Consider the following 144,179-nt stretch of genomic DNA (forward strand, 5'->3'; position numbering starts at 1 on the left):
CATATCATAAATCAAAGGCATATGCATACATTCAAATATGCATATACTTATCTCAATCAAATGCATATGCATAACTCAAATGCATATACATACCTCATAATCAAATGCATATGCATAACTCATTAATCAATGCAGTTAATTACGAATAATATTACATGCATACATACATGTAAAATCAAAGGCATTTAAATATATAAAGCTCACATGCATACATATATGTGAAATCAAATGCATTCATGTATATAACACATGCATTCAAATATGTGAAACTCATGTGCATACATATATGTGAAATCAAATGCATTTATATATATAACACATGCATTCAAATATGTGAAACTCACATGCATACATACATGTGAAATCAAATGCATTCATATATATAACACATGCATTCAAATATGTCAAACTCACATGCATATATACATGTGAAATCAAATGCATTCATATATATATATATATATATATATATATAACACATGCATTCAAATATATAAAACTCACATGCATACATACATTTTATGAACATCCAACACATGCATATTGATATAAACATCTAACACACACACACTTATATATATATATATATATATATATATATATATATATATATATATATATATATATTATGAGTATATGGTACATGCATTTGAACATCTAACATATGCATATAGGTAATATGAACATTCAACACATGCATATAGGTAGTATGAACATTCAACACATGCATATAAACATTTAACACATGCATATGGATATCTAACACATGTATATAGGTAATATGAACATTTAACACATGTATATGAACATTTAACACATGCATATAGGTAATATGAACATTCAATACATGCATATAAGCATTTAACATGCTTAAAAACATCCATATATATATAACATCCACAATCTACATGAGAAAGGTGTAGTAACCTACCTTGATGAAGAACACCAAATCAAATGATCTCTTGAGGTAGAGGATCTCCTTCGAACCGTGTAGAAGAGAGTTCCAAAGGCACCCCACGCTGCACTAGAATGAAAGGGGGTGTGGTTGAAGACCTCCCTCTTCCACCTAGGAGCTCTAATGACCTCCCCCTCAAAAACGTTTTTGAGGGATGGAGAGTAGAGTAGAGAGAGAGAGCACAATTTGAAAATAGGAGGGGGATGCTTGACCCCCTCTAAAAAAACAATTTTCATAGAGGCTTAGGGGATGATATGGATGTTGGAGAGTGGATGTAAGAGATGGATGTTGGAGATGGGTCAAACCCATTTACTTTTTCGATTTCTAGAGAAAGAGCCTCTCCTTTCACCAAAATGGAAAGGACAACCTTCAATAGAATAGGCTTTGGGTTGTCCAATTTTGGAAACACCTTGGGAAGAAGCAATGAAACTTCAAAAAGAAAGCCCTTTCCCACACAAAAATCGTTTTTGACTCTTTTTCTTTTTTTGCTTTCTTTTTATTATTTCTTTTTCTTTTTCTTTTTCTTTTTCTTTTTCTTTTTCTTTTTCTTTTTCTTTTTTCTTTTTTCTTTTTCTTTTCTTGTTTGACTTTTTGACTTGGTCCTTCTCTAAAAATCGACTTTGACATTGGGTCCACATACGGATCCACTTCCCATTGGGTCCAAATCCAACTTGGATCCAACTCCAAAAGAATATAACAATTCTTTTTAATATTTAAACAAATTCTTCATTAAATAAAATTTCAATTTAATGGACAAATCAAGTGTAATAATCCACTTAATATTAATTAAGCATAGTTTATAATTAAATTTTTATTAATTAGTAAATAAATTATAATTAATAAATAAATGCTTAATATTAAACAAATAAATGCTAATTAATCCTAATTAGCACAATAAACACTAAGTCACAACAATTGACTAATACTATTTGTTAAATATAAACTGAATTTGCCACATAAAAATTCTCTTTATATTGATTAAAAAATCACAAAATTTATGGGTCTTACAAACAACCAAACAAAAGAAGAAAAAATTATGATGTAAAAAAAAAAGAAAAAACAACAAAACAATAGATACATTTTATGGAGCTCACCTTAATAGCTAACCGGAGAAGTGGAAGAGAAGGATACTATAACCTTACACGAGGTAGAGCGAACAACTTTCAGGGGAATGGCCAGAAGGGTTGGGGTTCTAGAGGTAGTAGGATTGGGGTTACCACACTTTCCAAATACAAACTTGAAAAAAAAAATAAACTCACATTTATATGGGATGAAATTTTGCAAAATAAAGTAATTTCACATTACAGGTGTGATTCAAATAAGAGATTTCGCAATATCAAACTTTCACAAATATTTTATAATTTTTCAATACTTCATGTGATACTCATCAATAATTTTACAATTATCAAACTTTCACAAATTTTATGCTTTTCACTGAGGATCATGCGAAACTATTCACGAATTTCATAAATTGTTTAGAATTTCACAATCTTTTTTGTAATATCACAACCTTCAATGTGATTTTGTTGATGAATTTTGTGGATGTATTATTTTAGCATCATGACATACAAAAATCAAAATGTGCACATGCGAGGGGTAAAAGCGATAAAGAAAAAATTAGAAACCTACAGTATTGTCCATTCAGCATATTTGGTAAATTATGGGGTATTTTAGGAAACACATCATTTTTGTCATACAATACGATCATTTATATATATATATATATATATATATAGAGAGAGAGAGAGAGAGAGACATAAGGATTGGTTGTTTTGACAAAATCTGACCTCATGAATGTGTTTAGCATTGTCAAAATAGTAGGAATCAACTCTTGGATCATAGCTTTTGAACATAAAACCATGTTTTTTTTATGTTTGAAAATTTGCTATATTATAGGCCATTGATTTTGAAACCCGTGTAAAATCTAACATATATGTCACCAAAACATTATCCAAAGGTCAGTTTCTACTAAACTTGATATGTAGATCACATTTGGTGGGTTGGATGTGAAAAAAATGAAATAAATGAAAATATTATATTCTTTACTAGATGCTCCTTACCCACGAGGGGTCTGCCATTTATTTTGAGGGTTCGCTGGTGTTGCAAAGTTGCAAGGTTTGCATTTTGATCAAGATTTCTGGTGGGAGGAGGAATGTTGATGATGCAAAGTTCAAACCTATATATTTGAAAAGTGATAGTTGTCTACCACATGCAAATAGGCATTTTTGGGTTGTTTTTTTTGCAAATTTAACTCTGCAGATGTGTTTGGCATGATTGATTTGCTAGAAAACAATACTTGGATCATGATTTTTACTAAATACATCATCCATGTGTTATTTCCTAGCAAATCAATCATTCTAAACACACACACACACACATATATATATATATATATATATATATATATATATATATATATATATATATATATATATATATATATATATATATATATAAAGAGAAAGAGGGTTTTTGGGGTATTTTTCACAAATCTAACCCCTTAGATGCATTCGGCATAGTCGATTTTCTAGAAAATGACACTTGGATTGTGTTTTTTTGATAAAAAAATGCAAATCAATCATGACAAAGTTAGGAGCCTACTACGAGCGAAAGGGGTTTTGGGGGTATTTTTTACAAATCTAACTCCTCTGATGCATTCATCATAGTCTATTTTCTAGAAAATGGCACTTGGATTGTGTTTTTCGATAAAAAAATGCAATGGATTTCTTGAGGGTAGAAAATTTGGTACATTATAAGTCGTTGATTTTTCAACCCTTATAAAATCTGACATATATGTTAGAAAAACATGATCCTAAGATCAGTTTCTACTAAACATAATATCTAGATCACACCGGAGGGTCAAATATACAAAAAAACTAAAAACTAAAAAAAAATATTACATTTTTTCACTAGGGGTTCATATATATATATATATATATATATATATAGGGTTAAGATTTGCTACAAGCGACCAAGCAAATGGGGTAGAACCCCCTTGTTTGATTTATTTCAAGCATCATCTAAAACCATATATGTGATCTATAACACCTGCAAATTTTTCATAATTACTTAATAAATAAAGATGAATTTTATGTCACAAATTTGGTTAGCATTTTAATTTGGATTTAAATTGAATTTCAATTGGATCTGGATAATTTCAATATCTGGATTGCAATTTTGATATATATGGTTGTTGTATTTGGATCCTGGATCTTGAAAAAGGACCCATGGGCTGGGACGCTCTTTTAGATTTGGATCCTTTATGGATCATAGAGTACAAGGTAAGTGAGACTCAAGTCAAGGTCAGACATCCCCACCTCTCTTTCTATTTAATTAGGTAAGTTAGCTAAAATCAATTTAAAATCCTAAATTAGTTAGGATTCATAAACTGTATCTCAAATTAAATGAAATTCAATTTGGCTAAGGCCAATAAGGGTTTGTTCAGCATGGAAACCAAGAGATAGCCTATTTAAGGAGGCCTCTTTACCTCCTTCCCATCACACGCCCCCTTATTTTCTTATCTTTCTGTCTCTCGTTATTTCATTTTCCTTCTTCCTCCCACACACCCCCTCTCTTTCTTTGGAGAAGAAGGAGCTAGTGTGTTTGCTCCATTGAAGGTGGTGCATACGTAGGAGGAAGTCATTCAGTATAGATGTTTTTGTAGCGCTCCAAAATTTTCAACTTAGAAAATTTAAAATTTTAACCATTTTTTTAAATAGAGATAGCACAGTGGATATAATTGGGTTTTAAAAGGTCAGACAATTTGGTAGGTTACAGAAATGAAACAATTGAATGGGGATAGACCTGATTCCCATTAGAACTAGATCCATCCCTTACTCACATAATATAATGTCCATAAAAAATCCAACCTTTTTAAAACTTTTTCAGACCCAAAATTTTGAGAAAAATTTAGAACTTTTTATTTATTACAAAATTTCTCATGATTCCCAAAGGTAATATGTCAACATGTTTATCTATGACCACATTTCAACAATTCCAAATACTAGACGGCCCACTTGAGCACAAGTGTGAGTGTATATTAGCCTTCCAATATCAGATTCAGTGTGAAATTATCCATGAACACAACTTGATTGAGGTTATTGCTTCAAGGATCTTCACACGTAGAAGAAAATGCAGAAGACGAAATTTATTTAAGGATAAGACAATTGAGGAGTTACGTAAAGATTTAAAAAATTTAAATCATAAGCATAATCATTGCATAAGTGAAAAGACAAAATTTAGAAATATTTTCATTGCAAAATATTACAATTATTTAAACATAAAGATCCCCACATAAAAGAGTTAAAGTGTTACAAATTTATAACCATAAAAATTTGTTTGGATCCTCCGGGGATTGTAATAGGTAAGAGTGAAGCCTTCAGCCATGCAGCAACCCGCATTTCGCTTCAGTCCTCCATGAGGTTATTTATAATGTTGTAGGGTATCAATCACTTGCTCATAGGAAACTCAAAACTAAACTTCGAAAATACATAGCAAGTTTGTAATGGTACAATCAAAGTGTGATTTTCATCATTTAAAAAAAAATAACGGTCAAGAAAATCCACATCAAAACATGCACATAACATTCAATCACATTTATCATCATTCATTCCATGGCATTCATAATTACATAAGTTGTAAGCATGAAACTCAAACTCACATTCATTCTTGTTTATAGCATTAAACATTACATTCATTTATATCTATGACAGGTGTTTGCATAAATGAATGAGAATTCACAATTCATAGCATTCTTTAAAGTGAAATGAAACATGACAGTCTATGAAAATATAAACTTTCACTTTTTTTATCTTCAAAAAGAGCATATTCATGTCCAACTCATGACTATGATATGCATTATCTAAATTATTAACTCTCGTGTCTATTCTCAGAACATTAATGCACCTTTTCATTTAGATATATATGGAACATGCCCTCATTCGACCTTTCCAGAGTGTCACACACATAAGCACCTCACATGCAACAACTAAGCTCATGACTTGTATCAACAGGTCAATCACATGACTATAAACATGTCTTTTTCATTCACATATGTAATGACATATGCAAACCTTAGTAGCTTCTACATGTTCACATATGATAATAGTGATTCTAAAAAATTTAATTCATTGTTTCTCTTGTTTATTCAAACACATCTGGTACAAAAGACGGTATAGACATCCAAAAACAACTATAGGAGTATTTATTATTTTATGTATTTTATTTGCCCTCTTATGGCTTAATTAGTTTTTTCCCAAGCTATTCAACCCTTCAATTCAACGGTTGGGAGAACAAACCCAAAGTTTCAGGTCTTGGCCTATGCCAAACCAGAATTGTTGGCGAAAAAAACTGGGCATGCATCCCTAACTCTACATACTTGCGATACAATCATAATGCACAAAAATACATTCATAATTATCATTAAATTTATGCATTTGTGTATCTTCTACTATGATAATGCTCATGTTTATGTTGTTCGGGTGTCACAGAGCTACGATTCAAATTTCATTCAATTTGAAGTTAAAATGACCAAGTTATGACCGTTTTATGATTTTGGAGCGAACTTCGAAGCAAATCGGGTCTCGATCTAGTCTGAATAGCAATTGATGAATATTGAATTGGATCCTTCTGTGATCTGCACTTCAATCGACTAAGATCCATTTGATAATTTTCAAAAAAAAACTCTCAGTTGGCACCACCCCTTTCTGTAAATTAGAATACAGTTTAAGTAATATTTTGAAATAGTTTTTATGTTTCAGACTATTTTTGTAATTTTTGGTAAAACCTTATTAACTATTATAAAAACTCAATTAGAGGCTGCGTGAAGGGGTCTTTCATCCTTCAATTCATGCAGTCTGCCTCTCCTTAGATCCCCTCTCCCTCTTCCACTCCATCCTCCCCTTTCTCAATCTTTTTTTTTCTCTTCTTCGTCTTATTTTTCTCTTCTTTTTTTTCTTCTTCTCTTCTTCTAATACTACAGGAACTGCATGGGATCCATTCCAAGAGTGTTACTGTATGCTGAACAAGATAAATATTGATTCTTTTCTCAACCAAGGCTACTGGGAAATGTCAGATCGTCAATCTGGTATCTTTTATTCTTCTTCTCTGTTTTCACATGTAGAATAGAATTTTCTCTTTTGTTTTAAATATTGTGAGTTGTATTTTTTTATTGTCTTAGTTTAGATTTCAGTGTTATTCTGTATTTTTTTTGCATTTTAGTTTTATTAAAAATAAAAAATAAATAAGATCTGATCGACGGTTTGGATTGACCTTCGTTCAATCCAAACCGCCTGATGATCTAGAATAGCTTGTTCTTCTTTCTTTATTTCATTAATTTGTAATTTTTTTTTTTTGGTAATCTATAGATCTGCATTTCCTTTATTTAGTTTTCTAAAAAAATGAAATTAAAAATAAATGAAAAAATATTTCAGATTGATCGTTTGGATCGACTGTTGTGCAATCCAAACCACTGATCGAGATTCTCTAAAATAGTGTTTTCTTTTTCCTTCTTTGGTAATTTGTCTTACTTAATCAAGTTAATTTGTTACTTAGTTAGAAGTCTGCAACAGCAGGAGATCTATAGTTGTTGTGAGTTATTTGTTTTCATTTTTTTTAATAGTGAAATAAAAGCTAGATCCAAGGTTCGGATTGGCCATCGTCCAAATCGAGCCTCAATCTAGCTTTAGATTAGTATTTCTTCTTAGTGATCATTTTTTGATTTTATTTAGATTTAATATTTGTATTTTATTTGGTTTAATTAGTTAGGATCTAAATTAATTTCATGTTTTGTTCAATTGATTAGTCAAATTATTTTTGTTTATGTGATTTTCATGAACTGACCTAGTTGTGCAAAGTGTGGTTTGTTTTGTGTCTTGTGTTTGTTTTTTTTTACAAGTGGTTGTCATGGGTGGGAGGAACAGTACTTAAAAGGACATATGAGGATCGCCTTGCAAGGATTTGGATCTTAGTGCATGAACAGAGGCAGTTTTTTGTTTTCTTTGTTTTTATTTTTATTCATAGTTAATTAGGGCCTTATGCCATATTTGGGGTGGTATTTAATTTATTTTACGCTCGCAATATTTTAATAGATTTTTATGTGCTTTTATGTTATAGATTTACTTAATTTTTATTTGTATTAAAGCAATAAAGGTGTGCATGTATGAAATATAACGTTTTTTACTCCATTCGTTGAGTTCAACCCGGATCTCACCCTAATGTGAGCCGATTTTTATTATTTAGTGTCTAGTTTGCACAAATCATTTTTATCAAAAATACTTCTTTAAAATATATTTCATAAAACTTACACCATACTATCACCTAGGACTTATTGGTAGACCTGTCCCCCAATGTAAGACCTGCAATTTTTTTCAGCAAAAGTTCTGAATCAATTCACGATGCATTTTAATATGAAAATAGCATGACTCTGAAATACGAATCGAATCAATTTCTATGAACCAGTTATACTTAGGATATTCGTATCTTCGCGAATATATACTCAAATAGTAAGGGAGTCGTAACTTCCTCCCTGAGTAAAATTAGGAGATTTGTATGAGCCAATTTTCTTAATTTCGTCAATATGAAGAGAATGGCGTACTCAAAAAGTTTTAGAAAAAATCACCGAAAATCCAAATTTTTTGCGAGACCCACAAAAATATTCTTCATAAAATATCTTGTGGGACCCACAAAATATTCCATGGAATATTCTATGTAGGCCACACACAAAAGGAACCTCCAGTCCTTATCCGAAAAGCCAGGGGCAATTTGGGAATAAGAAAACTTGGAAAGCAAGTTTCTTCTGCCTATAAATAGGCATCTCCACTCTCTGTCTTCTCATCAAAAACTCCCCCCCCCCTCCTCAATCTCTTGTTCTCCTCCTCTCTCTAAAACCTCCCCTACCTGACGTCGTCTAAGCCTACCTAACCTCGTCTGAGCTTGCCTGACCTGATCTAAACCTACCTGACCTGGTCTAAAGCTACTTGACTTGACTTGAACCCAACTGTCTTTAGTTAAAAGTCAAGGTCTCTTTTGATCCTAAACCCAGGATTGATTCACTTGACCTAGACCTAGTCTACTTGGGCTAAGTCTGAACCTTCCTGACCCAGTTGACCTAGACCAAAACCAGATTTGTCCAAACCACTTGGGTTTAGCAGCTTGACATGCTCTTCCTCTTTCTCAACTAGGTCGAACTCATATGACCTAGTTTGACCTCTCGAAAGAAGGTTCGAAGTAGTTAGAGCGTTTTGGAGTTGTTCTTCACCGATCGAAAAGTAAGTTTGATTCGTCGATCACTCTCTCTCAAGTATTTGATGATTTGTGACTTGATATATATATCATATACGTTTTGAAGTAGTATCTTGCCCTAGTCCTTGGTTTATGCTCTCTAGGACACTTCGGTGTTTATGCGCATGCCTTGCGACTATCATTGGATATGTATGTTAAATATGCAGTAGATGCACTCTTAAAAGTAGTATCTTACCCTAGTCCTTGATTTATGCCCTCTAGGACACTTCGGTGTTCATGTGCATGCCTTGCAATTATCGTCGGATATATATATATATATATATATATATATATATATATATATATATATATATATATATATATATATATATATATATATATATATATATATATATTGAATACGCAGTATATGCATTCTCAAAAAATGGTATTTATCCCTAGTCTTTGGTTTATACCCTCTAGGACACTTTGATGTTCACGCGCATGCCTTGCAACTATCATTGGATATTGGTTCTCATGTATATATATATATATATATAAATATATATATATATATATATATATTTGATATTATTGTCGCGTTGAACGATGCCATGGCTTCTACTTTTTGTAATTTAAATTTTGCATTTAAGATTATTGTTGCGTCGAACGATGTCAAGGCTCCTGCTTTCTGCAATTTAAATTATGCATTTAAGATTATTGTTGTGTTGAATGATGCCAAGGCTCCTGCTTTCTACAAATATATATGTATTTGCTTTTGCAAGTTATTTAGTTTGGTTTTCCCTATCGAACATTAAAAATGCACTCATTTACGTGTCTGCATTATAAAGCAAAGGTTCCTACTTATATTACATATAGCTGTGTGTAAATAAGCATTCAAAAAGAGATCAACTCCAAATCGTCAATGTGATTCCCTTACAGCTCCTCGATCAAGATTCTACTTGACGAATGAAGACCCTATTAGAAAGGCTTTGTGCTTGTGCAAAACTGCTTTTTCATAAAAACCTAAGTCACTTGTGCATGGCCTGTCTATGGCCCAAGGTTTCAACGAACCTCGATGGATGCAAAGTAGTGTGCATCCATTCTCGAGTTATGTGTAGTGATTTTTCCTTCAAAGAGGGAAAACGCTGCTGAAATTTCTGAAAAGTTGCTCACCGAGCTTAAAAGAAATGCACGCTTTCTCCGTCAAAGAGAGAAAGTGCTGCCAAAATTTTTGAAGAAGCTCAAAAAAACTCAAAAAGAATGTAGCATGTTACTCCATCATACAGAGGAAGTGCTGCCCAAATTTTGTCAAGTACTTTCCATAATGTAGAAAGGGTCATCACACTTCTGTCGTCAAAGCAGGAAAAGTGTTGTCGAAATGGTTGGCAAAGGAATTGCCTGAACCGGTTGAATGACACAAGAATGCCCCATTGTCAGAACGCTGTCGAAATGGCTTGTTTCCATATTCGCCTATAAGGGTACTTTACTCGTAAGTGCTAAAGAGCCAGAGTAGTTGTTGTGCCTTGACTAGGTCAAGTGCTCATTATGATGATATACGTCGAGCAATCAATCCATTGAGATCGTGTCATATGCTTGCTCATTAAGATATTGTTACGTAACTAAACTCGTAAGGATCAGAGAGCTGGAGTACGTTGTTCACTCAAAAGAGGTGAGGTGCTTGTGATGACCATAGATGCCTAGAGCAGAGTCAAGCATGCATATTAATAAAACTTAAGGTCGCAGACCCTATGGTTTTGGCCGCGCTAAAAAGTACTGAACAGGGTCGGGTACATATGTCATCAGTGTGGGAGGCATTGGCTTGCCCAAATGGCATGCGAATATCCAAAAGTAATGGTTAGACCAGTAGACCCCTTCAGGACTATTGCGCATCGTGGTAGATGGTAATGATACAGTCACGAGTGACATGTATTTGATTCTAAACCTGACAGAGTTCAAGGGGCCTCCCGTCACGTAGGGGGTATGGAGGTCATGGTTATCCTTAAATATCTAAGGATTGAACCCAACTACTGCAGTAGATGATGCATTCGAACTGGCCTGTTAGGGTTATCCCGGTATGAGTTCTACCGCCCTAATATGGACAGGGTCAACAGGTCTCTGGGGTATCTAAAATACATAGAATAATCAACACCTAGAACGTCGCATCGATGCTCTGGCAAAACCTCTTTTGTGTATCAGGGGTGAATCGCTAATATCGAAACAATGCATTAGTTCTAGGTTCAGCGATGTATGAATGTATTAATGAATGAACGTTGTTCTATCAAATCCTACATAACCTTGAGAAATGTGTCATGATCGATATACTACTGACCGATAGGGCAAAAACTCATATTATATCCGCACGACTAAGCTATGCTCAAGGCGCTAGCACTTGGATTTATGGGATACAGATATCCCAAGTCATGGTGACTTGAGTTTGACAACCCAGTTGAGGCCTTGAAGAGGTCTACACTAAGTCATGGAGACTTGAGCGTGATCTTCAATCATAGCCCTGAAAAGGCTCGCGTGATATACGCTAAGTCGTGGAGACTTAAGCGTCGTTGTTGTGAACTATGACCCTGAATGGTCTATGTGTTTCTCATATGCTTGTTTGAATGTGTGGATGAATGCTTGCTTACCAGACCAGCAGTGGTTCTAACCTCGTTTAATGGGGATATCAGGTGTTGAACTTGCGATGCGATATGTGGAGCAAGGCGGCATCGAGTTTCAGGGTTTCTCTAGACAGTGTTATACTGCTTTCTTTATAAAACTAAATATTATTTTTCCAAGCAATGATGTTTATAATATATACGTGATTTTTATAAATTGAACACCTTGGTGGTCAATGAGTGCTTGGCCACATATCTGTGACTTACTTAGAGTTTTCTAAAATCGATAACTCATTATCGTCCATTTTCGCTGCTAAATTATTTCTAAATTTCGTTGTAAAGAAAAAAAAGAAATTCATGAAATTTTCAACTTAGCCTTGTTTTGGAAATCTGGGGCATTACAAAAATGGTATCAGAGCCTATGTTTAAGAAACCTAGTTCAAGATCTATCATATTTGCGGTATTGCACTATAAGTATAATTTTTATACTTTCTGATCAGGCAAACCCTTGTCAAATATAGATGGCAACCCACGATTCACGAAGCTATTGTTATCAATGCAAGTTCATGCACGATGAGTGGATATGCCCGTTGGAAATCCAAAATTGTCATTACTGTGATAAAGATGGGCATTTTGTCAACGAATGCCAAAAGAAATATATCATTGATATGGGTCGACGGGCATCGCTTGGTCTTAAAGACGAGACATCACCCATCATTGGACTCCATCACTCGAGTGTTGAGAGTAGTAGTACCCGATCGACTTCGTTTGGATCACTGAGTCTGAGAGACTTTGACTTGAATTTTCTTGCGGAATTCAGTCGTTCACCAAGCTACTACCCGACCTCATGTATGTCTAGCCTGAATGGCCCAAATGAAGGATACAACTCCTTTTATTCGCATATTATGATTTCGGACTCCCAAAGTCATGATATTGTCATATTATACGATAAACCAACATCACCAGTCTATCCACTGGATTCGCTTGAGAGTATGGAAGTGTTGCCTGAGCCAACTCCAACTGCACCTAAGCCAAGGTGATGTGGCAATCGACGGGCCTATTTGATGTCATTTACGTCGAAAAAGAAACTCAGTTCTTAAGAAACTGGATATGTTTGGAGTCAATGGACTCATATGTATGGTTTCTCACCACCAATGTCCATCGGTGAGGCATGACACTTGTATATAAAGGTGATGTATGTGTAATGAAATATATATAAGTAAATAAAATTTTACTTACCTCTATACATCGAGAAACTAAACCACATTGCTTGTGTGTGATTAGATAAATGACTCCTATCACATGGAGAACCATGCTGAGCGAGGAGTCTTACATACAGGAGTTCTTGTTAGAGACCCTCAACAACCTTGTGACTATCATCCAAAAAATGAGGCAAGAATCACGACCACTTGCCCATAAAAGAGATTTTTAAGTAAAAAACTTCTCTCCACCGGCCAAGCGACCACCGCAGATGGAAGAAGTCATTCAGCCCTACCAACAGTCCAAATTTTGTTGTCTGAGGTCTAGCTCATATCACCCCAGAAGGGCTTATCTCTGTGATAAAGGGGGTTGCCTATATTGCGGCAAACGAGGCTATCATGTAAGGGAATATCGCAAAAAGGCATCAGATCTTCAATGAAAAAATATGGAATCTAGAGGACTCTCTCGACAAATACTACATCCCCCATTCCAACGACTGCCACTACCTATGGCAGAACAAAAACTTGTAGCAAGTCATGTTTATGTTGTGTCAACCAAACAACTCACGAATAATGAATGTATCGAGGAAATCGATTGCCCTTGATAGATAGAGTTGTGTTGGGTAAAAAGCGATCAGAAGATAGATCAAAATGCTCGAGCCTAGACAAGTGGCTCATGACCTTGTGTACGGTCATCTGAATCGATATGTATTTTTTTTTTTCAAAGTAATCTTCGACTTGTCAAATTGAATTTTAAGTGCTTATACCCAAATTGGTGGTTATCAACCCTATGAGTGAGAAATTGAGTTTGCGTAATTAAAATGTTAAAAGTCACTTAATAAAATAAACTAAATAGAAAATGTTCTCAAGAAGAGAGTCCTATGAGGTTTTACATATTCAAGATCAGATAGTTTATCCAAGGCGAGCCTGCGAGGATGTACAGCTCTGCGTGAATGTACATGTTCCAAGACCAGTAAACTTGGCTAGTATGATTCTGTGAGGGTGTACTGATCTAATATTAGGTAAGTTTGGCAAAGGCAAACCTGTGAGAAATTACGTTTCCAAGAACAGGTAATATGATAGGAGACTTGTTCTAATATGGTTAATCCTTGTGAAAATGATCAGTGTGTATGAAATAGTTATACAGAATGGCTATGACTAATATCTGATTGAAAGAATATGGATTTAACAAAGTTGTCATTGTTGTAGCGTAATTTGAACTCAGATATGAGAAGCATACCCTCATCGATCATAGATCGTGATGTGAGGTTATGATTAGAATGAATGCGATGTTAAAATAGGTGATTGACATACTAGTGAGATAAACATCACGCCTACTTAGTTTTATGTTGATAACATTAAGAATCCAACATACGGAAAAAGTATCATGAGCTATTCACTTAGTACTCTTAACAGAATTTCACAAACAAAATTCTTTGAAGGGGGTAATGATGTAATACCCGCAATTTTTTCAGCAAAAGTTCTGAATAAATTCACAAAGCATTTTCATGTGAAAATAGCATATGACACTGAAATACGAATCGAATCAATTTCTACGAACCAGTTATACTTAGGATATTTGTATCTTCGCGAATATATGCGCAAATAGTAAGGGAGCCATAACTTCCTCCCTGAGTAAAATTAGGAGATTTATACGAGCCAACTTTCTTAGTTTCATCAATATGAAGAGAATGGCGTACTCAAAAATTTTTGGAAAAAAATCACCGAATATCCAAAAAAAAATTTGAGACCCACAAAAATGTTAGTGGGACCCACCAAAATATTCTTCAGAGAATATCTCATGGAATATTCCATGTGGGCCTCACACAAAAGGAATCTTCAGTCCTTATCTGAAAATCCAGAGGCAATTTGGAAATGAGTAAAGTTGAAGAGCAAGTTTCCTCTGGCTATAAATAGGTATCTCCCCTCTCTCTCTTATAATAAAAATTCCCCCCCCCCCCCCCCCCTCTCTTGTTCTCCTCTCTCTAAAACATCCTCTACCTAGTCCACTTGGTCTGAGCCTGCCTGACCTCGTTTGAGCCTGGCTGACCTGGTCTGAACCTACCTGACTTGATCCAAACCTACTTTACTTGGCTTAAACCCAGTTGGGTCTAGTCAAAATTCAAGGTCCCTTTTGGTCCTAAACCCAAGTTTGATTCACTTGACCCAGACCTAGCATACTTGGGCTAAGTCTAAACATGCCTGACCCAGTTGACTTGGACCAAATTCAGTTTTGTCCAAACCACTTGGGTTTAGCAGCTTGACTTGCTCTTCCTCTTTCTCAACTAGGTCAAACTCATCTGACTTAATTTGACCTCTCGAAAGAAGATTCAAACCCAGTTCAAAGCAGACAAAGTGTTCCAGAGTCGTTCTTCACCGATCGGTAAGTAAGTTTGATTCGCCGATCACTCTCTCTCAAGTATTTGATGATTTGTGATGTGATATATATCGTATACATTCTGAAATTGTATCTTACCCTAGTCCTTGGTTTATGCCCTCTAGAACACTTCGGTGACTATCGTCAGATATGTATATTGAATACGCAATACATGCATTCTTAAAAGTAGTATCTTACCCTAGTTCTTGGTTTATGCCCTCTAGGACACTTCGGTGTTCATGCACATGCCTTGAGATTATCATCAGATATGTATGTTGAATACGCAGTATATGCATTCTTAAAAAATGGTATCTAGCTCTAGTCCTTGATTTACACCCTCTAGAACACTTCGGTGTTCATGCGCGTGCCTTGCGACTATCATTGGATATTGGTTCTTGTGTATATATGTATTTGATATTGTTGTTGCATTGAACAATGCCATGGCTCCTACTTTCTGCAATTTAAATTATGCATTTAAGATTGTTGTTGCGTCGAACGATGCCAAGACTCCTGCTTTCTGCAATTTATATTACGTATTTAAGATTTTCGTCACGTCGAGCACTGCCAAGGATCCTGTTTTCTGCGATTTAAATTATGCATTTAAGATTATCGTCGCGTTGAATGATGTCAAGGCTCCTGCTTTCTGCAAATATATATGTATTTACTTTCTGCAAGTAATTTAGTTCAGTTTCCTCTGTTGAATATTAAATATGCACTCATTTATGTCATCGCATTATAAAGCATAGGCTTCTGCTTATATTATATATAATTGCGCATAAATGAGCATTTAAGTGGAGAGCAACACCATGTCGCCAATGTGATTCCCTTGTCGCTCCTCGATCAAGATTTTGCTTGACTAATGAAGCTCTATTGAAAAGGCTTTTCTTTTGCACAAAACTATTTTTTCGTAAAAACCTAAGTCACTTAAGCATGGCCTGGCTATGGCCCAAGGTTCCAACGAACCTTGATGGATGCAAAGTACACACAACGGTGTGCATCTATTCCCAAGTTAAGTGTAGTGATTTTTTTATCAAAGAGGTAAAATGCTGCTAAAATTTTTGAAAAGATGATCACCGAACTTAAAAGAAGCGCATATTTTCTCCGTCAAAAAGAGGAAGTGCTGCCAAAAATTTTCAAGAAGCTCAACAAAGCTCAGAAAGAACGTAGCATGTTACTCCGTCATACAGAGGAGGTGCTGCCCAAATTCTATCAAGTACTTTCTACAACGTAGAAAGGGTCGTCATACTTCTTCTGTCAAAGCAAGAGAAGTGTTGTCTAAATCGTTGGCAAAAGAATTACCTAAACCAGTGGAATGGCACGAGGATGCCCGGTTGTCGAAATGCTGTCGGAATGTCTTGTTCCCATGTTTGTCTGTAAGGGCATTTTAGTCGTAAGGGCTGAAGAACCAGAGTAGTTATTGCGCCTTGATTAGGTCAATTGCTCGTTGTGATAATATACGCTTAACAGTCGATCCGTTGAGATGGTGTCATATACATGCTCATTAAGATATTGTTACACAACTAGACTCATAAGGGTCGAAGAGTCAGAGTATGGTATTCACCCGAAAGAGGTGAGGTGCTCGTGATGACCGTAGATGTCGAGAGCAGAGTCAAAAATGCATATGAATAAAACTTAAGGTCGCAGACCCCACAATTTTGGTTGCACTGAGAAATATTGAATGTGGTCGAGTACATATGTCCTCAGTGCAGGAGGCACTGGCTTGCCCGAATGGCATGTGAATATCCAACAAGTATTGATTAGATAGGTAGACCCCTTCAGGACTAATGCTCATCATGGTAGACGGTGATGGTACAGTTACGAGTGACATGTATTTGATTATGAACTTGATAGAGTTCAAGGGGGCTCCCGTCACTCAGAGGGTATGGATGTCGTGGTTATTCTTAAATATCTAAGGATTGAACTCAACTACTGTAGTAAAGGATACATTCGAACTGGACTATTAGGGTTATACCGGTATGAGTTTTATCGCCCTAACATGGAAAAGGTGAACAGGCCTCTGGGGTATCTAAAATACATAGAATAATCAACCCTCAAGACGTTGCATTGATGCCCAGGCAAAACTTCTCTCGTGTACCAGGGGTGAACTGCTAATATCAAAACAATGCATTAGTTCTAGGTTCAGCGATGTATGAATGAATGGACATTCTGTCAAGAACTACATAACCTTAAGAAAGGTGTCATGATAGGTATACTACTAACCGATAAAGCAAAGACCTGTGTTGTATTCGCACAACTAAGCTAGGCTCGAGGAGCTAGCGCTTGGATTCGTGGGATACGGATGTGCCAAGTCATGGTGACTTGAGTTTGACATCCCAATTGAGGCCTTGAATAGGTCTACGCTAAGTCGTGGAGACTTGAAAGCGATGTTCAATCATAGCTCTGAAGAGGCGCTCATGATATATGCTAAGTCGTGAAGACTTTAGCGTTATTGTAGTGAACTGTGACCCTGAGTGGTCTATGTGTTTCTCATATACTTGTTTGAATGTGTGGATAAATGTTTGCCTACCAGACCAGCAGTGGTTCTAACACCATTTAATGGAAATTTTAGGTGTTGAACTTGCGATGCGATATGCGGAACAAGGCGGCATCGAGTTTCAGAGTTTCTCTAGACAGTGTTGTATTGCTTCCTTTCTGAAAACTAAATATTGTTTTTCCAAGCAGTGATGTTTGTAATAAATAAGTGGTTTTTATAAATGAAACACCTTAGTGGTCAATGAGTGCTTGGCCACATACCTGTGACTTGCCCTGAGTTTTCTAAAATTGATGACTCATTATCGTCTATTTTCACTGCTAAAACCTTTTCTAAGTTTCGCTGCAAAGAAAAAAAATAAAGTTCATGAAATTTTCAACTTAGCCTTGTTTTGGAAATTTGGGGTGTTACACCCAACCTCCATGGGACAGAGACAAGAGGTGCCTTCAGCCCTCAAAAACTCAATATGTCCCACGAGAGTTGTACCACCCTTCACTCTCCAGTTAGGACAAAAGAGCGAGACAGACCCAGCCATCTCAGAGAGACTGACTTCATCGGCGTCTCAAGTGGACCCATGGTCCATGGCTATCTTTATTATTAAGTCATAAGTCACAGTCAAGTATTATTATCTCACGAGATGACCCTCTCATGCCCTTATGCATGATATCAATAGTTCATGCCTTCTCTCATGACTAAGCAGTCTATGTCATATGCATGACTTAATCTTACATGCCCTCATGCATGTATATGACATAATCATATTCTCTTTCAAGCACGATCCTATCATGTCATGGTTTATGCTATACATGCTCTCATGCATGATCCATTTCTAACATGCTTTCATATGTAATATCAATTACAACATGCCTTACGCATGATTTTTCTACGTGTTTCAATGTAGATGATTCAATTCCTCATGCTTAATATATGTCATATCATAATTCAACACACAAACATGATACATGTTAGAACATATTCATGTTCCCACATATGATTCATTTATTTCAAGGCATACATTCATAATTCATACTTTATATACGTGACATGCTTTACCAAGTTATCAATTCATACAAGCATTCACAGTAGGCATATCAATCGCAATCAATTATGCAGCATTGATTTCACAATGCATGCTCAAACATGTACCAACAATAAACACATTTCATATTCCGTTATCTAAAATCATGACAAGCATGATCTCTTGAACCACAAGAAAAATACTTCTATTCTTATGCATTCAAATCATGCTTAACATGATCTTCGAACTACAGTCATAATAGTCCTAGATATCCACAACTGGGTGGCATGTGTGTATATAGTGGTGTGGCATACAAGCACTTTTATTCTTATACATTCAAATCATGCTCAGCATGATCTCCGAACTACAGTCACAGCAGTTCTACATATCCACAACTAAGTGGGGTGTGTGAGGAGGAAAGTAGGATACGTGCATGAATATCAAGGCAAGCTTGTGGTGCTCTAGAGGGCATGAACTAAGGACTAGGACCAGATATTATTTTAAAAATGTATACGGTAAGGAAAATCCTACTGTATATGATAGTTATTCCAACAAATAACTTGAAAGAGAGAGAACAGTGTGTAAACCTACTAAATATTTGGCAGCGGTGGCTCAACGCAGTGTAAAGGTACTCCTAGGTCATGGTCTGCATATCCTTACATCTTGTACGATCACAACCAAGAGTCTCTCATGCAGAACTTGTCAGTGCGATAAAACGAAGAGGTATAGGCCAAAAATGGATTGGAGCTAGTTTAGTTTCAACTAGGTTCAAACCTACTTCAAGTGGGCTACACTAGGTTAGATGGGTTAGACCTAGTCAAGAAAAAGATAGATGAGGTTAAGCTATCAGGGCAAGGGGTCTTGACCCAACTGGATTTAATCTAGGTCAGGTGGATCCAAGTTCACCTCAAGTGGGCTTGACCTAGGCTAAGACCAAAAATAAAGAAAGAGAGAGAAAAAGCTAACCTGGTAGGTCAAGTGGACTTGACCAAGGTGGCATCAGGCTAGGTTAGGAAGGTCCAAGCTCACCTCCAATGGGCTTGGTCCAGGCTAGAACCATGAGAAAGAAAGAGGAGAGAGAGGCTATAGAGAGAAAGTGGAGAGAGAAGGGGAGGGGAGACAATTTTTTTAAAGGGGTGGAGGTATTTATAGGTCTTAAGAATGGGCCCCACCCAATGGATAAGTATGCCCCTTCTTCCTATTTTTTCCTTACCTTTTCGAATAAGGATGGCTATGTCCCTTGTGGGGCTCACCTAGATATTTTCATGAAATATTTTATATGGGTCCCATGACATATTTTTATAGGACCCACGGATTTTTGGGGTTTCGTTGATATTTTTAGCGAAAAAATTGAGTATGTGATTCTCTTTGTCTTGACGAGATGAAGCGGATTGACTCTACGAAGTTCTTGAATTTTGCTCAATGAGTGAGATATGGCTCCCTGATTATTTGAGAGTATATCTCTGAGGATATATATAGCCTAAGTATAATTGGCTTTGCAAAATTCCTTTGTTTTGCATTTTAGGTTAATACGATAAATTTACATAAAAATACATCTTATTTTTATTCAAAAATTTATTAAAAAATTATGAATCTTACAGAACCAGCTTTTGGATCGTCATAATCTGACTTGTATATAGGTTTTTTTGGTGATCTAAAATCAATAGCTATGAAAGTACTAGATTTTCTTGGCTCATAAAAATGTTTTTTTTTTGTCAAAAAAAACATGATCCAAGTGTTGATTCCCACTAAATCGAGCATGCTTAACACATCTAACGGTTCAGAACTATCATAAAATGCTTAAAACCTATGGTGCAGAATGAGAAATGGGGCCTAATATGTTCAGTTCTTATATATATATAAGAACTCATTTTAAGACCAAACTGAAAGACGAGAAAGTTGACCAAAAGGATGTGGCAACCTCACCAGAATGTTGCAAGATGATTTCACATGAATCGCCGTAAAGGGGAGAGGGGGAGAGAGAAAATGGTTAGGGTTCTAGAGGGAAAGGGGTTAGGGTTCTAACAAGAAACAAAAAAAAATATTGCAATAACTTTATATATAAATGTATAAGAATGTGAAAGTCAGGAATATTCGCAATAAGTATTTGCAAATGTAAGCAAATATTTGCGGACCTCCTCGAGGAGTATTTACTTAAAGAAGGTTTGCAGGTTATATTTGTGAAGTTCATATTGTATTTATGGAGGTCTCATCAGAGTGTGAAAGTCAAGGACATTCGCAACTGGTATGTACAAATGTCAACAGATATTTGAGGATCTTCTCGAAGAGTATTTACTTAAAGGAGGTTCACAGATTATATTCGTGAAGTTTGTATTGTATTTGCCAAGGTCATATTATATTTGCGAAAGTCTCATCATAGTACAAAAGTCAAGGACATTTGCAACCAATATTTGCGAATATCAACAAACATTTGTGGATCTCCTCAAGAAGTATTTACTTAAAGAAGGTTTGCAAGTTATATTTATGAAGTTTGCATGGTATTTGCAAAGGTCGTGCTGTATTTGTAGAGGTCACATAAGAGTGAGAAAGTTGGGGACATTCACAACTGGTATTTGTAAATGTTAGCAGACATTTATGGATCTCCTCAAGGAGTATTTACTTAAAGGAGGTTCACAGGTTATATTTGTAAAGTTCATATTATATTTGTGGAGGTCGCATTGTATTTGCAGAGATCTCATTAAAGTGTGAAAGTTAGAGACATTCGCAATTGGTATTTGCGAATGTCAGCAGACATTTGCAGATCTCCTCAAGGAGTTTTACTTAAAGGAGGTTCTCAGGTTATATTTGCAAAGTTTGTACTGTATTTGTAAAGGTCGTATTGTATTTGTGAAGGTCTCATCAGAGTGCGGAAGTCAGAGACATTCGCAACTGGTCAGCAGGCATTTGCGAATCTCTTCGAGGAGTTTTACTTAAAAGGAAGTTCGCAAGTTATATTCGCGAAGTTCATTTTGTATTTGTGAAGGTCGTATTGTATTTGAGATTGTTCGCATAATCTCTTTTTTATTAGAGGGTTGTGAACTTCCTACAACGTACCTATATATCACATGAACCTCAACAGGTTCGCATGTGCGAAGGAAAAAATATCCTTAAAAAGTCAAGAATTTGCGATTTTGGATATGCGAGAGATTTTGTCAAATAGCTAGGTATTTCGGGAAGCACACCATTTTGCAAGGATAATAGAGTTATTTTTCATAAATTTATTATGTTAGTATTTTTTCTTTCATTTTAGTTATATATTTTTATGTTCTTATCTTTCTTGTTTATTGATATTTCCCAAGATTTTGCTGAGAAAAACAAAAAAGTCATTTATTGTGAGATTTTCTCTGACTGAAAAAATGCCAATACCAAGATTTGTGACATTGTCATGGAGGATGGAGATACTAGTTGCACCAAGTCCTGGTACAGCTCTTTTTGCCTTTTTCTTCTTAGCATAAAACTTTCTTTTTATTTTTTTAGATAATCCAAGGAAACAACAATCCCCCCTCAACTGCACATTAGCTGGCCTCCAGTTGGTAACCTTTAAGGTCTCCCTGCCCAAATAGGACTACATCCACCTTCTACCTTGCAGCAAAGTTGTGACGTCCTGTCAGTCATCTTGGTGACAAGTTGCCCCTACCAGATGAGCAGAGCCCTTGTGGGCAGCATGAAGCTTTTCATTTGTAAGTCTCATAGCGCAGTATTTCATGTGCAATCACATATTCAATTGATAAATCAGTAACTTTGATTCACATCAGAAAAGCAGATGAGGATCAAATTAATTTAACGGAAATAGTTTTTTTTTAAAGGCAAGCTGGGGTTAGGCAGACCCCTACCAGTTATACAACTATACCATTGGGTTTTGAACCTGCAACGTCCCAACACAAGGTGACGTGCACTAGCTGCTCCTACCAGACAAGCAGAGCCCCCATCGGTTATTTTACCAGAAACAGTTGCCCGGTAATGAATTCATTAAAATTGGATGCCCCCATGCTCATCGTGTCCATCTCCAACCATACTGTTCTTGGAGAGCGTTATGCAACGAATGAGATGAATGAAAAGCTGTAGGGCTTTTGACAAATTAAAAGTAACCTTGCCCTAATCACACAGCAGCTAACCATATAAAAAAACACATGCATTTTGTCTGGTGAACTAGCTTGAGTTGACCAATTTACAGACATGACCCCTATGAACCTGTGATCTAATCAACTACCGAATAGAGGGAGTTTTTACATGCTGCTGCTTACAGTTTTGGATAACAAGGACATGATTTCGGTTCTTGCTGTTTCCAATGCCTTGGGCAAGTTCTCAGGCTTCTTTCCACCTGCCTGCGCAAAATTCGGCCTGCCACCACCACCTCCACCACATATTTTAGCTAGACTCCCTACAAACTTTCCAGCTTGGATCTCATACTCAACAACCTTAGGGCTGAAAGCTGCGACCAAACTCACCTTCCCTTCCCCAGGACATGAACCCAAAACTACTGCTGCAGGATCTTTTAGTTTGCCAATAAGATATTCTGCAGCAGTCTTTAGCGAATCAGCATCAAGATCGTCCATGCTTTCAATAAGGATACTGTAAACGGGACAGAACAATAATCTTTAGCTGTCATCTATCTTAGAGTCAAAAGAAATGTGATACGTGTGAACAAATGTAGTTTTTCTTATTACCTAGTTTCAGGAGTACCAAATGTAAAAGTTTGGCTTTCAATCATTGCCGCTTTACAGATTGCCACTTCAGCTCGTAAAGCTGAAACTTCGTTTCTAGCTAGTTTGAGCTCTTCCATGATATTTTCCACTCTGGTAGTTACCTCCTCGGCTTTAACCTTTACAGAAGAAGAAAACACAGAACAAGAAACTGTAAAATATTCTTTAAATACTTCAGGTTATATGCTACCTCATACCCAAGATTGGTTGCATCTAATGTCATGCGTTTAATCACTACTATATGACTATCATGTAAAGTGTTGTGCTAATGACATACCAGCCTTCCAACACAGGCAATCAAATTTATATCAAAGGATCAAAGAGGAGGAAAGAGAAACTTCAGCATATAAGTGAATCCTATAACAGTTACACTTCAAAAATGATACTACAACCATAAAACAAGTGAGCATTAATGTCAAGATGAGAGGCCAATATGTCCAAAAAAAAAACTTTGAAGCAAACCTTCAGAGTGGTGCTTAAATGCTTCAAAACATTGTCCCGAACATTTACATAATCCAAAAATGATTCACCAGCTACTGCTTCAATGCGCCTAATTCCAGAGGCAATTCCTTGTTCTGAAACAATTTTGAATGCACGTATCTCTGAAGTATTGTTAACATGTGTCCCCCCACAAAGCTCCATTGATATACCAGGAACCTCTACAACTCGTACCTGGAATATATTGTGCAAAAAAATAGGTATTCAGTGTGAACATCAAAAGGAAATTTTCTTATAAAATGATAAGAAACGATATTGCTACATTCTGACATGCTACTCATACTTTTGTTAAAAAAAAATCATTTATTATTTTGGTTGGTACGTTGCAGTGAATATCTGATAATGGAGTCTGCATTGGCACGCAATATAAAGACATCAAATTAGAGTTACCACTGAACAGTTAAAGATTGTGAAATATAACCTCATACAGATAGCAACCATAAGGCTTATAATCATTCTTCCAAACTAGAAAATCAAGTATGACATGACAGGAACTTCAATACAATAATTCCCATAGAAGTTCTTCCCTTATGTATGACCAATAAAACACTATTAGTTTTTTTTTTTTTTTGCAATTTCTGTGAAACACCAGCAAGATCATTTATGCAGTTTTAGTTTTTTACACTATAGATCATTCAAGACTGTACATGTCAATTATGAAGCATGTAACTTTTGCTTGATTTTGTAGTGATGCGTGCCTGTTTTTTCTCTATATGTGAATGAGTTCAACTCTCTTTTATTGTCTCACGCCATTATTTCAGTCGTCCACAGACTAGCTTTCTTCATTCATGCAGCTATATTATGATCGTTTGTCTTGCAGATCAGTATTGACCCTGAATCATTAAGATGATTTAGGCTTCTTCTTATCTAAAATTTAGAACTATTATCATTAATCCATCTTAATGGCTAAGATAAAAGTTGCAGTATGGAGTTACTGCACCCGTAGGGCCACAGGCTCTAGGACAAAGGAACCTGCAGAATTATGGTTTATGTTATGCAACATGAATTCACAATGCTATACACGACTTGTTTAACATAGGATGTCATGAGGAAGCAAAGCCATAGGTGGTCATTTTGACTTCCATACCAAGTGTCTTTGTAGAGTTTACAATGACCCAGTAGGAAGCCATTTGTATCCTATACACATGTACCTAGTTACACAATCGGAACAGCATAAGCCTCATCACTTCAAAAGAGACTGACCTTTACCAAAATACTTATTGATCTGTGATACCAAAGCTTGAATCAAAGGTCATAGTGTTGAACAAAGCTCCTAGTCAATTCCACTGATTAATATTGAATGTGCTTGTCAGATGTATGAGAGAGTTAACGTCAAATTCCCATGGACAAATGATTGACTTGATGATGCACCTGTAACTCCAAAGCCAGAACCGGATCTAGTTATTGTGAGCCACAAAGATCCCAAGGAGTAAAGAATGGTAGATTTTGGAGATCTAGGATCTGTTTGGATCCAAATTTCATGCATTAGTTTCGGACTATTTTGACTAGATTATTTTTGGGTATCGGATCTTATGCAAAGACCTATTGTAGGATTAGGGTTTGTTATATGCCTAGAGATACTTGTTACGTGGGTTTTATGGGTTGGTTGATTGGTGATTGAACTCTTGTTTATTTTCCTTCAACTTCTGAACTTTAATTGCTATTTTGCCTTAGATTCTTGTCTTCCTAGCATAGCTTTGCATAGAAGTAGTGATAACATAGACTTTCCCTGCAATCTCGATTTCGAGATTGCATCACTTAATCATCCAAAGCAACGCCGCAGGACTTTCATTAAGGGAATATACCATATCCTGCTAAAAAACCTACAAAGTAGTTGTGGATACTGCTGATATTTAGAAAATTGAATAAGGTACTAAAGTGGAATTGCAATTATTTGATATTGCTCCAATTTTATAGGATGTCTCCGAAGAGAATTCGACCAAGATTATTTCCCTCGGAGAATTCGGCCGAGACTTTTTCCTTTGTCTATCTTGGGCAATGAAGGACAGTTTGGACGCAGGCTTGTTGGATTGTACCTCCATCACCTCATTCATCAGGGACGCTCCTAGATTGATCTTAAAAGTCTGTGATTTAAGAGCATCCGACATCTTTCCCGTTCTACATCCGCCAAGACCCAGGCTGGACCGCCATACTCACTATAAAATAAAGGCGAATATTTGAGCTCCTGCACTGGGTGGCTTCTTTCCCGATGAGGCAGGGAGATTGGTGGTGTGAATAATGCTTCCAGTTATGCTACAGCCATAAAAGTTGATGCTTCATCTGTAGGTGGAGTTCCGCATGGAATAACCCAAACCTCACCATCGTCAGATCCAATGTTGTGAAAAGCGTTGAGGCGAAGTGAGGCGCTCCACCAAAAACTGCGGCGAGGCGTAAAGCGTAAGCCTCAAATTTAAAAAAAAAAAAACTATAAAAAATATCGTGGGGATCTTCTCTAACCCTATATGATTGTAGAGTTCTAATGCATGCAAGTTAGAGCTATGTTAATGTTAATTTAAATTCTATGTGCATGATAGATTGTTGTATTAGGTTTGTATGAATTTTAAATGCACATTAGAATGCTAATCCATGTGATTTATAGTCAATTCATGTGTAAGAATTTGGGGGTTTTCCCTAATTTGAATTTTATGTGCAGGATAAATTGTTGTATTAGGTTTGTATGAATTTTAAATGCACATTTGAATGCTAATCCATGTGATTTATAGTCAATTCATGTGTAGGAATTGTGGGGTTTTCTTAATTTGAATTCTATGTGCATGATAGATTGTTATATTATATCCATATGAATTTTAATTGCATATTAGAATGATAATCCATACAATTTATAGTTAATTCATGTAATAAAAATGAAGGGTTTCTCTTGATTTGAATTCTATATGCATGTTAGAATGGTGTAGTACATTCATATGAATTTTAAATGGATGTAGGAATGATATGAATACCTACATGTGTTTGATTTGAAAGTTTTTCTCAAATCTGAAATATATGTGCATGTTGATTTTAGAAATCTGGATATAAAACTATATGCATGTTGATTTTTAGAAATCTAGATATAAAACTGTATGCATGTTGAGTTTTGGAAATCTGGATTTAAATTTTATGCATGCTGATTTTCAGGTTATGTCTATGAACCTGATTTTCAGATTATGATTATGAATCTGTCACACGGACTCTTCTAACAGGGCACCGCACCCGCACCCAGGCGAGTGCGACACTTGGACACAACTTCCTTTGTGTTAGGTGAAGTCAACCACACTGAGGTCCATTTCTATCCAAAAGTAGATTTAGTTAACCTTAATCAAGTCCATTTTTATCTATATTATATATATATATATATATATATATACATAAATGCACACAAATACACATAGTGTTAACTTAAAACTGTTAAAAATTATATATATATATATATATATATATATATATATATATATCACAACAACAAAAACTACGCCTTCATCCCAAAACAATTGGGGTCAGCGATATGAACCAAAAAAGAAAATCATTCTGGGTCTTCCACATGAATCCTTCTCCTCCAATCATTTCTATCCAATGCCATGTCCTCAGTGAGGTTCAAAGCATTCATATCCTTTCCTATCATCTCCATCCAAGTCTTCCTAGGCCTAGCCCGACCTCTTTTAACTAATATATTTTCCCATTTCTCCATCCTTTAACTGGAGCATCATTAGGTCTTCGCCAAATATGTCCAAACCACCGTAAACGATTCTCTCTCATCTTATTTTCAATGGGTGCAACGCCTACCTTCTTACGTATCTCTTCGTTTCGAATCTTATCTTTTATTGTATTTTCACACATCCATCTAAGCATACGCATCTCAGCTACACTCATTTTTTGAATATGATGTCTCTTGGCAGCCCAACATTCCGTACCATATAGTAAAGTGAGCCTAATAGTCATCCTATAAAACTTTTCCTTCAATCGCAATGGCATTCTACGATCGCACAACACTCCCGTTGCACTTTTCCATTTCATCCACCCAACCTTTATCCTATGATTTACATCTTCATCAATTTCTCCATACTTTTGAATGAAAGATCCCAAATATTTGAAACAATCATCCACCGATATTTCTTGCTCACCAAGCTTCACTACACTCCCATCACTAATTCGTTGCTTACTAAACCGACATTCCATATATTTTGTCTTACTCTTACTCAACTTAAAACCTCTTGCTTCCAATGTCTGTCTCCATAATTTTAACTTAGCATTAACCCCAGCTCTAGACTCATCAATCAAAACAATATCATCAGCAAACAACATACACCACGGCACATTTTCTTGAATTGATCTCGTAAGCTCATCCATCACTATAGCAAATAGGAAATGGCTTAAAGCAGATCCTTGATGTAACCCAACCGTTATCGGAAAATTGGTTGTCACCCCTCCACAAGTGCGGACATTGGTTACTACTCCTTCATACATATCTTTAATTATACTAATGTACTTGAGAGAAACACCTTTCTTCATCATTGTCCACCAAAGAACGTCCCTAAGTACTCTATCGTATGCCTTCTCCAAATCAATAAAAACCATATGCAAATCTTTGTTCCTCTCTCTATATCTCTCAATAAGTTGTCTAAGAAGATGTATAGCTTCCATAGTTGATCTTTCAGGCATAAAACCAAATTGATTCTCCGATATCATGACAACCCTCCTCAACCTAGACTCAATCACCCTCTCCCAAAGTTTCATAGTATGACTCATGAGTTTTATACCACGATAGTTTGTGCAATCTTGTATATCACCCTTATTCTTATATAGAGGCACCAAAGTACTCTTCCTCCACTCATTAGGCATCTTATATAGAGGCACCAAAGTATTCTTATATATATATATATATATATATATATATATATATATATATATATATATATATATATATATATATATATATATCCTCCCCACACCCCCACACCCAAGTTTTTTTAAAATGCCGCATCCGCACCCGTACCCGCACCTATGTGACATAGTTATGAATCCGATTTTCAGATTATGACTATGCATCTGATTTTCAGATTACGCGTATGAATCTGATTATGTCTATGAACTTGATTTTCAGATCATGCCTATGAATCTGATTATGTCTAATGAACCTAATTTTCAGATTATGCCTATGAATCTGATTTTCAAATTATGTCTATGAACCTGATTTTCAGATTTAAGACACATGGTTGTGCCATGATTATGAATACCAAAATTCGGTTGAAGAATGGATATAGAGTGCCATGCTTATGAGCACCAAAAATTAGAAATTAAGCACACAAGTGTGCCATGATTAGGAACATCTAATTTCAGTTATGCATATGTCTAGAGTGCCATGCTTATGGGAACCAAAAATCTGATTTGAAGCATGAGTGTGCTATATTTAAGAACATTAAATTTCAGATTTGAATTAAGTGTCATGTTTATGGGCACAAAAAATCAGATTGAAAGCACGTGTGTGTTATGTTTATAAAGTATTTAAATTCAAATTTGAATGTGAATTGAGTGTCACGCTTATGGGCACCAAAAATCAGTTTCAAAGCACGTGTGTGCTATGTTTATGAAACATTTAAATTCAGTTATGAAGGTGAATTGAGTGCCATGCTTATGGGCACCAAAAGTCAGTTTCAAAGCACATGTGTATGCTATGTTTATAAAGCATTTTAATTCAGTTATGAATGTGAATTGAGTGTCATGCTTAGGGGCACCAAAAATCAGATTCAATACCTATGTGTATGTGATGTAAATGTGCATAGAATTTTATATTTGAAGCATGTCATATATGTTGTCATGGTATTGAATGCTTTCATGATATGAAGCATAATGTGATATGTTATCATGAGATTATGTTCATGATGTTAAGCATGATAAGTATGTTATCATGGTATTGAATGCTTCCATGATATGAAGCACGATGTGAAATGTTATCATGATATTGTAATATGTTCATGATGTTAAGCATGGTGTGTATGCTGTCATGATATTGATTGTTTTCATGACTCAAAACATGATATGACATGTTGATGTTTATGGTGTTATAAGACATGAAATGCATGCATGAACTCACTAATGCTCATAAAAAGGAGTGTATGGTTCAAGGAACCCATGTGGTGTCGTAGTGCACATACGTATGTGTGACATGTGTTTTATGTCGTATTGTAAAGCATGAGAATGCATGCATGTACTTATGATCGCTCGTGAGGAGAAAGGGTTGATGAAAACTCATTGGGTGCCTAAGGCGCACCAAGTTATGAACCAAAACATGCACACATAATTTTTCTGGTTATCACCTTCACAGGCAAGACGTTTGATCGGTTAGACACTCGAGTATAATGAATGGCTTATGAAATGTTGAGTAAATAAAACACGTAATCACCCTGGAGGGGTAGTATGATGCTTATGTCAAGAATGACAAAGTTGAATGTACTCTGGAGAGGTACGTGGGCTATTGAGCTCTAGGATGTCGATGTATAGAAGGCATCAATGATGAAATAAACAAGCTCTATAATTAAAGGAACCCAATAACTCATTCAACAAACGGCTTACCTTGGAAAAGGCAGGTAGCACAAAACTCCATTGGACCGTATTTGTTATTTGAGAGCGAGGCGTCTCACTTGGTCCCCAGTCCTCGAAGTTAAGGGGGCGGACTACCAATGTGTCCTAGGTGGTAGGTTCAAGACTTCTACAGTAATATTTCGAGATGCATTTCAATTATTGTTGTCTTACCGAGGTTTATCTCTCGGTCACGCACCACCCGCTTTGGGATCTTATTCAATCAGTTACTCGGATAAAATATAATCCATAGAATAATATACTTCTGATGTGGTCTCGGTTGTCTGCGATGAATTGTTCCACGAGTACCCAATGGGATTTGTAATCAAGAGAAACAATGGCCTTATACTCACATAGTTTATGTTGTGAAAATATGCCTTAATTATGTAATAATTCAGTGAGGACATGATCATATTTTAATGAATGTTGCATGACATGTATAGCAATATGAGTTGTTGAGGAAGCCAATTATAAGTTATGGATTGGTTATGTTGAATTGTTGTAGCATGAATTTAATGTAAAGTATTATTGTTGAGAGCAAGAGATTGTGAATTGTGTATCATGATCATGAAATGCTTTGCCAATAACTGCACCATGTTTATAGTTTGTGTGTATGCTTTAGTTTTTTCAATGCATGTTGGGTAATTGTACCCCTACTAGACTCGATGAGTCTGACCCATCTTTATATAAACCATCCAGGTGATGAGTAGTAGCGATGGAGGGATGCAACGGTGGTGCTAATGAACCAAGCTTTTATTATTCCTTATTTAGCTTTAGAAATTAGTTTTAGACATTTTGGAACATTTGATTCCCTAAACTTGTTTAAGTTGAAGTAACGCCAAACCTTTATTTTAAACCACATGTTGGATTATGTTGAATGGTTTGATTATGGTTTGGAATAGTCTATGAGAAGCTCTAATTTGAGATTGGATTTTTACTCAAATCTGAGAGATTTGGATCCAATCCCCTGTTGTGTTCACTTACCTGTAATCCGCCCAAGATTTGTAACATGTGACTCATTTTAAATTTTCGCTGCATTTTATATTTTGTCTCGAGTAGTCTCTTTCTAGATTTAAGTTCTATGGAGCTATTAAACGCTAGCGCTTGCGCACAAGCTGACTTCCTAGAACTTAGTTATGCACAGCAATACCCCATGGACTTGTCATTAGTCGTCTTCTCTCGAAACATGTTCCAAGGAGCTATTAAACGCTAGCGCTTGCACACAAGCTGACTCCTTAGAGCATGGTTTAGTTTAGGCAATACCATAGATGAGACCTCGCATTAAATTGAGTATTAAAAAAATGGTCAATTTTTCGAGTTAAAATTTTGGGGTGTTTAAAGTAATACAAAAGAATGTAACATTACTCTTTTGATTGACAAAGAATTACCAACAAAATATATGTGGAAATTTATGTATTAAGTAATAATAAGTACCTCTTGGCATTCAAGTATGAACCATGTAATAAAAGGACCAAAACACTCGATAAACCATGTCCAACTTGCATGAACAATGAAAACAAGCAATTAACATTAGCAAAGCAAGTTATGTCATCTTATACATCAACTCTTGTGGAATCATATCAAATGAGGTGCTTTTAATAAATATTATATCAACCAATGTAAGATAACTGAGAACCAAAAGCTAAATAATGCCTTACAAAAGTGTAATGAAATATGCGAAAATACAAAATGAGGGCCTCTAAGAGCTTACAAGATCATAAACACAAAGTGCACATGCACATGCACATACATAAGTCCAACTAAGAGACAATACAAGAGTACAAAGGCACAACACAAGCATTAAGTGCATTAAAGACATTAAAGAACTAAAGAGAAGAACACAAAACATAAAAAATATTCATCTTATTGAGCATGAATGCTTAAGAAAAGCATTAGAAAATAAAAGGGGATAAAAGCCCTTATTTATACACATACAAGAGAGAGGGAGACCTCAATAGAGCTGTTGGACTATTTCAACAGCTCTATTGACTAGCCAACTCTATGTTGACTAGTCAAAACAGAACCCAACAGCTCGATTTGGTATTCTACCAAATAGTCCCTAATGAGCACAACCTATTACAAGGACTAATATGCTCCTATTGGGCGCAGCCTATTACAAGGACTGAAATGACCAAAATACCCTTAATGAGAATTTACCTATTACATCATTACAAATAAAATATATATGTATATATATACAATATGAACCAATATATATATATATACACATGTACAACTTAACAAAAAGTAGTATTCCTCACGACAAAAAGTAAATGCAAATTCTGCAAAGACCTTAACTAGGAAGCATGCATAAACAGTAGGAGAGAACACAAAACAGAGTAATCTAGATACAAGAAACTGGAAGCAAACCTGATCGTCATACTTCTCACCAAACATTGCAATAGCCCCAGCTTTTTTGGCATCATCAAGAGGCATCACCTTTGTCTGCAGATAAGCAGCATCACTAATCCATCTGTTTATAAGTCCTTCAATTTCCATTATCTCGCGATCAAAAAGCGGCCGGTGAAAATTGAAGTCAAACCTCAGGCGATCAAAGTCAACCAAAGAACCTGCTTGTGATGTACCTTGGCCTATGACAGACTTCAGAGCTGCTTGTAGCAGATGTGTAGCAGTATGGTGAACCTATCACATGCAAACAGGAAACACAAATGGAACAAGGTCATTTACAATTATATGATGCTGCATATATAGTTTAAACACTTCTTTTTAATAAATGACACAAAGAGAGAGAGAGAGAGAGTTTTGGCCTCCTTGTTGTAAAGAACTTTTACAGATAGAGCTCTTTTGTTTCAATGGCTGATAAGGGAGGTGCACCAAAATGATAAGCAATGATGAGAGAGAAAAAAGGAGACCATGGTTATGACTGCACAAAGTGCAGGACCAATTTTTAAAGCTGTCATCCAAATGGCACCATGAAGTTCATAAAAGGGCAGTGTTATTGCTTCATATAAGGGCAAAAAAGTATTGTCATTTCAACACGCAATAGTTTCATTAAGGTGTGTGCTCCAGAATAATGAAGGGATGGAGAGGGAAATAACTAAGGGAGTTACATTGGTACTTAGTCAAATTACGAAAATATCAATGTTATTGCAGCTTCTCCCCATGTAAATAAATTTATCAAAGTATTGAAGAGAATAAGAAAGACAGGACAGCTCATTGAACCGAAAGTTATAGACTAAACCATTGCTGCTATGATGCCAGAAAAATCATTTTTTATTTATTTTTTTACTTGGAAACCAAGCTGGGGAACTAACTCCTGACGGGACTTGAAACAGAAAATCAATCCAGCTATCCAATTCAATCTTTGCCATGTAAACAATGAAGAAAGCACTTACCCTTGCACGATTTCTCAGACCTGCATCCACCGCTGCATCAACTTCCTTACCAACCTCAACAAGTCCCTGTTTAACGACACCTTTATGAACAAAGAGACTACCATGAGACTTTTTAACGTCTTTGACCTCTACAATACTTCTTCCACCATTATCTCCAGTGCCTAGGACATAAAGAAATCCATGATCTCCAACCTGACCACCTGATTCAGCATAAAAGGGTGTTCTGTTTAGTAAAACTTCTATTTCATTTCCTTCTGAAGCTTGTTTTGCAGGTTTCCCATCTAATAGTAGGCCTTCCACTGTTGCCCTTGCAGAAAGGGTTTCATAACCTAAAAAATCAGTATCTGGAATGCTTGTTAATTCTGAAACAGCACTTCCAACTGACAACCTAACAGCATTGTGAGCAGCCTGAGATTGTTGTCGTTGATTCTCCATTTCAATATCAAAGCCTGACATATCAAGAGAGACACCTCGTCCTTCAGCAATTTCGCTTGTAATTTCAACAGGAAAACCATATGTATCATATAAAAGGAACACATCCTTTCCTGACAAGCAAGGTCTAGTGCTTCCGATGCCATCAGCACTTGTCAAAGCATTATTTAGCAGTTGTTCTAGTAATTTTTCTCCTCTTTCTAGTGTCTGCACGAAGCGTAGTTCTTCTCTTTTCAGTTCTTCAAGAATATGAACAGATCTAACCCTTACATCTGGATTTATATCAGAGCTTAATTCTATGACTTTCCCAGCAATTTCTGGCAGACAAACCCCTTGGAAATCACCCTTTCCATCACCATTGATGCCAAGCAATCGACAAGTTCGAACAACTCTTCTAATGAGCCTACGGACAACATAGCCCCTGCCAAGATTTGATGGCAAAACACCATCTGATAGGAGGTAGACAACTGCACGCATATGGTCTCCAACGATCTATAAGAAATAGAAAATATGGTGGAATTACTAACATCAAAGTTTCTAAAACTATAATGCTGCACATAAATTCAAAATACCAGAACATATTAATCAATTATCAAAAGTAAAACAAATTGGTACACCATACTTTCAGGTGAGCCTTTATCAGTTCATTGGCTTTAGGATATGAGACCTTAGCCAACTCTGCTGCCTTCTCTATGATGGGATAGATCAAGTCAGTTTCATAATTGTTGGGGACCTGCATTGTAGATAACTTATGAGGTGCATTTCTTAAAAGTAAAGATCCCTGATAATAATAATGCCAATGATTTCAACCGCCTATTCAACAAATAAAGAAATTTTGCAAGACTTTTGATTTAATTTTAACAAAAGAAAATGATGCTAAAGCTAGAGAAGATAGTAGCAAAATTCTGCAAGTACAGGGATTAGGAGATTGCCAGAAACTATCATAAATTCATAACTATGCAACTAAATATAAAAGCCAATGTGTGTTTCTCATCAGGATACTTCAGAAGCAAATAGCAACATGAACATGATAACCCTTAAGGACAAAAAGAAAATTGCATGCAAAGATTTTCCAAGATGGCATGGTTAATTTATTATATTTCCTAAAAATGCATGCTTCTAATAGATATTTTATTTGGTCTATGGATCTCCGCACACCCTTATCAAGACTTCTTATGGGAATCAAATTTAGAGAGTCATGAGTTTTCACTCAAATATAGCATCACCTTCTGAAGAATCCGAGCCATGCGCTCAAGACCCATCCCTGTATCTATGTTCTTCTGCAATAATGGCTCGAGTGTTCCATCGTCGGTCCTGTTATATTGCATGAAGACTAAATTGTAAAACTCCAAGAATCTGCTGTCATCCCCCAAATCCTGCACAAGCAATCAGTTAGAAACAAAGGAAAAGAATATAAGAGATGAGACAAAGTTATGCAGCAAACTCAATCCACATACAACATCTAAATAGCCTCTTTCTGGATGGAAATCATAATATATCTCTGAGCAAGGACCACAAGGACCAGTAACACCACTGGTCCAAAAGTTGTCATCCACACCCATCCTCTTAATGCGTTCAGCTGGGACACCAACCTGAACAAACCAACATATTAATAGTAAAATGTAAACATATGCTAAAACGTTTAAAGGGTTGTCAGCCATCATCACAACGAACCAAGTACAAGATTTTTATAAAACCAACCCAAGGACAAAAATATCATATAACAGCAAGGTACAAGATTTTGCAACTAATCAATTCTCTGAGACCAATGTCGGGGGAAAAGCACCAGAAGCGCACCAAGACACTTGTTTAGAGATAGACCAGATATGTAAATCATAACTTGTAAATTTGCAAAATAGATGACAAATATCCAGATATCCCATGGATATCATGATATGCAGCTATGTCTCTTGTTCTTTTAAATATGCAAATTAAAGGAATAACACTGCTTTTCCATTGTGGGATATCAGAAAGCATGACATGGATTTCCAAAGGGACAAATATACACATAAAAGTAAGGCTTCAACCAAAACCCATCAAATAGTGTGGTTATCAAGAGACTCTAAAATGACCCAGGAACCATATCCTAGCCCAATTTCTAAATGGCTTCTATATGTAATCAAACGGATTCTAACCACAAATGGGTCATATTGAAATGAAATAAGATGTGCACAATCACAATGCCAACAAAGGGCTACACAAGTGCACAAACACAATATTGCCTCAAATGGACCAATTACAATTTCATAAGAGATACACAAAAGCACAAAGTTCACAAGAACACGGTGTAAAATAAAGTATTTTTATAACAGCAGCAAATATGCTTGTAAAAAGCATACTCTCATATCTAGAAGAGGCTCTATTTATAGAGCATTACATACAGCCAAAAAGGAAGAGAAGGGAGGCAGTCTAACTAGTCATTGGACTGCTCCCAACGGTCATAAATAGAGCATTACATACAGCCAAAAAGAAAGAGAAGGGAGGCAGTCCAACAATCGCCCCCAATGGTCAGATAATATGACCGTCGGGAGCAGTCCAAAGACTAGTTGGACTGCTTCCCAATGGTCAAATGAAAATTACATTTTAAAATAAAAACAAAAAAAGGACTATACAGTCCCTGTTGACTATACATATTACAAGACATAAATTGACCAAAATACCTCTGATATACGTATAAATATACATATATCAAATATATATATATATATATACAATGTATTTTAACACTCCCCCTCAAACTTACGGTGAAATCATCGAAAGCTTATTAAGAAGAATGGAATACACTAAGATGTCATCAATGAAGACAGTTACGAATGAGTCCAAGCATGGTCTGAACACTCGATTCATTAGATCCATAAATGCCGATGGTGCATTAGTGAGTCCGAAAGGCATCACTACGAACTCATAATACTCATATCTTGTCTGAAAAACTGTCTTTGAAATGTCATCATCATTAATTCTGAGTTGATGGTACCCAGATCTAAGGTCGATCTTAGAGAATACCTTAGCCTTCTGCAATTGATCGAACAAATCCTCGATACGAGGCTAGGGATATTTATTCTTAATGGTTGACTGGTTAAGCATCTTGTAATCAATGCATAATTTCATTGAGGTATCTTTTTTTTTTACAAATAATACTAATGCTCCTCAAGGCGATATACTCAGTTGAATAAATCGCTGCTCCATCAACTCCTGCAATTACTTCTTCAACTCCTCAAATTTCGTTGGTGTCATACGATATGGTGCCTTGAAAATTGATATAGTTTCAGGTAACAGTCCAATGCTAAATTCCACTTCACGATATAGAGGGAGTCCGGGCAACTCCTCCAAAAATACGTCCAAAAACTTACGGACTATCTCTAACTCTTCAACCGACTGGTAGTAGGCTCCACCAAGGTTACACTGACCAGAAACGCAGTGCAACCCTTCTTTAAATATTTTTGAGCCTTTAATGTAGAAATAATTCATTCTTTTAGGACAGGTCTCAAAATCCTGAATTTGACCTTGGAACCCCGAGTCGAAATAACACCACATTCCCTTCTCGACATAGAACCTTAGCATGATGCTCATGTAACCAATCTATGCCTAATATGACATCATACTCAGTTATATCAAGTAGGATCAGGGGCGTAAGTAGGCTCTATTCATCTAACCTTATATCTATGTTCGGCATATACGTGACACATAAAGAATTATAACCAACTGGGTTATATACTTCTAAGGCATGATTTAATGACTCAATGTGCAAACTCAATTGTTTAGCAAAGTTTACAGATATGAATGAATGAGTAGCACCACAATCAAATAAAACCAAAGTCGCTTGGCCAGCGACTAACATAGTACCTTGCATCAAATCGCCCTTCTGCAACTGATCAGCTATGATGGCATAGACACAACCAGCCACCTTTTTCTGAATGACTTGCTTTTTTTTATGTTGGCGTTGTGGTTGTCGTTGATGTTGTTGTTGGGGATGCGCTTTCCCGGCTGCCGATTCGTCAGCCTTCTTCTTAAGGCAATGTTTGATATAATGGCCTATCTTTCCGCAGTAATAACAGGCTCTAGTGTCACGAGGAGCATGGCTATCCAGCGTGAGTACGATTACATTTTGGGCATGTCAGATTCGGCCTTTGTTGTGTCCTGGCTCCTCCTTGCTGCTTTTGCTTCTTGGAAAGAGGGGTGAACTTCTTTCCGCCAAATTTCTTCTTGGGCAAGTGAAAATATTCTGAACATATATATTATATATCTAAAATATACTGAAAATATATATTATATATCTAAAATATATTATATATTGAAAATATAATACAAATATAATATAATATAATATAATATAATATAATATAGGACACGGCAAATGTCATGTCTAGGTACCAGTACCCGTGTCGACATGGGTACGGCACCCAAGGTGCTGTGTTGTGGTAACTGTAATGAAATGGTGGTCTTCAACAAATGCACAAATAACTCACAAACAAGTGTCTATTGGAGACACTACAAGCATGACCCTTGAAAGGGTATAAAAGGAAGAACACTTGAAAAATAAATAATACTTTATTCATGAACAAAATGCTTAAGAAGCATGGTTATATACATTGAAGGGGTTCACCCCTATATATACAAAAAAGTGGGAGAGAGGAGAGCTCATTTTGAGCTCTCCAAAAGAGACGTTGGATTCCAACGTCTCTTAATATAGCTGTTGGACTACAGTCCAACAGCATTTATTATTATAGTTGTTGGACTGTAGTCCAACAGCATTTATTATAGCTGTTGGACTACAGTCCAACAGCTATTTGCACAGTCAAGTTCCAACAGGAACTTGACTGGATCAAATATCTAGTTTCTATTGAACTAGATGCTAAAAAAGAAAATAATAAAAGAAAATATAATAATATTAAATAATATATATATATATATTACATATTACATTTTAGCACTCCCCCTCAAACTTACGGTACAATGAGCGAAAGTTTGTCTAAGAGGAAGTGAAATCTGGGAGCAGCGAGAGGCTTGGTGAAGAAGTCTGCTAATTGATATTCTGATGTAACATATGGCAGATCAATGGTTCCATGTAAGTATTCCTCTCTGACATAGTGACAGTCCATCTCAATGTGTTTAGTGCGCCCATGGAATGTCCGGTTGCTTGCAATGTAGATCGCACTTTTGTTGTCACAGCACATCTTTGAAGCTTGCGTTGCTTTAGCTCCCATATCCGCTAGCAATCGTCTGAGCCAAACAACCTCCATAGTGGTAGTTGCCATGGCTCTGTATTCAGCTTCGGTGGAGAAAGAGAGACTTTCTGTTGCTTCTTGCACCTCCACGAAATTAAGGTTTCACCTAGGAACACACAAAAACCAGTAGTTGAGTGTCTATTATTGGGATCACCTCCCCAGTCAGCATCAATATATGCAATTAAATTTAATGAAGATGAAGCAGACAAGAAGAGTCCTCGTGAAAGAGAGGATTTTAAGCATCTAATAATACGCAAAATTGCTCCCATGTGCACGGAGGTGGGAGCATGCTGAAACTGACTGACTGTATGAACTGCATGAGTTATATATGGCCTAGTAATGGAAAGATAAGAAAGAGCTCCAACAAGCTGTCTATAAGGAGTAGGATCATCAAGAAGTTCTCCATCATCAATTTTCATTTTAACATTGACAACTTCTGGAGTGTCTACTTTCTTATCATCTGTAATTCCAGACCTGTAAACGATATCAACAGCAAATTTAGATTGAGATATCAAATACCCCCGAGGGGAATAAGCAACTTCAATGCCTAAAAAATATCTTAATAAACCTAAGTCAGTCATTTCAAAGTGAGTTTTAAGAAGAGATTTGATATTTGCAACTCCCTGTTTGTCGCCTCCGGTGATGATCATATCGTCCACATAGAGAAGAAGAATAATGATGCCTGCATCAGATTTCTTAACAAACAAAGCAGTGTCAGTTAAACAAGGTTGAAAACCAATATCAAGCATAACATGACTAAATCGGTCATACCAGGCTTTTGGAGCCTGTTTAAGACCATAAAGAGCTTTTTCTAGACGAAGAGCTTTACCCTTAGGGATACTAATACCAGGTAGGGCTTCCATGTATACTTCTTCAACGAGATTCTCATTCAGGAAAGCATTTTTGACATCTAATTGAAAGATAGGTCATGTTCTAATGGAGGCCAAGGCTATTAAAGTTCTAACAGTGGTCATACGGGCCACAGGAGCAAATGTTTCTTCATAATCGATGTCATACTCTTGGGCATATCCTTTTGCTACTAAACGGGCCTTATATCTTTCCAGGGTCCCATCACTTTTGGTTTTGACTTTGTATACCCACCTACAACCTATAGGTTTCTTACCCGGAGGAATATCTTGTATCGTCCAAGAATTGGCCTTTTCTAGTGCATCCAATTCTATTTTCATGGCTTCTATCCATTCTATATGATTTTTTGCTTGAGAATAGGATGATGGTTCAACATATGATTGTATTAATGTAATGGCGGCCCTATACGTGGGTGAAAAAGATTCATAAGACACAAATTTTTCTGGAGGTTTAGAGATTCTAGACGTTCTTCTAAGTGAAACTTCAGAGTATTTTTGTAATGCACATGGAAGATTTTGCTCTCTACGTCTTGAATATTGTAGACTAACATCCCTATGGATTTGCTCTTCATTATCATCATTTTCAACAGCAATAAGACTTTGATCATTGTCAAGGTCACATCTAACATCGCATTCATTGGATTTTGAAATTGGATCAATTAAAAACGAGTATTCAGTGACATCCTTGGATTTTTCAAATTCAAAGAAGCTTTCTTTTTCCAAAAAAGATACATTTCTTGACACATATAATTTGTCATTTTGAAAATCGAAACACCTGTAGCCTTTTTTATTATCAGCATATCCTAAAAAGGCACATGAGATTGCACGAGGAGAGAGTTTGTCATTTCTGTTGGTGAAAACAAAACATTTGCATCCAAAGACTCTTAATCTAGAATAATCTAGAGTTAAGTTAACAAGCTTTTCTATTGGAGTTGTATTCTTTAATGAGGAAGATGGCATCCTATTAATGAGGTAGGTGGCAGTTAGGACCGCTTCAGCCCAAAAACTTTTTGGAACTTGATTTGCAATTAGCAATGTCCTAGTAGTTTCCATAATGTGCCGATGTTTGCGTTCGGCTAGGCCATTCTTTTGTGGAGTGTGTGGACATGATCTTTGATGTGTAATACCATGTAAATTGAGATAGTCTTTGAATTCGTTGGACATAAATTCTCCCCCTGAATCAGTGCGAAAAATAGAAATATCATTTTGAAACTTATTTTTAACCATTTTATGAAATATTTGGAAGTTAGCAAAGACATCAGATTTATGTTTAAGAAAATAAATCCAAGTATGTCTAGAAAAGTCATCAACAAAAATGACATAATATGTATAACCACCTTTGGAAATTACTGGTGCGGGGCCCCAAACATCCGAATGTATTAACTCAAGTGGTCGTGAGGAAACAAAAGTTCTACTAAGAAATGGTAACATTTTCATTTTGCCAAGAATGCAATCTTTACAAGAAAAATTTTCAGAATTACAAAATTTTTCCAAACTTGGAAAATATTGAATTTTAGACATATGAGGATGGCCAAGCCTTTTGTGCCATAAATCCAATTCTAATTTCTGAATATTATAACAAAATGCATTCTTGGGTAATTCCAAAAAGTCCATGTAATAAAGTCCTCCTTCTCTATGGTCTTCCCCAATCAGCTTCCCTGACTGGCGATCCTGTACCCAACAACCATGAGAAGAGAAGGAGATATTACATCCATAATCAGATATTTGCGAGACAGATAAGAGATTCAAATTAAGTTTAGGGATATATCTAACTTCTGGGATAAAAAATCTTTTGGATTTTTGAAGATTTTCAAAACATCCTATTCCTTTTACTTCGAGAGATGTGCCATCGGCTGTAAAAACCTTTGACACACTTGAGTTATTTTTAAGACATTCGGATAGACTATTAACATTTGGGGTCATATGAAAAGAAGCACCAGAATCTAAAAGCCAAGGAAAGTTACCTGGACCGGAGAAAGATGCAACTGCCGCTCCAGTTGAGGCTTCGGTTGAGAAGGATACCCCTTTGAGAAGAGGTTGAAGGATTTCCATCAGTTGAGCCATAGACACAGGTGCATCTTGATCTTTTGACTCAGATTCAACAGATGCAACTCTTTTTTCTTCTCTTCTTTTTAACTTTGGACATTGAGGCCTATAGTGCCCCGGTTCATGACAATGATGACAAATAACTTTTCTTTTATCAAAGTCGCCGTTTTGCCTTCCAAAATGAGGCGGCTTGTAAGTACGAGTATGATTCCCCGGTCTAGATACAGCTAAAACGGAGTCATCATCAACTTTTGGAGTACTTTTTCTAAGTCTATTTTCCTCCATAGTGAGCTCTTCTATAGTATCAACAATAGAAGGAATTTTTCCACGATGTAAAAGGGCCGATTTGGTGGATTCAAACTCCGGCCTTAGACCATTCACAAATTGATAGAAATGTTCCATATCGAGTTGCTTTTGGCGAAGCTCGATGTCTTCGGCACAATGCCATTTGGGCTCAAGAAGAGCCAACTCTTCCCAAAGTTCGGACAACTCATTATAATATTCTCGAATAGTTTTATCTTTTTGAGTCATTGTCCGAACTTTATCTTGTAAATTGCATACATGTGCAATATCTTTAAGGGAATACATGTTTTTGAGGTATTCCCAAGCCTTATCGGCATGCTCAAACTTAGCTAGACTAGAGCATTTTTTAATGTCTATGCTATTGATGAGCCATGACATAATTTTTGCATGCCCTATCCTCCATTCTTTCCATTTCTTTTCATAAGTGGCTAACGCCTTACTCTTCTCTTCTTCCGTTAGAGGAACCTCTTTATCACCCTCTTTCTTGGTAAGAGATAGTTTAGGTTCCAAATTGGAACCATCCACTATACCCCATAAACCTTTTCCCCAAATGTGGTGCTTCATAATCGAAGCCCACATTACATAGTTAGTATCATTTAGCTTCATAGGAATGATGGTGATCTTATCATTGTCATCCATCTTTTACAAGGGTAAGAGAGGAATAAATAGGAGGAGAGAGAGAAAAAAATAAAAAGAAAAGAAAAAGAGTAGACAAAAGAATAAGAGAGGATACAAAACCAAATTTCTTTTTGTAGCACAAGTTCGCCTTTCTTCAAACAAATCTTCTTGAGCCAAGAACAAGGTGATGAAACACCTTTTGTAAATGTGGCACGGAAATCGAGGCGGAAGCACTTCAAGATCTAAGGATTTCGTAGCTCTGATACCATGTAATGAAATGGTGGTCTTCAACAAATGCACAAATAACTCACAAACAAGTGTCTATTGGAGACACTACAAGCATGACCCTTGAAAGGGTATAAAAGGAAGAACACTTGAAAAATAAATAATACTTTATTCATGAACAAAATGCTTAAGAAGCATGGTTATATACATTGAAGGGGTTCACCCCTATATATACAAAAAAGTGGGAGAGAGGAGAGCTCATTTTGAGCTCTCCAAAAGAGACGTTGGATTCCAACGTCTCTTAATATAGCTGTTGGATTACAGTCCAACAGCATTTATTATTATAGTTGTTGGACTGTAGTCCAACAGCATTTATTATAGCTGTTGGACTACAGTCCAACAGCTATTTGCACAGTCAAGTTCCAACAGGAACTTGACTGGATCAAATATCTAGTTTCTATTGAACTAGATGCTAAAAAAGAAAATAAAGAAAAATAATAAAATAATAAAAGAAAATAATAAAAGAAAATATAATAATATTAAATTATATATATATATATATATATATATTACACATTACATTTTAACAGTAACATAGGCCTATATGCATAAGATGAACCAAAGAATTGTGCAATGGAGAGCTACATTCAAGAAGAATAAGATGAATATAACATGACGTTCAGAACTGCACACAAGTCTTCAGTATGTAAAAAAAAGATATAAACCATAACTTAGGGAATATGTTTGATAATAATCCACATAGATTGTTTGAGACCTACCTCTTTGTGCCAGATGGAAAATGCCTCATCATCATCCAGGAAAACACTAACCCATAACTTCTCTGGAGGCAACTTAAACCTGTAAGAAACAATTTGAAAATGAATAGAAAAATATGGAAATTTTTCATTGAACCTGGACAATGAAACAGAAAATATAAGATCATAATACTTCAAAACTAACTTTAGGCAAAACCTAGTGGTACATTAAGGACAAAGTCATTTTCTGGATGTAATTACCATCTATATCATAAAAAATATATATAGATGTTATAAGATATATGATCCATGGATGTGGAGGCTACATTTTCACAATCTGCTGTTGAATACTTAGCAGATAACATCACCAGAAACCTCAGATCCAAACATGCGGAGTCAGATAGTCCAAAATTGTGGCATGCTTGACAATATAAGTAATTCCACTCAAGCTAATTCAAGAGTTCTCTATAAGCAACTAGTTCAAGAATACACATCAGGAAAATTTATATTTATATAGCAGAAAATCCAAAATTTCCTAACTACATTTAGTGGGCATAGGCTTTTAAAAAATCTGGAATTCATAGTATTGTCAAGGATCCCTGCATGGCACCATCTCCACCAACTCTACCATGACTGGCTATTAGATCACTGCTTAGCTTGGCTATTTCTGCTGCCACGTTACTACTATGGAAAGGCCAGACCATCAACAGAACCAAAATGACTAATGCTGTTACACCTAGTGCTAACAAGTCATATAAGAATCACACATTTATCAATATCTTAATCACAATTTTTTGAGGCAAAGGCTTCAGATTCATGTTGTAACATTTGACATGAGAATACCCAATCTAAAGTTATACATCCTTGTGAACACCCCAAATTTTTCAAAATTTTGTAAAAAAAATCCCCTTTTGCCCCTGGCCCCCATTTTCTGAGTAATTGAGTCGACTTTGAGCTAAAATTCCAGTTATTTCTCGGATTCACTGGAATCCAAATCCATTTTATGTCTCTGACTCAATTTCGGATCCGGATCCAGTATCAAAATCCGAATCTGAGCCTCGTTATCCAATTTTCAAATTGAAATTACAAAATACCAAAAATAATTTCTGAAAGGCTCAGACAGTCCATCCGGTATCCATTTGGATCCACTGTTCTATATTCCTCAAATCGAGATCCAAAACTCGAATATCTGCTCAAAAACTGGATCCAAACCCATTTTCTGAAGAAAATTCCAAAGGATAAACCTGAATTCTCAGAAAACTCTTCTTTTGTAAATATTTTTAAATTTTTGCAAAAATAGTCAAAAATCCTTTATTTTTCCATATTTTAAGAGTTTTACTTCAAAAACACAAAAAAAATAGAAAGTGCCAAGAAAAGAACAAAAAAAATCGAAATAGAAAAAGAAAATACAAAAATAAATAGTTTAGAACCCCCCCCCCCTTTTTTTTGAAGGTATTACTTTGTTAAAGCCCCTTTTAGAAAAAAAAACTTTTGAAAATGACAGTCGTTTTGAAAATTTCTAAAAAAAAGGACCCCTGTTGCAAAATTTGCAATGACTTTTCCTTGAAAAACCGTCGCAGAGGATCGAAGGGCGATCACCGCTTCTCCTGCCTCCTCCTTCACGAACCACCCTTCGATCACCCCACTTCTGGATCCTTCCTCTTTTCTCGATTCTTCTTGCCCTTTCTATATAAACAATCATCCATTACATCTCAAGGGATCTGTTCTCACCTCTCCATCTGATGATCGCCTTCTTCTTCCCCCTTTCCCTCTGATCTCTTCTCCTCTGAGCCACTGAAGGAGCCTCGGCTCCCTCTTTCAGAATCTTTGCAACCCGCTTCGGTAAGTACCCCTCTTCCCCTTTGTTTTCCTCTGATTTTCTTTTAATTTTTCCTATTTTCAGCCCCATTAACGCACCATCGATGGTATTGAGTTGCCAATAGCAACCTCAACCCATCTCTGTGCAACAGTAACGGAATGACCTCATTCCAACACACTTTGTTTATGTTTTATTTTCCTTTCTCTTCGTTTATCTTGCTGTTTACATTGCCTTCTGATCCATAGTCAATTTTATTTTGATTTCATTCTGTTATCTCAATTTCCTATTTATATAGGAATTCTGGTTTTCTCATGGTAAGTCGGCCTACATTTTGATTTTTGTTTTCTTCGATTCGTTTTTTTTTTCTAGTGGAAAATATTATCGGTATATGTTGGATGTCCCGCTTTTATAATACCAGATTCGTGGTTTTCATCCTTGCCATGCTCTTGTTTTAAAATATCATCTATATTTCCATTTCCATACTTTGTTGGTATATTTTCAATTTCTGGAATGTCGTTTTCATCACTAGCATCTTCCCTGTATTTCTGCTGAAACGTTCCATGCATTTCCTTTCTTTAGATCTCATGGCTCATTAATTTAGTGGTTTCCCCTGTCATTTTCCCTATCATTAGTCGTTCTGATTCATATCATCCATACTGATTCATCTGCATCATATTCACAAAGCTTCATCACATTCGGATATGTTCATTAAATTTCATCTGTATCATAGCATGAGTCATTTTATCGAATTGATGTTGCCTACTCATTCGTTGTTGATTTCTGTTGTGTTTCTTTTATTTTTGAGGGATAATTGTTACAGTAAGAGTCATCCGAATCTGTTCTGTTTTAAGCCTTCTGTGATTGACCTGTTGTCATTTCATTTTGGTCATAACGCAGCATTGTCGATATTCTCCAATGTCTGTCGTGATATGCTCGTTGTGCTAAAAAAAAGGGAAAACAAATGGATGAATATTTAATTTGCTCAAAGCTAACCGAATTTTGATCCACTTCACTAAAGCAAAGTGCTAGCTCCTTTTACATTTAATTTTATCATGAAGTCTGGATTATGGCTCCTGCATATTTCGCATAAACACCTTATGCTTATCACAATCAATTCTATATTGAACTCAATCATGATGGTTCAGTCAAGAAACATGAGCTGATCGCCTTCCTGATTCGCCTAGGTATCGTTGATCGCTCTAATTTTCGGCATAAAGTCGAAGTGCTGTAGCATTAACCTGGGTTTCCAAGCATGAGCGCACCATAACATAGGTCTATTGGTGTATCATCTTAGCATTTTGTTCCAGCGTTTTAGACATTGCATTTTTTTTTTATCAATCCACCGCATACCCACCTATATCCCCCTGTGATTCCTATTGTTTTGCATTTCCTTTAAGCCTCTTTTAAATTCAACACATCCTATCTTCTGTCCATCATCATGTATGTAAAAAAATCTGCAAACGGCACTATTCACGGCCATGTGTATATCCCCTCCTGCCCTTGCTCATCATTCTCCTTATCACCCTGCTCCACCTACGCGCATACATCCCCTGCTACCATCCACATTATAGGTCCACCTTCACTTCCTCATTGGTGCGTGCCGAAGCACTTGTATCAGCCACAACAGCCGCCGCCAAAGCTGCTCCAGCAGCTATATCAGCAGGACATGGGGTACAAATGATTCTGTAAAAGTAAGCCCTAATCCTGCTTACCTTTGGGTTGTGTAGACTCAAGGACAGAATGAGGATTGCATTGATATGCTCCGAAGAGCTGTATATCCAAGCATAAGAATTGTGAGCAACTGAAAGTCATAAAGAATGACAGCAGGTGGGTCTGTTCCTGGTGAACTTGAAATATCATTTTTCAATTGCCTAGGTTGGGGCATATTGTTTGAAATGGATTGTTGTACAAAAAAATCCAGAAGTGGAATTCAGATGTGACCATCAATCAAGGCATGGGCATTGGTGGTTTATCACAGCATGAGACAAGACATTCAGTTAAATCTGAATCTTCAGCATAAGAGATGGGTTTATCCCATCTGAGAGTGGGTTAACCGAGAATGGATATTTTTACATGGTACTGGAGGTTTAATTTCTTTTAAAAATCAAGAGTTGGTGCAAAGCCTGGAGCTTGACTTCGACCTCCCTCTTTCTCTTAATGCATCTTGCACTCATGGTTATCATTTTCCATTAGTTTGTATATCTTTTTTTTACGTTACAACACCATCTAGATAGATATGTTTTCCCATTTCTTATAGCATATCCCCTTCAAGCCATCACACAGCACACTGCTACATCTACAGCGTGTGCAACACCTTTCATCACTACCGCCACCTGCTGCATACTGTAGCATACACAGCATTCATCTGATGTGTCTTACAGCTCCCTCTTAGCCTCATATTACCTTCTAAATACCACTTGTGTAATGTTCTAATCCATTCTGCTGCAACCCTGCACATTTCCAGCAGCACACCCTGCGTCATCTGCTGCCACAGTTTTTACACTTCTGCACTAGCATCTTATACCTGCATGTTCACTTGTAATACCCACACTCACTTTACACTCCACTGAGGTACTGTTACACTTTCAGCATACACTTCACTTCACTTAGCCGTGTTTTCATACTCCAGCATCTTCACAAATGCACAGCACATATAGCTATCTTCACCTGCATTCCATCACCACCAATCACCTTTGCACTTTCTTCATAGTTATTCCCTACCCTTCATTAGCATCATGACCTTTTGCAATTATCTCCTTCCTATGCATCATGTAGGTATGTTCAAACTCTCACATTAAGATTTTGGTCATAAGAGTACATGTATACCCTCATATCCATTCTTGTATATATGTATGTATTTTTATATAAACATGCATCTCCATATACATTTTTGATATATGTCTCCTCACGTACCGGTTGGGTTTTGATATGACATTCTTCATTTTCTCATGTGCTTTCCTTTGCATTTCGCTTTATACTAACCATGTTTTGCAGGAAATCTGTGGAAAGTATTATTTTCTCTCTTAGATTAGAAATTTTACTTTTTCAAAGGTTGTAATAATTAGACATTAATGAGAAATTTATTTTTCCAATCTTAGATTAGAATGTATGAGCATGCATATTTTCTAGAATTATTTGTTTTATGTCATTTTTCTCTTTTATTTCGAAAATTCACGAATGGGAACACGAATGACATATGCATCATTCTAATAAGAGGTAATTAATCCCTAAGCAAATGACCCACATTGATGGTCATAGTCAAAATGTGGACAATGCTTAGGATTCTTATCTTTTATGGAATAACATTGGATCCACACTGGATCTCTTTCAAAAATCATCATATTTTCTGAACTTTTCTTCTTTTATCAATGGCCATAGTCAGGATATATTGAGAGTTAATTTCATTTCAAACTCTATAAAGGCACCAAAATGTATTTTATTCTTTATCTGAATTTAAATACACATTATTTTATAATACATTTTATGACCATAGTCAGGGATGTATTATATCTTAATCTTATTTTAATTCTCCTAAAGAATGAAATATGTTTTTCAATATCCAATTTTCAAAATTCTTTAATCCATTCATCATTTATGATAGAATTACATCATATTTTTCAAATTATTTCAAATTTTCTTCAAAAATCCAAGTGACTTTGAGATGATTCTTCAAATATCTTCTTCATTTCTCAAATCAATCTTCAATTCTTATTCAAATTCATCTTCCTATTCTCAATTCTATCTTATTTTTCAAAATTCAATATTTCAATTTCAAAGTCCATTTAACTTTAAAATTTCAAATTCATCTCTAAATTCAAAATTTAATTTCCAATTCAAATCAAATTTCAAAGCTCAATTCAACTTTGAAATTCCAAATTCATTTTCAGGATTCAATTTCAAATTCAATTCAATATTCCAGATTGAATTTCAAAGTTCAATTCAACTTTAAAATCCCAGATTCATCACCTGATTTCAAAAATTCAAGTTTTAAACCAAGTTTATTTTTTATTCTTCACTTCAAGTTCTCAAATTCCCAAGTTCCTTTGAAATCTTCTGAGTTTTTAATCTTCAAATCACTTTGAGATTAAGATTAGTGCTAAATTCAAGTCCATTTTTCAAATTCAATCAGGATTTCTCAAATCCAACTCCACATTTTCGAATTCCACTTGGATTTCTCAAATCCACTTCCAAAATTAAATTCAATCTGGATTCCCAAATCCAAATCCATCTTAAAGGTCTATCTGGAATTCTTGGAACCAATTCCAATTTTTAAAGTTCCATCTTGAATTCCGGATTTCAGATCCAATTCCATCTTGAATTCGGGATTTCAAAAATCCAATTCCATCTTGGATTCCAGATTTCAAATCTCATTCCATCTAGGACTCCAGACTTCAAATCCAATTCCATATTGGATTCTAGATTTAAAATCCAATTCCATCTTGGATTCCAGATTTCGGATCTAATTCCATCTAGGATTCTAGATTTCGGATTCAATTCCATTTAGGATTCCAGATTTCAAATCCAATTTCATCTAGGATTCTAGATTTTCAAATCCAATTCCATCTTGGATTCAGATTTTTCAAATCCAGTTCCATTTTTCAATTTGATTTCCAAATCCAATTCCAAATTCAATTCCATTTTCAAATTTCATCTGGATTTCAAGATTCCAATTTCAATTTCTATTTTCCAAAACCACTTTTAAATCTATTTCTCCAAGTCTAAATTCAATTTCCAAATCAAAAATTCCTATCTCAGGTTCTGAATTCAAAACTCAAAACCAAAAATCCCTTTTCAAAATCGATTCTTGAAAATCGATCCAAATTCAAAGTTCATCTTAACTTTGAAATTTCATTCTTACTTCAAAATTCTAATTTCCAATTCTCCTTTCTCTTCATCCAAGATTTATTTTCCAAACTCTAATTATTCCAAGAATTAGAATTTCAAAGTCTCTTCTTCCAGATCCATTGTTCAAAGTTCTAAGTTAGATTCAAAATCTAACTTTTTCAAACCAATTTCAAACCCTTTGAATCATTTCTCCAAGTATCTTCAAATTTATTTCAAAAATCACTTGGATAAATCCAAAGGTTTTAAAAATTATTCTTCTCAAAAGCATAAATCTCTGCATTTACATTGCACAAACATGATTCCTTGTGCATTTTCTTAAATTAAGAATAAATTCTTAGACAATATTTAGGCAAAGCAAAAGGCATAAGTTCGATCCTTGGTTCGATTACCCCTGGTAAAGGCGCCAGGAACGGTCGAACCTCGTACCGACGAGCGAATCCTGTCTCTCCATTTTTTCGCAAATTTTCAAAACACGAATGTGAGTAATTTCAAAACATTTTCAAAACTAAGGTCAAGTGAGACCTTTGCAAAAGAGTTTCTCTCTCTTCTTTCTTTTCTATCTTTTATTACCCTTCAAAAAGGGAATAGATGTTAGAAAGAAAAAGAGGAACCAAGAGGAAAAAATTTTCAATGATCACAATCCTCCATTATTTAGTTTTTGTTTGATTGATGTGGCATTATGCTCTTGAAAAGCTATCATACAAATGAGGACTTCATTCTGTCCTACCTCTCACTCTCAACTACACACATTTTATGTTTATGTTTTCACAGGGAAGGGAAATACAGAGCTTAATAATTGTTTAAAATTACTTACTAATGTCTAACATAAGTAATTAAGGTAGGTGCAATATGATGATTTAGAAGAGCCAAAAAATGAGAGAACAAACTATGTGAGTAAAGAATTTTATAGGAATAGTCATATAAGCATTTTAAACAAGGTTAAAGCAAATGGACATTTCATGAAATAGTTAGAAGCTATGATGAAAAGGACCATAAATCACTTCTATTGCTTTCCAAGGAAGACCAAGAAAGGAGGCAGGCCAAGAATGTTTTCAAACCAAATAACAAGTCAGCATGCCTGTAACCTTGTATAACCTATAAATAATAGATTTTCTGCTTGTAAGATCATATTGATCAGAGTTGATTCCCCGGATGAATGTGTTAAAATATATATGTAATATATATTTATATATATATATATAAATATATTCTACCCGATAAGGGGTAATTCTGTAACTCGCCCAATATGGGCATTTTAGTCTTTTTCTTTTTCTATTTTTTTCCTTTTTCCTTTTCTATTTTTTTCCATTTCTTTTTGTCTTTTTTCTTTTTCTTTTTGTGCATTTAATGCACAGCCATTGGGGGCCCCAACAAAGAGTCGTTGGGCCCCCAACGGTCACAATTGTGACAGTTGGGAGCCCAACGACTCCTTGTTGGGACTCCCAATGGTCCCACTCTCTTGCTTTTCTCTAACTCTCCCTCACTCCTCTCTTGCCTATAAATAAGTGGGGTCTCCCCCTTTGTAAAGTGTGGCTTCTACAAGCCCTTTAGTGCATTTATAAGATTTTATGCTTTCTAGCCATTTTTGGCTTTTGTGTATGTCCTCTTTTGGACTTGTTCTTTGATTTCTATATGTGAATGTCCATTGTAGGACATACATTTCTTTTCCGCATATTTCATTACATGGTATCAGAGCCTTGGTTGTGCTCTTGTTTCATATAGCTAGTTGTCTAGTTTTCTCTCTCTCTTTGTTTGTCCTCCATTCTTGATTATATAATGGAAGGAGAACAAAAGATTGATCTCTCCTTCAAGCTTAGCGGTACGAACTACATGATGTGGGCCGCCGCCATGGAAAACAACCTCAAAGGTAAAAAGCTTTGGGGATATGTGATGGGCACCATTAAGGAACCTCAACTTCAACTTACAAAAATAGATGGTGATCAAGAAAAGGCTCTAGAAGGAAGTGCTCGCATGAAGGCTATTGAAGATCACCAATCCAAGGTAGAAGATTGGGAAAGTAAGCATGCAAAAATTCTTGCATGGTTCAAGAACAACGTGGAGCTAAAGATTTGCGCCAACATTGCCAAGTTCCGCTTAGCAAATGAAGCATGGTTCTTTATGAAAGGTATGTATACCCAAAAAGACCTTGCTCGTCAATTCTTTATCCAAGAAAAAATTCGTACCATTAAGCAAGGTGAAATGAGTGTAAGAGATTACTATAGCACTCTTGAACCTTTATGGGATGAGCTATCCCTTCTTGAACCCAAATGGGTATCAAGTGAAGATGTTGAAATGAGAAGAGAACAAATGGAGAAAGAACACTTTTTCCAATTTTTACATGGGCTTAGGCCCGAATATGAAGAAGTAAGGTCCTCCCTTCTTCATAGATCAAAACCGCTTCCATTGGAAGATGCCATAGCCGAAATATGCCAAGAAGAAACTCGTCTTGGCATGATTAAGGGAGGAGATGAAGTTCTTGCCGTGTCTAGACCCGGCAATCATATGAAAGCATATAAGCCTCCACACTTTGGGAGGCAAAATAACTATAATGGCAATTATAGGAAAGCTATTTGCCATCATTGTCAAGAACCGGGTCATATAAGACCTAATTGTCCAAAGATAAATGAGCCTCCAAAGGTAAAGTTGCTACTATTGAAGAAATTCCCCAAAAGGAGGAGCCAATGAAAGGGAAAGAGTCATTCTCCCTTGCTCAACTATCCGAAGCACTTCAAATTCTACTCAAATCGCCGTCAACTTCGGGAGCCGCCATTGCCTCTTCTTCTTCTCCAGGTACGCCTTCTTGGATTCTTGACTCTAGAGCATCTTTTCATATGACCCCTATTGAAAATGGACTATCCAATGTATATAGCAACTCCAAAAATTCTTTTGTCTCCACCGCCGATGGTACCTCTTTACAAGTTAAAAGCTTTGGAACCTTAGATTTTTCAAAAGATTTTTTTGTGCCAAATGTAAGAGTAGTACCTCAACTTAATTTAAATCTCTTATCTGTCTCTCAAATATGTGATCATGGATATGAAATCTCCTTCTCAACCAAGGATTGCTTTATACAGGATCTCCAGTCCGGGAAGCGGATTGGGCAAGGCCATAGGAGGGGAGATCTCTACTACATGACCAATTTGAAACTTCCCACCAACTCTTTTTGTAATCATGTCCAAGATAAAAATATAGAAACTTGGCATCAAAGACTTGGACATCCAAGCTTCTCAAAAATGTACTCCTTTCCTTTTGGAAAGAAATTTTGTAATGAGAAACATTTTGTTTGTAAGAGTTGTATTTTTGGAAAAATGAAATCCACCCCCTTTCCAAAGAGAACATTTGTGTCAAAAGGACCCTTTGAACTAGTTCATTCGGATGTTTGGGGTCCTTCTCCGGTCATATCAAAAGGAGGATACTCGTATTATGTTACTTTCATTGATGATTTCACTCGATATGTGTGGATCTATTTTCTCAATCTAAAATCCGAAGTCTTTAACTTTTTTAAAAAGTTTCATATGATTGTCAAAAATCAATTTTCAACTAATATCTCCATTCTTCGATCCGATTCCGGTGGAGAATATCTATCAAATGAATTTCAAGAATATTTGGAAACCAATGGAATTTGTCATCAAAGGTCATGTCCTAGGACTCCCCAACAAAACGGTCTAGCCGAAAGAAAGCATAGACATATCTTGGAAACCTCTAGGACTCTTCTCATTTCCAAAGAAATTCCAAAATGCTATTGGGCCGAAGCCGCCTTAACCTCCACTTATTTGATAAATAGAATGATATCCTCATCCCTTCAAAATATATCTCCATATGAAAAACTTTTTGAAAGAATACCCGATTTTAATAGATTAAGAATTTTTGGGTGTAAGTGTTTTGTCCTTACACATAAAAGAGATAAACTATCTCCCAAAGCTATCGAATGTGTGTTCTTAGGATACGGAGAAAATCAAAAAGGTTTTAGGTGCTTCGATCCCAAAAGCAACAAACTATATGTATCCAAAGATTTACTTTTTTAGAAAATGAGAACGGTTTTGAGAAAAATAAGGATATTGATGAAAGCGAATATGCTTTCTTATTTGATCTTCTCTCTCAAGAAGATGTGACTCCTCATGTAGAGGATGTTCTTAATGATTTAGAGGATACTCCTCTTAGTAATGATGAAAATGGAAGTAATGATGTTGAAAATAGATCAATTCAAACCTATACTAGGCGTGGTCAAGAAATTCCCATAAGTGCTTTAGAAAAATACTCTCAAAGTTCCAACATAGAAGAAACCTCTTTAATGAGATCTAGTCGAATCTCCAATCCTCCTAATAGGTTTGTTTCCTATGAATCCCTAACACCTAAGTATAGGGCATGTCTAATTGCATTACACTCTTATCATGAACCATCACACTATAATGAAGCCAAAAACATTCCTCAATGGGTTTAAGCCATGAAACTAGAACTTAGTGCCCTTGAAAAGGCTAAAACTTGGGAAATAACTTCATTACCCACTGGAAAGAAGTCTATTGGATGTAGATGGGTCTTCAAAATTAAAACTAAAAGTGATGGGTCATTAGAACGGTATAAAGCTAGGTTGGTAGCTAAAGGATATACTCAAGAGTACGGAATAGACTATGAGGAAACCTTTGCTCCCGTAGCTAGAATGACTAGTGTTAGGACTCTTATTGCGGTTGCATCCATTAAAAAATGGCCTATCTATCAATTGGATGTTAAGAACGCATTTCTTAATGGCGAACTAAGTGAAGAGGTCTATATGGATCCTCCACCAGGAGTATCTATTGGTGAAAACAAAGTTCTTAAACTAAAAAAGGCACTATATGGGTTAAAACAAGCTCCAAAAGCTTGGCATGGCAGATTTAGCAATGTAATGACTAGCTTAAATCTCCGTTCTTGTTATACTGACACTGCGTTATTTGTGAAAAGTGCAGGGTCCTCTGTAGTTATTTTACTACTATATGTTGATGATATGATCATCACTGGAAATGATGAGCAAGGAATCCATGATATTAAGAAAATTTTGACATGTCTGACCTTGGTTTCTTAAGATATTTTCTATGTATTGAAGTTGCATATTCACCCCGAGGGTATATTCTCTCTCAGATGAAACTTGCTGCTGACATTTGTGCTAAGTCTGGAATTTCGGATGATAAAAAGACAGAAACCCCTGAGGTTATCAATGCAAAGCTAAGGCTAGAAGATGGGACACTTCTCGAGAATCCTACTCCCTATCGTCAACTCGTTTGGTCTCTGACATACTTATCCATCACTCGGCCAGACATAGCTCATGCAGTTCATTCCGTCAGTCAATTTCAACATGCACCTACAACTGTGCACATGAGTGCAGTCTTAAGGATTGTCAGATATATTAAAAACACCATAACTAAGGGAGTTTTTCTTTCCTCTTCATCATCACTTGATTTAATTACTTATACAGATGCTGATTGGGGAGGAAATCTCAATGATAGAGTCTCAACCACTGGTTTTTGTGTTTTCCTAGGTGACTCTATGATTTCTTGGAGATGCAAGAAGCAGCATAAAGTATCATTGTCCTCAACTGAAGCGGAATATCGTGCAATGGCCACTACAACCATGGAGCTTGTGTGGCTTAGAAGTCTCCTCTGTGATATGGGCATCGTCATCTCAATCCCTTCGAAGATGTGTTGTGATAACAAGAGTGCTATCTATATTGCAAGCAACCACACCTTCCATGAGCGTACTAAACATATTGAGATGGATTGCCACTATGTTCGAGATGAATACCTAAAAGGAACCATTACACTGCCCTATGTCACATCCGAGTACCAGTTGGCGAACTTCTTCACCAAAGCTCTTGTTGCCCCTCGTTTCATGTTTCTTCTCAACAAGCTTTTCGTTGTATCCCCGTAAAGCTTGAGGGAAGGTGTTAAAATATATATGTAATATATATTTATATATATATATATATATTCTACCCGATAAGGGGTAATTCTGTAACTCGCCCAATAGGGGCATTTTAGTCTTTTTCTTTTTCTATTTTTTTCCTTTTTCCTTTTCTATTTTTTTCCATTTCTTTTTGTCTTTTTTATTTTTCTTTTTGTGCATTTAATGCACAGCCATTGGGGGCCCCAACAAAGAGTCGTTGGGCCCCCAACGGTCACAATTGTGACCGTTAGGAGCCCAACGACTCCTTGTTGGGACTCCCAATGGTCCCTCTCTCTTGCTTTTCTCTAACTCTCCCTCACTCCTCTCTTGCCTATAAATAAGTGGGGTCTCCCCCTTTGTAAAGTGTGGCTTCTACAAGCCCTTTAGTGCATTTATAAGATTTTATGCTTTCTAGCCATTTTTGGCTTTTGTGTATGTCCTCTTTTGGACTTGTTCTTTGATTTCTATATGTGAATGTCCATTGTAGGACATACATTTCTTTTCCGCATATTTCATTACAGAATGATAGTCTTACAATATGAAAGTCGTGGTACAAAAACATTGGTTGATCCAAAGAACAGGTACTAGTGAACCGGAAGAATTTATAGCACATTGTATGCATTACATGTAAAAGAGAAGAAAGTAGCATGTCAAACAGGAAGAGAACAGGCGGCAAGTTGGATAAGATATAGGCACAATACAATAGACTTCTAGTACTTGGATGTGACCAATCATAACCATAAAAAAATAAAAAATTGCCACCAAAATGACACCAACGAGTATACAATGGAAACAAGAAAAAGAAGGCACCATCTTGTCAGGGAAAATAAGATTAAGAATGAAAATTACATACGCTCTATGTCACATGGGTATGGGTGCGGATACGGAGGGTACGATACGGCAAGTTCAAAAAATGTGGGTACATGGACACGGCTATATATATAATCTCTTAAGGAATCCAAATTTGTTATATTAGATCTATCCAGACCCATTAGGCATATTATAAATCAACCTCATTTAGTTCTGAACTGATTTTAAAGGAAAGAAAAAATATTTTAAATGTAAAAGAGAGGTAAAATAAAATTATTTTAAAAAGGGGGTATTTGAAATTTTTGTGCTTTTATTTTTAAAGGGAAGGGGTACTTTGTAAACTCCACTCTCTCTCTATCCCTCTCTTGATGCAAAGAAGAAGGAGAGGAGGACCCATTGTGAGAAAAGAGTCATTGATCTTTACACAGACCTGTCACCGTGAGAGAGAGAGAGAGAGAAAGAGAGAGACAGATTCCAGAGAAAGGGCGTCAGTCAATCGTGGATGTGCCTTTCATTCTATTAATATGTTCAGTATAAAAAATCTAGGGTACAGAAATACCCCTTAATAACATGCTAATTTACATTATATTGATTGGGTCTGGACCCGATCCAGTATATAAATCGGGTCGGGTCCTGCATATACATAATGACGACTTCTTTTCAGCCTCCCTCAAGTTGTGCATGGTGTTGAACCATGAACAACTTGCCTTTCAGAAACCAAAATTTGTCCTTTGTCAACCCTTTAGTGAGGATGTCAGCAACTTGTTCTTCAGTTGGCACATACATGGGCTCAATCTCTTTATCTTCAACCTTTTTCCTAATAAAATGTTGATCTATTTCAATATGCTTTGCTTGACTATGGTGGATGGGATTGAAGGACATGTTGATGGCACTTTGATTGTCACACAGTAGCAGTGACCGAGCAATCGGTTCTCCCATTTCTGTCAGGAGATGTCTTATCCATGTAGCCTCAGTCGTGGCAGCAGTCATCGATCTGTATTCAGCCTCAGTGCTTGACCTAGCAACCGCCCTTTGTTTTCTATTGCTCCAGGATACCAAGTTTGGTCCAATGAAGCTGCAATAACCGGATACTGATCGTCGTTCATCTGGATCACCCGCCCAATCAGCATCAGCATAAATGACGATCTCATAGCCCCCGCCTGGATCTAATTCTCTTTTCTTGTATATCAGCCCATCACCAACTGTAACCTTCAGGTAACGAAGTATACGTTTGACTCGCTCCATATGTGACATACGAGGTTCATGCATAAACTGGGATACCTGATTAACCGAGTATACTATATCAGGTCTAGTAAATGTCAGGTATTGCAACATGCCAACTAAGCTGCGATACTTAGTGGGATCTCCATATATATCCCCTTCCTTTGAACTCAGTTTCTGATGAATTACACTTGGAGTTGTTAACGGCTTACAATCTGTCATGCCTACTCTGCTGAGAATGTCCAACGTGTATTTGTGTTGAGTAAGGGTGAGTGTATCACTTCTTTTATCAACTTCTACCCCAAGAAAATATCGCAGTTCTCCCAAATCTTTCATCTTAAATCTCTGATTTAATGACTTCTTCACCCGCTCAATGTGACTTTTACAGTTCCCTGTGATGATGATGTCATCTACATATATCAATAGAAGAGTAGTGACGCCTTGTTCATTGTGAATAAATAATGAGTGATCCAGAAGGGACCGAGAGAAGGCATGCCTTTGTATCTCTAGAGAAAAACTGTCGAACCAGGAACGAGAAGCTTGTTTCAAACCATAGAGTGCTCTCTTTAGCTTGCATACATATTTTTTGGCGTCTTGTTCTGCATATCTAGTGGGTTGTTCCATGTAGACCTCCTCTTTTAAATCCCCATGCAGAAATGCATTTTTTACATCCAGCTGGCTCAATGTCCATCCATGTTTAATGGCTAGACTCAACACAATGTGAATGGTCCCCATTTTAACTACAGGACTAAAAGTTTCATCAAAGTCTTGGCCTTCCTCTTGTGTGAATCCCTTGGCTACAAGTCTAGCCTTGTACCTTTCGATGCTCCCATCTGGTTTATACTTTATCTTGTACACCCATTTTGACCCAACAACATTTCCGTTTAGTGGTCTAGGTACAATCTCCCATGTCCCACATTCATGTAAGGCCTCCATTTCTTCATTCATTGCTTCTACCCATCTTCTAGAGCTCGCAGCTTGATAGAACATGAGGGGCTCATCCTCTTTACTTATGGATGTCAAGAACAACTGAAAATCCAATGAAAATTTTTTATAACTTACCCACCTGTCAAGCGGATGTCGAATCCGTGAGGATCTTCTGATATCCATCATCTGTGAAGCGGGATCAGATAGATCCGTACTTGTACAAAAAATGAATGAGGGCTATTTCTCTCGTCGGGTGTACACAACACCCTTATACCTTGTTGGCTCCAAGTCATGTGTAACAGTCTCTTCCGTTTGAGTTCCATTGGTTGATTCCTCATGTGTCTCCTTCTAACTGCAATTTGCTGGACAGTCTACTTTACCATTGGAAAAGAGTTCTGAATTTAACCATGGGTAGTATACCTCAACGTTGGGGCTTGAGTTATCAGCATGAAGGGTTGAATTAGCATTCTGATCATCAAAGTTTATTTCATCGAAAATTACATTCCTTGATATTTTGACACGCTTACTCAGGGGATCATAGCACTTGTACCCTTTGTAGTCTTCTGCATATCCTATAAACCTGCATTTTAAGGCTTTATCTTGGAGTTTGTGCCTTAGTGAGCTCTCAATGTGAACATAGCAAACAGACCCAAACACACATAATTCATGATAATCAGGTTGTATGCCAAATAGAGAGAAATATGGTGACTTATTTTCTAAGATACTCATGGGCAGTCGATTTATCACATGAACTGTGGAGTGAAAAGCCTCAGTCCATAATAATACAGGGAGATTGCTCCCGTGCATCATGCTCATTGCAGTCTCAACAATATGTCGATGCTTCCTCTCAGCAATCCCATTTTGTTGAGGTGTATGCGGGCAAGACACTCTTCTCTTTATCCCATTATGTTGAAGGAAACTAACAAAGTCACTCGAGGAGAATTCACCTCCTCCATCACACTGGAAATTGAGAATGTTAGTAGAGAAATGATTTTGAACAAAAGAATGAAATCTTTGCAACAATCCAAATACTTCTGATTTGTGCTTCATAAAAAATATCCAAGTATAACGCGAGTAACTATCAATGAAAATAAGATCGTATTTACTGCCAGAAAGAGAAGTAATTGAGGCAGGACCCCAGACATCTGAACAATTGACCTCAAATGGCCTTGAAGCTCCTTTATTAATGGAAGCAAATGGTAAAATATGACTTTTACATAAATGACAACTAGAACACCTTGTATCAACGACCTCTGAACTCAGACTGGACTTAGGAATGAGATTATTCAAGATAAGTTTTTCAATAAAATGGCGACCACAATGGCCAAGACGACTACGCCAAAGTCTTGGCTTATTACATTCAGAAATAGTAAATATAAAATCAAGATCAAAAAATTGATGTTGGTGAGGCTTCAAGGATGAATAGTCGGAATGAATGGAGGAAGGATCTTCTTGAAAGATGTACATGTTGTTAAATTATGTATATATAAATATATATATACATATACTTATATATATACATTCGTATATATATAAGTATATATACGTATATATATATACATAATATAGCTTTTTCCTGTTTTGTATAAACCAAAAACCCGATAGGGGTGTTTTGGTAATTCCACCTGTACCTTTTCTTTTTTACCTTTTTTCTTTTTTCTTTCTTTTTCCCCTTTTTCTTTTTACTTTTTTCTTTTTCAGTTTTTTACTTTTAAGACCATAAGGGGCCCCACCTATCTAGTCGTTGGGGCCCCAACAGTCATATTTATGACCGTTGGGGCTCCCAACGACTAGAAGGGAGCCCCCTTTATGGTCCTCCTTTATGCTCTCCTCCTCTATATAAAGAGGAGGCTCCCCCTTGTAAATGTATGGGTTTTTCACCCTTCTCTTTCTTTCTTCAATAATATCCAACTTATGACTTTAAGTCATTTTCACTTTTGAGAGTTTTGTGTGTGCACTTTTAGTGCTTGTATTCTTGACTCTTGTTGGTCACTCTTTAAGAGTACCTTTTGCTCTATTGGTGCTTCCGCCTCTTTTCATTACATGGTATCAGAGCTCGGTTGGTGATTGGGCTTCTCTTTTGCTATCTTGGAACGCGTGCCTCTCAAAGTTTTGAAGAAAGGAAGTATATTTGGTGCCGATGGAACGTGACTCTAAAGTGGAGCTTTCTTTTAAGCTAAATGGGTCCAACTATCTCATGTGGGCCTCCGCTATGGAAAATCATCTAAGAGGTAAGAAACTTTGGGGTTTTGTTATGGGAACTACTCCCGAACCCTCTCTTGTTCTCACTAAAATCGAAAATGAGATTGAAAAAGCTTTAGATGGCGATGAGCGCATCAAAGCTATCAATGACCATCAATCCAAAGTTGAGGATTGGGAAAGTAACCATGCCAAAATTTTGGCATGGTTTATGAACAATGTTGACCTTAAAAATTGTGCTAATATTGCCAAATTTAGAAGGGCCAATGAGGCTTGGTTTTTCCTTAAGGGTATGTATACCCAAAAGGATCTTGCTCGACAATTTTTTTGTCAAGAAAAAATCCGTTCCACCAAACAAATGGATATGAGTGTCCGGGACTATTTTAGCTCTCTAACCCCTCTTTGGGATGAACTTGCCCTTCTTGAGCCTAAATGGGTAGCTCCACAAGATATCGAGTTAAGAAGAGAACAAATTGAAAAGGAGCACTTTTTTCAATTTCTTCATGGACTTCGCCCAGAATTTGAACAAGTTAGGGCATCTCTTCTCCATAGAAGCAAACCCCTACCTATTGAAGATGCCCTTGCCGAGATATGTCAAGAAGAAACTCGACTTGGCCTGAGCATTAAGAGTGATGAAGTTTTGGCCATTACTAGGCCCGGATCGAATGTTAAAGCATATAGACCTCCCCATTTCAACAAAAATAGTAATGGGCCTAGAAAGGGAATAATATGCCATTATTGTAATGAACCGGGACACATTAGACCGGTTTGTCCAAAACTTAAAGGAAAGGTAGTCGCGGTTGGAGAAAATTCTCCAAAGAAGGAAGAAAGTACCAAAGAGGGAGATATCAAAGAAACTCTAAATCACATCTCTGAAGTTCTCCAACATCTTCTCAAGACTTCTCCTTCAACATCCGGAGCCGCCATCGCCTACTCTTCATCACCTCCAGGTATGTGGATACTAGACTCCGGTGCTTCTTTTCATATGACATCTCATAAAAACTCTCTTTCAAATGTTTTTTCCGAACCCATGTCCTCCTATGTTTCAACGGCCGATGGAACATCATTAAAAATTGAAAGTATTGGAACACTTGACTTCAAAAATTCTCAAAACTTTTTTGTTCCTAAAGTAAGAATCGTTCCAAAAATTAATTTAAATCTTTTTTCCGTTTCCCAAATCACCGATCATGGATGCCAAGTCTCTTTCTCACCTAAAGATTGCACCGTGCAGGATCTCCAGTCAGGGAAGCTGATTGGGCAAGGCCATAGAAGGGGTGATCTCTATTTTATGGACTTTTTGACGCTTCCATCTAAGTCATCTTGCAATCTTGTAAAAGACAAAAGTATTGGAATTTGGCATGAGAGACTTGGTCATCCAAATTTTGTAAAAATGTCTCTTTTTCCGTTTTTGAACAATACTTGTAAAGACAATCACATGACTTGTAAAGATTGTATTTTTGGAAAATCTAAAGCTACTTCATTTCCTCAAAGAAGTTACTTTACCACTCGGCCATTTGAGCTTGTTCATTCTGATGTGTGGGGACCCTCCCCTATTTTGTCTAAAGGAGGTTTTTCGTATTATGTGGTCTTTATTGATGACTTCACTCGATTTACGTGGATATACTTCCTAAGTCGCAAATCGGAAGTCTTCTCCTTCTTTAAAGAATTTCATGCAATGATTAAAAATCAATTTTGGGGAAATCTATCTATTCTTAGATCTGATTCGGGAGGTGAATATATGTCTAATGATTTTCAAAGCTATTTAAAAGAAAATGGAATTTGTCATCAACGTTCTTGTCCTAACACTCCGCAACAAAATGGTCTTGTGGAAAGAAAGCATAGGCACATAATAGAAACTACAAGAACGTTATTGATTTCAAAAAATATCCCAAAATCCTTTTGGGCCGAAGCGGTTCTAACCTCAACATATCTCATCAATAGAACCCCTTCATCCTCTTTGAAAAATCTTTCTCCATTTGAAAAACTTTACAATATGTCTCCCGATTATAAAAGATTAAGAATTTTTGGATGTAAATGCTTTGTTCTAACTCGCAAAAATGATAAACTTTCTCCTAGGGCTATTGAATGTATTTTCTTAGGATATGGCGAAAAACAAAAAGGATATTGATGTTTTGACATGCTTAAGAACAAACTTTATATCTCAAAAGATGTCACATTCCTCGAAGAAGAAAATGGTTTTTCGCACCAACCAAATGAAAATATTGACTATTCCTTCTTATTTGACTTGTTACCTCAAGAAAATATCATAGATGATCATGTTGATCCTAGTGAATCTCTTAATGAAGATCTTTTTGAACATCCAAATAATGATCAAAACTTAGAAGAAAATGCTTCAAGACAAATACAAGTCTACTCTAGAAGGAATGAAAAAAATCCCCCTTGTGCCCTTGAAAAATTCTCTCAAAGTGAGTCGATCGAAGAGACCTCTCAAAGAAGATCAAATCGTATTCCCAAGATACCAAATAGATTTGTTTCTTATGACTCTTTTTCTCCTAACTTTCGAGCATGCCTACTTGCTCTTTACTCCTTTTATGAACCATCTCATTACAATGATGCTAAACAATATGCTCATTGGAATGAAGCTATGGAACTTGAACTTAATGCCCTTAAAAAGGCGCAAACTTGGGAAATCATTGATCCTCCCAATGGCAAGAAACTCATTGGATGTAGATGGGTTTTTAAGGTAAAAACTAAGAGTAATGGTTCATTAGAAAGATATAAGGCTAGGTTGGTAGCCAAAGGATATGCCCAAGAGTATGGGGTAGATTATGATGAAACTTTTGCCCCAGTTGCTCGAATGACTAGTGTTCGAGCCCTTATTGCTATAGCCTCTGTTAAAAAATGACCAATCTTTCAACTTGATGTCAAAAATGCCTTTTTGAATGGTAATTTAAATGAAGAAGTTTATATGGAACCGCCTCCAGGTATGAATTTAGATGGAAAAATTTTGAAATTAAAAAAGGCCTTATATGGACTTAAGCAAGCTCCTAAAGCTTGGTATGACAGGTTTAGTAATGTATTAATCAATTTAGGTTTTTCTTCTTGCTATACTGACACTGCTCTTTTTGTTAAAAGGACAGGTGACTCCATTATTATGCTTCTGCTGTATGTTGATGATATGATCATCACTGGGAATGACAAAAAGGGAGTAAATGATGTTAAGTCTATGTTAAAAGATACTTTTGATATGTCTGATCTTGGTTATTTGAGATATTTTTTAGGAATTGAAGTGGCTTATTCCGCGCGTGGATACATCTTATCTCAAATGAAATTAGCTGCAGAAATTTGTACCAAATCAGGAATATCCGATGAAAAGAAAGTTGAGACTCCCGAAGTTATCAATTCGAAACTAAGACTTGAAGATGGTGTTCTCCTTGAAGATCCAACCCCCTACCGTCAATTAATCGGATCCCTCACCTATCTATCCATCACACGTCCAGACATAGCTCATGTGGTTCATGCAGCGAGCCAGTTTCAGCATGCACCTACTTCGGTTCATATGGCGGTCGTAATGAGAATTGTGCGATATATCAAAAATACCATCTCCAAGGGACTCTTCTTATCCTCTTCCTCATCTCTTGAATTGGCTGCTTTTACTGATGCTGACTGAGGAGGAAATGTAATAACCTCAATTTTTGATATTTTATTTGTTTAAGAATATGGGTATTTTTCTAATTTGGGCCTCGGATCCGTTACCATAATCGGATCCATAAAAGAATCCGTAACTAACCCACCAATGGGGGTTTTAAATTTTGCTTATAATATTAATTATTAATTAAATAAATGATTAATAGTATTTATAAGAAAGAAAAAAAATATATATAAATGTTAGTATATAGGGTCGGACCACAATTGGATCCACGGATCCAACTAAGGATCCGACACTCATGGGCGAAACCGGGTCCATAATGAAAATGGACCCAGCGTCGCGGGTCATGGGCTCGGACCCGGACCCGACCCTCTCGATCATTAAGGGGGAAAGTTGGGTTTTATTAAGGCAACCCGATAAGGGTTGCCCGATAAAACCCTAGCAGAAACAGGAAGGGGGCAGGAGGGGGGTTACGCAAGGGGCGTAACCATCTCGGCGATAAAAAGGGGAGGCGAAAGAGGGGGTCTCACCCTCTTCCCTCATCTCCCTCGTGTCTCTCTCTCTCTCCACTCAGTATCTCTCTCCCTCTATCTCTCTCGGTGTGGGTTACGCCGGATTACTGGGGGGGGGGGGCTACCGGCTGCCATTGAAGGCCACGGCAAGCAACCTGTCACGGCAGCAGCAAGGAGCATCAGCCGCGGCTCGACCTTCGCATTTCCAGCCTCCGATCGCCGGAAAGATTGCCGGAAAAGTCTTCTAGAGGTACGGTGCTTCTTGGATTTTGGGTGAGGAATCGAACAAGGGTTCGATTCCGTGCGATGGTTTGAGATGAGTTCTTGGAAAACCCTCCCTGGGGCTATTCTTTTTCTCAAGAATCATGTGGTTTTCAGTTTCTTGTAGATTTGGGGATGATTGACAAAAAAAAAAACCCCAATTCAGTCGAAATTGGTCTTACCAACAACTGTCTGCTTGTTTTAGTTTTAGTTGAGATATTTAATTCTTATCAGTATCATTAGCTTGCTAAAATATTGCATTGGATAAATCAACATTTGCTTTTTCTAGTCTTTTGTACTTTTACCTTGAACATTGTCCAATCCATAAATTTCATATTATAGTAACACAAAAGAATACTACTAATGCCTATGTCAACAAACACATACAGTATTCAGAAAACCTACTTTAGAAGTCGCATACTAAAGGCCATTGGAGGACTCTAGGATTATAGGGTGCCAATATTGTTTGTAAGGAAAGGGTAATAAAAAAAAAAAAAAAGGGAGACTACCGAGTGGTTGGTGGGAGCTGTCAGTATACATCTCCTTGTGGTGGAACGTTGCAGGTTCAAACCCCAGTGGTTCGATGAATAATAGCTGGTGGGGTCTGCCTAACCCTCCTTACTTTTTGGATTGTATTTAAATTTCTTGTTCAGTTGAAGATGCTAACTTCTTTAATGATTAATTCTCGATGTTTAGCATTTTATGTGAGTTCTTTTAGAGCTTGTAAAACTTGAGACACAGAATAATTAACTGTTATAATTATTTTAGAATTGCTATTTATTAACTTTATGAAGGATTTTCCTTTGGGAGCAAATGGGTGCATAAATTTTAGAGTGAAAGAGATGGATTTTTGGATTAAATATTTAAATTATTGAAGTTATAAGGCTTACTGAAAGTCAAACTGATTTTTGTTATAGATGGGGGAGACTGATATCTGGATTGACATCTTCAGGATTTGGAAACCAAATTTAGTTACAAGGAAACCTCTCTAACTTGGATGCAGCAAGGATGTTGGTTGCCGACTTATGCATTTACAATATCATTAATTAGGGTTATTATAAGATGAGAATTCATTGGTAAATTTGAAGTTAAATCATGCTACAATGAGCGGTTGTATTTGATGTTTGGTCTTATTGGACATGCACAGGAATGTTCCAGTTCTAGGTATGAGGTATTTATGTGGCTGGTCCTATTTGGGAACTATCAATGCTGTAATATTCCTTAAGTCGAGGAAATGGATCATACACTATAGAGGTAAGGCTACAACTACAAGGTTGCGACAGTGCTAGCAGCTGGTTTGTGATCAAAACATCTATTAACAGGATGTGTCTATGGCATATTTGTGGTGAGCCCAGAACTAAAGGACAATCACATGAATTAACCACAACATTGAAGAGTGACTATGGAGGGCTAGCATCCTTTTATCTGAAATTGATGATGAATAAGCACATTACTTATGAGATGCAAAATGGTGCATCTAAATGGCAATGTCACTGTTGTGAAGAAGAAAACCAATCAAATTCAAAGTGTTGCTGGGTATATTTTTGAAAAAAAACTATAAGTCATTTTATGTATAGAAATTCTTTTATAAGTGTTCATTTGACAACAGTAGTCTTAATCAATGGCTTTATACTCAGTGTCAATATTAAAGAAAAACTATTATGCTTGCATTTCATTTTTGGCTTCTTGCAGTACTGTTTCCAACCATGCATCTCTTTCACAACAAATTAAGTAGTTGTAAAATACACTCTTGGAACTTACTTGGAAGCACACCTCTTAGCATACTAAAGTCAAAGTTTTCAGAAATATTGTTTATATTCTCTTAAGCTTCATTTGAACTTGCTGAAAAAGCTTTTCATCAGTTAAAAGGGGAAAGGAAAGAAACTCAGCTGATTTAGGAGTACTAGCTGTGAAGTGTTGTTTGAATTGTGGATGTTTTATTTTTGAATGTTGTTGATGCAGTAATTTGATCGCTGATCTTTTAATGACAAAGGAATTGCTAGCTGAAATGTCTATTTTGACTAGCGTAAGAACCACTTATCATAACCATTATACAGTTTTTGACAATTTTAGTCTTGTTGTTTTGTTATAAGTATTGAGTGGAAAGAGAGCATAAGATCATGGGTTGTGTGTGAAAAGAAGAAGTCATTTGTATATGTCTGACCCGATCCATTTATATAATGGATCGGGTCCAGATCCAATTAGTATAGAATGTATATTAACTCCTTTTAAAGGGTATTTTCGTACCCTAGTTTTACACACTAATTGTATTAATAGAATGAGAGGGCAGTCACGATGGACTGACCCCCTTTTCTCTTGATATCGTTTTCTCTTTCTCCCTCTCCCTCTCTCTCTTCTCTCTCTGCAGATGACAGGACCATGCAGAGAATAACGAGCGTTATTTCTCACATGGTATCAGAGCTATCATCTGGGAACGTAAGGCATCAGGTGCGTGAATCAGCATGGTTGGCCTAAACGAGGCTGGTTGACCTCGGTCTGGATCTGCGTGGGCTGCATCGTTTCTTGTCCATCAACGTAAATCTGGAACGTAAGGCAGCGTGAATCTGGAACGTAAGGCACAGGCAGCGTGAATCTGGAACGTAAGGCACAGGTTACCTCCTTTCTATTTCTGAAAAACTCGACTGAGGCATCAACGTGAATCAGGGAACAGCAGGCACAGGTGAGTGGATCTGTGTGGATCTAAAAGAGGCTGGTTGACGTCGGTTCCACAAGGATAGGTTTTCTTTTTCCTATTTCTGAAACCCTTTTCCTTTGAGATTCTATCATCGTGATTCTGTTTTTCATTTTAGATTCCCTTTTCCTTTGAGATTCTATCATCGTGATTCTGTTTTTTTTTTTTCAGATTTCTGTGTTTTTCCTTTTTGTTAATCTGTTTTTTCTTTTTGCTAATCCCTGTTGTTTTCTGTTTTCGTTGACTCGAAAAGGAATGTCTGCAAATCATTGTTGCTCTCTCTGTCATCCGAGTATTCTCTTTTTGTTAATCTGTTTTCTCTTTGTTAATCCTTGCTGTTTTTCTGTCTTCGTTGGCTCTGAAAAGAAGTGTCCGCTGTTTGTTTATCCCTGCTGTTTCTGTTTTCTGTTGCTCTCTCTGTTGACATCTGTCAGCCGAGTATTTTCACTGGTCGAGTACTCAAAGCAGTGGTTTGTTTTGTTTTTTCTTTTATATACCTAAGTGTCAGTTCAATCAAATGGATTTTACTCATGGGAATTCATGCCTGTCCTCAAGTTTCCTCGGCCAACTAGTCTCTGAAAAACTGAATAACTGTAACTTCTTAACCTGGAAAAGACAGATCATCCCGTTTATAAAGAGTCAGGACCTCTCTGGTCATCTGGATGGATCGATTCCACCACCTCCAGAATTTCTTTCGCAAGAAAAGGCCGATGATAAAGGAGAACAATCTGTTGTTCTTCACAAGAATCCAGAATATGTTGCTTGGATGAAGAGGGATCAATTGTTAGTGGCGTATATTACCTCAACTCTTTCACAGGAGGTCCTTATTGCTCTTCCTGATGATTGTTCGGCAAAGGAACTGTGGGATATGTTAGTTCAAACATATTCACAAATCTCTGAGGCAAGAATTATGTTTCTTAAGCGAGAATTTCAGATGCTGAAGAAAGATTCCATGTCTATTATGGAATATCTGAATAAAATGAAAGGCATCACAGATCAGTTGGCTGTTGTTGGGTGTCTTGTCAGTGAAAAAGATAAAGTACAACAAACCTTGAGTGGATTGGGGCCAGATTACCATGTTATGACGACAACCTTACTATGTTTACCAGAACTTCCAAAGTTTGAAGATCTTCGTGCAAAACTGTTGCAATATGAGATGAATCTGAAAGGTTCCTCTGAAGCCTTTCATGGGAATTCCGGAACACAAGATGTGTTGGCTATGGGAATGAGTTATGGTCGAGGTAGAGGAAGTTCTTTTCGAGGAAAAGGAGGACAAGGGAGAAATAACTATGGAGGTCGTGGCATACTTCCAACACCCAATGTTCAGGGACAAAGACCCATTCCCACCTGTTTTCTATGCAACAAGAAAGGGCACATTAAAGCGAACTGTTGGTTTAATCCTCAAAACAAAGGGAAAGCTCCACAAGCAGAGGCTAGAAAGGATGGAGAAGTAAAAGAGTTGTTGTTGGCAGCCTTGGCAGGATTGAATATGAAACAAAATGACAAAGGAACTTGGTATGTCGACTCTGGAGTAGCTACTCATGTTACAGGTGATGTAGGTAAACTCTTGACTCTTACACCTTATGTTGGAAAGAATAGCATTGTCATAGGGGATGGATCACATCATGCCATCTCACATACTGGAAATGCCATTATACACATGTCAAAGTCCTCTCTTAAACTTCCAAGTGCCATCCATGCTCCTAATATTCAAAAGAACATTGTTTCTGTCTCAAAGCTTGTTGATGATGCAAATGCTTCAGTTGAATTTACTCCCTCTTCTGTTTATGTCAAGGATCTTCGCACGAGGACATTCGCTAAAGGAAAACGATGGGGCAACATGTACATCTTTCAAGAAGATCCTTCCTTCATTCAAGCTGCGAGCTCTAGAAGATGGGTAGAAGCAATGAATGAAGAAATGGAGGCCTTACATGAATGTGGCACATGGGAGATTGTGCCTAGACCACTGAACAGAAATGTCATTGGGTCAAAATGGGTGTACAAAATAAAATATAAACCAGATGGGAGCATCGAAAGGTACAAAGCTCGACTTGTAGCCAAGGGATTCACACAAGAGGAAGGCCAAGACTTTGATGAAACCTTTAGCCCTGTAGTTAAGATGGGGACCATTCGTATTGTGTTGAGTCTAGCCATTAAACATGGATGGACATTGAGCCAGCTGGATGTAAAAAATGCCTTTCTACACGGGGATTTAAAAGAAGAGGTCTACATGGAACAACCCACTGGATATGCAGAACGAGACGCCAAAAAATATGTATGCAAATTAAAGAGAGCACTCTATGGTTTGAAACAAGCTTCTCGTTCCTGGTTCGCAGTTTTTCTCTAAAAATACAACGGCATGGCTTCTCTCGGTCTCTTTTGGATCACTCATTATTTATTCACAATGAACAAGGAGTCACTACTCTTCTGTTGATATATGTTGATGACATCATCATCACAGGGAACTGTAAAAGTCACATTGAGCAGGTGAAGAAGTTATTAAATCAGAGATTTAAGATGAAAGATTTGGGAGAGCTGCGATATTTTCTTGGGGTAGAAGTTGATAACAGAAATGATACCCTTATCCTTACTCAACACAAATACACGTTGGACATTCTTGGCAGAGCAGGCATGACAGATTGTAAGCCGTTAACCACTCCAAGTGTCATTCATCAGAAATTGAGGTCACGGGAAGGGGATATATATGAAGATCCCACTAAGTATCGCAGCTTAGTGGGCATGTTGCAATACCTGACCTTTACTAGACCTGACATAGTATATTCGGTTAATCAAGTATCCCAGTTTATGCATGAACCTCGTATGTCACATATGGAGGCAGTCAAACGTATACTTCGTTACCTGAAGGGTACAGTTGGTGATGGGTTGGTATACAAGAAAAGAGAATTAGATCCATGAGGGGGCCATGAGATCGTCACTTATGCTGATGCTGATTGGGCAGGTGATCCAGACGAACGACGATCAGTATCCGGTTATTGCAGCTTCATTGGGCCAAACTTGGTATCCTGGAGTAGTAGAAAACAAAAGGCTGTTGCTAGATCAAGCACCGAGGCTGAATACAGATCGATGGTCACTGCCACGGCCGAGGGCACATGGATTAGACATCTCCTGACAGAAATGGGAGAACCGATTGCTCGGTCACTGTTGTTGTGTGACAATCAAAGTGCCATCAACATGTCATTCAATCCCATCCACCATAGTCGAGCAAAGCACATTGAAATAGATCAACATTTTATTAGAAAAAAGGTTGAAGACAAGGAGATTGAGCCTGTGTATGTGCCAACTGAAGAACAGGTTGCTGACATCCTCACTAAAGGCTTGACAAAGGATAGATTTTGGTTTCTGAAGAACAAGTTGTTCATGGTCCAACACCATGCACAACTTGAGGGAGGGTGAAAAGAAGAAGTCATTTGTATATGTCTGACCCGATCCATTTATATAATGGATCGGGTCCAGATCCAATTAGTATAGAATGTATATTAACTCCTTTTAAAGGGTATTTTCGTACCCTAGTTTTACACACTAATTGTATTAATAGAATGAGAGGGCAGTCACGATGGACTGACCCCCTTTTCTCTTGATATCGTTTTCTCTTTCTCCCTCTCCCTCTCTCTCTTCTCTCTCTGCAGATGACAGGACCATGCAGAGAATAACGAGCGTTATTTCTCACAGTGTGGTACCCTGCCAAGCCCATCCGACTGGTGCTGGATTATATTTTTACAAAGGAAAATATAATAAATGCTATTCCCTTAACCTGTCCATGCTTGTGGACAAAGGACAGGTCCATTGAATCCTTGTTCATGTATAGTATGGCTCATATGGAAGCTTAGCTTAATACCTTAAGTTTTCAGAATACTAGCTAATCATGTTAGATCTAGCTCTTTGCATACAGGTGAATGAAAATGCGAATAGGCTTAAACTTGATTTGATATGCTTGAGTTGGATATCGTTGTCTAGTTGTTTTCATGGGCATGAGCAATCATGAAAGTAATGTTTTATTGCTTGAATCTACATGCATGGGTGTTCACGTGATATAATAAAAATTATCAAGGAATGACAACATACATTTTGGTATAAATATGTGAATCCTTGCACATGAATCTTTGAAACCGTGCTTGTGAATGTTGTTGTTTTATGTCCATGGTTATATTGGCATATATGGATGTGCATTTGAAAACACTTGTCATGGAGATTTATGCTTTCACTTGACTGTTATGACTATGGTATGCATGAGTGTGAGCATGATTCAATTATTGGTAAGTCTTCTTAAACATGTACACTTGATTTATATGTAAAATGGTACATGTACACTCACACACTTAAAGAAACCATGGATTGGTTAAGACCCATATGTGATGTAGGTAACACACACATATTGAAAATGCATATGAATGAATTATGACATGCATATATGTTTGGGTTTATATTTGCATGAATATATATATGCTTTTGGCATTTTGGCCTAGTGTTATAAATGAAACCCTAATTTGGTTTTATTATGTGATGCACCAATGGCCAAATTGGACCATCATCGGCCTGGAGCGCCGTGGGTTGGTTTTCTTTTATTTATGTTTTTAACAGCATCACTTAAACCACATAAGATGGTTTGACACTTTACTACACTGTTCTATGTGTTTAAACGGGCTGGAGTCCCGAATGGGTCCCTGCAAGGGAGGATGCGGGGTTTTCACTTTACTTTTGCATATAGTGTTGCAAACTTAAAGAATGAACTTTAAATGAAAATATAAAGAATAAGAACAGTGTAATATACATTCTGAGATATCTCATCTGGAGTATGAGAATCTTACATATCCGGTCTTGGGGAGACTGTGAGGATACAAAAACTCTGTGTGCGTTGTTGCCCCTGAACCCGATATTGAGGTTCTTCTCCTGGCCACGGTTTTAGGGAGAGTCCGCCACTTTACCCGGGAGTGGTGTGTTAGTCACAGTTGTGAGTTTATGGTACCAAGGAAGTGGCACTTGTGAGCGTGGGGTGTCCCTTGTGTCCCCGACATTAGATGTGGAGGTCTAATGTTCCGATGGATGGTGTTGTTTCCTGATATCGGTCGAGGGCTAAGTTGGAACCCAGTAATAAAATACAAATTGTGTGTTAAGCTACCCTGGGAACCTACTTGACCTCGGGGTTTGTACCCGTTTGGTGTATCCGCGGGCCACGGTAATTAAAAAGAGGAACTTAAAGATGTGTGCATTTAATAGGGCATGCATATGGAAAGATGAAACTTAAATGAAAGATAACAGAAGAAATCATGCATTGCACATAATCATGCATTTTTCTGTCGTGCATTAGATCATGCATGTTTGAATCATTCTTGATATCATGACATCAATTGGTGGTAGCATATGACTTACGTTGTAAAATCATGCTGAAAGGTTTGATCATTTAGTTATTGATATATGACACTGTTTACTGTTATTGACTGGTGAGAAAATGTAATCATTGGTAGTTATGGATATTTAAATGTTGCAAATTTTATATCTGCACTCACTCAAATCACTGCATGAAATCTTATCCATGTTCTTTCTCTCACCTGGTTTCTTTAGAAGTAGCTGTGCTCAGAATTTCGGTTCTGACACCCTACTTTGTTGGTTTTTCACAGGAATTGGGGGACAGTGAAGTTGGACATGCATCTGGGGATGAATGAGAGTCATACTTGAGCTTGACGGATTCAACAGAGGACAGAGTGGCTCTTTCTTTAGTCTTTTAGTTCTTTAAATTTCTGTAATTGTTACTTTACTTTCAGTTGAAGAAAACATTGTCTTTGAAATTTTCTTACTCATTAATAAAAGAGTTTTAGTTGGTTGTTATGGATGATAATTGCAACTTCGTTTGTGGTGTGTGGTTATCCAACTGAAATTGGAACTGTAGGGACCCCAGGTCTCTGGGAAGTTTTCCGCGACTCTTAGAAAAAAAAATTCCGCATTTTTAAAGGGTATGGATTGGGGTCGTTACAGGAAATCCCAATGATCGTATCTCAATTACGGGTCTTTGCATTTTTTTAGGTGAATCTCTCATCTCGTGGAGATGCAAGAAGCAACAAAAGGTCTCATTATCATCTACTGAAGCTGAATATCGGGCTATGGCGATGACAACCATGGAAATTGTGTGGCTCAGAAGTCTCCTTGGTGACATGGGTGTTCCCATTTCCACTCCCACCAAGCTCTGTTATGATAACAAAAGTGCGATATACATTGCCAGCAATCACACCTTTCATAAGCGGACCAAGCATATCGAAATGGATTGCCATTATGTTCGAGACGAATATCTCAAAGGAACCATCACATTGCCATATGTCACTTTAGAGTATCAACTGACTGACTTCTTCACCAAGGCGCTCCCAACTCCACGATTCATGTTTCTTCTTGGCAAACTTTTGGTCTTCTCCCCGTAAAGTTTGAGGGGGCATGTTAAATTATGTATATATAAATATATATATATACATATACTTATATATATACATTCGTATATATATAAGTATATATACGTATATATATATATACATAATATAGCTTTTTCCTGTTTTGTATAAACAAAAAACCCAATAGGGGTGTTTTGGTAATTTCACCTGTACCTTTTCTTTTTTACCTTTTTTCTTTTTTCTTTCTTTTTCCCCTTTTTCTTTTTACTTTTTTCTTTTTCAATTTTTTACTTTTAGGACCATAAGGGGCCCCACCTATCTAGTCGTTGGGGCCCCAACAGTCATATTTATGACCGTTGGGGCTCCCAACGACTAGAAGGGAGCCCCCTTTATGGTCCTCCTTTATGCTCTCCTCCTCTATATAAAGAGGAGGCTCCCCCTTGTAAATGTATGGGTTTTTCACCCTTCTCTTTCTTTCTTCAATAATATCCAACTTATGACTTTAAGTCATTTTCACTTTTGAGAGTTTTGTGTGTGCACTTTTAGTGCTTGTGTTCTTGACTCTTGTTGGTCACTCTTTAAGAGTGCCTTTTGCTCTATTGGTGCTTCCGCCTCTTTTCATTACACATGTTGCCCCATTGTTTTCCTTCAGCGAATGTCTTCCTCGTGCGAAGATCCTTGACATAAACAGAAGAGGGAGTAAATTCAACTAAAGCATTAGCATCGTCAACGTGTTTTGAGACAGAAACAATGTTCTTTTGGATATTAGGTGCATGGATGACACTTGGAAGTTTAAGAGAAGACTTTGACATGGGTATAATGGCATTTCCAATATGTGAGATTGAGTGATGAGATCCATCTCCTGTGACTATGCTATTCTTACCAACATAAGGAGTAAGAGTCAAGAGTTTACCTACATCACCCGTGACATGAGTAGCTGCTCTGGAGTTGACATACCAAATGCTTTTGTCATTTTGCTTCATATTCAATCCTGCCAAGGCTGCCAACAACAACTCCTTTACTTCTCCATCCTTCCTAGCCTCTGCTTGTGGAGCTTTCCCTTTGTTTTAAGGATTAAACCAACAATTTGCTTTAATGTGCCCTTTCTTGTTGCATAGGAAACAGGTGGGAATGGGTCTTTGTCCTTGTATATTGGGTGTTGGAAGTATGCCACGACCTCCATAGGTATTTCTCCCTTGGCCTCCCTTTCCTCGAAAAGAACTTCCTCGCCCTCGACCATAACTCATTCCCGTAGCTAACACATCTTGGGTTCCTGAATGTCCATGAGAATCTTCAGAAGATCCTTTCAGAGTCATTTCATATTGCAATAATTTCGCACGAAGATCTTCAAACTTTGGAAGTTCTGGTAAACATAGTAAGGTTGTCCTCATAACATGATAGTCTGGCCCCAATCCACTCAAGGTTTGTTGCACTTTATCTTTTTCACTGACAAGACACCCAACAATAGCCAGTTGGTCTGTGATGCCTTTCATTTTTTTCAGGTATTCCATAATAGACATGGAATCTTTCTTCAGCATTTGAAACTCTCGCTTAAGAAACATAATTCTTGCCTCAGAAATTTGTGAATATGTTTGAACTAACTTATCCCACAGTTCTGTGGCCGAACAATCATTAGAAAGGGCAACAAGGACCTCCTGTGAGAGAGTTGAAGTGATGTATGCCACTAGCGATTGATCCCTCTTCATCCAAGCAACATATTCTGGATTCTTGTGAAGAACAACAGATTGTTCTCCTTTATCGTCCGCTTTTTCCTGCGAAATGAATTCTGGAGGCGGTGGAACCGATCCATCTAGATGACCATAGAGGTCCTGACTCTTTATAAATGGGATGATCTGTCTTTTCCAGGTTAAGAAATTGGAGTTATTCAGTTTTTCAGAGACTAGTTGATCGAGAAAGCTTGAGGACAGACATGATTGCGCATGAGTAAAATCCATTTGAGAGAAAACTTGAACTGACACTTAGGTATGAGAAACAAAACAGAGGGCTCGGCTAATCAGCTTCACTCGACTAACAGGGCACTCGGCTAACAGATGGTAGAAGCATGTCTCTGCTAACAGGACACTCGGCTAACAGATGGTAGAAAACAAGTTCACGTGTTGAATCAATTTCACGTGGTTGTACTCGGCAAACAGAAAGAGAAAAACAAAAAGGAATAATGCGTTTTCAAAAAATGCGATCAAAAGTAATTTCAGAACCCACGAAACAGCAGAGATTAACAGAGATTTCAGAAGCACAGATTGTAGAAAATCAAAAGTAATTTCAGAACCCACGAAACAGCAGATGATAACAGAGATTTCAGAAGCACAGATTGTATAAAAACAGAAGAATCACAGTGATCTGAAATAAAACAGAGGTATGATTTCAGATTAAAGGTGAAAATGTTGACAAAGAGAGAGGAACTTGTGACCGAGAAACACAGGAGGTCGAGTTTTTCACAGATTCACGTGCCTGTCATCGTGAAACCAAAACGAGGTTTGTCATCGTGAAACCGAGATCAAGCTTTTCACACCCAGACTTGGTTAGATCCACGCGCCTGTCGACTTTCACGTTGATACCATGTGAGAAAGGATGAAAACGAGGCAGCTCTTCACTCCCAGACGTCACGCTGCTCTGATACCATGTGAGAAAGGAGTCCTTGATCTCTACACAGACCTGTCACCGTGAGAGAGAGAAAGAGAGATTCCAGAGAAAGGGCGTCAGTCAATCGTGGTTGCGCCTTTCATTATATTAATATGTTGAGTATAAAAATTCTAGGGTACAGAAATACCCCTTAATAGCATGCTAATTTACATTATACATTGATTGGGTCTGGACCCGATCCAGTATATAAATCGGGTCGGGTCCTGCATGTACATAATGACGACTTCTTTTCACCCATACCCCTGCTCTCTCTCTCTCTATGCGAAAAAGAAGAACGAGAAGGAGGAGGATAACCCCATACCCACTACCTATCTCATACGGATTCGTCCAACAGGATGCCGCACCAGCGTCAACGCGACGTGGGTGCAGGTGCAGCACCTGGTGCGATCAAGATGACTCGCAGTGCGGTCAACCGCACCCAAGGTCATATCAATCCCAAATGGACTTGGTCAACTCTAATCGAGTCCATTTTGGGCGGGCGATTAGGGACGACATCTCCCTCCTCCCTCGACCCTGACGCATCCCCCTTCCCAGCCCCTTCTCTTCTGCTCCTCTTCCACGGCAGCCCTCACCGACCCCTCCTCTCCTCCTACGAGGGCGGCGACTGCAAGGTCTCTCTCTCTCTCTCTCTCTCTCTCTCTCTCTCTCTCTCTCTCTCTCTCTCTCTCTCTCTCTCGCGCGCGCGCGCGCGGGCGCGCGCGCTTTGTTACTAAAGCCTGGCCCTATAGGGCCAAGTATCTCTTTGGTTCGACTTAACACAAACACCTAGCTCTATAGGGCTAGGTGTTAGTTCGGTTCGCTGGCTGAATGAAACGAGACTTGGGTTTGAACTCAGGTCTCATTCAATGATTTGGGTTTGGGTTCAGGTCTGATTCGATTAAATCATATCTGAATCTAGGTCAAGATTTGATTTCAACTTATTCAGATCTAGATCTAGGCTTAGATCCGATTTCAAGTTCTAAACTGACATGAATTGAGACCTGGGTTTGGACTCAAGTCTCATTCAATGATCTGTGTTTGGGTTCAGGTCTGATTCGATTAAATCATATCTGAATTTGGGTCTAGATCTGATTTCAACTAATTCAAATCTAGATCTAGGCTCAAATCTGATTCCAAGTCCTAAACTGACATGAAACGAGACTTGGGTTTCATCCCAGGTCTCATTCAATGGTTTGGGTTTGGGTTTGGGTTTGGGTTTGGGTTTGGGTTTGGGTTTGGTTTGATTAAATCAGATATAAATCTGGGTCAATCTGGGTCCAGATCTTATTTCAACTAATTCAGATCTAGATTCAGGCTCAGATCTTATTCTAAGTCTTAAACTGTTAAAAATTATACATACACATATATATACCCTCCCGCACCCCCTCACCTAAGTTTTTTAAAGTGCCGCATCACCGCACCTGCACCTATGTGAGACATAGCCCACTGCCCTTCTCTCTCTGTGTGTATACGAAAGAGAACAAGCAAGAGGAAGAAGACAAAGAAGCAAGAAGTAGGTACCCTTCTTTCGCTTTTCTTTCTCTTCTCCTCTTCATGCTCCTCTTTTTCTTTCTCTTTCTCTTTCTCCTCCCCTCCCCTCCTGCTTCTCCCGCTGCCTAGGGGAAGACAAGAGAGAGAGAGAGAGAGAGAGAGAGAGAAGACAGATGGGGATGAGGGGAATCGAGAGAGAGGGTAAGAGAGAGTGGGAAACAGAGGGGAAGACGAGAAGCAAGAGGGAGAGGAAGACAAAGAAGGGGAAGACGAGAAGCAAGAGGGAGAGGGAAACAGAGAAGGGGAAGACGAAAGGCGAGAGGGGTAGGGTTTGACCGAGGCCTTTTTTGTTAAAAGGATTGGGTTTGTGTTGGACCCGAGCCGGCACAATGCGGTACGCGACCCGCGGCATACCCGCACACCAGCTCCTTTGTCGACGCATGTCGACACGGGTACAGTACCCCTTCAGCCATGTCGCTGTTACATAGCATATGCTCATTTTATAGTCGAAAAGGAAAGAAAAAGTAAAGAGAAAAGGTGTGGTAAGAGAGAAGAAAAGAGGTAAGATAAAGCAACAAAAAGAAAAGGAAGGTTGACAATTCTCCATTAAAGGATCAAGCAACCTCTTTGCCACCACACAAAGTGATGCATGAGACAAGGAGAGAGAGAGAGAGAAGAAGCCATGCTGAAACCGGTGGGGAAAAAAACTGCATGATTGGAAAAAATAAAGAGAAGTAAATTGTAAAATCCTTGAAGTTTAGATAGAAACTGTTGGGTTCTTTTAGAACATCAAAAAGGCTATTTGGTGATAGATGTAATCATTGTTCACTATATAATTGAACAATTGATAAAACATAAGGTAGTTTATAAGATATTGAATAGTTCCTTACCTTTTAAAGTACCCATACACCACACATGGAATGTTCAGCACTAGACACAATGTGTCAGCATATCCAACAATGTCGAGCACTTTGAAGTTCAAAAATAGTCGTTTCCAAGCTGTTTGAAGAAGTGCCAATGTTGGTATCAGACATTGGTAGACATGGATATGCTAAAGTAAATCTTGACTAGATTTTCAAATTACCAAGTACTAAATCATAATATTGATAAGAATAAAGCCAAGGAACACTAATCATATGGCAACTTAAGTTCATAATAAGAATTATGATGCGTATGGTAGAGAGTCAGAAGACAAAGTGGATAAATATTATGATGTCTAGCACATAATTTACCCATCTATCTAATGTTCAGCAATAATAACTTTATCGTACTCCATGGTTATCAGCTCCCATGCCCAATTGATGGCTTCCCTCTTAAAATAATCACCAAAACTAAAGTTGCCAAGCATCTCAAAAAATGTGTGGTGTCGGGTTGTTCGACCAACATTTTCAACATCATTGGTTCGTATGCACCTTTGAGCTGTGGCTGCACGCGCTACTTGTCGAGGGGCCTGCATACAATATGAGAGAAAATGTGAGTGGATAAAGCAGAACTTCGAACAAGAGTGTAAACCAAAAACTCAAAAATCTGGGAACAATAGAGAAGAGATACTCAGGTCCAAACATCGACAAAAAATTATGATGCAATGGATTAAGCAGCAAGGTGTTTTGGTTTCACTTACAGATAATGATGGGAACTTAGGAAACATAAAGATTCATTAGCAAGGGAGTTTACAATAATAGAAATTCACAGACCTAAGCGGTTTCTGGACTCACTGAAGGCATTGCTCCTGATACCATGTGAACAAAGAAGAAGAATTGAAAAAGAAAAGGGAAAGAGATAGGGGTGGACATCGAGCCAGCCCAAATAGGGAACGATAACGGCCTGACAGGCCCAACTCAAATCCAGGCCCACAATAAGCCTGGTTCTTGTTGGGCCAGGCCCATTCATTTCTTGTTTGGGCCTGGCCTGGTTTATTAAAGGCACGATTAGTAATCGGGCCAGGAGGGACACTGCCTACTATCAGGCTGATCTGCAATCTACAGCCCAGGCCTGACTCATCGGGTCAGGTATCCTATTGCCCATTGGATACCTGGCCCTATGCCCACTCCTAGAGAGTGACTAGCAACCCTCTAATCTGCTATGATAAGGGTTTAACGGCCACTTTTTTAGCTATTTACTTTGGAGCCTATACAAGTGAAATTACACACATTTCCCCATGGGTACAACACAGGGGGACCCATATTATTAAGCAATATTACAATATGCCATCAACATCAGCAGATCAAAGAAAGGGTCAATAGTTGGTACTAATGATAGCCACATACTATTTGTGGAAAGTTATAGTTGCAGTTTCTGCCAACTTAGATGGACACTACAGATATATTTATCATGTTTTTTGTTTCCTAGGGAACATGCCTTTGGGTTGAGTCAAAACAAAAGTACAATCTTTTACATCATAAAAACTTTGGTACGTCATGAACCATTGATTGTAAATTTGTAATTGTATATAGAACTGTCTAAATATCAAAAAGAAAAGTCACATATGTAGGGTCCAATATATGAACATGCAATAAATTATTAGAAAAAATGGAGTTTACTCATATAGTAGGGAACTATCATTAGTATCAAATATAAACCCAGTATACACACACACACGCACATACATAAATACATACATATAACAACAACAACTACGCCTTCATCCCAAAACAATTGGGGTCAGCGATATGAACCAAAAAAAGAAATTTCATTTTGGGTCTTCCACATGAATCCTTTTCCTCCAATCATTTCTATCCAATGCCATGTCCTTGGTGAGGTTCAAAGCATTCATATCCTTTCCTATCATCTCCATCCAAGTCTTCCTAGGCCTACCCCGACCTCTTTTAACTAATATATTTTCCCATTTCTCCAACCTTCTAACTGGAGCATCATTAGGCCTTCGCCGAATATGTCCAAACCACCGTAAACGATTCTCTCGCATCTTATTTTCAATGGGTGCAACACCTACCTTCTTACGTATCTCCTCGTTCCGAATCTTATCTTTTATTGTATTTCCACACATCCATCTAAGCATCCGCATCTCAGCTACACTCATTTTTTGAATATGATGTCTCTTGGCAGCCCAACATTCCGTACCATATAGTAAAGCGGGTCTAATAGTCATCCTATAAAACTTTCCCTTCAACCGCAATGGCATTCTACGATCGCACAACACTCCAGTTGCACTTTTCCATTTCATCCACCCAACCTTTATCCTATGATTTACATCTCCATCAATTTCTCCATACTTCTGAATGATGGATCCCAAATATTTGAAATAATCATTCACCGGTATTTCTTGCTCACCAAGCTTCACTACACTCCCATCACTACTTCGTTGCTTACTAAACCGACATTCCATATATTCAGTCTTACTCTTACTTAACTTAAAACCTCTAGCTTCCAATGTCTGTCTCCATAATTCTAACTTAGCATTAACCCCAGCTCTAGACTCATCAATCAAAACAATATCATCAGCAAACAACATACACCACAGTACATTTTCTTGAATTGATCTTGTAAGCTCATCCATCACTATCGCAAATAGGAAAGGGCTTAAAGCAGATCCTTGATGTAACCCAACCGTTATCGGAAAATTGGTTGTCACCCCTCCACAAGTGCGGACATTGGTTACTACTCCTTCATACATATCTTTAATTATACTAATGTACTTGAGAGAAACACCTTTCTTCATCATTGTCCACCAGAGAACGTCCCTAGGTACTCTATCGTATGCCTTCTCTAAATCAATAAAAACCATATGCAAATCTTTATTACTCTCTCTATATCTTTCAATAAGTTGTCTAAGAAGATGTATAGCTTCCATAGTTGATCTTCCAGGCATAAAACCAAATTGATTCTCCGATATCATGACAACCTTCCTCAACCTAGACTCAATCACCCTCTCCCAAAGTTTCATAGTATGACTCATGAGTTTTATACCACGATAGTTTGTGCAATCTTGTATATCACCCTTATTCTTATATAAAGGCATCAAAGTACTCTTCCTCCACTCATTAGGCATCTTATTTGTTCGCCAAATCAAGTTAAAAAGATTTGTCAACTATTCTAAATACATACATATATACATATATATAGAGGTGGTAGCTGCTAACTACTTTTCTAAATAACAGTCGTGCCAATTGGGCTTTCGAAAGGGTTTTTCATGTTTTCTTTAAATTTGACAGTACAAATGTTGAATGCTTGATTTTATTGGAATAGACTCTAGGATGCGCAGGTAAGTTTTTATAAGGTTTAAAAAATCGACGGTCTAAGATTTTCCTAAATATTCAAGGCTTAAAAAATCATGTTTTTCATTGAAAAACACGATCCAAGTGTTGTTTCCTAGTAAAACAACCGTGTCGAACACATTTGTACAGTCAAATTTAAGGAACACATGAGGAAAACCCTTCAAAAGCCCGGTTAGCACAGTGGTTAGCAGCTACCACCTTCTGATATATATATATATATATATATATATATATATATATATATATATGGTAAAGAAATCAGCCAACTAATACTCCCAAGAGACATATGATAGTTCCTTTCAAATACTCCTCGCAAACATAATGACAATCCATCTCGATGTGCTTGATTTGTTCGTCAAAAGTATGATTGTTGGCAATATATATAGCACTCTTATTATCGCACCATTGCTTGCAGTGTTGAGTTATGTGAACACTTGTATTTTGGAGAAATTGCTTCAACCACATGATCTCTGAGGTCGTTATTGCTATGACTATACTTGGCCTCAGCAGATGAGAGAGACACCTTTTGCTGCTTCTTTCACTTCATGACACCAAGGAGTCACCTATAAAAATAGAAAAAAATAGTGGTTGGGCGATGGTCATTTGTATATCATCCCCAACTGTTATGAGGGTTATAACAGTGGTCATCCTAGGTATTGGAGCAAAAGTTTTCTCGTAATCTATTTCATATTCTTGGTTATACCCCTTAGCAACTAGCCAAGCCTTGTACCTTTCTAGTCACACTTGGTGTTACCTTGTAAACCCATCTACATCCTATGGGTTTCTTTCCTAAGAGTAATAATTGAATTTTTCATGTTTTAGCTTTTTCTATGGCTTCTAATTTGTTATTCATTGTATAAATTCATTCTTGGTGATTCTTAGCTCCATTGTATGTGAAAATGAATGGTCATGAGAATACGATCTATATTTGGGGTCAAAAGATTCATAAGACACAAATCTACTAGGTGCTTTGGATATCTTAATTGATCTTCTATTGCTAGATTCTTAAGTCTTGGTTTTGGAAATATTTTCTAGGGCATATAGAGGGTGACCAATATTACGGTGGGTATAAACTTGAATATCGCGATGAGGTTCATCAACCTCCTCATGCACATCATTATCATGAATATCAACATTACCATTCTCATGCACATCAGTATCACAAGCATCATGCTTATTGACTAAATAGAAAAAAAAGGAATACACGTAATTTTCCTTATATTCAAATTTGTCAAATCAATTTTCGTTTTCAAGCTAACATTTATTGAAATATATAATTTGTCATTTTTTATATCATAACATCTATATCATATTTTGTTTTCGGCATAGCCCAAAAAAACGCAAGGAATGGCTTTCGGTGAAAGTATCTAATAAAACATATTAGAAAGATTTATACCAAAAAAGTTATTGATAATATGAGATATAATATTGATATTTGATAAAACTTATATTGTGGTAATATACAAGTGATATGGGACCATGTGTAAGATATTACACAATCAAACCATGAATTAGACGTTGTAGTAATGATTAATAAACCTATAAAAAAATAGTCCTATATCATTCAACAAGAAGAGGAAGCGCATCTTCCTTTTCTATTTAAGAGGCAAGGCATATTTCCTTCATGACTTACGTGGTAGGTGGCTACATTGGGTTGCGCAAGCCCCAGGTAAGCACTTCTTTAAATTCTTTAAAGATTTTAAATGTTTTGAACATTGGGAATTGGTGTGAAAGAGGGCAATTTACAAATATGCCCTCTTCATACTGTGTCTTTTAAAAAATCATGATATTATCGTGATAATATCACAGTATTTACAAAGTAGGTGAGATTTTGAAAATCTTGCAATATTAACTGGAATATTACGTGTTGTAAATATATAGCAAGATTTTTAAAATCTTGGCGATATTTGTGACTATGGATGAAATCTTCACACACAAAGTCCTTTTGATTACAACTCTTTTCAAGAAAAGAAAACAAATACAATTTTGATATACATGGATGACCTAATCTTCTATGCCAAGTTTCTATATCCTTTTTGTCAACATACTTGCAAAATGATTTGTTTGTGAAAAACAAGGAGTCCATGAAATAGAGTTCCCTCTCCTATGGCCTCGCCCAATCAGCTTCTTTGATTAGAGATCCTGCACCCAACAATCACTAGGTGAGAAGGTGATCTTGCATCTATGGTCCGATATTTGAAAAACCAAAAACAAGTTCAAATTTAGTTTTTATACTACGCTAATATTTGGTGGATGAAAATTTTGGGTATTTTTGAAAAGAGTATTTAGAGTTCCTAAACTTTTAATTTTAAGAGATGTTTCATCGACGATAGAGACATAATCATCATTTGAATTTGAATGACATTCAGAAATAATAGTCTCATTTGAGGTCATATGAAAAGATGCTCCCGAATCAATAATCCATGAAGACTTACCAAGATCAGAGTTGGCAAATACCGCGGCACCGAAGAGTGAAGAGGCTTGACCTTTGAGAAGTGGTTGTAGAGCCTCCACTAATTGAGAGAACGACGTTGATCCAATATATTGTGAGCCTTCCTCATCACTTTTCTCACATGTAGGTCCTATGAAAGCCACTTTTCTCTCATCTTTCTTTTAGTCTCTTCTTCGCTTTGGGCAAAATGGCTTTATGTGTTAGGGTTCATTAAAAAATGGCAAATAATCTTCTTTTTGCTTTCATAGTTGTTGGTGAATCTTCCAAAGTGAGGTGGCTTGTAAGGACATGTATTGGAATCCAGTCTAGATTGTAATGAGATATGCGGAAATACAAAGAGTGATATAAGCATTTACAATGTCCTATAATGGACAAACAAAAGAGACAATAGCCAAGTCCACAAAGGGATAACACAACACAAAATATAAGTCTCTTTATTGAAAGAGAGAGAGCTCACAAGAATACATATTACAAAGGGGTTCACCCCTATTTATACAAGAAGAAGAAGAGAGGAAGGGAGGCCACAAGGGCCTCAAAAGGTGCTCCAAAAGGGGGCTCCCATGGAGTCGTTGGGAGCCCCCAACTGTCACAAATGTGACCGTTGGGGGGGCCTTTTATGTGGCTTAAAAAATGAAAATAAAATAAATACAGAAAATAAAAGAAGGAAAAAAACAAGTACCCATATCGGGTACTGTGTGAAATGACCATAATACCCCTATCAGGTATTATGGTGTATTACATGTGTGTGTGTAATGATACATATATTTTAACACCCCCCCTCAAACTTTACGGAGAGATGACGGAAAGTTTGCCAAGAAGAAACATGAAGCGGTGGGCAGGAAGAGCCTTAATAAAGAAGTCCGCCAGCTGATATTCTGAAGTGACATAGGGAAGAGTAATTGTTCCTCGTAGAAATTCATCCCAAACATGACAGTCCATCTCGATATGTTTGGTGCGCTCGTGGAAGGTGTGATTGCTTGAGATATATATGGCACTTTTGTTGTTACAACATAGTTTTGAAGCTCCAGCAATATCAACCCCCATGTATTTAAGAAGACTGTGAAGCCAAACTAGTTTCATTGTTGTGGTTGTCATAGCTCGGTATTCAGCTTCAGTAGAAGACAGCGAGACTTTTTGTTGCTTCTTGCATCTCCAGGCAATTAAGAAATCTCCTAAAAATACACAAAAACCAGTTGTTGAGATTCTATCATTAGGGTTACCTCCCCAATCTGCATCAGTATAAGCAAGAAGGTTTAATGAAGAAGATGGGGATAGAAATAGCTCTTTATTTATAGTGTTTTTGATGTATCAGATGACCCAAAGTACGGTGCTCATATGCACAGTTGTAGGAGCATGCTGAAATTGGCTTGCAAATTGAACCACATGAGCGATGTCTGATCTGGTGTGAACACCCCAAATTTTGCAAAAGATTTTATAAAAATGACCCTTTTTGCCCCTAACTCCATTTTCTGAGAAAATCAAGTCATTTCTTTAGATTTTCTGAATTAAAATTCGTATTGATATGTTCAAAATCAACTCCGGATCCGAATCCAGTACTTTAAATCCATATTTTCTCAAAATCCGGATCGAAACCTATTTCTGAAGAAATTTTCTCAAAATAGATTTAAAATTCTCAGAAAAAAAATTTCTTTTGTAAATATTTTTTTTTTTTTACAAAAACAAAAAAAAAAAATAATTTTAGTCTTTGATTTCTCGTAAAGCTTTAGGACTTTATTCTAAAAGTACAAAAAAATAGAAAAATGACATAAAAACCAAAAAAAAAATTGAGAAAAAGCTACAAGAAAAACGAAGGATTTCCAAGCTTCTTGAAGCCCTTTTGCCAAAAACCTCATTTCTTAACCATTTTTCTAAAAAATCCTAAAAAGGGGTCCTCTTTCTGGAAAACTTAAAAATATGTAACGACCCCTCTCCCGCATGCTCTTCCCTTCCCTCTCCACCATCCGATTAGCAACAAACTCATCTTCTCCACACCGTCGATCTTCAACCAATCTTTCTTCCCGAACCCTCTGTTCCCCTTTAAGAATGAGCCTCCATCGCTTCTGGAAAAAAAAAAAAGAGGAGAGGCCCATGGTTTTCATTAAGATCGGATATCCACTTCATCTTGAAAAAGATTGATCTTCTTTTTTTTAGCGTCGTGATTTTCTGCCTCTCCTTCTTCAAGGCTACCTTCAGAATATACATCCAACGAATGAAACTCGCCCTTTCTCCCTGGAAGCTTCCCCTGCAAGAGTAGAAGAAGAATCCCCTTACAAAAGGCATTTCTCCTGCAGTCATCCAAAAGAAATTCCAACACCTTGTAGAGCTAGAGAATCCCTGCTACGAAAGCCCGATTCATCAGCTAAAGTCGGCCATTTTTGATAAAAGGGCTACGGTAAGAGTCTCTCTCATTGCTTTTTCCTTCCCATCGGTTTTCCTTTCATAAATATTTGTCGTGGTATGCTTCCTTGTTTACAGTTAAGCACAAGAGTAGAATCGATCTGTGTATAACAACATCGATCTACTCATTGCCACATTAAAGGAATGACCGATTCCAACATATTTCCAGTTTTTCTTTAAATATTCTGTTGTTTTCTTTATGATCTCAGTTTATAGTCGATTTATCTTTGACGTTCATTTGTTATTCTCGGTTTACATCGGAATCTCAATCCCTTCCTGATGAATCGATGTGGGTTTTGGGTTCGGCTCTGCATTTTTGCTTTTCTATTAGTCGTGATTAGATGTACACTTTCGAATTTTCACTTTGACAGTGATGAGTTTGTTGTTTTTACTGCGTTTTGGCCTAACTACAATTTATTGTCGTTTGTTCTTGACATTTAATTCATCTTAAATCTTATTTTGAGCTCCATAGTAGGTTGCATTTTCTGTTTATCCCAATCCAACAATCATTTCTCCTTTTGAAACTTAATTATTTATTTTTGAAATCGTATCTGCAATTTGCTGTTGTAGCAGAGTTTCGGTAAATATCATTCTTCCTCTTTTGCTTTTCCCCGAAATTCCTGTTGATTTCTGTCTGTTTCCTTTATCTCTTTTGGTTTTCATCTTTCATCTTGTTTACTGATTTTCTTTTAATCAAGACGCCCACGCAGAATCGATCTGTTTATAACAAGATCGACCTGCGTACGTAGCGAAATATCTGCTCTGACACCTCCCTTTTACATTATTGAATTTTCTTTGATTCTTGGATCAAATATTTGTTCATACTTGATTTTCTTATTTGATTTCCCATTTATACTTTTAGAGCTCTGATTCCCAATTAATGGCAAAAATTTTTTTTTTCTCTTCTATTTATTATCCATGGATTTCTTACATTTCTGCACTCGGGGATCTGGGATCGTTGATCCGTTATAGCAATTTGTGTTTTCTGAGTTGCATTTCTGCATATGACAACTTGAATCTGCTAATTCATTTTTGCAAAATCGTCTCTCCCGAGATCACGTTTCCACAACTTATGCTTGGGGCTTATGCTTTACCTGGAATTTGCGCTAGGAAAGCAACGTATATGGAGCAAGTTCATTGGAAGAGATGAATGGTTAGGACGACATTGATCAAGTAATGAGAAATCTCGCCATTGGCCCAATTAGATATGCTCTGATTTGGTTAACACTTTTGCCTCTTTTACTAAATTAGATAAATTTTTTATGTTCATGTATTTCCTTTCTCTAATCCATCATAGCACACCTTTTAATGTGTTTCATTATTGGTAATCTGTATGTATTTAGGCATCATTTTTTTTTTAAATGCCACCCCTTGTACACCTACACCACCTTTTCACAGGGAAGTCCATCCAACTTAACAAGGTACGGGTACTTTGTTGTCACTATATGTTTACTATGTGAATACTGGTCCTGACAGTCTCATGTTTTGCCATCTGAGAAGTTGCTGATAATCACTCTTTCACTAGTCATCCTGCTGCTTAAAGGAATCTCTGATTTTCCCTTGCCATCATATGTGTCGATTGTTGAGTGCCAAAGACAACCATTTTTCTTGGCTGTTGGGCTAAATTTGTCTCTGTTTTGCACTCCAGCACTTACCATCCATTCATCACCGTTGTTATCATGTGGCAACATTTCCCATTTCCGGCCTCACAACATGCAGGGCCTTCATAGCAGTTTGCAGAATTTTCTGCAAAAGACACTATGCATTGTTCCCCTTTCCATACCCCCTGCCATGAGTGTCTCAAACGACACTCTGCTGTTACCAGCCCAATAACATCCCTCGCACAGTGCTTTTGTGTTCCCATGTAGATATAGCTCACTACTAGTATCGCTGCACTTGTATAGTTCCTTCTTATTTGCCATTTTCACCTATGTACACATGCGTATATATATGTATGTACATTCATATATGTATATCTGTACGCATATAAATATACATATAAATATATATATACATATATATATATAAATGTATGTATATAAGTGTATATCATTTTCATCTTTCTACACTTTAGGTCTTAAATATCTTTGCCTATGATCAATTTTACCATTGGCATCTTTTGAGATACATGTGACATGTACAAAATCTCCTCTAAATTTTCATACTAACCAAGCGTCTTTTTGTAGGGAATACATGAAGAATATCACTACTTGGAATGGTGAATTCAAAATATGTTGTAATAGTTAGATTTTAAATGAGAATTTACATTTCTTGTTTTAGATAGAATGAATGAGCATGATAAATGTCATAAATTACTTGTTCTCATGCATTTTTGCCTTTATTTCTCAAATTCTCACAATGGTGAAACACGAATGGCACGTGCACCATTTCGTAAGAGGTAAATTAATCCTAAGTTGATGATCCATATCAATGGCCATAGTCAGGGTGTGGACAAAACTTAGTATTTTTATCTTTTACAAAATAACATCGGATCCACACTGGATCCGTTTTTCAAAACTCATTATATTTTCCTTAAATATTTTTCTTTTATCAGAATTTAACTTAAAATTAATTCAAAATATATACCAATGGCCATAGTCAGGGTATATTGAGAATTAATTTCATTTTAAATTCTATAAAAGCACCAAATATGTTTCATTCTTCACCTGAATTTAAATATAGATTATTATATAATACATTCAATGACCATAGTCAAGGATGTATTATATCTTCAATCTTATTTTAAATTCATTTAAAGAATGAAATAGCTTTTCAAAGTCCCATTCAAAAATTTAAATTCATTCATCATTTAGGATAAAATTGCATCATATTTTAAAATTCTTTTTCATAAATCCAAGTAATTCTTTCCTTCAGATCACATCCTATTTAAATTCAAAAGGATTTAAGAATCCAATTTCAAGGTCCCATTTGACTTTGAAAACTTTAGAATCAACTTATATCCAAAATTCAAATTCTAACTTCAAATTCAAAGTCCAAATTGACTTTGAAATTCATTTTATATTCAAGACTCCAAATCAAATCCAAAGTTCAAATTAACTTTGAGATCCTCTTCATCTTCTAAATTTCAAATTCAAAATTCAAAGTCTAACTTGACTTTGAAATTCATTTGTATATTCAAGATTCAATTCCTAGATTTCATTCAAACTTAGAAATTCTTGATTCATCTTCTAAATTCCAGATTCAAACTTCAAAATCAAAGTCCAATTTGACTTTGAAATTCATATTCCAAGTTCAAAATTTTCAAATCAAATTTTGGAATTCCAAATCCAAAGTTAGATCCTAAATCCCCTTTAGGATCCAGATTTCCAAGTATAAATCCCCACCTTTTGGGTCTCAAATTCAGATCCAAAACCCATTCTAGGATCCAAGATTCAACATTTATATCAGATCTCAGGCTTCAGATCAAATTCCCCTTTAGGATCCAGAATCCAACTCTACATTGGATCTCAGAATCCAGATCCAATTCCATTTATTTTAGGATCTAGAGCCCAACTCTACATTTGGATCTCAGATTTCAGATCCAAATTCTATTCTAGGATCCAGAACCCAAGTCTACATTGGATCTCAGACTTCAGATCCACAATCTATCTTAGGGTCCAGAGTCCAACTCTACATCGGATCTTAGACTTTAGATCCAAATCCCCTTTAGGATCCAGAATTCAATTTCACATTGGATGTTAGACTTCAGATCCACTCCATTTTAGGATCCAGAACCCAAGTCCATCTTGGATTCCAAATCTCGGATCCCATTCTGTCTAGGATCCGGAATCCAATTCCAATTCTAGATTTCAATTCCATTTTCGGATCTAATCTGAATCTCTTAAATCCATTTCTATTCTTAAACACCATCCGGATTTCTCAGATCCATTCCAAACTTAAAAATCCAAATTCAATTCCATCTCAAATATTCATTTCCTTTCCTAAATTCAAAGTTCAAATTCAAAGTCCATTTCTGACTTTGAAACTTCATTTCCTTTCACTTTTTAAAAGCTTCAAGTCATTCTTTCCCATTTTTCCAAAAAATCCTAATTTACTTCAAAAACTTAGAATTTCTCTGATCTATCTCAAGTTCTAAGTTAGATTCAATCATTTCTTCACTCCCTTACCAAGTTTATCTCAGAATACTTGGAAATTTCCAAATCAATTTTTAAAAAAAGAGCATACATTTTGCATTTGCACAAGCATGATTCTTTGTGTATTTAGAGTTAGAATAAATTTTTAGATTATATTTAGGCAAAGCAAAAGGCATAGATTCGATCCTTGGTTCGATTACCCCTGGTAAAGGCGCCAGGAACGATCGAACCTCGTACCGACGAGCGAATCCCGTCTCTCCATTTTCCCGCAATATCTTCAAAAACGGAGGCGAGTTAAATTTCTAAATATTTTCAAATTAATGTCAAGTGAGACCGTGCAAAATAGATCCTCTTCTCTCTTTCTTTCTTTCTCTTCTTTTCTATTCTCTCTTTCTTTTCTTCCCTTTTATTCTTCTCCCTTCAAAAAGGGAGGAAAATAAAGGTTAGAAAAGGGGAAGAGAAGGAAGAGAGAGAAACCAACCAGAGGAAAAATTTTGCGATGATCACATCTGGTGATGGTTAGGTAAGTGAGAGATCCAATGAGTTGTCTATAGGGTGTGGGATCTTCCAGAAGAACCCCAACCTCCAACCTTAATTTGGCATTAATGACCTCTAGAGTATCTACCTTTTTATCATCTGAAATTCCATACTTGGAACAAATATCTGCAGCAAGCTTCATCTGTGACAAAATATATCTTGTAGGAGAATATGCAACTTCAATACCAAGAAAATATCTAAGAAAGCTTAAATCAGACATGTCAAAATTATTCTTCAACATGGTTTTAACATCAATAACTTCGCCTGTGTATAACTGTTTAGTTATCCACCGTCGGTCCCAAGCCCGGATAAAGGAGGAGGGTTGAGGTAGGTCGGTGACAGCCAGCATAAAAATTTAGTCATACCCCATGAATATGAACCAATATGAGAATTTCGTTGGGGCGTTCCCTATTGAGCGACGCGCTGTACTCTATAGGCCCGGAGGCAGTGATAAATGGGCAAGGGTTGCTAGGTCATCGCCCGGAAGCGACGCGTCACACTGGCGCCCGGGTGTGGTGTCAAATAGGCAAGGGTCCCCTCACTTTGTTGGACGGGTGGGGGTAAAGAAGTTAGTCCAAGATCATAAAATTAGGTTAGCCACTTGGAACATAGGATCTTTAACTGGTAATTTGGTAGAGTTAGTAGATGTTATGTGTAGGAGAAAGATTTATATTTTATGTTTACAAGAGACCAAATGGGTAGGTGAGAAAGCAAAAGTGATAGAACCTTGGGGATATAAGATTTGGTATACAGGAATAAATAGGAATAGGAATGGAGTAGGGATTGTTATGAGTCGTGAGTTTATAGATAATGTAGTTGAGGTCCGTAGGAAGGGTGATAGGATTTTACTTATTAAATTAGTATTAGGTTCGGAGATTATTAATATTATTAGTTTTTATGCACCTCAAGTAGGTTTAGATGATTCCATTAAGCGTCAATTTTGGGAAGATTTAGATGAAGTAGTACAAGGGATATCTTATGGAGAAAGGCTTTTCATCGACGGTGACCTTAATGGGCATGTAGGCATTAATAGGGATGGATTTGAGAGTATCCATGGAGGTTATGGTATAGGAGAAAGAAACGAAAGTGGAGAAAGGATTTTAGATTTTGGTTTGTCCTATGATATGATCTTAGCAAACACTTGGTTTAGGAAGAGAGAGTCTCACCTAGTAACATTTAAAAGTGGGGTTAATACGAGTCAGATAGATTTTTTCCTACTTAGAAAGAGAGATAGGGGTTGTTGCATCAATTGTAAGGTTATACCGAGAGAAAGTGTAGCTACACAACATAGAGTCTTAATTTTAGATCTTAGAATTAGACAATGCCACAAAAGGGATAGACATAGGATAGATCCTAGAATTAAGTGGTGGGCACTAAAAGGAGCTAAACAAGGAATGTTTGTAGAGCAGGTAGTTAAGGAAGTTGATTGGTGTCTCGAGGAGGATTCAGAATCAATGTGGAATAAGATAGCGGGTGGCATGAGAAAGGTGGCTAAGGAGGTATTGGGTGAGTATAAAGGCGGTGCACCGCTAGGTAAGGATACATCGTGGTGGAATGAGGATGTCAAATTAGCTATTAAGGTTAAAAGAGAGTGTTATAGAAATCTAAGTAAGAGTCATGATAATGAGAATTTGAAGAAGTATATGATAGCAAAGAAGGAAGCTAAAAAAGTAGTTCGGAACGCGAGGGATAAGGTATATAAGGAGGTTTATGACAAGTTGGATACCAAAGAGGGCGAGAAGGATATTTATAGGCTTGCAAAGATGAGAGATAGGAAATCGAGGGATCTGGGTATGGTTAGATGTATCAAAGATGAAACGCAAAGGGTTTTAGTCAAAGATGAGGAGATTAAGGAGAGATGGAAAGATGGAAAGATTATTTTGATAAGCTATTTAATGAAAGTCATGATCAAGATCTTGGAGACTTGTTCATTCCTTTTAATGAGATGAATCGTGACTTCATGCGCAAGATTCAAAAGAAAGAAATTGCAGAGGCTTTGAAGAAAATGAAATCAAGAAGGGCAGTTGGCCCAGATGGTATACCTATCGAGGCTTGGAAATGCTTGGGAGAGAAAGGTTTAGAATGGTTGACAAATCTTTTTAACAAGATTTGGCAGACAAATAAGATGCCTAATGAGTGGAGGAAGAGTACTTTGGTGCCTCTATATAAGAATAAGGGTGATATACAAGATTACACAAACTATCGTAGTATAAAACTCATGAGTCATACTATGAAACTTTGGGAGAGGGTGATTGAGTCTAGGTTGAGAAAAATTGTCATGATATCGGAGAATCAATTTGGTTTTATGCCTAGAAGATCAACTATGGAAGCTATGCATCTTCTTAGACAACTTATTGAGAGAAATAGAGAGAGGAACAAAGATTTGCATATGGTTTTTATTGATTTGGAGAAGGCATACGATAGAGTACCTAGGGACGTTCTCTGGTGAACAATGATGAAGAAAGGTGTTTCTCTCAAGTACATTAGTATAATTAAGGATATGTATGAAGGAGTAGTAACCAATGTCCGCACTTGTGGAGGGGTGACAACCAATTTTCCTATAACGGTTGGGTTACATCAAGGATCTGCTTTAAGCCCTTTCCTATTTGCTATAGTGATGGATGAGCTTACGAGATCAATTCAAGAAAATGTGTCGTGGTGTATGTTGTTTGCTGATGATATTGTTTTGATTGATGAGTCTAGAGTTGGGGTTAATGCTAAGTTAGAATTATGGAGACAGACATTGGAAGCAAGAGGTTTTAAGTTGAGTAAGAGTAAAACAGAATATATGGAATGTCGGTTTAGTAAGCAACGAAGTAGTGATGGGAGTGTAGTGAAGCTTGGTGAGCAAGAAATACCGGTGGATGATTCTTTCAAATATTTGGGATCTATCATTCAAAAGTATGGAGAAATTGATAAAGATGTAAATCATAGGATAAAGGTTGGGTGGATGAAATGGAAAAGTGCAACTGGAGTATTGTGCGATCGTAGAATGCCATTGCGGTTGAAGGGAAAGTTTTATAGGACGACTATTAGGCCCGCTTTACTATATGGTATGGAATGTTGGGCTGCCAAGAGACATCATATTCAAAAAATGAGTGTAACTGAGATGCGTATGTTGAGATGGATGTGTGGAAATACAATAAAAGATAAGATTCGGAACGAGGAGATACGTAAGAAGGTAGGCGTTGCACCCATTGAAAATAAGATGAGAGAGAATCGTTTACGGTGGTTTGGACATATTCGGCGAAGGCCTAATGATGCTCCAGTTAGAAGGATGGAGAAATGGGAAAATATATTAGTTAAAAGAGGTCGGGGTAGGCCTAGGAAGACATGGATGGAGGTGATAGGAAAGGATATGAATGCTTTGAACCTCACCGAGGACATGGCATTGGATAGAAATGATTGGAGGAGAAGGATTCATGTGGAAGACCCAGAATGATTTTCTTTTTTGGTTCATATCGCCGACCCCAATTGTTTTGGGATGAAGGCGTAGTTGTTGTTGTTGTTGTATGGTTTTAACATCAATAATACTATTTTGATCATTCTCAGTGATAATCATGTCATCAACATAAAGCAATAAAATAACAATGCTAGTACCTGCACTTTTAACAAAGAAAGCAGTGTCAGTATAACAGGAGTGAAATCCTAATTTAACCATGATATCACTAAAACGATCATACCAAGCCTTGAGGGCTTGTTTAAGACCATATAAGGATTTTAAGAGTTTAAGAGTTTGACCTTGTCCAATATTAATTCCAGGTGGTGGATCCATATATACTTCTTCATTTAAATTCCCATTTAGAAAAGCATTTTTCACATCTAGTTGATATATTGGCCATTTTTTGGTTTATGTGACAGCTATTAGAGTTCTAACACTAGTCATTTGCGCTACAGGAGCGAATGTTTCCTCATAGTCGATTCCATATTCTTGCGAATATCCCTTCGCTACTAACCTGGCCTTATAACTTTCCAAGGAACCATCGCTTTTAGTTTTAACTTTAAAGACCCACCGACATTCAATAGGTTTGTTTATGTGAAGGGAGTTTGACTATTTCCCAAGTATTAGCCTTTCTTAGCGCATCTAATTCTATTTTCATTGCTTCAACCCAATGTGGTAGAGTTTTTAGCTTGATTATAGTGAACGGATTCATAATATGAATGTAAGGTTATCAAACATGCTCGATAATTGGGTGCTAAAGACTCATAGGAAACAAACCTATTGCGGGGGGATGATTCTCTAGAAGAGTGCCGAATGGGGGGCTCTTCTGAAGATTCAGAAATTTGAGAGTATTTTTATAAGGCACTAATAGGCCTTCCTTGATTTCTCCGGGTGTAAACATTAATATTTTCATTACTAACACCATCACTCGATGGTGACACATCAAGATTGGACACATCACAAGTGTCTTCTATGCTTTCAAGATGATTCATAGAATCAACATTTATGTCATCAATAAGATCATGTAAAAACATATAATCGCTTTCATTTGATTTTTTCATTTTTTCAAAACCATTCTCATCTTCTAAAAAAGTTACATCTTTTGAAACATATAGTTGTCATTTTCGAAATCAAAACACCTGTAGCCTTTTTTATTTTCCCCATAGCCTAGAAAAACACATTCAATTGCCTTTGGAGACAACTTATCTCTCTTGTGCAAGAGAACGAAGCATTTACAACAAAAAATACGAAGACTATTAAAATACGGAGAGAATTTAAAAAGTTTTTCATAAGGAGAGACGTTCTTTAATTTTGAGGAAGGCATTCTATTGATTAGGTATCTTGAGGTTAAGGCGGCTTCGGCCTAAAATTTTTTTGAAATATTTTTAGAGACAAGCAATGTTCTAGCGGTTTCTATGATATAGATATGCTTTCTTTCCGCTAGTCCGTTTTGTTGAGGAGTTCTAGGACATGATCTTTGGTGACAAATTCCATTTTGAGTTAAATAATTTTGGAATTTATTAGATAAGTATTCACCACCGGAATCGGTTCTCAAAGTAGATATATTACTTTGAAATTGATTTTGAATTTTTAAATGAAATTCTTTAAAGAAGGAAAATACTTCCGATTTGTGACTAAGAAAATAGATCCAAACATATCGAGTAAAGTCATCGATGAAAGTGACATAGTAGAAGTAACCCCTTTTAGACATGACCGGAGATAGTCCCCAAACATCCGAGTGCACCAATTCAAAGGGTCTTGAAGAGAGAAAAGTTCTAGTTGGAAAAGGAATAGACTTCATTTTTCCAAAAATACAATCTTTGCAATTAATGTCTTTTTCCTTACAAAATTTGTTTCCAAACGGAAAAAGATACATTTTTGAATAGCTTAGATGACCAAGCCTTTTATGCCAAGTTTCAATATTTTTTTCTTGGACATAAGAACAAAAATAGTTTGTAGGAAGGTTTAAATGATTCATATAGTAGAGGTCCCCCTTCCTATGGCCTTGCCCAATCCGCTTCCCAGACCGGAGATCCTGTACAAAGCATCCATTAGATGAGAAAGATATTTCACATCCATGGTCGGCAATTTGAGAGACCGAAAAAAGGTTTAAATTTAGTTTTAGAACAACTCTAACTTTTGGAACAAAAAGATTTTGAGAATTTTTTGAGTTTAGAGTTCCAATACTAGAGATTTTCAAAAAAGTTTTATCGGACGTAGAAACACAAGAGCCTTTTGAATTGGTGCAAACATCGACTAAGGCATTCTCATGAGGGGTCATATGAAAGATGCTCCGGAGTCTAAGATCCAAGAATACATATCGGGTGATGATGTAGACGCAATGGCCGCACCCAATGTGGAGGAAGTAGCTTTAAGGATTTGTTGAAGAGCCATAGATATTTGACCAAGGGTTTCTTTGAGGTCACCATTCTTGCCTTCATCTTCTTTGGTGGTAGATTCTTTAAGAGAGGCCACCTTAGGCTTGAAAATTTCATTGAGCTTTGGGCAAGCGGGTTTAATGTGACCCGACTCATAGCAATGATGACATACAATCATTTTTCTTCCTCCATTGTAGTTTTCTTGTTTTCCAAAGTGGGGGGGTTTATAGGTTTTTACATTATTGCCGGGTTTGAAAACGGCAAGTACTTCATCAATATTCTTACTCATGCCAAGCCTTGTTTCTTCTTGAGTGATTTCGGCAATAACATCCTCTATTAGAGGAAAGATGGATTTATGGAGAAGTGATGACCTTACTTGCTCAAATTCGGGACATAGCCCAAATAAGAATTGGAACAATCGATCTTGTTTCATTTGCTTTTGTCTCAATTCGACATCTTCCATAGCAACCCATTTTGGCTCTAAAAGAGCCAACTCATCTCATAATGGGTTTAAAACACTATAGTAGTCTTGAATACTTGAATCACCTTGTTTGGTGGTTCTAATTTTTTCTTGCAAGAAATATGCTCTTGCAAGATCCTTTTGGGTATACATACCCTTCATAAAAAACCAGGCCTCATTTGAGTTCGACATTGTTCATGAACCAAGCAAGGATTTTTGCGTGATTGCTTTCCCAATCTTCAACTTTTTTTTGGTGATTTTCAATGGCTTTGAGGCGAGCATCTCCTTCAAGAGCCTTTTCTTAGCCACCTTCGATCTTTGTGAGCTCCAATTTAGGTTCTGGAATGGAACCCATAACATACTTCCAAAGTTTCTTACCTTTGAGGTTGTTCTCCATAGCCGAAGCCCACATCATGTAGTTCTTTCCATTGAGTTTGAAGGATAGGTCGATTTTTGCTTCCATAATGCTTCCAAGAAGTGAGAGACGGGAGACAAGAGATGAACAATATATGTACCACGCTTTTTTCTCTAAGAACCGAGTGGCTCTTATACCATGTAATGAGATATGCGGAAATACAAAGAGTGCTATAAGCACTTACAATGTCCTATAATGGACAAACAAAAGAGACAATAGCCAAGTCCACAAAAAGACAACACAACACAAAATATAAAAGTCTCTTTATTGAAAGAGAGAGATCTCAGAAGAATACATATTACAAAGGGGTTCACCCTTATTTATACAAGAAGAAGAAGAGAGGAAGGGAGGTCACAAGGGCCTCAAAAGGTGTGCCAAAAGGGGGGCTCCCATAGAGTCGTTGGGAGCCCCCAACAGTTCTATGGTGGGCCCCTTTTATGTGGCTTAAAAAATGAAAATAAAAAAACAAAAATAAAATAAATACATAAAATAAAAAAAAGGAAAAAAACAAGTACCCCTATCGGGTACTGTGTGAAATAACCATAATACCCCTATCGGGTATTATGGTGTATCATATATATATATATATATATATATATATATATATATATATATATATATATATATATTAACATAGCCAAGACCGAATCTTCATTTTTGAAGGTACTTTTCTTTAATCTATTCTCCTCCATACATAGTTCTTCCAATGTTTCAACAATAGAGGGAATGTCCCCTCTATGAAGAAGAGTGGAGTTGGTAGCATCAAATTCGGGTCTAAACCCATTGACGAAATGGTAGAAATGTTTTGCATGAACTTGATTCTCATGAAGTTCAATGTCCGATGGGCGATGCCATTTGGGTTCAAGCAAAGCCAACTCATCCCAAAGGAGAGATAGAGCATTATAATACTCATGTATGCTCATATCTCCTTGGGTCATAGTCCTAACTTTGTCTTGTAGATTGCACACATTTGCAATATCCTTTAGAGAAAACATATCTTAAAGATATTTTCATGCATCATTGGCATATTCGAATTTTGCCAAGCCTACACACTTCTTTATATCAATACTATTGATAAACCAAGACATGATTTTTGAATGGCACATCTTCCACTCTTTCCACTTTTTCTCATATTTACTAATGGCCTTGTTCTTTTGTCTCCTTGCAATGGCACTTTTCATTTTCGATCTTTGTGAGGATTAGTTTAGGTTCTTTATCAGACGCATCCACCAAACCCCACAAGCCTTTACCCCAAATGCGGTGTTTTACAATAGAGGCCCACATCACATAATTAGCATCATCAAGCTTGATTGGAATGACAGTGGTAGATTCCTTGTGGTCCATTATTAGAGGTCAGGAATAAAGGAGATGGAGAGAAAATAAATGTGGAAGAGAGAGGAAGGTAGAAGGTTGAAATAAGAAACTGGGAGGATCAAGGTACACGAACACCACGAACTCATTATCCTCACAAACACCCGATCACCAAGAGCTCACGTTCACATGAACATTTGATCACCAATATTCAAGGACCAAGAGCCCAAGGCTCTGATACCATATAATGAAGTAAAATTATCTTCGCATAAAGCTACCAAGGGCATAAACATAAGCCAATAAGGCAAGAGAGCACAAGCCACTAAGGGCAAGAGAGAAGGCACGCTCAAAATATAAAAATTAAATTTTATTGATCTCATAAAATACACAAAATATGCATCCTAGAAATGGGGACAAGTAGTCCCATATATACACAAGGAACAAGAGAGAGAGAGAGGCCAAAATACCCATTGAAGAGTTCCCTACAGTTGAATATCTTGCCGTTGGGAGGCCCTGAAGAAAATAAAAATAAAAAAGTCCCTAACATACATTCTAAGAAATTATATGAGTGTGTGTATATATAAACACATGTAAATTAACAGTATGTATGTATATGCGCTTGTGTGTGTAACTGCAGAAAGCAATAACAAGTGTTTTAGCCATATGAATTTGTTTAAAATAAATTAAAATAGACTCGTACATATATACAAAGACAAAACCAAGTAATGTTGTAGAAAAGATTCCTTTTCCTTTTCTCTGAGAGTTTGTAATGTTGTAAATAAATGAATATATATTATTACATTGTGATTAGTAGCAAGTAGCAACAAAGGGTATTTAAGAAATTGTTCATAAAGTGTTGATTACCAAAACTGCTCATCTTAACCTTCATGCAACATGAGGTGACCGGATCTAGAAAATGAAGTCACACTCAGAGGAGGTACAAGACTCGATTGGTTGCAAAAAGGTGCAGAACAGAAGGGTAGACTAGGAAGAAATGCGCCCAGTAGCGAAAACAAAATTCAGATGTGTCCTTGCTGTTTCTGCCTTGAAGAACTCCCTTTTATGCTGATCTGTTTCTCTGGCTGTATGTTGTACCCCTAGACGGAGCATCTTTCTGGATTCCCTTGTGCTGCTACCAGCTAACTCAATAGTTGAATGAGCCCCTCCACTTCTCCTCCAGATTTGTGTTTGGGGAAAAATTCTGTCATGGGAGAGAGAAACCGAGAAAGACATAGGTCCAATCCACAGATTCAACTACATAAACATCTGTATGGGTTGATCTAACTTGAGGATTCTATTTCCTTTTTCAGTTATTAGGCAACCTAAGGCTGGACATCAGGCCATCAGGTACCTGGCTAGGATGGACCAGATTTTAGCAATACGGCATAGGAGAATTCTGCAGCAATTCTGCATACTACTAAACAAGTATACATTTATGAGGAACATTCAGTTGTCCTGGTAATTAGTGAACAAATTTTATATTGTGGATAAAAGGAGGAATAACACACATCTAGGCTACCAAAAACCATATCAAGATAGCATTTATGGCAGAAAAAGTGTTTTAAAAGACACAATCGGAAAAAAAACACACCTGGCCAAGAAAAATAGGCTTAAACTGAAGCATTCCAGCTATAGTAAGTAGAACTGTGGGGTCATCTGGCACAAGGGATGCACTTGGAAGGATTTTATGACCACGAGAAGCATAAAACTGAAGAAAACACTGGCGTATGTCATCTCCACTGACAGGTTTATCCTTTGAAACTCTTCTCGGTGATTTTTCAGTCAATGCCTCTAATATGTTAAAACAAAAGGCAATTAGACAAGCCTCGACAATCATTGAGTAAGAGGGAAAAATCAAAAAACAAAATTCAGATAAAAGCTATTTTAAAATCTTAAGAGAATAATAGAAGTGTACCAGAGACAGAACTTGACTTATTTCTGACCGAAAATCGTCCATTTGACATCTTCTTTGAGGTAGATGTATGAAACAATGATCTTGGAAAGACTTTGAAATTTGAAATGAAACCAATGCTGAAGTCTTTCTCCCAACCTGAAATGGCATTGACAATCCAATGATTAAAAACAAAGTATGGAACAATACATGGCAGCAAAAGAAAACAAAATGAGAAGTTAAACTAGAAAGCAATCAAATTTTCCTTTATTCATACACAAAATACAAATAACCAGGTCTAAAGGAAATCCATAAAGCTGCTTAATAGTAAGCAAAAGAATTTGCTCTAGGGAATACTATATAAGTGGGAAACTTTGTATTACGAGTAAAAATAAAGGATCTGAAGACAAATTTTGAGATGATTCTAAGATCCTCATTAGCAATTTTACATTTTCAATGGTTCTGTAAATGCAGAGACAACTCTATTTGCTTACCGTTCACAAGAACAGTCACCTCTTAGCCTTAGCCTGATTTAGTTTTTCTCTATTTGCTTACTCTCCAACAGTCAACTCTATTTGCTTACTCTCCAACAGTCACCTCTTAGCCTGATTTAGTTTTTCGAGTAACAATTTCTTTAAGAAAAAGGTCAATACCCAAAAGTCGGTAACCGCATCATTCATTAGGTCTTCAAATACCCAACAAAGTCAGTCTGATCCTCAGCGGCATAACCATCTTGAGAAGGTGGAATGCACTATGTACTAAAAGATGTTCACACAAGTGTCAACCAAGTTGGGCTAGGATAGATTAAAGTTCTGCTACAGAATTGAGTAGGGAGAAATCCACTATTATAAAATACCATATGCATCATAGGAGCATTTTCATGAATCCTCGTATGTGTGCATTATTTTCATCAGGGAATTCTAAGATTAGCTACATTTCTAAGGTTATGTTCTTCTATTAGTTGAACACTACCTATACAAAAGCTTGGCAAATACTCCCAAGTTACACAAATACTATCTGCTAAATCTGTTAAATAGAAACTAGGCGTCCATCTGCCAGCAATATTTTCATCCATCAATTTACGATTGCATATGTTGGTTTACATTCACCTGAATCATATTTATTAGGCTGATTTGGTATTCGTATAGAATCATGCATCCCATGATCAGAAACTACTTTCTCGACCGAGCTGCCCACTTCCTTCCTAAGCCATCCCAGCATTTCCAAACTTGATTCCTATCATCATTCAAAGGAAAACCAAAAGCCCAAGCCCTCCCCAACCAACCCAACTCATCCACCTCTCATGGTTAGCCTAGTACCAGGCTTACAACCACGTCTACAACCACCAAAACGCGTGACGCAAAATAAAACACGGGCTACCAATCTTAACACACCACATAGGACTACCACAAAAAGGGCCAATCCGCTATACAAAAAATCATCTCAAAAAATCCATTAACAAGCCAAAACCAATGCATCAAAACATGTATTTTCAAATTCCTAACCGCAGAAACAGTGACCAATCTTCCTCCCCGTTTTCCCCAATCACGAACCTTAATCTGTTCATGAATACCCAGTTCCCTTTTCTCCTCTAAACTCTCCAATTGTGACGGTTCGACGAATTCACATCTCGAAACGAAGCATAAAAGATCGAATTATACCCATAAGGACTTAGCTATTCAATTCTAAGACTTTTTTTGCAAAACCCAATAAAGAAAAACTCGATGAGAAGCAACGAGAAATGAGGGAAAGAGTTGGAGGAAGAGAGAGGGAATACCGGTAAGTGGGTGCCTTCTAGAAGGGGTGCGAGAATTGGCAAGGAAGAGAGGAGAGGGTACTCTCTGCAGAGAGACGGAGAGAGCGGTGGCGTCCATGGTGGCGGGAGAGGGAAGCGAGGGAGATGAGCAACGTTCCCTTCCTGGCGTTCATTCAAATTCTCTCTTTTTTAGCAGAGATTGGATAAGCCATAACGTTTGGCTGTGGTAGGTACTGGCCTACTGGGGTAGTGCTCTCAAAGGGTCGGACCTGATCCAGATTTTTTCGGGTATGGATCAGTGTCCGATTTTGAGTGCTGGTAATGTGGTACCAGGTAGGGTTCACATTGAGGGCACATTTGATGGCGCATCCCGCGGTACAAAAATCTAAAAAAGAACGTGTTTTTTAACAGGACGCCGCGAACGTGTGGAACGTCATCCGCCACGTCTATTAAACGTTGTTATTTTTGTTCCAGCCCTGTTACTAAGGGTATGTTTGATGGCTTGTCCAAGGTTGGACGAAATGAACAAAAAGAATGGACTGTACTCAGATGTCATGTTCCAAATGTCCGTGATGAGTACAGATGCTATGTTACAAATTGCAACAGAAATTAAAAAAAGTAACAGGCTCAGAGCAGGTATAAAAAACTAACACAAAATAAGTTCATAAAAAACACAAATCCCTATATAAGTTCATAAAAATCACAAAAACAATACATTTATCAATGCAAGTCATCGAAAACTAAACACAGAGTATTTGACATCAGAAATCATGTTACAGAAGACAAACGACCACTTATGTGTTTGCTGATAAACCCTGATTTTGAGTGCCTCATAAAAAATCATGACCATGAAATGATAAACAAACAATTTAGATGGGATAATTCCAAAAGCCCACCTAACACAATGAGCATGAATAATATCCACAAAATTCCTGCCACAAGAACTAGTCTTACTAAATTCTTCTTCCAAACAAGCTTCAATGGAGATTCTTGAAAGCGCTAATCAAGAAGAAAATACAAAAAGAAAGAAGAAGATCATTAAAGAAATTAGAAAAAAAAAACCCTAATTAAGCAAAAATCAAAAAAAAAAAAAGAATAAACAAGAGAAGAAGAATAAGAGAAATAAGAAGAAGAAGAGGAAGGGGGCCAAGCGGCCGCACCCCTTCACCGACCGTTGGCGCCCCTTCGCCGGCCGTTGGCACCCCTTCGCTGAGAGAGAGCGCTCCACCCCTCCGGCTGCTGCATAGGAGAGAGAGACAGCTTTAACTTTTAAGAAAGAGGGTCAGGCACGAGAGAGAGAGAGAGGGTTGACTGCCCCCGCTGCCGAAGGGACGCCCCTCTTAGCACCGGAGGCGGTGGTGCTGCCACCCGCCGCTCCAGCGATGCCCTTGCACAGAGAGAGCAAGAGAGAGACGAGAGAGAGACGCATCGACGGGCGCAGTGCGCCCGTCGATGCATTTTTTTCGTCCCCTCCGTTTCTGTTCTTTTTGTAACAGGGAAGGAGGTGGATCGAAAATTACAAACATTTATGGACGCGACGAACGCGCGGAATGTCGTCCGCCGCGTCCAACATTTGTCGAATTTGGTTGTTCCCAGCGGAATTTTCGTCTAAATCCTACTGGAAATGGCGTATCAAACATGCCCTAAAAGAACAGAGATAAGAAGAACAAATTAAAAAGAAAAAACACATCGACAATTCATAGAGCAGAAGTCTTGATTCCATAGAATGAGTTGTTGCATTTGTTTTGTCTGAGAGCATATTTTTCAAGTACGAATATGGTCCGGCAGATCAAGTTGTACGATGAAAAACGAAATGATCTGACCCATTATCCATGTGTGTCCATTTTTACTGCGCACAGCCTACAATGTTGAATTTTGGAAAACAGCATTTGAATATGGTCCAAACAAACGTTGAATTTGGTACAATTGTTAATGCAAGTATAGAACCAGTGTTACGTTTCATCTATTTATTCTGGACAAGCCGTCAAACATACCCTAAGAACTTTACTTAGAACAAGAACCGGACTACCCTGTTGATAGCACCACTTTGGCACCGAGTATTAGGGGTGTCAATGGGCAGGGTATGACCTGGTCCTGACCCGCACCAAATACGATATGGTTAGGGCTTGATAACAAAATAAAGGAGTCCAATTAACTATGGTGATCAGACCCGTGGAGCCCGGTTAGCATATCGACTGAAGTATGGTTTTAAAAATTCATACCAAACCAAGATTCAACCTGGTTTAGAATTACGATCCACAATTTTTGTGGTATGAAAATTTGGTACATTATAAACGGTTGATTTTTCAGCCCTCTTAAAACCTGACACACATCAAAAAAAATATTATCCAAAGTTTGTATAAAAATATTACATTTTTTCATTAGCAAACATTGCCACTAGAATTTGCTACCTCGTGGAAACAACCCTTAGTTTGAACTCATTGGAGGAGGTTGTTTTAACTAAATCTGATCTGACATCGATCATAGTTTTCTCAAGTAAAAATATGTTCTTTTGAAGTTTGAAAAATTGGTACATTATAAGCATTGATTTTTCAGCCCTTATAAAATGTGACATATGCATAGAAAAAATGTCATCCAAAGGTCAGTTTCTACTAAATTAATATTTAGAGGGTCAAGTATACAAAAGAACTAAAAAAAATATTTTACTCTTTTATTATAGGGTTTTCTTAGACACGATGTTAGCAAACATGATTATATATATATATATAGTTGTGCAATCCTTAGGTGTGCAGCTACGAAGCAATGATGATGGTGGTGCATCATCGCGTGTGATGGACCGCCATAATGCTGAAACAGCCCAAAAATAGGCAAAAATGCATTTTTGCCCGTTTTTCTGGCTTTAGCGGCCGTTGAAACCGTCACTAACTCCCCATGGGGATGCTTCTGGCATTTTTAAAAAGATGTTTTAGCTCCAGAACCACCACTAAGGCTCTTTTTGCGTGATTTCAGCATTGTTTCAGCATTTTTGGGGAGAAAAACATTAAGCGTCCATCACTTGCGTGGACGCTCAATAGCATTCCAGATGGATTGCGCCCCTCTCTCTCTCTCTCTCTCTATATATATATATATATATATATATTGGTAGCTGCGCAATCATGAGGTGTGCAGCTAAGAAGCAATGATGTTGGTTGTCCATCATCGCGCGTGATGGATGGCCATTATGTTGAAACGGCCAAAAAATATGCAAAAAATACATTTTTGCACTTCTTTTGTGCTTTAGCGACGGTCAAAATCATCGTTATCACCCATGGGATGCAGCCGGCATTTTAAAAAGATGTTTTAATGACAGTCCAGAGACTGCCTCTAAAGACTCTTTTTTAGAGATTTCGACATTGTTTCAGTATTTTTTGCAGAAAAAAGGTTGTGAGTCCATCACTAGAGCGATGGACGCTCGCTCAACAGCATTCCAATATGGATTGTGGTCCTCTCTCTCTCTCTCTCTCTCTCTCTCTCTCTCTCTCTCTCTCTCTGTGTGTGTGTGAGAGAGAGAGAGAGACTGATATTGTTCTCCTTATGGATCAAAGATGGGATTGGACTTAGGTCCAGATGTGGTACATGCACCTCCTTGTCAGATCCATTGACACCCCTACCCTGTATGATTGAGCCAATTAAGCTAGTAATGGAACTATGTTCCTGGGCCCTTCTCCTTTTGTTTCCTAGTATCCAAGTGAATTATAACTTGATCACAGGCTCATCACATTCAATCATTATAATTTTTAGTTTGTTTTCGCATTTCTCGAATCCAAGAATGTCCCTGCATAGTTGACCCGGTCCATCCATTTTCATTAGTTGGAGCAGAATTTTTTGGAGTGAAAGAGGGTCTCTGGTGTATGTTTTTAAGAAAGATATTTTGAAAGTTAATTTTGATAAAAATGATTTGTGTAAACCAGACACCAAATAATAAAATCGGTTCACACTAGGTTGATATCGGGGTCAAACACAGGTAACGGGATAAAAAAATCTGTATTTCACACAAAGCACACCTTTATTGCTTTGAAAATAAAATAAAAAGTAAATAAATGTGCAGCACAAAAATGTGTAGAACTCTATTACACAGTCTCAAGCAGAAAGAAAATTAATTACAACCCAGAATGTAGCCTAAGGCTCTAATTAACTACGAAATAAAATTAAAAAATAAGAACAACGAAAACAAAAGAGCCACATCTGCTCGTGCACTAAGATCCAAATCCTTGGGTATTGATCCTCGTTTATCCACTTAGCACCACACCTTCAGCTTGTGGCCGCTAGCTACCTGCAAAAACAAACAAAAACACAAACACAAAACACAAATTCTACCCGACTAGGTTAGATCAAAAAAATAATGCAGAAAAATAATTAAAAATAAATGAAAAGAATCAAATTTCTAAATACAAATCCCAATTGATTTTATTGAGATCTGGTCTGAAACATAGTGTCCTATGTTCCAGGACACAACACACTAAATGAGTTTCGTGAAACAAAAACTTAACGATGCAAAAATCCCCAATTCTGTCCTACGTGATTTCATGATTTCCTATCATGATAGGTTTTCGTAAATCTAATGAACAGATGATCAAACTATGTTGAATCCCAATAAAAAAAATAGATTGATTTCGAACACACTCTGAAATCTGATACAATTTACGGAATTGAAAAAATTCACATGAAAATCATGAAACAACTATTCTAAAAGAAAATTTATAGAAAAAGCAGAAAAATAGGTATTTCTGGATAGATTAACGTAAAATGATGTGATAGTTTTTTAATCGGCATCGGAACCTAACAAAAATTTTCAAAATGCAAATAGACTCATCCAAAAATTTGACCCAATATACGAATTTGCAAAATGTGTTCGAAAACTCCAGATACAGACAAAATAAAATAAGGATAAAATACGAAAACTCAAAAAATTAAACTAACTATTTTTCTAAACTAAATCACTATTCAATTTAATGATTTCTAAAAAGAAAATTAATTATAACTACTTGACTGAACAAAACACTAAATTCATTCAGATCTTAATTAATCAAACAAAATAACAAAAAAATTAAATTAAAAATATGAAAAATGTTAATCTAGATCTAGACTCGATTTGGACGATGGCGAGTCTGAGTCATCGATCTATCATTTATTTTTTTTCTTTGTTTTCAATAATAAAATAATAACAAAAAGAAAACACAGATCAAAAAAATATTGCAACAATTGTTTACTTAATCAAAAAGACGAAAACCAAAAAAAAAAATGCAAAAAAGAAAAGAAAATGCTAATCTAAATCGGTCGGTGGTTTAGATTGAACGATAGTCGATCCAAATCGTTGATTGATCTTGTTGTTTAATTATTTTTTTTCAATAATAAAACTAATACAAAATGCAGATTAATAAACGTAATCTAATCTAACCTAATTCATAAAAATAAATTATGCTCATTAAAATAGAAATTAAAAATTATAATCTACAATAGAAAAGAGAGAAGGAAAAATACCAAATTGTGGATCTCGCATTTCTCAATGGTTGGGTTGAGAAAAAGAGCAAATTCTCACCTTGTGCAACAATGCTCCCGGAGTGGATCCCACACTGATCTTGCAGAATAAAGAGAAATAGAGAAGAAAAGGACAAAGAAAAGAGGAAATAGTGAAGAAGAAAAAGAAGAAATTGGTAGAAGAGGAGGGAGAAAAAGGTTTTTGCGTGAAATAGAAAGGAGATCAAAGGAGGAGGGGGCTGCTGTGAAAGGAGGGCCAGAACTGTTGCACGCCCCCTCTAAGTGAGTTTTTATAATACTTTTTTAGGTTTTGCAAAAATTTTAAAATTACTTCATAATTTATAAGTTAATTCAAAATGCTACATAAATGTATTCTCAAATACCAAAAAGGGGGTGGCGCTAAGTAGGAGGGGGTTTTAAAAAATTTTACAAATGGATCTGAGTTAATTGGGTGTTGATCACGTTTGGATTGGATCCAAGATCCATTGGACGTGATTTGGACCAGATCGGGAACAACTTCTCCTCGAAATTCACTCCAAAACCGTAAAATAGCTATAACTTTGTCGTTTTAACTTTGAATTGAACGAAATTTGAATTGTGGCTCCGTGATACCTGAAACATCATAAACATGGGATTTAACATAGTAAAAGACACCTCAATGCATGAATTTAATAATAATAATGAATACATTTTCATACATTATCAAATTACCTCATGCTTATTGTTTGCTAGTCCTCGAGCAAAAGCTAATCCTAAACTAAGAGAACAAACGTATATGTGATACAAAGAGTAACAATACAAAATTAATCAATAATGTCTAACTCACTTTCGTAGGAACCACATATGCATTTAGCGTATGTAACAAGCCCTTTAAACCCCTAGATTACCCTAGTGGACGAGTAAGATCTCATGAGGGTTTCCTATGATGATACCTACAAACATCTTTGTCATGCATACTTATACAATTTTCAAAAATATTAAGCAATTAAAACTATTTTTAACAAATATATTTCATAAAAATTGCATTCTTTTTTATTTTTTGAATTAGCAATGCCTCTACAGTAGAAAAATTTTTTATCTATTTCTTTAGAATTCAAGATTATTTATGCTTTATTCTTAGATAAACTTACCTACTCATGTCATCGTCTACTATCATTATATGAATGCTTTTGCATAATTTTGCAAAACTTTTAAAAGCAATGTTTTTCTTTTTCTTTAAACTCCTTTATTATATTTGTATTTATTTTCTTTGAGCACTATGTTAATTTTTGGATTTCATGACCCATATAACGAGCTTTAGACCAGTGACTCCCAGGTCAGATGACTTTAGGGTACTAGACATAGAGTGTCCCTCAGACTTAATCACTCAAGTCACTACATCATAGATTTTCATAGTTACTTGCAATTTTCTCCCTGTTATTTGCAATATCTCCTTTGACCAGGCTTTCTAATGAATCCATGTATCAAGCTTTGGGTTGGTGGCTCCCAAACCAGATAGCTTTAGAGCACTAGGTGTAGAACACTCTTTAGGCTTAATTGTTCAAATCCAAAAGGCCTTATGTGTCGGTTAGATAGAGAGTTTTGATAGTTTTAGTTGTCTTATTCACATGAGCACAAACACTTCAACTCATGTCTAAACCCAACTATTAAGAATTTTATTCACATGAGTGCAAGCACTTCAACTTGTGCTTGAACCCCGTTATTAAGAACAATATAGCTAAAAACATCAAAATGCTATGTGTATGCTCTTTCTTTTCTTTTCTTGCTAACATTGCTCATTTAAAAAAAAATAGTGCATCTACATCCGTATAAATCAAAGTAGAATCTAACAATTATAAACAAGTATTTTCTTCAAAAGCTACATAAATAACCTCTTCATCGAAATCGATTTCGAAAAAAAAATCTACATGGGGCTTAAAAGTTCATTTCAAAAAGTCAAAGATATTAAAAAAACATCATATATTGTAAAATTTGCTTCAAAATGCCTAATTTTTTGAGTTTTATTAAAATCAATACATGGACAAAAACATTGGAAATATGCATCATGCATTTCCCCTATGCTTGAATGTCACTGTCTTCAGTGGCAGTCCCTCATGCTTACATGAAACTACATGAATGCTTGTGTGCACACAAAGAACAACACGAAAGAAGGAAAAAAGGAGAGATACAACCTGATATATATGCTGGATCTCTCTTGATAAGATGCCTCATTCTGTAGTACAATCTGCACGTAGGGCTCCTCAATGTTTTGTATTCTCTAAAAACCCATACATAATAAAGCACATCACATCATATGCATGACTCTAACTTAATACTCATCAGAACAAAAAACAGAAAAGTTGTTCTATCTATCATGAGTTGCCTCTCATGTAGCGCTAAGTTTTAAGTCTTTAGCCAGACTTCAAAAACTGCTAGCTCTCATAGTCAATGAGATCGATGGACTCAATGTCCTATCCCTCTCCAAGATCCGAAATATAAGGCTTCAGCCTTTGCCCGTTCACTTTGAAAAGCTCGCCCATTTTGGGCTCAAGTAAAGTAACTACACTGTGGGAAAATACTGTGTGGACTACAAGCGGGCCATCCCATCTATACCTAAGCTTCCTTGGAAAAAGCTGCAACCTCGCATTGAATAGTCAAACTTTTTGTCTAGGCATGAATTCCTTCTTAAGGATATGCTTATCATGAAAGGCTTTGGTTCATGCTTTATAAATTTTGGCATTATCGTATGCCTCATTGCAAAGTTCTTCAAGCTCACTCAATTGTAGTCAGTGCCCCTTTCTAGCTTGGGATAAATTGAACTTAAACGCTTTGATGAGCCAGTAGGCATTATGCTCCAACTCAACAAGGAGATGACATGCCTTTCTAAAAATCAGGCGGTACGGAGACATGCCAATAGGAGTCTTGTAAGCAGTCTTATATGCTCATAAAGCATCATTTAAGCACTAAGACCAGTCCTTATGGCCTGGTCTGATCAACTTCTCTAAGATCCTCTTGATCTCCCTATTGAAGACCTTAAAATACCCGCAGGTCTGTGGGTGGTAAGGGGTGACTATCTTGTGTTGTACATAATACTTCTTCTGAAGAGAAACAACATGCACATTCTTGAAGTGCTTTCCCTCATCACTAATAATGGCTTGTGGCATGCCGAATCGACTGAAGATGTTATACTTAATGAAATTAAGCACTACCTTATGATCATTGGTTAGGGTGGCCACTACCTCTACCCACTTGGAAATATAATTCACTTCAACAAGAATGTACAAAAAACCATATGATGAGGAAATGGACCCATAAAATCAATCTCCCATACGTTAAAGATCTCAACAATCAAAATGAGAATTAGAAAAATCATGTCCCTCTTGGACATGTTCCCTGACAATGCAAACATCTGCGACAAAACTCGTGTGAGTCTTTGTGTAGCGTAGGCCACCAAAATTCAGATTGCATGACCTTCGCTATGGTCTTTCTGTTGGAAAAGTGACCTCCACAAGCTAAGAAATAGCAAAAGGTCAAAACGGAGTGGACCTCCTCCTTAGGCACACACCTCTAAATAACCTGGTCTACCCCTAACCTAAAAGGTTCTAGATCCTCCCAAAAGTAATTCTTTATCTGAGCCATAAAATGTTCTTTTTTCATCTTACTCCAATGCGCAGGGAGCTTTTTGGTCACCAAATAATTCACAATGTTGGCAAACCAGGGGAGACACTGAACGTACAGGATATGCTCATCCAAAAAAAGTCATTGATTGGCCCCAACTGAGGGAATGACTCATTTGTTAGTCTCGACAGATAATTTGCTACTACGTTCTCACTGTCGTTCTTGTCTCGAATCTCAAGATTAAACTCCTATAGTAGCAAGATCCATTGGATGAGTCACGGTTTGGTGTCCTTACTCATTAAATACAGTAAAGCAACATGATATGAGTAGATGATTACCTTGGAACCCAACAAGTATGACCAAAACTTTTCTAATGCGAATAACAAGTATGACCAGAACTTTTCTAATGTGAATACTACTGCTAGTAGTTTCTTCTCTATGGTGAAAGATTTAGTTGTGCATCAAATAGGGTCCTGCTAGCATAATAAATAACATAAGGTTTCGTGTCAAACCTCTATTCAAGAATTGCTCTGACCGCATAATCAAATGCGGCACACATTATTTCAAATGGAAGTGCCCAATTTGAAGATCGCAAAATTGGGGTTGAAATTAAGGCTTTCTTAAGCGTAAGGAAAGTCTACATGCAATCAGAGTCAAAATGAAAGGGCATCTCCTTAGAAAGCAGTGCACACAAGGGTCAGGAGATTTTGCTGAAATCTTTGATAAATCACCTGTAAAATCCAACATGCCCTAAAAATGACCAGATCTGGCATACTGAGGTAGGTGGAGTAAGTTTAGAAATAGTCTCCACCTTAGCCTTGTCTACGTAAATACCTCTTTAGGACACAATGTGACCCAACATTATTCCTTGTTTTACCATGAAGTGGCTCTTTTTTCAACTGAGCATCAGGTTTATCTCCTTACACCATTTCAACATCCAGGTTAACTTTTGGAAACAATCCTCAAAAGATGAGTCATATACCGAGAAGTCATCCATGAATATCTCAAGGACGTTGTCTACCATGTTGGAGAAGATGACCATCATGCACCTTTGAAAAGTGGCTAGGGCATTGCATAGCCCAAATAACATACGCCAGATCGTGAAGGTGTTATACGAACATGTGAAGGTGGTCTTCTCCTGATCCTCTGGGTGAACGACCACTTGATTATATCCTGAATATCCATCTAGAAAACAAAAATAACTCTAGCATGTGAGTCGCTTAAGGATCTAGTCAATAAACAACAATAAGAAGTGGTTTTTCCTTGTTGCATTGTTCAATCTCCTATAGTCAATATAAACTCTCCACCATGTGGTAGTTCTCATGGGATGCTCTCTTCTTTCTCATTTATCCTCATTGTGAGCCTCGATTTCTTGGGGACAACTTGTGTAGGGTTCACCCACTAGCTATTAGAGATGGGATAGATAATCCCTGTATCCAACCACTTTACCACTTTTTTCATATTGGGATTCAGCCTCCTTTGCATCTTTTGAGAGGGTTTGGCACCCTCATCTATGATAATCATATGCATGCAAAAGGAGGGGTCCATCCCCTTCAAATTTGCAATGGACCACCTTATCGTCGTCTTGTGCTCTTGTAGGAACTGAATCAATTGATTATCTTGCTCACTTGTCAGGTTTGATGCAATGATGACGGGGAGTGTTCGTTGGTCACCTAGAAAGGAGTACTTGAGTGTGGTTGGTAAGGGCTTAAACTCAAGTATTGGTGGACACTCCAATGAGGGTTTGGGAGGTAACTCTGCTAGGTTCGGGAGGGGCTCAAAAGTTTAGGCCAATCGTCTCTCGCCTAGTGAGACCACCATCATATCATTCATTTCTGACACATCTTCTTAGAGCAACACATCATCCTCATCTTGAGGGTGGTCACTCAACATCCACAATAGCTCTGCTTCAACCAGGTCTTGAACAATGTCCACTTGGAAACAAGTATCATCGCCTGCAAGCCCCATGGTGGCATTGAAGATGTTAAATCTCATCTTCTTGTTACCAAAGGACATATCCATGGCTCAAGTGCGACAATTTATGCAAGCATTTGTTGTCGCCAAGAAAGGTTGCCCTAAAATAATAGGTGTCTGTCAGACACGTTCCATGCCTTTCATGTCCAAAATGATAAAGTCAACGGGGAAGAAGTCCTCTACCTTGACCAAGATATCTTTAAGGACCCCTCGCGGGACCTTGACATATCTATCTGTAAGCTACAGGGATATGGGTGTAGGCTTCATATCTTTAAGCCCAAATGCATCATAGAATAAACCTAGCAAGATGTCGATACTTGCCCCAAGATCGAGCAAAGCACCATCGATAGTAATGTTTCCTATGATGCAAAAAATAATGGGTGCCTCGAGGTCCTTGAGCTTGGGTGGGGTCTGGTGCAAAATCACTGAACTCACTTGCTCAGTCAAGTATACACGCTTGAGAACACTAAACCTCGACTTCCACTTTTGGGTGCAAAGCTCTTTGTGGAACTTCGCATAGGTGAGGACCTACTGGATGACATCAAGCAATGAGAAATTTATATGAACTTGCTTGAATAACCCAAGAATCTCATTCATCTTGACTCCCTGCTTGCCGAACAGTTTGGACTTCTCTAAGGCCTGAGGAAAAGGGGCTCTAGGAATATAGGAAGTAGATGGTTTAGGTTGTGTGCTCTGACCACTTTCTTTGTGCCTGGTGGGAGAACTTGACTGGTCTATGGTTTGATCATTGGGCTCCTTAATCATCTCCCTAAATGGGTGAAGCTCCTTCCCACTCCAAAGGGTCATAACAGCTTTAGCCTGCTCTTGATGAGACTCTATCATGTGCAGATTGTGATACATGGGTTGACAACGGGTTGACTCGAAAGGCTCTCTTCATTGTGCCTGTTGTTTCATCTAAGACTCTAGCTTCATTATTAACTATGTATGGGAGTTGAGGTTGGCCTTTATGTCTGAAAAAGACTTGAAGAGTTTCTTCTGAAAAGATTGGCTCGTTATGGGTTCTTAGGGAGAAGGTTGGCTAAACTGAGGATGAGCCTATGGGAATATGGGCCTTGGGTAACCTTATTGGAAGTTACTCAGTCTGGCATATGTCTTAGAAGGTATAGGAGGTGGGTCTTGTGAATATCTCCATGAAAAATTTGGATGGTTTCGCCATCATAGGTTGTAAGTCTACGAAAAAGGGTTATTCACAGGCCTAGCAAAACCTTGCGCTGCCTGAACTTGTTCCTAAAAAAAATTAGGGTATTGTGGTGTTGTTGGACAATCCATGATTTGGTGTGCTGGGTTATCACAAAACGTGCATACCTATTGAGCTAGGGAAGAGCTCAAAAGAAGCTCATCCAATTTTTGGGTCAGCATGTCAACTTTTCGATGCAACTCTAGGGAGACCTCGACCTCATGTATCCCCCCTTTCTTGGGCGTCCCAGTTGTAGATATTTCCCTATCTGCTCTCAAAGTTGCAACATGGTGTATTGAATTCTCACTCCATGTTTTGAAAAGGGCCCATGCCTTGTCCTCGCTTTTGAGTATGAACGTTCCCCCATACGATGAATCAACCATTTGCGTGTCTTTCTCAGTCAGGACATCATAAAAATACTGTACCAATTGTCATTTGGGTTCTTTATGGTGGAAGCACTTCCTGAGTAGGTATTTCAACATATCCCAGGTCTCATGAAATTGTTCTCTCTCAATCTAAAGGAAACTAGTTAAAGTTGTTTCATATTGGTTCGTCTTGTCAATGAAAAAAAAAATTAAAAATTCTATTTGCATGTGTTCCCAGTTGGCAATTCATACCATATCTAAGGACTTAAACCAATGTTTTGCTTTATCCTTTAGAAAGAAGAGGAAGAGAGCTAGCCTTAAAGCATCATCTCTAAAATTATTGATCCGCATAGTGAAGCAAATCTTTAAAAATCCATGGAGATGATGATAAGGATCCTCGTTGTTAAGACCATAAAAAGATAGGAGCATCTGGATGATACTGGCCTTAATTTCAAATTGGTTTTCTTCTACATCAGGTCTCACGATGTAGGGGGTGGGAGTATATTCATTAGGGATAAAATACTCCCACAAAGGATAGGTGATTTGCTGATCTTCAGCCATGTGGCCACATCTCCGAGCTTAACTAATAATGGACTCTAGGTCCTCTATGGGTTGAATAAGCTCAGGGTATTACGAGTATCACCCTTGCATACACCTTATATAGAGACCGGTGTAGCAACCGTCCTAAGGTTGGTTTTCTACCTAAACCTAGCATGCGAGCATGATCAAATCGCCCACGAAACAGGAAAAACAAAAAGAAATAAACACACAATCACGCACTTGCACCCAAGCAGTTATCTTATAGAAAATTAAACTAGATGCACGATCACCTATGAAATGGGTACCCTATTAGGTGGGATGAGAAAGAAATGTAAGACGATCCTAACAATCATAAATAATACGCAAAAACAAACTAAGCAATCCTAGATAAAAGTGCAGAAAAATAAACTAAATAGTGATAAATAAATGCAGAAAAATAAACTAGCAGTCCTAATATAACACGAACAGACACTAGGCAATAAAGTGAATACTCATTTTTTAATAGACGTTCCCTAGTAACAGACCAAAAAATTTGGTGTAAGTTTTTATGAAAGATATTTTGAAAGTTATTTTTGATAAAAATGATTTGTGTAAACCATACACCAAATAATAAAACTAGTTTACACTAGGTTGAGATCCGAGTCAAACTCAGGGAATGGGATGAAAAAGTTCATATTCCATATAAAGCACACCTTTATTGCTTTGAAAATAAAATAAAAAGTAAATAAATGTGCAGCACAAAAATGCGTAGAACCCTATTACACAATCACGAGCAGATAGAAAATTAATTACAACACAGAATATGTCCTAAGGACCTAATTAACTACGAAATAAAATTGAAAAATAAGAACAATGAAAACAAAAGAGCCACCTTTGCTCGTCCACCTTGGGTATCAATCCTCGTTTGTCCACTTAGGCACCACACCTCTAGCTCGTGGCAGCCACCTACAAAAACAAACAAAAAACACAAACACAAAACACAAATTCTACCCGACTAGGTTAGATCAAAAAAATAATTAAAAATAAATGAAAAGAGTCAAATTTCTAAACATAAATCCCAATTGATTTTATTGGGATCTGATTTGGAACAGAATGTCTTCTGTTCTAGGACATGACACACTAAATGAGTTCTGCAAAACAGAAACTTAACGATGCAAAAATCTCCTATTTCGTCCTACGCAATTTCGTGATTTCCTATCAGGATAGGTTTTTGTAAATTTGACGAACGGATGAGTAAATTGTGTTGAATCTCAACCTAAATTTTTAGATTGATTCCTGACACACTCAAAAATCTGTCACAGTTTATAAAATTGAAAAATTCCATACAAAACTCATAAAACAACTATTCTAACAGAAAAAATGACAGAAAAACAGGCATTTCTAGATAGATTCATGTAAAATGATGCGACAATCCATCAATCGGTGTCAGAACCTAACAAAAATTTTTAAAATTCAAACAGACTCATCCAAAAATCCTACTCAATTTACGGATTCACAAAATATGTCTGAAAACTTCAGATACACACAAAACAAAAGAAAAAAAAAACATGAAAACTCAGAAAAGTAAACTAATCATTTTTCTAAACTAAATCAATATTCTATTTAATGATTTTGAAAAAGAAAATTAATTATAATGACTTGACTTAAAAAAAACACTAAATTCATTTAGACCTAATTAATCAAACAAAATAACAAAAAATTTTAAAATATGAAAAATGCTAATCTAGATCTAGAGTCGGTTGGGACGATGGTGAGTCTCAATCATCGATCTATCTTTTTTTTTTCTTTGTATTCAATAATAATAATAAAAAAAAACACAGATCAAAAAAATATTTCAGTAAATGTTTACTTAATCAGAAAGATGAAAACCAAAAAAATTAAAATAAAAATTGCAGAAAAGAAAAGAAAATGCTAATCTAAATCGGTCGACTATTTAGATTGAACAATAGTCGATCCATACTGTCAATCGATCTTGCTATTTATTTATTTTTCAATAATAAAACTAATATAAAATATAGATTAATTGTAGATGAATAAACGTAATCTAATCTAACCTAATTCATAAAAATAAATTATGCTAATTAAAATAAAATTTAAAAATTATAATCTACAATAGAAAAAGAGAGAAGAAAGAAATACCAAATTGCAGATTCAGCGTTTCTCGATGGCTGAGTTGAGAAAAAGAGTGAATCTCTACCTCGTGCAGCATGCAGCAATGCTCTCAGCATGGATCCCACACTGATTTTGCATAATGAAGTGAAATAGAGAAGAAAGGGACGAAGAAGAGAGGAAATAGCGAAGAAGAAAAACAAGAAATTGGTAGAAGAGGAGGGAGAAAGAGGTTTTTGCGTAAAAGAGAGAGAGAGGAGATCAAAGGAATAGGGGGCTGCTGTGAAAGAAGGGCTAGAACTGCTGCATGCCCCCCTCTAAGTGGGTTTTTATAATACTTTTCTAGGTTTTGCAAAAATTTTGAAATTACTTCGTAATTTACAAGTTAATGCAAAATGCTACCTAAATATATTCTAAAATACCAAAAAGAGGGTGGCGCCAAGTAGGAGGTTTTTTTTTTGGAAATTTTATAAATGGTTCTGTGTTAATTGGGTGATGATCATGTTTGGATTGGCTCCAAGATCCATTGGTCGTGATTTGGACCGGAACGAGAACAACTTTTCCTCGAAATTCGCTCCAAAACTGTAAAATGGCTATAACTTTATTGTTTTTACTCCGAATTGAACAAAATTCGAATCGTGGCTTCGTGGTACCTGAAACATCAGTCTCTTTCCAAAGTGGGTGGAATGAACATCAACATGAGAAATGTGTGGTGAAGCTTACATAATAAAAAAAAAATGTGTTTTTCTTGTCAAAATAGGTTTACACCTCCCTTCATCTGAAAACACTCTCTTCTTGACGTCTTTTAAAAGAAAGTGGTTTTCTTTGGGTGGGGTGTCACAAACTTACCCTTGTTATTCATGTGTGACTTTATCTCGTTGAGGTTATGCTTAATGATGCATCTAATGATGATGATCAGCTGCAGTGTTTGCTACTCACATTCTCACAAAACTCCTAGAAAGCTTATTACAATAGCCATTTTTGTCTGCACCAATATATATATATATATATATATATATATATATATGCAACAACTTGTTTGTGAGCGAGATGTTTTTGTTTTAGAGACATTTATGTATCTATTGAAATCATCCATTTAAGACGTAAATAAAATGGGATTCCTACAATAAATAATTTTCAAAGGATAATTTTGGACAAAAAATATTAGAGACTAAATATTGAGAGAATAACATGTTAGAAGAGTGTGGAGCATGTTTACTACTTAGATATAAATCCCTAATTTTTGTAGATCCAACTTCGCGGTAAGTTTGGGGGGGGGGGGGGGGTGCACGGGGTCGCGTCCCTACTCGTAAGGTGGGAGTTAGGGGAGTTAGCCCCAAGGCAAATTTCTTGGATAAGTTTGGAGGGTATTTTTATAATTTTATCTTAGACTCCATGTAGGATCAAACTACAACTTCTGTAGTTTCCTTGTTGCATCCAGCAACACTAGTAGACTCTATGTAAAATTCATAGACTCTTATTTAAGGAGACATCATTTTCTATATTGTGTATCTCAATTGAATAAAAAAGAAGGCTCAATGCAGTCATGTATGTAGGTAGTTTTCACAAAACTACTTAAAATCCTTATTTGGGTGTGGCTATTTTTTTCTTTTGCTTTTGCGTGCTTGTTTCTTTGATCCATCAGTAGGTCAAAGCATCATTCCCTAAAAATCAGTATGAGAGCCTTGGTTTGAAGTGAAGAGTGGGAGTGATGGCAATAGATGAATGAAAGGTGAAGATCGATAAGTTTGATGGCAGGAATTTTGGTTTCTAGAAAATGCAAATCGAATAATATATCTATTAGAAAATATTGCATTAGACTCTTCTTATAATCAAGTCAGTGAATATGAAACAAGAGGATTGGGATCTGTTGGACAGACAGACGTTGGGAGTTGCTCGATTGACGTTGGCCTGAAACATCACGTTCAATATCAAGAATGATAAGACCAGGACTAATCTTATAAAGGTGCTCTCAAATATGTATGAGACATCATCAATATCAAATAAGGTACTTCTAATGTATTGTTTGTTTAATCTAAAAATAGTTAAAGTGCCTCTATTGCATATCACATCAATAAATTCAATGTAATCATGAGCCAATTGAGTCCAGTGGAGATCAACTTTAAAGATGAGGTTTGGGCATTGATTATGTTGTCTTCTTTGTCGGATAGCCAATTGACTACTGTGAGCAGTTATTCTGGTTCAAACAAGTTGAAGTTAAACAAAGTCTGAGACCTTATTCTAAGTGAAGATATTTATAAAAGAGAATCAGATGAATCCTCAGGTTTTGCCTTGAACATTGAAAATAGAGAAAAAATAAATCATCAAGTTCAAGATTGAGGCAGATCTAAGTTTGTGAGGAGTTAGTCTAGACCCCAAAATAAGCAAGAAAGACCTGGTTATTGAAATTGTGGGAAGAAGACAATTAAAGAGAGATTGTAGGGTGCCTTGGAAACAAAATCAGAAATGGAATGAACAATATGCCAATATAACATTAGAGGAAGTCTTCAATGCCCTAATATCCTAAGTGTTGATAACCTCATTAAATCATGGATCTTGGATTTTGGAGCATCCTTTCATTTGACCTCATGCAAAGAAGGTATGAATAATTATGTTGCTAAAAATTTTAGAAAGGTTTATCTTGTTGATGATGAACATTTAGATATTGTTGGATGGGGTAACATTTGAATTAAAACTGCTAATGGTAATCTGTGAAAGTTGCACAACGTCATGCATGTTTTAGGCTTAAAGAGAAATATAATCTTTATGGGACAACTTGATGATGAAGGGTATGTTACGACCTTTGAGGATGGATCTTAAAAAAATGCTAAAGGTATTTGTTGTATGGTTGTGGCAAGAGACAACAAGATGAGTACCCTTTATATGACCATAAATACGAGAAACACCATGACAGTCATTGATTCATCCATTGACTCTAAAATCTGACACTATAGACTCGAACATATGAGTGAGAAAAGAGATGAAAATACTTTTATCAAAAGAAATTTTATCTGGCTTGAAGTCTATGGATGTTGGTCTCTGTCAGGACTGTATTTTCAGAAAATAGAAAAATGTTAGTTTCTCAAAAACTAGATGAACATCAAAGACAAAAAAGTTGGAGCTTGTGCATATAAAAATATGGGGTCCTTCTCTTGTGATGACCCTTGGAAGCTCATACTATTATGTTACTTTCATTAATGACTACTCAAAAGGTATGAATTTATTTTCTCATAAATAAATCTAATGTATTCTTTATTTTGAAGAAGTGAAAAAGTCAAGTTGAAAATGAGTCGGGATAAAGATAAAATGTTTGAGGTCTGGTAATGGAGGAGAGTATAATAGCAAAGAATTCAAGGAGTTCTCTGCAGTAAATAAGATTCATATGAAAAATGCAGTTTCAAGAATGAAGTTGTTGAATGCTTTAATAGAATCTTGAATGAATGAGGCAGAAGCATGAGGATACATGTTGAATTACCCAAAACATTTTGGGTTGTAGCAGTGAGCACAACAGTTTACTTAATCAATCAAGGGCATTTTGTTCTCTTGGACTTTGAACTACTAGAGAAGAAGTGGATAGGCAAAGAAGGTAAATATGTCACACTTAAAAAAAAATATTTTATATATGCATGTAGATTCTGATGACAAGGATAATCTGAATCCACAGTCCAGGAAGTGATTTTTTATTGGATATGATAATGCTGAATTTGGATATCGATTCTAGGATAATCAGAACAAAATGATTATAAGGAGAGATGATATATTCAATGAAAATGTCTTGTATAAAGATAAATATGTTGCAGAATCTGACAATTTAGGAAATGATGAGCAAGTTGGAGGAAATCTCTGAGCATGATGTGATGAGGAGAGTTTAGGAGAATCTCAAAAATATTATACCACCACCTGAACCTAGTATACTTGTGATGGAGCTAAGAAGATCGTCTAAAGCATCTACACCTACTTAGTGATATTCTTCTTTGCATTACTTATTGTTGACTAATATTGGTGAGCCATAATATTTTAGTAAAGTAATGCTGGTTAATTATTCTCTTCAGTGGGACTATCCATAGAAGAAGAGATGGAGTCATTGCATGCAAATCAAACATGGGATCTAACCCAACTGCCAAGGGGCAAAAGGGCACTTCATAACAAATGAGTCTATTGATAATGCATGATAATGCATTCATTCTTAATATATAAAATCATATATTTAAGCATCTTTTATTGGTTTTCATTTCATACTTATAATGTTTCAGGGTTAAAGAAGCTATGGTTCAAATTTTGTGTGATTGCAGAAAATGCAAATCCTCAAATCCATTTCATAAAAATTCTAGAAACCCCTTTTTGATAATTTTTAGTTAGCGAGGTTGTTTTTGGCTGGAGTGAAAGGGGTCTTCAGCCCCTTTCATACCAGCTTCTCTTCTTCATTTTTACCCCTTTCTAAGAATCCCAAATAGTTCTCTCTCTTGCTCCTTTTCCCCTTCTTCTTCTTCTTCTTCTTCTTCTTCTTCTTTCTCTTCTTCTTTTCTTTTTCTTCTTTTTCCAGCAAGGGAGATCTACTTGGAAGCCACTTAGAAAGAGATATGAACATATGCAACTTATTGAAGACCATTCTTCTTCACCTCCACTTGCCGGATTCATTGGATTTTGCAAGGAACTCAGTGGATTCTCTTTATCCCTCTCTTTATTTTATGCAAGGAATTAGATTAGTTTCTTTCTTTCAATTGCATTTTAATTTTTGTAATTTTTTTTTTAATCTTGTAATTAGATCATTTAGAAATTAGATCTTGGTCCATGAATCTTGAATTTTTCATCTTTTTATTTAATTCAATAGATCAAAGTGTGAAAATCAGAATTCTAAAAATTCATTTTTGTTGATTTTCTATAGCTTTTTGTTTTAATCATAAATTGCGTTTTCAAAATCCAAATAATGATCCGTAAAATGAATTTGATTCTTGTTTGAATCCTCTTACTCTCTGCAAAAATTCAGCAAGATTGGATTTCATTTTATGGACCGTTTTGAGCTTTTCCGGCCATATATTTTGGCAACTCTGTTTTCTACATTTTTTATTTCCTATATTTTTCTACTTTTTGTTTTTGATATATTTGGAGCTTTCAGACTTCAAATCCAAACCCATAAAATAGATTGGATTTTTGAACAAATCTAATTTATGTTGTAATTTTTTTTTTCATTTCTAATCTATTTTACTATACTAAATCTGTTAAATACCGAAAGCTGTCAAAAAATTGACAACAATTTTCAAAGTTTCAAAGTTGTTGTTCATTTGTTAATAAATTAAGTTTTACATCAAATTTTATAATTCTGTAAATTAGATTCTCTTCATTCACATGTTGAAAATATATCTAAAATTTTTGAAAATGATCTAAATTCAATTGATACCTGATTTGGTCAAATTACAAAAACCCATCTTGATAAAAAGCTCTATAATAATTAGTGGCACAATTATAATTTTGCATATTAATGCAAATTAGTGTAGAATTTCATATTTTTGTATTTTTGTTGATTGTTTTTGCAAGAAGGCATCATTTGATGATTCTACAATATTGAAGTGAAGTGTATTTGAATCTAAAGTGAAGGGCAAAGGGTGAAGAAGCTTTATTTTTATTTTTATTTGTATTTTTCTTTTTCTAGTTAATTAAGGCCTTTTTGGCCACATTAAGAAGTTGTAATTAATTTCAGTTCAGTTCTTGAGTTTGTAATAATTTCTAATTATATTTTATTTTTATATTTTTAGTTAATTTAAATTTTTTCTTAAGGCAATAAACAATTACATTTGTAGAATACGAAGTTTTATCAACCTATTCCTCGAGTTTGATCCTGATTCTCACTACTTGTGAGAGTTGGATTTTTATTATTTGGTTGCCAACTTTCATAAATACTTTTTATAGAAATATTCTTTTAAAAATACATTGATAAAGTGCACACCATCTATCGAAACAAAGAAGAACTTAATGGCAACAAGAGATATAATGTGAGGTTGGTTGTTAAAGGATTCCAATAAAAGGAAGGTATTGACTATATTGAGATTTTTTTTCTCTTGTCATTAAATTGACTACAATGAGCTTGTATTGAGTATTGTTGCATCTGAAAATTTATATTTGGAGCAATTAGATGTGAAAACTATTTTTCTTTATAGTGATCTAGAAGAAGACATTTACATGATGTAGTCAGAAGAGTTTATCATATAGAGTAAGAAAGAGCTTTTATGCAAGATAAATAAAAGCTTGTATGGCTTAAAGCAACCCCCATACAGTGGTATAAGAAGTTTGATGGATTCATGTGTAACCACAGATTCATGAGATATAAGATGGTCCATTGTTTTTACCTTAAGAGGTTTGATGATTGTTATATTATTTTTCTCTTGTATGTAGATGATATGCATACAAGTTTTTTAGGATTATATGCAACTTTTACCTTTTCATGAAAACATGTAGAGTTAATATTGAAAGATATTTATAATTAATAAGCAGAACATAATATTGATAACAAAGAAATTTATAAATAATAACTAAGATTGCTCCAAAAAGAAATCCCTAACGTTTAAGCCTTTGCAGTTCAAGCCAAAAATCTAAATTTTGGAAATTTTGAAACATCACATTTGTTGGCCAACCAATCCAGAAAAAAAAGACTTAATGCAATTTAAGTCATTGCAATTCAAGCCAAAGCTGTAGACATTCAAAATTTTGAACAATTACATTTATCAACCACTAAACCCTAGAATGACCTAAATCCTAAACCCTAGGCAAGTTTTACCAAGAATAATTTAGTTGTACCCTCCGGATTTTTTGAAGTGGACGGTTTGGAATTGGGATCCGTTGGGAGGTCTGGGCTTACAATGGATGGGTATCGCAATTGGAGTCCAATAGACTCAAGGGGATCAAACCTACTATTTCTAGGTCATGGGCCTTGTGGGTCATGTGCTTGGAGACCTAGACTGACATGGTGGGGGAGATGTCTGAGGTTTATCGTGGTTGCAGTTGAGGTGATACGGTGAAAGACAGAGTCAAACGGCTAGCAGGGTAGGTGTTGTTTGGGCTCAATAAGCAGTTCAATTGCGATTTTAGGTCTAGAACTAATAGAACTTGGTCCAGGAGTTCTAGAGCTACCTAGGGACATGTGTCAAGGTATGGTATAAGTTTTAGAGGTATGGGATATCAAGTTGGGTTATGAAAAGGGCTGGTGAGGTCGGATAGTTCAAACTATGTATTTTCCTTAATCGACAAGATGCAGTTTCAAATTTTCTATCATGGAAAGTGGGAAAGAGCTTGGTCAAGGCTATGATCAGGGTCTAGAGTGTACTTGCAAGTCTGTAACAGGTTGAAGAGGTGTCCCACACATTATGGAGTGAAATACACATAATCTGCAAAAGAAGAACTATGACCAAGTTACCAGGGATAAAAGATCGCATGTGTCTGGGTACATGAAGAGCTTGGGCTCTTTAAGAAGAATGATCGACCAGCCTAGGGAGGCCTAGCCTTTATGTGTATCGGCAAGAGGATACAAATAAGAGAGAAGAGCACATCCCAGATGTTTGGGAGAAGGAGAGAGAGAGACGGCTAGAAAGAGGAATTTAAGAATCAATTTTCAATTCAATTATTCAATAATTCTAAAGAGATTTTCATGCCTCTATTTATAGCTTTGGGGCTTGGAGTAGAGTCTAATTTAACTAAATAACTAAAAATTATCCCAATAAACCAAAACACCCTCTACTTGCAAAAAAATAGGTCTTGGCAACAAGAACTAAACTAGAGAAATGAGTCTAGAGTCCGGTCTTGAATGGACTCTTCACAAGTCTAGTTTTCTAAAAACAAAAAGCAAATCAAATGACTTGTCTTTGCAGAACTCTACACTAGGAATGCACACAAGCCAAGCTCTACTCGAGCTTAGCATGTTCAAGCTCGGCTCGTCCAGGTAATCTAGTGTATAGGCTTGACCTGAGCTTGGACTACTGGTGTTCAGGCTCGGCTCGTGCTGTGTATCGAGCCAAGTTGGGCTCAGCACAGGCTCGGTCTGAGCTTAGTAGGCAAAGAGTGAGTGAGTTTCATAGAGTTTGGTGTCATGTGTGAGTGTGGTAGAGAGGAACCTTTTGGAAGATACTTCAAATCTAGTGGAGTCAAAGGATAAGAGTTGCGGAAAGAACATTTCGTTGATGGCGTTCATTGTAAAGGGTCTCCTAGCACTGGGCTATGCCGTCTCCATTTCTAGATCAAAATGGGTATAATGTTTTGTCACTGCCACGCTCCTCCACTGTTGAGTGAGAAAAGGGAAAAGAGTGTGCAAGAAAGGGAGAAGAGAGAGAGCAATAAGGAGGAAAGGGGAAGCAACTCAAGAGAGAGGATGTTGACTTAGTCTGCTGATGGTTGCCAGCCTACTGGGGCTTCATTGGGAGGGATTTCGGCAAAGAAATCTCCCTCATAATCAAAGAGAGCTTAGAGAGAGATCGAAGAGAGTGTAAAACCCATAATTTTTCTATACTTTATGATAAATCACAGAAAATTAGGGCTAAAATATTATTTGAAATTAAGCTATAAATATATTTATAATTCAAGTATCAATGGAGATTCAAAATAAATTTTAGGTTGAGAATTTATTATGAATCAGGGTTTTATTTTTAATCTAGATTTAAGCTGAACTTAAATGAAAACTTAATTTGGGTTTTAATATTAGTCAAGATTCGAACTAAGTACATATGTTAATTTTAAGTCTTATTGAATTTCGATTTCAATTTTTGAAGTTTTATCAATTTGAATTTTGATTTGGAAATTTGAATTCGGATCGGACTTGGATTTGAATTCAGATTTAATAAATGTCTCAAACATTATAATTAGATTTGAGTTTGATTTAAATCTAAATTAAGATTTGATCAAATGTTAATGCAAGTTTGAAACCTGATGTACGAAACCAAAATGAAATCAAATAGTCAATACGACAATAGGTCCTGCCGACTCGGGTAGGAATCATTTTTTAAATGCACTATTGTAAAACCCACGTCAAAAAAGAAAAAAAAAATCGGACCCGAGCCGGGTCGGGTCGGGACCCGACCCGGGCCCGTTAACGGTAGGGTTTTAAAACCCGACACAGAGGGAGGAGTTGTTTAAAAACAAACCCTCCCCTGTGCGCCGCAACCCCTCACCCGCGCCGCTCCACTCCTCGGCAGGATAAGGAAACCCCTTGAGGGTTTCCTTGATTTTCTACCCTCCCTGAGCTCTTTAAGAGCATCGCAGGAGGGGAGGATGGGCGCACCCTCCCTTCTCTCCTCCTCTCCTCCCTCTCGACCCTCTTTGTGCCCTGCGCACGACAACACCACCGACGCCTCCCCTCTGATCCGATCGCCGCCGCCGCTGCAACCATCGCCGGTGACCTCGAAAGGTATGCCTTTTTCCCCTTCTCCTCCCTTTCTTCTAATCCCTCTCCTTCTGTGTCCATCGGAGGACCAACAGGCGGCCTACGAGCCCCTGGCGCCTCTCTCTCTCTCTCTTGAGGTTGCCGGAGGGCCAATAGGGGGGCCAGTGGCCCCTGCGGTACTCTCCCCCCCCCCCCCTTGCTGCGAGCAGCGACCTCCGACTACCCTGCTAACGGCCGCCACTTGCCCCTCCTCTCTCCTCTTACGTCGGTTGCCTCAGCAGACAACTCGACGACCCTTGTCGCCTGAGTTTCTCGTAGCTGCCGACCTCTGACTGTCGGCCACCGTCGCTGGCCATCTCGCTCTTCGAGCTGGCATCAACAACCCGCCACCCGCCACCATCTGTTCCCTCTCTCTGCTCATTTTTCTGGCAAGGGCCACTGCCATTTCTCTTTCTGGTAGGGGCCGAAGGCCCCTGCCCTTCCTTTTAAAGCTAGCAGGAGCCTTCAACTCCTGCCTTCCCGTTTTGGAAACCCAGCAGGGGCCGATGGCCCCTACCTCTCTCTTAGTTGTCTGCCTGCCCTTCTTTAAATATCCGGTAGGGGCCGATGGCCCCTGCACCTGTTTCCTTTGGCGGCATGGGTCATTGGACCCTACCCCGTTCTGTTTAGGTCGGCAGAGACCGTTGATCTTTGCCTTGTTTTGCAGAGAAGCCGAGATTTCAGTCCTTGGTTGCCGTTTTCCCTATTCATTTAAATGCATACTAATAACGTACCTTTGCAGCTTACGCAGCAGACCCCGTTCGTGCTCCGCGATCCGACCCTCGTATTATCCTCACGCGTAGGTGTACGCAGCTACATGACCTTTCGAGGTAGGGGAAAGTTGCGCAAAAGGGCAGTATATGAACTGAATTAAGTTGAAATAATTAAAACAGTCATGCTAGATATGCCTAGTCATACTTTATTTCCTTCCTGTACTTATCTGCCTTGGGTATTTACTTGCTTGCACGCTTATTGGTTGAGATATGGATTCGTACCGTGTTCCTTATTTGCACATTTACTTGCTTGCTTAGATATGTGACTGATGTATGGTTTCGTACCTCATGCCTTATTTGCATAATTACTTGCTTGTTTGGATATCGACGTACAAGTTCGTACCTCGTGCGTTTTGCCTATACTTCTTTCGCTCAATGTACGATTTTGCATGTCGAGTATTGCTTAGTACTTTGCTATCACGCTATAATGTTCTCATGCTCGCAGTTATGGTATACGAGTCGATGCAGCCTTCTATATAAAATAGTTCTTGCTAATTTTTGAAGGATGTGAGTTGCGCTTGTGCACAACAGTTCTTCTTTAAAAGATTTCTTATGCGAATCCAGTTTTCAGATGCACCATTTTGCAAGAGCGAAAATTGGAAGTCTTGCAGGTTGCGAAAGTGCAACTAAGTTTTTCAAGACAATACTTTCGAATAAAATGGTTTACAACTATAATTTGATATTTTAATATGATTCACAAACTTTGAAAAGGGTCCCAACTTATCAAGGGTGCAACCTGGCAAATCAAGCTCGAAGGTTTTGAGAATTTCAATATATATCAAGCAAGTCTCTTAAATTGCCGTGTCTTTGGAGAATGGAAGCAAGACCCGCAATGATCTCCTGCATGAAATGTGTATCGTCACTTCGAAAGAGTGATTCGAGGCAAATCTCGTATCGTACAACATGCCATTGTGTTAATATAAATTAAAAGACTTGATCTTATGAAACAGAGTAATTATTGAATCACTTCTCTTATAAAGGATAAATATTGGGGTTCCTTTTAAGAAACTGTTTCCCCCTTTTTTCGTAGTTGTACCTTTTAATAGGTATGGCCGTACTTTTGGACAGGTACGTCACGTTGATGTTACGATGATCGGTTGAGAGGTATATGGTAACCTCGAAACGTGTTTTGGCACCTTATTGCAATCATGTAATGTTGATGATCGCCTAACAGGCAAGAGGCTCGTGAGGGTCTAAAGGACCGGAGCATGACAAATATTAAATTGAATGATTATATTGTGTACTTTTACAAAGCAGATGTGTTGGGGATTTCATATGAGAAATCCATTTCCCTCTCATCGTGATTGTACTTTTGAACATGTATGTTGTGTATTACGATGAGTAGGATGAGGGGTCCATGTTTACCTCGAACGTGCAATGGCGCGTATAACACACATAATGGTGATGGTTTTGCCTTCACAGGCAAGATGCTCGAGTGGGTCGAAAAACCAGAGCATGTAGAACGGGGCGGCGGTTAAGAAACCCCCATCGTGCTTGTTCGACATGGTTCGTCAAGAGAGAGGACGGATGGTACAAAACTCCGATGGACAGGTCCTTTAATGGCAGTTACAGGCAAAAGACTCGGATTCCCCAGTCATCGGAGTTAGGGGAAATGGGCTACAAATGGTAGCTTACAGTTGGATGCATCCACAGACCACCTATGCCTTTGGGGATTTACTCTCTTGGTCATTGACCATCCCCTTAGGAGCGGACTCAGCCAGCCAGCCGGGTTATATAAAAAACATAGCATAATAAACCCCTGGACTGGTCTCGACTGTTTCTATGTTTCGTGCCTTGCGCGTACCCGCTTGGCCAGTTAATATCAAAATATAATTTAAAGCTGATCACACAATGTGTTAAGTTATGCACGTATGAAAGTTATAGTGTGCAACAGGTTCAATACTTATGGAAGTGTGTGTGTGGTTGATGTAGCATTGTGTTTTGCTAGTTAACTTTCTTATGCAGTTCTTTGCTTGTAATAGTTAGCCTACTGGTGCCAGTAAAATGCTTGTAATAATTTTAGCTTCATGCTTTTGATAGTTGCTCTGTGAATCTGTTGAAATTAAATTGCTACATAATTGCCTGACTGTTTGACATATTAAATTATTTTGCTTAACTATGTTCTATATCGTCCTGTATGTGCACCTACCAGTTTTTAGTGAAACTGGCCCATTTTATGGGCAGGTGATGTATAGGTGATACACTCTGCGATGGCACGATGGCGCGATGAGATCAAGATAGAGCTCTTTCCCTGACGTTTCGCTCCTGAGGACATGTTGGTAAATTTGGTATGAAGTGTATTTCAAAAAAATTTCTCTTTTAATTAAACCTTGAGTTACTAAAACTGTTTTAGTAAACCTCTTTTTGGTTTCAACAAATATAATGAGTTGTAAAATCCCAAGAACAAATTCTCAATTATTGAAACTGCATTTCGAAACCATTTGATTTTAATAGCTGTGCGAAATTTGACAAAAGAAAGTTTACGCTGTAATGCGCTCAAGGTCCATTGACTTGTAGTTTTAAAAATATCATTTTCCGCTGAAGTACTATTTAAACTCTGATAATCGTATGATTTTCAAAGCTTTTTAAACTATTCTAAAAGTTACAAGTCCTGGATTTTTGGGGTGTTACAATTATTGAGAAAATAATATTTTTAGAAGAAAATTTTCATAATGATAATGTTATAGGGTTTGTAGGGTATAGAAAAATTTTTAATATGTGAAATGAACCCCTACACGCCCAGGGTCTCACTGACCCTATAGAGCTCAAAATTTTCAAAAATAAATTCTGAGAAATTTGAATTAAGCCTTAAAAGAATAATTGAAATAAATAATTTATTTATGTGGAGAATACAACATTAATTAGATATTGATTTAACTAAAATTTATTTAGTAGCATTTCATATGAATTTATAATTCCATTTATGAAATATTTTATTTGAATTAATTTGCATTTAAATGGAATTTCATTTAGTGGAATGGAATTAAAAAATTAGCTAGATTTTTTTAAATGGTAGGAGTTCATAGGTGGGCCATCTCATCCTATGTGGCATCCTTAATTTAAACTTTACAATGAAATAAATAAAAAGTAACTTTAAATTGAAGTTAAAATAAAACTTATCAAAAAATAAATAAAGGTAGTAAAAGTCAAAACTTACCATTTTTCTAAAACCAAGCCCCATAAGAGGGGGGCAATCACGAGAAATGGACTAATTTTAGTTGAAATGGACTGACACTGCTCATCATGAGCTCAGTAGAGCTAGAAATAACTGACATTTTAACTTTTCTAAACTTAAAATGAGCTTGGTTAAGTTGGATAGACGAATGGGTAAAATGATAATTTTATTGTCAACACGGGGCAAACTGACCTCTAGATTGGGGTAAACCTATGGGTGAGACTCTACACTGCCCTGCAGGGGTTTGGCATCTCTGGAAAAAAATGTCTAAAATGGACTTGAATAAATTTGGGGTGTTTACAAAGTGGTGTAGAGAAAAAAGAGAAAAGAGAGAGGATTTTGGGAGAGAGAGGGAGTTTGAGAGAAAAATCAAAAGAAGCAAAATGGGTGGGGGGGGGGGGGGCATCCTCCCTTTTTATAGGCCTTTGGTTAGGTCAAGGGTTGGTGCTAATCTCAACCCATGATTTAATCTAAACTAAGTTTTCAAATCTTTCATTGCTTTTTATTTGAATTCCTTTTCTTTCTTTTTTTTGTTTTTGTTGACTTAGGTTAAGTAATATAATATATACTATGTATAACGTAGTGTACACTATATATATTATGTTGTATAAGTAGCTATAAGGGCTGGTCGACCCCCTTAGCTTGAATTTCAGCCAGACTATCTCTGAGTCAGCCAAATCCAGTAGATCTTGTCCTCGTGAGTCTGACATAAGTGCATCAAGAGTTTGAATGATTCAGTTTCAGTTCAAAATCACTTTATACACACTCGAACCTTCGTTTTAACTCATTTAGCTCATTTAAGCTCAATTCAGTCCAAATTGAGCTAGCCCCAGCTGGTTGAGCTAGTGTTTTAGCTCCAAATTTAGTTCACCTGAGTATAACTGACTTCAGATTTAGTTTATTACAATCCAGTCCAGTTCAAATTAGTTCAGACCAGTCTAGTATCGTGTTTCTGCCCTACAGGGCGACGACCCCAAAAAAATAAAATTACCTAGGACACTGTTTTCAATAATTTTTGAACTGGGACAGACCCCAAATAAGGACTTGAATTAATTCCTTCATTCAATATTTTATCAATATCGAAAATTAGCTCCTTTTCAATTCAGATATTGGATCCAATGCTAGATCTGGTGTTTAATTTCTTCCAAAACCTGGATTTTTCATCTGATTCATTTAGAAATCCATATCCAGAGTCGAATTTGTTCTTGGAACCTGGAATATCTCATCAGATATCCATGATCCAATTAAACCATTTCAAATTTATTTCAGTCTCGATCCATCTTCTGATCCATTTAGAAGTTTAGTTCGATCAAATTCTGAACAAAGATTAATCTAACATCTGAAATTCAATTTCATTTCTAGGATTCTCATTCAAATATAGATCCAATTTTATTTTCTAAGCTAGGATCTAAGATCCAAGATCCAAGATCCAGATCCAAAATCCTAATTTTATTATGAATTTAGGGTTTTTTCAATTTCAATTCTTCAGAAATCTATATTCAGGGTTTGATTCCCATTTTGAACCAAATTTCCTTCAGATCGAGATTCAGATCCAATCTTTTTCAAAACTTCAGATTCAGATCTTTTTCAAAACTCAATTTTTATTCTAATTTGAAAATCAATCTTTGGATTTTCAAATTCAAATTCACCATTTTGCAAAAAACTTTGAAAAATACCCTGAATCGAGTTCAAAACTTGGTTTGGACTTTGAAATGTTAAAATGGATCCAAATCCAATTTCAAAATTCATTTTTTATTCAAAATAAATTTGGAGATTTCAAATTCAAAATCAAAATCCAATTTTTATCCCCAATTTCAAAATAATCTTTGAAATTTCAGAAACCAAAATCAGTATTTTTGCAAAATCTTTCAAAATTCAATCTGGATCCGGTTTTTGCCCAATTTGAATTTCGTAAATCAAAATTGGATTTTTGAAATCCAGTTATTTCCAAATTTTCCTTTTTTCTTATACTTTATTTCTCTTTTTACCTTAATTTCAAAAATATTATTTTGAAAGAGGGGCGCCACTTGGCATTTTCGAGATTTAAAATCAAAATTGGTTTTTAATAAACCTTTAAAACCCCCCTTCACTTTTAAAAACCCACATGAACATCACCTCCCAAGGTGATGCCATGTGTCAAAATTTTAGCCAAGTACCCATTCTACCCATTTATAAAAGATGAAAAAGACCACATGAGCACCCATTTGCAAAAGGGGTGCCATGTGTCAAATTTTTTATAAAGTGGCATTTTTGCCCATTTGAAAAAAAGGGAAATGCCCACATGGGCTTGACACCACTCTTGCTAGAGATTTTTTAGTCCCACATATAAAGTTTTGCAAAATCCAACCCCATTCTCAAACTATAAATAGACCCCTTGGGGGTCTCTCTTCTCAACAAGTAGAAGTTTAAGAAATTGAGAGAATCAAAGAAATTCTCTCTTTCTTTTCTCTTCTCCCTCAAGCATCCCTCCTCCTCTTTGGCTTCTCTCTTGGTGGCTGAAGTGAAGAAGAAGAAGAAAGCTCCTTCAGCCCAAGGTAGGCCCTCTCTGTCCCTTTCTTTTGATCTTTTTTCTTTTCTTTCAATTTTTCTCAAAAATTGCCCCCCTTTCTTCTCTTCTTTCTTGTATTTTCTTTCAATTTCGTGTAATAGCGATGTAGATCTAGTTAAATTCCATCTAAATTTCCAATTTTTTTTTGATCAATTCAATTTGCTATTTACTTTGTGCATTTTCATTTTAGCCATTTAGAATTAGGATTTGATCTTCAATAGATCAAATTCTACATTCTATGGGCAAAATCAATTTCAATTTATACCTCAATGCTTTTGATTTCATTTTATATGCTTTCATTTATATTTTTATATCATTTTCATCATTATGAATGATCTAAAATGATAGATCTCACATTTTGATCATTAGATCAATTCAATTTTGAGATTCTATTCCATTCAATGGTGTTGAGATGATATTTTTAATTCTGGTTCATTTTTTTTATTATTTTGCATATAATTAGGTTTTATATTGATCTAATTTTTTTATCACATCGTTATTAAGATAATTTCGAGATCCACACCAAAAATAAGATCATTCTGAGTTGGTTTGATCCCTAAAAAAAATCAGGATTCAGACCATGTTGTTTAGCCTCGTCCGGATTTTCCCTGAAATTAGACCAACTTGTTGGAGTGATTTCTCTCTAGCCAAAGATGATCTTTTAAATCTGTAAAATGGTAAATCTTCAGCATTGAGTTTAGTTTTTTCATATACATTTTCATTAATTTCTATGGTGTTTTGATATCTGTTTTTGGCCAAAATCCACAACTATGTTTTATTGTGTCACTTTTAATGTTCAGTTTTAGCCTATTTTGTTTCAACGATATCTTCTTAATGGGAAATCATTTTTCAAATATGTAAAAAAGATACTCTTCATTTGCATTTCTAGTTTCTTTATGTAAAGTTTCATCTATTTCCTCGAAATATGTATTTAATTTGCATTTTAAGTCATAACCCTTGTCTGTTTGCAATCTCAAACATTATTCCGACTTAAAACCAACTTGTTTCATTCATATCTCCCTAATGGGAGATTATTTTTATGATTTGTAAAAAGATTTTTTTACCTTATAAAGTTGAGTTTATACACATCAATGTTTATAAATTTTTATTAAGTTTTCATCTGTCATTCGAATCAAAAATTAGAAACCTGTTTAATTTTTTTTACAGGCTTTTACAGATTTTTGACCAACTTGATCAGATTGGATCTCCCTAATGGAAGATTATTTTCTTGATCTGTAAATTAAATTTTTTTGTTTTACATGTCTAATTTATCTTCATAAATTTTCAGCAATTTCTATAAGTTTTTCATATCTGATACTGATCAAAAGTCGGAACACTATTATTTTGCCTTTTAAGCATTTCTCAAGTTTTATTTCAACTTGTTTCAATGTGTCCTATTTAATGAAAAATCATTTTTGAAATCTGTAAAGAGGGTTTGATTTAATTTTAGCTCTAGTTTATTCACATAAAATTTCATAAATTTTTGACATGTTTATGGATTTTTTCTCTATTTTTCGGGGCATAAAAAGGCTAAGTTATGTATTTTTCTTTAATTTTTCAATAATTGAAGAAAATCCATAAATGCCTACATTTATTTCTAACATGTTTGTTCATTTTGAAGGATTTTCCTTTTCTTTATTTTCAATTAATATAATTCATTTAAGGGTTGTAATAATTGAATTAATGAAAAGTTTACTTTATACTTAGTTTAGAATGAATGAGCATATAGATTAGTTTTTTTTATTTCTCATAATTAATTATTGCATGTATTTTTCTTTTATTTTTAATTCACTATGGGAAAACACGAATGACATGTGCACCAATTAATAAAGGATAATTAATTCTAAGTAAAGTTTGTATTTACGACCATAGTCAAAATATAAATAATGCTTAGAATTATTATTTTTTATTTAAATACAAAAATCGACTTACACTCTTAAGTTTCATTAAAAAATCATCATATTTGAAAAAAAACATTTTCTCCTTTTATTAGAATCTAAAAATAAATATTAAACTGAAGTATATTTATGGGCATAGTCATAGATATATAGAAATTTAATTTAATTTTAATTCTATAAATACACAAAAATTTATTTCATTCTTTGTTAGAATTTAAATAAAGATTCAAATTATAATATGTTTGTGACCATAGTCATGAATATATTAAATTTTAATCTTGTTTTAATTCTATTAAAGAATGAAATTTAATTTTTAAATTCAACTTCAAACAAAATTCTTTTAATGGATTCATCATTTAAGATAGAAATTGCATCATTTCTTTTTTTCCAAAAATTCAAAAATTTTAAAGTATTTTCCATTTTTCCAAGCATTTTCCAAGTGATTTTCGAAATTCTTTTCCAATTTATTATCAAAACATTTTCACTTTTATGCTAAGTTATTTTCAAATTATTTTCAAGCTTATTTCAAATCACTTTCAAAGCATTTTTAATTTTATTTCAAAACATTTTCAAGATAATTTCAAGTTTATTCTAATTCATTTTAAAAATATTTTCAAACTTAGTCAAAGTATTTTTGAATTTTTAGATTTTCTAAAATGCTCCTTTTCAAAATAACTTTAACTTTCAAATTCAATTTTCCATTCCAATTCCAAAATTTGATTTTCAAATTTCAATTCCAATTTCAATCTAAATCTTAAATTTCAATTCCAATTTTCAAAATAATCTCAAATTCAATTTTGATTTTCAATTCTTAAAATTCAAAATTCATCTCAAATTTCCAATTTTTTATTTTCATTGCTAACTTTCTATTTCTCAAATTCCAAAATTCAATTTTGAATTTCATTTCAAATTTTTAAAGTATCAATTTCAATTTTATTTCTTTCAAAAATTCCAAATTTTGAATTTTGATTTCAATTTCAATTTTAATTTCCTGTTTTCTTTCAAATTTCTAATTCTAAATTTCGAATTCCATTTTCAATTTTAATTTCCATTTTTTATTTCATTCAAACTTCAAATTCTAAATTTCGAATTTCATTTTCAAATTCAAATGTCAAATTCAAATTTTCTAATTTTCAAATTTCAATTCTTTATTTCATTTTAATTCTTGATTTTTATTCTAAATTTCATTTTGAAGTTCTAATTCTAAATTCCAATTTCACTGCTAAAAATTTTAATCTCAATTTCTAATTCCCAACTTAATTTTTAAATTTAATTATATTTTTAATTTCAGATTTGAAAGCTTTAATTTTAAATTTAAAGTTCAATTTTAATTTCCAACTTCAAATCTAATTCTGATTTTCAATTTCAATTCTAAAAGCGATTTCAAAATTCCAAGTTTGATTCTGAATTCAATCCTAAATTCAAAAATCAACTCCAAATTCGATTTTCCATTAATTCAGATTTCAAATGTCTTAACTTTGAATTCAATTTCAAAATCTTCAAATTCTAACTTTCAATTGAGACTCATCTCAAGTTTCAATGCAACAATTATTTTTTTTTTGAAATTCAAAGTCATTTCTAAAAGGATATTTTCAAATCCATTTCAAAATCACTTGGAAAAATCCAAATCTTCAAAGCATTTCCAAAAGCATACATATTTTCAAGTTCAAAATCATAGCACAAGCATGATTCTATGTGAATTTGGAACTTAAAATAATTTCTTAGATAAATTTAGGCAAAGCAAAGGTATAAATTTGATCCTTGTTTGATTACCCCTGATAAAGGCGCCATAAACGATTGAGCCTTATACCGACGAGTGAATCTTGTCTCCCCATTTTGCCACAAATTTTAAAATGTAGGCTAGTTATTTCAAAAATCTATTTTCAAAAGGTCAAGTGAGACCTTGCGAGAGTTTTTCTATTTTCCCTAAAAAGGAAGAAAAGAATTTTTTTTGCAACGATCACACACTTCATAGGGTTTTCACCCTTAGTGAGGTCTCCACGTGGTTGAAAGAGGTGTAAAGAGGCTACAACCAAGTTTGTGGCTCATGTGGAATGATTGGATCGTGCGAAAAGGCTAACTGACTCGCGTAGGAACGGGTTTTTTATGAAAAGTAAAGGTGATCTATACTTCTCTTGTGAAATGGAATTCGTAGCACAAATTCCATTGATTTTTCATAAGCATAGACCCCAAACCAAACCTCACATGCATGGGTTTGGCTTAGGGCTATCAAAATATACAAAAATAATAATTTTCTGGGAGAAACCTCTTATTTAAAACATGTTTTCCCCAACAATCAGTTTCTCAGAAAATAAAAATGTAGATTTTCAAAATACATTGTTTAGGCTATGATTTTTTTGCAAATCTTGATTTTGGTCAGTAGTTTATGATATTATAGATGTTCTATAAAAATATGAGGGATTTCCATCGTCAAAATCCATGGATTTTATAAATTTAGTCATATCGGGTTTTTAAAAAAAATCAATAAAATTAGTAAAATCATGAAATAGTTAATGGATTCCCTACAAATTTTAATTGTAGTTTGTAGAATAGGTACATGCTGATCTTTTATATTTATTTTATATTTTTTATTTATTTATAAAGAAATTTTGTGTGTTAATTATTAAATCACGTTATTTCCTGAATTTATTTCTGAGAAAGTAAGTCATGTGTAAGACGAGTCTATTTTTTTGGCCAAATGGCTGAGAAAAAATAAATTTTCTATTGTGGATTATGTTGTATTAAAATATGTGATTTGAGTCAATTTTTGAGTTAAATAATGCTAAAAAAATATGAGTGTATGGATTCGAGTCACCCGATTTGGCCCCACCCGAATGCATAGACCTGGTATTACAGTTTTTCGGTCAAACATTCAACCAGTAAAATGCTCTTAACTCTCTCATTCGGAGGAGTTTTGATGAGCGGTTTATTGCGTTGGAAAGCCAACAAAATTTCACACCCGCTTTGAATCCTTCTTGTTTTTAAATATTCATTTGCAATCAATGGGTTTTACAATTTTAAGTAATGAGATAAGATCTCGTCATTATCTTTCATGGATTTAAACTCTTAATGCTTGGCATTTATCCACATTTAAGAGTTAGAACTCTGTATAGCTTGATAGAAGTTGATTGGATCATCTTTTTTTAAGCCAATAACACTCTCATGTTCTTGAAAAAAAATAATATAATCATCTGGAATTGGCCTTCTCTTCTCTCTAGTGGATTTCCTTAATGACATTTGTTCTTGAGTTACTTGAGATATTTCTTGAGGTTATTGAGTTTGTACTCCAAGAGTAAAAACTTGATTTTGAATAGGGAGATCTTGAGCATTGTCTTGTTCAGGATTCGTTTGAGCAATATCAAAAATTGAAATCTGATTATTGTCTACAACTGTAGGAAGAGAAATAAATTCTTCTTCAAAAATAATGTATTTTACCTTATTACCTCCCTTAAACTTAGCTTCCTTAAAGAAACAAATGTTTTGTGTCTCAAAAAAAACTTATTTACAATGTCATAAAATTTATAACCCCTATATCTTTTAGAATATTCAACAAAATAGCAGCTAACCATTCTTGAGTCCAGTTTCCTTTCATATGGCCTAGCCTTAATTGGACATTCCTAAATATGAAAATGCTTCATACTAGGCTTCTTGCATGTCTATATTTTATATGGGGTTTTTGTTACTACTTTAGTTGTTACTCTATTAAGTACATAAGTTGTAGTCTTTAGAGCCTTTCCCAGAGGGATTCTGATAAAGTAGAATGATAAATCATACTTATTACCATATCCTTTAAGGTCATGTTTCGTCTCTCATCAACACCATTCATACTAGAAGTACCTAACATGGTGTACTATGGGACGATACTGCATTCTTCTTAGAATTTAGAAAATGGCTCTAGACGTTGTTCACCTGATCCATCATATCTACCATATTCACCACCATGGTCAGATCTGACGGTTTTAATCATTTTGCCTAGTTGAGTTTCAACTTTGGCCTTAAATGATTTAAATACATCTAATGACTGAGACTTTTTATGAATCAAATATAGGTATCTATAACATGAATAGTCGTCTATGAATATAATAAAATATTGTTGACCATTTTATGAAGCTATAGGGAATGCCTACAAATATCCATATGAATAAGTTCTAAGACATCTGTTCTTTTGTTGACACTTATTTTTGTTATATTTGTTTGTTTCTCTTTTATGCACCCAATACAAACTTGAAAGTCAGTGAAATCAAGAGGAATCAAGAATTTCACTTGTCATAAGCCTTTCAATTCTTTGTTTAGAAATGTGACATAAGCGTTTGTGCTATAATAAAGCAGAATTCTCTTTGACTAATTTTTGTTTTGTACCACCTAAACTTGAATGCAATGTTTCATGCTATGAAGCAACAATATTAAGTAAATATAGGTTATCGACTACAACTAAAGAATGAGTTTGAATAAGATTTAAATTAAAAAACAACTTAAACTAACTATTTTCAAATAAACAAGAATAACAAAATTTGTTTAGTGCAAAAATAGAAACCAAATTTTGTCTAAATGATGACATAGTGTATGTTTTTATTAAATCTAAATAACAACTAATCTTTAATAATAACCTAAAAGTCCTTATTGCCCCAACTTGAACTGATTTTCATCGCGCACATTGATGAATCTTTCAGCATCAATTGTCATTAGGCAACTTAGGCAACCTTGCATAGACACACTTATGTGAATGGTAGCATCATAATCCATCCACTAAGTGTGTTGGGTATAGAAGTCCTAATGACGCAGATTAGTGTTGTAATTTGACTGGTGATTTAACTTTAGTTAAAAAATAAAGCAAATAATTCATAAAAACATGCCTAACTTTTTACTAAATTTATAAAATACATGCCTGGCCTATTATAATTTACATTTAACCTCCTAAGTTAAACAAAATTATTAATATACCCTTTCAAAAATTTGAAACTACACCTTACTGCATATGAAAAACCTCTGTCATGATCAACTCCCAAAAGCTGAAAACATAAAAGCTAACCAATCCCAATCTCAACAAAAACTTTTATTCAATCGTTACCACTATTTGTAATGACGGGAACATGCCTAGTGAGACTTAAAACGTCCTTCCACCATTCTTACCTATTTTCTTCCTCAATTCAATGGCTTCTAACAAAGAACTTCAATTCAATTATTACCACCATCTCTATTAGCAACAACATGCCTATGCACAAACTTAAAACCGTTAGGATTGATTTAGGGGAAACATCTTTCTTGATCCCTAAATCTGTTCATACTAAATTAATGAAAAGTTCAAAAATAAATAAAGCATAATGCAGAAGCTTACCCAAATTCATCGTTATATCGATAGATCTTGATGGGGTTTGATCTTCTAAAACTTCTATAGGTAGCATTTCACTCTTCTCTAAACTTAATGAAAGAGACAATTTTCTTTTTTTATGGGAAGGCAAAAGAGAACAACCACTATGTACGGTTTTTGGGACAATAACCTAATTGTAATCACTCTATAAGTCTTTTTTACAATTCAGCCCATCATAAAATAAAAAATTAACATATGAAGGTACATGCGGTATCTATACATTATTATAACCATGCTTTATAAGATGTCATATACCCCAACATATGAAATCACTTTATATGGGCCTTCACCTTAGACAATTTATTATGGGTGATTAATTACAAATGTAGGCTCACATAAAATATCTAACAATCTCTCACTTGAGGCACATATGTCACCATACAATTATGCATTATACAATATCTTTATGAGCTCAAAAATATTGTCTTACCAAATGACATCTCTAACAATCTAGTTTATTGATTATGTCAACATAGAACCAAAGCGATCTTCATTATATTCATCATAATTAGACCCATCAGTGATCACGTATATTGACATGACCAATGACATAGATCAAGTATGGATGTGAAGCATATAAATTA

The 144,179-nt window shown here is 36.3% G+C and overlaps 1 protein-coding gene across 1 annotated transcript; it reads right to left on the reverse strand.

The window, feature by feature from the left end:
- Window positions 1-22,944: 22,944 nt before the first annotated feature.
- EMB1030 (Alanyl-tRNA synthetase, class IIc) lies at window positions 22,945-105,397 on the reverse strand. Its single transcript, XM_090006070.1, has 13 exons — window positions 105,191-105,397; window positions 103,438-103,572; window positions 103,114-103,313; window positions 81,076-81,254; window positions 44,494-44,572; window positions 35,889-36,023; window positions 35,658-35,807; window positions 35,054-35,164; window positions 34,000-34,923; window positions 33,014-33,286; window positions 24,035-24,244; window positions 23,537-23,691; window positions 22,945-23,441 (listed from the first exon to the last, which is right to left on the reverse strand). The coding sequence occupies exons 1-13, from the start codon at window positions 105,285-105,287 to the stop codon at window positions 23,096-23,098; spliced, it is 2,994 nt and encodes a 997-aa protein (XP_089862196.1). The 5' UTR covers window positions 105,288-105,397; the 3' UTR covers window positions 22,945-23,095.
- Between the last annotated feature and the right edge of the window lie 38,782 nt (window positions 105,398-144,179).

This window comes from Nuphar pumila, chromosome 5 (genome assembly GCF_984573655.1).
Source record: "Nuphar pumila chromosome 5, dmNupPumi1.hap1.1, whole genome shotgun sequence".
Lineage (NCBI taxonomy): Eukaryota > Viridiplantae > Streptophyta > Magnoliopsida > Nymphaeales > Nymphaeaceae > Nuphar > Nuphar pumila.

Bases quoted from the DNA above. Each gene is read 5' to 3' on its own strand.
- EMB1030 (XM_090006070.1), bottom strand. From the start codon at position 105,287: ATGGACGCCACCGCTCTCTCCGTCTCTCTGCAGAGAGTACCCTCTCCT. The intron at 44,573-81,075 runs GTACGATAAAGT...TGTTTCTTACAG, and splicing joins TGGGAGCTGATAACCATGGA to GTTTAAGTTGCCTCCAGAGA. The intron at 35,808-35,888 runs GTATGTGGATTG...TTGCTTGTGCAG, and splicing joins AAAGAGGCTATTTAGATGTT to GATTTGGGGGATGACAGCAG.